A 144,179-nucleotide genomic window follows, 5' to 3' on the forward strand; every position below is an offset into this window, starting at 1 on the left:
CAGCTCCTCTTTTTCCTCCCTTTGTTACATTTCTTCAGCAGTGGACCAGGACTGTTATACACCCACTGTGATTCTAATATTTGATAAATACAAAGTGTTCACTCCGTGTCAGGACTCGGAACCTGTTTCTGTTGTTGGGGAAGCTACTTCTTAATTCTTATAGCAAAAGAAAAGTAGATTTTTCCTTAGCTAAAACGACTTTCTTTTTTTCATCACCCGTTAATGTCAAAATGGGACAGAGGGTAGCAAAATAACCTGAACTACAGTGATACAAATAATATTGACAGTTGTTGTGACCATTATAAATATGCTGTGCCTATAACTAAAACAAGGAAATAAAGACAAACATCAGAAAAAAAATGTCCTTATATTATTATTGTCAACTCTCTATATTAAAAGATTAGCTGTGTTACCTCAACAGACTCTCGTACATTTCAAACAACTAATGCACTTATACAAAATACACTACAGGGAACTGTGCTGCATTTGTAATTCTTGTGTCTTCATTTTGATGAACTTGTATTAGAAAACATGATATAGCACCTCATCATTGAAGCTTGTCAAGCCTTGTCTAGATTGCACATGGTCACTGAAGGCTGTGTGTATGTTTAGCAGAACATGTTTACTGTTGGTGATATTTGTTGTCTGTCTTATAAGGATGATCAGTATATCTTTAATGTGTAATAGGTACATTGGAATGAATATATACATATTGTTAAAGGATGCTTGTAAAAATAACATTGTATGATAGGAACAGGATATATTATCATCTCTAGTGTGTAGATTTTTGTAATTCTTATCCTTGCACAGAGATTGGTAAGACAATAAATCAATTAAACCTCCCTGAAATGTCTTTAATTTGTCTGGTGATTGAAAAATTGAACATGAACAATGTAGATGAGTGAGCTTGAACAGTAAGATGGACTAGTTCTTATATAGTGCTTTTCTACTCGAGCACTCAAAGCGCTTTATACAACACATTTGCATTCACCCATTAACACGCACGCACTTTTTTCTACAGCTAAGTGCTTTCTATCTAACATTTGCACACATTCACTTTCCAATGAATACACCGGTAGCAACCCAGCTGTGTTACAAATGCACCACACAAAAATAGGTTAATCCTACTGCAGTGACTTTACAGGGTTTCTCTTTATGTGTCCTTGTTTGTAAGAAAGTATAATGGATAATAACTCTGACTTCAATGTACTGTAGTAATGCCATAGTAGTTTTGCACTGCCATCTACTGGTTGGCATGAATTATAGCAACATCCTGAAAGAGTATATAATCTGGAAAAAAAAAAAAAGGAACTGCCGACATATTTGTAAGATATAATTCAACATGAGGTGCTAAACTCTCCTCACAACCAAATAGTCTCAGATTTATTTTCTCTGTTTATTATTTTTATTTTTTTTCTGTAGTGACTTTATAACATGATGTTGTAGAGTCATTGCCCTGGAAAGATATCTCATTATTTGTTTTATTGACAGTGTATGTTGCTTGCTGCCCTAGCAACAATCTGTAACTGGATTAATGTCTGGTAATTGTGACATAATAGTACTGGTTCATGGTTTAAGTTTAAGAAGCCATTCAATTACCATATTTGTCCTGTGGATGGAGACATTGGATTCTTGAAAGGAGATTGAAATGCTCTGCCGTGATGAAAGGGTTCATTCAAAGAGTCCCCTTTTATTGATATGCACTTGCAGCAGGTCTGATACAGGGAAGTCATCTTCATTGTGGGAACCATATAAGCAATTGCTTAGTCCAAAGAGTCACAAGACAAATGTCTAAATAATGTAAAGAGGTGAGCAAAAAAGTAAACAAACAAACAAACAAAAGTGTACAATGTTTTCCACCTTTTCAAAAGCAAAAACTCCTTTTTCTCCCCATGTCATGATCAAGGGGAGTCTGTTTTCTTTCTTCCATAACCAGCACTCAGTGTCAGGTTTAATTCACTTAGGTGAGTTTATTGAGATTAAAGTGGGAATGTAATCGGATTGTGTCCTTGACCGAGGCCTGAATGGCTGCCAACAACCTGTAGACTAACACCCAGCTTTCTGGCTATGGCTTCTTAGTTCAAAAGGCCTTTTCACTGATGTGGTGATATGATTAGTAAGGCCACCAGAGTTGAGCCAAGTACAACATTGACGAGTATTCCCTAGCAGTACAATACTCAGGTCCCCAAGTTACACATGTTATAATACACATGAAATATGAATAAACAAGGAAAGCATCTGGACAGATCTTGGATGTCGGTCACTGCCCCGAGTGTTCTCATTACTACGGTGACCGCTGTTACCTTCACCTTCCACATCCTCTCTAGCTCGTCTCTGAGCTCTTGGTATTTATCGAGCTTCTCGTGTTCCTTCTTCTTGATGTTGCCATTCCTTGGTATTGAAACGTCTATCAGTACGGCTTCCTTCCTCTGCTTGTCCAGTGTGCTTTCTCTAGATCCACAAGGACACAGTGAAGCGTTTTCTGACCTTCTGTATACTTCTCCATGAAAACTCTCAAAGCAAACATTGCATCTGTATTGTTCTTTCTCAGCATGAAGCCACAGTGATGCTCACTGATTTTCACCTCTCTTCTTAACCTTGTATGTATGACTCATCAGCTTTATCCCCATTAATTACTACAACTCTGCACATCACCCTTTGTTCTTGAAAATCAGTACCAGTGTACTTCTTCTCCATTCTCCATTCACTCCAACAGAACAAAACAAAACAAAATAAAATGTGGAGCACAAACTTTACAAAGTGATAACCAGTAATAAATTACATGGTTTAAAACAGTGGCAGAAAAAAAGAAAATGAAATGAAAATTTTATGCACTGCACATTTTATCTTATATGCATCCGCATTTCCTTTCACTTTAAAATATATTTCCAATTGCAAATTCATCTTATGTAACCATAACTTCCAGCAGACACATTGTGCAGAGAGATATGGTGATGAAGCAGCAGACCGGGAGCAACTACCTCAATGTTCCTACAAGTTATTCCCTACCTCTATAATTCATAGGAAAAGGTACAGCTTTTTGAGGTTACATTTCAGATGAGTGCTTAAGTGTTGCTTTGACTTCAAATTAGCTACTGCAGAATGGAACATTTTGTGAAAGAAAGATCTGCTATTCAGACTAATTGGACAAGAACTGTCTTCTGAACACTGAGCATTGTGCACAGCTCAATGTACTTATCTGGGAGGAAAACACTTCACTGTGAATGGGAGAGAGTAACACAGGGTTTCATGGCTCTAAAATTATCCCCATTTTCATTTAGCAAAAAAAAAGATCATAAGAATTTTTTTTGTTTCTTTGTTTTTTGCCCTTTCTTAATCACTGTTTACAAACAATTGATAAACCTTTTCAGAGTATAGGAATGAAAACAATGTGTAGCTGCTGACTAGCTTGTGTGTTAAAAAAATGTGCCAATAAAAAAAAACTGGAATTCAAATGTGAACAGAATGAGCCTTACCACACAGCCTTTGTCTCCTCTTCCCCCTCTGGTGTGAGAGATATCTGTTTTCAATCAGTGGGACACGGTGGGGTGAGTCACCCTCTGGCATCGGCTTCCTGGCTCTGCTAGATTTTACCTCAATAACTTAAAGATGCTGAGGTAACTGTCAGGAGGTATGAGGGTCTGATAAAAAAAAAAAAAAGAAAAAAAAAAAAAATGGAAACTTTACTCCGAGAGAAAGATGAAAAAATAGTCAGATAATACCTGCTGACCAGAGGCAGATGTCAAAGTGCCAAAACACTGGTGCCAGGTCACAGTGATTCTTTTCTCATTCAGTGAGTATCAAGATCTATCACCAGTGGAACTAATACGCTTATGGAAAAATGCAGGTTATCTGTTTCCTGGAGCTGGGAGGAATGGACCTGGACAAAGAAACAAAAATTCTCCTCTCAAAGTCAAATTAAACCTTTTTTCTTTTTCCAGTCATTTTTTTTTTTTTCAGCTGAAGATTGCCTTGGGCTTAAGAAATGATTATTTTATGATGTAGAGGATACAGCAGGTAATTCTGGCCAATACTTTCCACAAGTACAATACTTACCAGCACCTAATTTTTAAATCTGCACAAATCACTCTTCGTGCCAGGCCTACAGATAAGGATCATATCTGATGCTTCTCTAAACTTTAAGTAGCATTTATGGTCTCTCAGCACATTATTATATTTTTTTTATGCAGCCGGGATAGGCTCCAGCACCCCCGTGACCCTGAATTGGATAAGCGGAAGAAAATGGATGACTTTAGACTTTATTTACAGAGCTTTTTTTCTACCTACAGTTTTCTGTTGTTATTTATTTGTAAGTGTATAACAAGCTCCAAACAGTACTTTGCATTTTATTGCTCGGGATTTTACAATTTTTCTTTTTGGCTCAAACTACAGTTGTGGTCAGAAGGTCATATTCACTCATCATGGACATGAATGTCATGGTAATTTGGGTTTTTTAATGATTTCTTTGAGCTGTTTTTTTTTTCCAGGCTGGAATGATTGCACAGCATACATCTACAATGACTTTAAAAAACAAGAATTGTTGCACAAGTTTGACTTTATTTGTGATTTTGTCTAATCCACACAGGATTAAAAGTATACATACAGACTCACATACATTTACATCCTCACTAATATTTGGTTAAATATTGCTTAATAAATTGCCACTTAATCAGAAGCTTCTAGTGGCAATCAACAAGCTTCTGGCATAATTCATGCTGGAGATTTTACAACTCTTCTTTGCAGAACTGGTAGAGTTCATTTAAACTGGTTGAATTCCTGCCACAGACCCCAGCTTTTAAGCATAGCCCACAAATTTTCAATACGGTTGAGGTCAGGGCTTTGGAAAGGACATTCCAGAAGCTTAATGTTAGCCTCCTTTATCCATTCCAAAACCGCTTTTGATGTGTGTTTGGGAACATTGTCCTGTTGAAACACCCAATTGCACCCACGTTTCAGCTGTCTAGCTGCTGATTTGAGGTGAAGTTGAAAAATTTGAAATTAGTCCTCCTTCTTTATTATTCCATCTACTTTGCGCAATGTACCAGTACCACTGGCAGCAAAACAGCACCAGGTGATGCTACCACCACCGTGCTTGACAGTTGGTTCAGTGTTCTTAGGTTTGAAAGCCTCACCTTTACTCCTCCAGACATACCCCTTGTCATTGTAGCCAAATAGCTCAATCTTTCGCTCATCTGACTATAATACATTTCTCCAGAAAGTATTTGGCTTGTCCATGTGGGCTGCTGCAAATTTCAGTCAAGCTTGAAGGTGTCAATTTTGGAGCAGGGGCTTCTTTCTTGGTTAGCACCAGCAGTTTCCAGTTCATGGCAGGCTTGAGCCATGGTGGTTCCCAGGTTGTTCTTGAACAGCCTAACCAATTTCCTCTCATCTGAGCGTCATAGTTTGGGTCTTCTTCCAGACCATGGCAAAGTGGTGACACAGAATAATTTATACTTAACATATTGTTTGAACTTTCCCCTTGGATTTTCCCATTGTCCTGAGTATTGATCAATACAATGAATGCTGTTAAATAAATCCTTTTTGGTGCTGGTAAAGAAAAACTACCAGTTGTAGTCAATCATGATCACTAACCAGAAGTTAATAGACCTTGGTTTTGTCAAGTTAAGCCATTGTAGAATCTTCAGCACCACTTATTAAATATAGTGCATGTATACATTTGAGCCTGTGTGTATAATTTGACTTTGTATGGACTAGAGAAAATCCCAAACAAATTCAAGCTCATGAACCTAATTTTTAATTTTTAAATTCATTAAAGCTGTTCAATCACTCCATGTGTTGGTAAGCCTGCCACATGCTGGACAGCAACCCAATCAAAAACAGGATGTGATGTAACTTCTTCAACAACATGTGACTCCAAATTAGTTAAGTGCTTAAGAAAATGGATGGGGATGTTGCACTAATTATTGGCAGATAGCCAACAACAACTCCAGCTAGATGGTAATGCTGTGCTGTGTACTTTGTGTATAGAACTGTTCACTAACAAGCTCACTGTGCTGTAAAGTGAAAATGTCAGTGTTGTGTTCATGTTGGCTGAGAAAATATAACTGATCACATTTCAAATTTCTCCCTTATTCATTTCTCTCTTCAGTCCTTTCTTGTTTTATTCTCTTCCTCTTATTCCCCTTTTTATTCTGTAGTTTTCTGAAAATGAAAACAGATACCATCTGTAAAATCTAAGCCTTGAGACAGTCAATGTAAAACTTCCATCTGATCTGTCAGAGAAAATAAACTACAATGATCATGATTGCTTTTACTTTTGGTTTTTGACTTGCTGATGCTTGGAGGTGATGTTTTAATACTTATTTTTACTGCAAAACTGCTACTTTCCCCCCTTTTTTCTTATTCATATTCTGTTTAAGTATAAGCCAAATGTCTTTCAAGGTGTTATTTCCTTTCTGAACTGACGTAACCAAGAGTAGAAGTCAGCCTTCAGTTAAACATGCATGCAAATGTTTTCACTGTTAGCATGTTTTGACACGATTTCAAACTACGATCATTTCACTGCATGAGAACACATTTACCTCCATCTGTTGAACATTTAACTTGAATTCCTGTCCTTCAAGAATACAGTTCAGGGAGTCTATAACGTCACTGACCAGAAGTAGCAGTCAGCAATTTGATACGGATAGTTTTCTAATTCTCACGAGTAGCTTGAAGCCTTGTTACTATATACACTGATGAGAGCTTCCCCAGTGTCAATTTCATGGGTATCATCTTTCTCTGTTTAATATGAGATGCAGATGTAGAATATCTTTCCCATATTTGAAGTGCAACGTGTTACATGTGAAAACAGTTGCGTGACATTGTTTGTTTCCTTAGTCTCTTCTCTTCCTGTGGAAAAGAAGTAGGCTGCCACAGTGGACCATGGCATCAGACTGCAAGAGTCTCAGGGGTAAAAAAGAAGCACTTAGGAATGACATCCTTAGTGTTTAGACATCTGCACGCACCACCAGAGCATATTCTAGATTCCAGATCTTGCGCAAGGGTATTGAAAGAACATGACAAAATAAAAGAAGTGCTTGGGACTTTGAACTTCTCACAGTCACAGGCAACTGCTGTTATTTTCTTTCAACCTTTCTAATTTTGTAAAATAATGTATAATGTAGGAAATTTAAATTTACAGTTCAAACAAGTTCAGTCATACAAGAGAAAATAATGGTTGGAGACCACAGCTCAAACAAAATTATTGTGACCATGTTGCAATCTTGTTGCTTTTGATATGGTTGCTTTGAAAATGAGGACCAGGTCTGCGACCACTCACAGTTAGTTTCCATCTCTGGTGGCTTTGGTGTCAGTTTGTGATTGAATGGGGTCAAGTTGGCAATTACATACAACTTGTTGGTGATAATACAGTGGTTGACTGTTAAATTGTGTTAAATTGGAAAGATTTACCTGCAAAAATGACAACCTTGTTTTAATATAGGAATATATAACCAGTATACAACCAGTTGGCAACCAGTTGAGTCCCATATTGCAAAGAGACACAAGGCAGATGACTTGCACTCACTGTGCTCACCTGATTTCAAGTGTTGGCAATCTGTGTGTATAAATTAGACAGCAAGTATTTGCAAACCTTCACCAGTCTGCCTGAGAGTGTTTGCAGTCAGTCTGAGTCAGAAAGTGATTGTTCAGAGACAGGCTCCCTCCTAGTGGGAGGCAGCCTGTCTTCAAACAATTGATCATAAGGTGATCAAAAATGGTGGTCTAGAGCAGGGGTGGCCAACTCCAGGCCTCGAGAGCCCCTGTCCTGCAGGTTTTAGATGTGTCTCTGCTTCAACACACCTGAGTCAAATATAGAAGTCATTAGCAGGACTCTGGAGAACTTGACTGCATACTGAGGAGGTAATTCAGCCATTTGATTCAGGTGTGTTGGATCAGGGACACATCTAAAACCTGCAGGACTCTCGAGGCCTGGAGTTGGCCACCCCTGGTCTAGAGGTTAAGGCTATCATGCGCTCATCCTATGGGTTACCAGTTGGTTGCCATAACTACTTGTAATCACATGCCAAATGTGAAAAAATTCACAGGAAAACTACCAATTATTTTGCTAGATGCAAGGGGGTTTCCAGCTTGTTTTGCTCTATTGTGACTGAACCATTAGAAAATTTTTATCTTCATCTTATTGGCCGACAATGTCTTGTTGGGTTCATTCATAGTCCTCAGGGCAATCCTAATTTTGATTTTAATCAAATTAATTTGAGGGATCCATGATTTCAATGCCATATCTACTGGATCAATATTTGTCATATGACATTTGTATTAAATAGCTGTGATATGCAAATGGGCAACAAAATCTGATAAGATCATGTCAATTTATTGGAAAACTTTACAGTTTTTATGTACATTTGGATAAAGAATAGCAGTCAAGCTTTAAAAAATCATGGTACTTCTGAAACAGTACAGTGACAGTACTGTGATATAATTTTTTTATTAACTATACAAAAAAGTATTATTTATTGTGATGTTGATCCAAATTCTTTTTTGGATTCTGCATTAAATTAAAATGCTTACATTTTTTACATACAGAGCATACGGTGATGTTTTCTGAAGAGTAAAAGGCCATTTTATTTATCTTTTCCCCAAGCTTCTTTGATCATGGTGGGAAATACTGAATATCCTGGACTCCGTTAAGCTGGTCTAAAGGAAATGCGGTTCAAGAATATACCCATGCATTTCACAAGAGTAATGAGATTTGAAGCACCAAAGCTGAATAACTTACATAAATTGTTTGGCCCAATCAATATGTAAATATGTAAAATCTGTGAATGCATAAATGTTACAGAATTTTCCTATATTTCTCCGTTTCTCCAAACACATCAAATAATGTAAACTGTGGCTTCGGCAGAATGCAGGATGTTGTCATTTGAATAATCTTAACTAAAATTCTGGTCGTGTTTTTTAGTGCTGTCTGAAAGATCAGTTTCAAAACTTTAGGGTTAAAGGTTTGTACATACTTAGCAGCTTTTAAAACAAACTGCTGTATGCTGAGTAGAATGCTGCAGAAGTAAATTGTTACTTAATTAAAAAGTACACATATTTAATATATTGTTTTATTTCAGACAAAAAAAAAGTAAATGTACATGCAAAATTTAAAAATTAAACAGATAAAGACACACTTTGACATTTCTCTTGAAATAGGAAGAGAAAAAAGCTTGACATATTTACATTTTTCCTTCCAGTGCGGCTCTGATTAGCTGAAGGGTTTCGGGTGATATTTAGCGTCCAAAATTGTTTGTTCAGATCTAAAGCAGCAGAACCGGGAAAAACTGACTATATTTGTTTCGTTTATGGAACGACCACCACTGTGCTGGGAAGAAACTCAGTGAAATACATGACATCGATAACTAAAAATATCTTGTGAGCTGCTTTTTGATTGAAGGGTTGCAAATTAACTCAAGACAGTTACATAAATCAAAGAACGCTTTTGCTTTGATCAGATTCATAAAATTAGATTAGGGCAAGGTGTCTGATCAAAACACTACATGCAAACGATGGGGAGTCATTGCTATTTGCATATTATATGTACACAAATGGTGTATTGAAAACAATAGGGCAAAAGTTCACTTAAATGTCTTCCAGACACCCTTTATAGGAGACACATGATGAAATCTTTTTAAAGAAGAAAATTGTGTCTCTAAGTTTCTGCAAGTGTAATTTAACTAATTTGGCATGTCACGTTCATGTGTATGCATTTTCCAAGTGAACCGCTTATGGTTAGAGTTACAAGACAGGGCTCTGCTATCTTTAGTCACAAATAAATGATGTAGTATTTGTATATGTAGTATTATTTCATAAACTACTGACTGGGATTTTCCCACACAACCACCTCTGGGATTTACAGAGAATGGTCTGAAAAAGAGAAAATATGCACATTCTAAAATAGATTTTTCTTGACACACTTTGGGCCCCTAGTACCAATTGAGAATCATTTAAACACCACAACCTACCTGAGGACTGCTGCTGACCATGTTCAGCCCTTTATGACTGCAGTGTACTCACCTTCAGATGGCTGCTTCCAGCTAGATAACGTGCCACACCACAAAGCTCAAATCATCTCAAACCTGGTACTAACAAGGTGCACCTAATAAAGTGTCAGGTGAGAGTACAATATTATACCATAAATATTCACTATAAATATTCACATTAATTCCATCATCAAGCGTTACTTGATTTAGACTCTACTATGTTAAATTAAAGTTGTGACTGAAATCTAAGAAAAAAATATGTGCATACTTGTGCCAAACCGTGACAGTATTAATGATCAAATCTCTTGAGACATGGCGCTGGTTATGTGGTTTGGCATAACAGAACGAATAACATCAGTCTTTCATCACACTGGCAAATTGTTTTGGCATTAAGTGTCTATAATGCCTTTGTGGAAATGTCTCAGTGGCCTGAATTATCTATTGCATTATCTAATGCAAATCAAATCATATTGGACTTTGATAGACTGCTGCTCAAAAGAAAAACAGAAATAGAGATCAGCCGGCAACCACCTTTCATCACAACCAAGCTGGTAAGCAGATGTGCTGCTCATCTTAGTTTAGAGATGGGACTAAGCTTCATTTCAGAAATATGATATTATTTAATGACTAAACAAACTTAAACTTAACAGTATACTTTCAGCTTGATGCAAATGCATTCAACTTTATAAAAAAAAACTATATTTAAATGGTTTGCGTAAAAAGTTGCAACAATATGTTGTGCAAATGCGAAGTCACTGAATGCAACATGATTGTGGGACTGATAAAGTAAGAAAAGAGCTAGAGCAGTTTGATAAATCAGCTTTTCCCAGTAAAAACATAAATAGTAATTTTCCTCTGTGCCGGCTGATTTTGTTGCTATCTTGTTTATTTATACAAATAAAGCCACAGTCTATGACTAACTCTCATTTCCTGCAGTCTTGTGTGATGCAATGATAAGTTACAGGCAGAAAATTAAAGCAAGGGTTGATGAGAATAACTTGAAATCAAATTATGATGATTTTCATTCAGAACGGTGTTTGCATTGCTCAAACCAACAAGACGGAAACCATGATTCATACTTTAAGCAAGCAGACAATGATAGAACAACATGTTCATGGCGAGTGGTACAAACTGATGTGAACTGTTTGTCCACCTGGCAATATTATGTCTATTGTATCCCTATCTCTCTTTTTTCAATAGCCAGCACATGAGACAATAAATTCAACTCCCGTAGCATATGATTTGCAGACAATTAAACAGACAAAAAGTTTGAACAAACAAAACTGAATCATAATTATTGGCTAGTGGTTGCTGAAACAGATATGAATGATATGAAACACCCTCACCATTGAAAAGGATTTTAATGAGGAGAATTAAAAGCATGGTGTGTAGCATATGTACTTAGCCTAACCAATTACTGTCAAAAAAGGAACTGTTAATTGAGTTTTCGCATGCATACAAACACACAACCGCACACATACACACAGAAGAGGAAACAGATGCTTGTTTCTAAATATTTTTAGTCTTTTAAAATGCAGACACGTTTATTTTTATTCACGTATCTCGTGTGTTGCAGTTGGCCACTGTCAGTCTATTACGGAAAAAGAGGTGCCGCTGTAAGTAAGCCATGGATCGTTCTCAAAAAAAGAATGAACTTGAGGAACTTAAATGAACAGTCCTACCTGAAAATGAATAACAAAGTCACGGTTGTCACATAGTTTTATATGTATCAGAAACTACTCATATTATACGAGGGAATGGAGCAAAGTAACTAAGGTTCTGTTAAGCCCCAAGTAAGTTTTATTTTCAGTGGCAACAAAACACAGAAAATTGACAACATAATGAATGTGATGAACACATTTAGAGGATGATGGGGAGGACAACAGCAGAAACTAAATTAAAGGATCTGCTTTCACTGTTGGAAGGTGGCTTCAGCACAGGCCAGAACTGAAAGGAAATCTCCTTTAGAAAGCAGCTTAACCTCCATAGCTGGAAAATAGATTGGTGATGCATGAAGACACTAATTGAATCTGATCACTAGGAAAAAGCAGTGGACAATCTATCCAAAAGAACTAATTTGAGAAACAAATCTAATTTAGGTGCAATCACTGGAAAACTCAAGTCAAACAAGCCATGTAAGCTGAGTTTGCAGATAAAACTCATTCTGTTGTTTGAGTTTTTGAAAGAAAATGTTGCTACTGTATGAGCGTGGAGTGTCCTTCAGGCTCTCAGTCAGAGCCAAACTTACTCATCAGATTTGGTCTTAGAAGGTTTCAGAGCAGGAAATCAATGACCAGCGGGTGACGCCACTTACATGCATCCTTTATGAGATATTCAAAAAAGAAGAAAGGTCATCAGAATACATCATTTATACATATTGGAAAGTTTTTTTTTATTATTAATTCCTACTTCTTTCTTAAATAAAAAAAAACAAAAAAAAACAAAAGATAAAATAAGTCACTAAAAACTAATAGCATGTTACAGAAATCTTAAAAATTGTAGCGAGTGACAGTGTATCAAATGCTTGATGCTGTTCATGCTTGATTTAAATAATTGGTTCTTAGCTGTAAATGAATATTTATCATATCAAAATTAGTCTAAAAACTTTTTTCTTTGGTCAGGTGTATTCAGAGTTTCTACCTCTGAGAGAAAAGAAAAATCAATGGGGCTTATTCAAAAAAGAAAGAAAGAAAGAAAGAAAGAAAGAAAGAAAGAAAGAAAGAAAGAAAGAAAGAAAGAAAGAAAGAAGAAAGAAATGGGCCATATCACTGTTGGACTTTTGTTCCTTCTATTCTGATAAAAATATTTTTCCACCTCCTGGTGCCAATCAACTACATTATAAGTACATGCTAAGAGATTTACTTTACATTTTCAAAAATCTGCATAAACATGAGAGCAATCAGCAGTAAAATAAATAAAAGAACTGCACACTGTTAAAACAGGAACATAAATCATATGTAATTTTCTCATACATGGGAAATGTTCAAACACTGTATATGAGAACATTTTAGGGGGAAATCAGGATTCTTCCATCCATCCATCCATCCATCCATCCATTCGCTTCCGCACATCCTGTTAAGGGTCGCGGGGGGGCTGGAGCCTATCCCAGCTGTCATAGGGCGAGTAGCAGGGTACACCCTGAACAGGTCGCCAGCCTGTTGCAGGGCCAACACGGAGTGACAGACAACCTTTCACACTCACATTCACGCACTCAGTCACACCTATGGGCAATTTAGATTAGCCAATTAACCTAACCCCTGTAAGTGCATGTCTTTGGAATGTGGGAGGAAACCGGAGTACCCGGAGAAAACCAACGCAAGCACGGGGAGAACATGCAAACTCCACACAGAGAGAGGGAGAGGCCTGGGCCAAGGTGGAATCGAACCCAGGCCTTCCAGATGGTATTCTAACTGTGAGGCAGCAGTGCTAACCACTGCACCACCGTTTCGGAAATCAGGATTCTTAAGGTCTGTAAAACATAATGAACGGGTTCTAACAATAGACACTTTTCTTCTAATCTGCCTGTCTGCCTTCATGTGCTGTCATCACATCGTGTGGCAGATTGCCGTGATTAATTTTACAGTGTTGGCCTCACTGTTTCCATTTTGGTTATGTCTGATTCTGAGTAAATTGTCTCATAATGTCCAACCATAAGGCAAAAATAGACAGACTTTCACCGCTGATAAGCACTGCAAGTAGAAAATATGGAGGTTTTATTGTGAGTAGAGCTCGGCTTATCAGCTAAACCTCCGGTGGATATACTTACAAAGATAGGTATATCCACAAAAAGTAAACTATTTTAGTTCTTTGGTTGTTGGCTGCTTCTCTCTTTACCAGAATTGGGGTTTAGTAGCATGCACATGTGCAGCACTGCCTCTTTTTATACTCACAAGCTGCACAGTTTATGAATCTCTTTCATCAGACTGACTGAAGGTTTTGCAGATGTCTGTACGTTCACCTATACGGTGGTGTCACACCACAGCACAGTTAACAATGCACATATTTTATGGTTTCCACCGTTTCCATATCGCTTTTTATTCCTCCGGTCATAAAGACATCTATGAGGACTAATTAGGGTTTAGGAAAATGAAGGCTTGTGAGACTGTATTTCACATTTTCCCCCAATTTTCACCTCCTAATGACAAAATAAAAATCTGGAGGGAGAAAGCTCACTCATTATGAGTTCACAGCTGGTGAATACTCTAAAGTTGTTGCCTTCAGAGATTTGCCAACTCCAGCCTGAGGTGCCTTCTGTATTACTATACTGCCACAGGATGGAAGGATGTATAACAAGACAGCCAAAACATGCACTATGTTATAATATTGCCTAGTAAAATTTGGTCTAGGATAACTTACGGATTCAAAAACACCACAAATTACTAATAAATATAATTTGAGCAAGGATTTATAAGGTATTTTAACTAAGAAAACATCACCGAAAAGCTTTGATCATGCAGAAGTAAAATTTAAAACAGCTTCCCCAGTACACCATCTAGGACTTGTTCTTCTGTGTTTTATTAAATCATATTTCTGTTATGAGTCAGACCATTGATAGGTCTCTTGTGCTTCCCTTCATGCTTTATGCTTGACTTCTTCTGCTTTTTTCTTGGTCTTATTATAGGAAGACAAGAGCTGAGAGGAGAATGCTCTCTATACAGGAACCAAACAATCCTTTATATCTGGCAAAAATAAAATTTTCTGGCCATGATAGTGACCCAGTGACATTAAAAAAACTACTCTTTCTTTGTGATGGTGTGCTTGCCTGTTTTTCCTCAAAAACCTTGCTCAAAAAGGCAGATTTTTTTTTAATTTGTTCCATTCAACATATCCAGCTCCACACTTCACCCATTTTCACACACACTCCACCATTTTTCTTTCTTTCTTTCTTTCTTTCTTTCTTTCTTTCTTTCTTTCTTTCTTTCTTTTCAAGGTTTAAAAATGTAGCTTTTTTTTCTTCTGGCATTCAGTCAAAATTGGCAGGTGCCATTATGTTGTAGATGAAGTGATGATGCCTGACGTGCTTATAATTCCTTATGGATTCAGGGGAAAATATGCATTTTTCCTTGAAGAGATGCAGTTGTTTGTTAAAGGTTTCTTGCATTACTGAACATCTCCAGAAAAAGTGTCCCTACTGGTTGTTCCACCCTTACCAACACCCACCTCAAAAAGACATGGACTTTAATTGGAATCCAACAATATGAACATATTTCTTTTGTAGCCTCCAGGAAAAAAATCACACAGTGAGGTCAAGGAAAGATAACAGATTTGATTACTCATCCAGAACTTTCACATCAACTTCATTCATTTAATTTAAGGATTTATCACATTACAGGGTTACTCTTGCAGTTCCCGGGGTGCCCAAGGCCACGTCATGTGCTTTAGGCCCATTTCTCACACTAGTTATGTAATAACATTTTTACACTTCACGGAAAAGAGTACAACACTCTGTGCTTCTCTGCACCTTCACCACATCTGGCTCGACGCCATCTGTCTCTTACATTTTTTCTCGATCACTTTGGTGCAGTTCTCACAACAGAAAAGCCATTCTCACCAATCTTAACACGGTTAATGCTCTCAATGGTCTGGCCCACCAGTGCATCTCTGACTTGTTCACTGTCTACAGACCTCTCAGGTCATCAGGTGCAGGTCTTTTAAATGTTCCTAGAATTAGATCTAAGTGTGCTGAAGGTACTTTCAGTTACTGTGATCTTGTTCTTTGGAACACGCTGCCTGCTGACCTGAGATCAATTACAACTGTGCATACATTTAAAAACAGCCTCAAAACCTTTTTATGGCAGTAATGAAATTGCCTACACTCAGTAGCTGTTTTTGGTTTTGTTTTATTTTGTTTTGCTTTGTTTTATTATATTTTGCTGTTTTCACTGCCTTAAGGCATCGCAAGCCTACATGTGTTATAATAACACATGAAATATGAGTTAAGAAGGAAGACAAGAACTCATTGTGGCACCACATGATATTTTATACTCCATATATATATATATATATATATATATGTATATATAAATACTACAGTTGCAATACAGCTGCAACTGTTGTATTAAATATCTGCAATGAACGGCACTGAAATATCCAGTTGCTGTGGGTGTGCACACATAACAGAATGAATAATTTATTAAATACTTTATTACTTTCTTGTAAATTTTCCATGTGAAACAGTAGATCACAGATTTTAAGCAAAAAATCTGAACATAGTGCAGAAACAGTTGAGCAAAGCTCCACTAACACAGATATGACATCACTGTTTAACAATGGAAAACTGTCTGATACACATGCCGGCACTGATAAAACAAAAAGGGCACACTTGGCAGCATGTGACTCCATTGGATTACACAATTTGGAGTGGTTCTCAATATCCCTATACACACATATGGTGACATGGATAAGCCGCTGTTTACGTAAATGTTTATGTAATGTTTATGTAATTTATGTAAATGTTTCGGTAATTTAGACATTAATAATGATGTTAACCAATGTACCATCCATAATCAGCATTAATAACATGTCAAAGTACTAAGGCAGCATGTAGATTACCTAGATTACCTAGGTAACAATACCCGGAATTTATCAATCCATCAGTCCATTTTCTTCTGTTGAAGCAATCCATTTGCTTATCAAATTCAGGGTTGCAGTGGGGCTGGAACCTATCCCAGCTGTTATAGGGCCAGTAGTGGAGTACAACCTGGACAGATCGCCAGTCTATTACAGGAATTACCAGTAAACCTGACATGCATATCTTTGGTCTGTGGGAAAACAGAGTACCGGTACCCAGAGAAAACCCATGCAGGCACAGGGAGACCATGGAAACTTCACAGATAGGGGAACCAGCTGGTGAGAGCTTTTGAATTCTTGCTGAGAAGCAAAGGTGCTAACCACCGCACCACCGTGCTGCTCTGGAATTTAGCCACAAGTAATCAAGTCAATTGCAATTGTGCTTTTCCTGCCTGTTAAAACATATATCAATGTTTTTCTGTTTTTATTGTATTTTATTTTTCAGTAGGGTTACAAAATGCTTCTTCATTTTTATTTAGCAGCAGTCATCAAATGGCTATTCCTTGTATCATTCTGAACACAAATCTGCTACTGAAATTGAAAAATTTCCCATTTCACTATTTGTTTCCATGGAACCTGTCAGACTGTAAGAGCCAAAGAAAGGACATGAACACTTTAGGGGTCCAGTGTGACTTCAATAATTAAGCTTTAGCAGAGTTACTAACAGGGTTTAACAAAAGGTAACTGTGTGAAGGAAAATAATAATCACTTTGTTTTAGAGCCAACTGTTTCAAACACTGCTCCAGCATGTGGACACAATTTAAACCAGCAGGGATGAAAACCAACACCCCAGAGAATCCATATAACAAGAGTATACTGAATAAAGCCCCTGACATTATTCTTTGAGGATAGTGTACAGCTCGTAGCATCTGCAGCTGAGCCCAATCAGTGGAAAATCAATGGCATGCATTCAAGCACGGGGTTTGCATGCAAGGGGCAACCTTTTGATGCTGGTCCTTTTGATTAACTGTACCTTTCCTATGAGCTCTTAATTCTTTGATATAATTTATAGGCACAATGATGCCTTTACCAGGTAAAATTCAGAGGAAAGGGGGGACTGGATGGTATACAGAATATTGTAATTAACGGTTTCCTGTGCTGGCTTGCTTTAGCGGAGGATGCAACACAAATCACATCTCTTTGTTTATTCCATTTCAGTTGGACGTTGTGTTATGCTCCCCCTGAGTAAATCCCTGGTCAATAGAATTTGAGAGATTGAAAGGAAAACCGCTTGACTTGACTGCCTCATGTTAATTATTTACTTTATAGCCTTGAATAAAACAATAATTTGACTGTTATGATGATCATATGATATTTTTTAGCCATCTTTCTCTTGACACTCTATATTCTTGACAATGTTTATGAAATTCACACTTTGCTTTCATTACCACAGTATTTGATAAGACCAAATCATAAGTCTAAGACTGTGAACTGGGATCCTGTTTCATTCATGTTTTTAGTGTTATAGTTACTTTTCCTTCCTCTAACTGTTTGGCCAGCTTTAGGAACCAGAACTCCTTGATTAGGTTCAGGAAATACTTTTTGTTTGGATTAAAATATGACAAGTTGGGAATTACTGCTACACATGAATGAGAGGACAGATGCTAAAGGAAACCTCGTACGTATCACAGAGACACCGGTGAATGTGACTAAATGGCAGTATTTGAAACCCTGTGGAATGAGATTAGCTATCATGATCATTAATTAAACATTTATTACAGTGCCATATATTATACTGTATATACTGCAATCTATAAAATAATTATTTTTCACTACACAAATTAATAAGATAAACGTAATTTGTATCATTACTCATAATTTTTTGTTTTACAGTATTTTACAGTTAATGATTTCTACAGTTTGTTAACACTGTAGTAAAATTCACTCTAACCCGTAACAGTTTGTAATTTTAAGTGTTACCAAATTGCTCACTTACTGCATGAGAAGGCTCAGTCTGCAAACTTAACGAATACAAGACACACTTTGCTGTACAAAACATAACCTGAATCCAACCTTATCATAACATTGACTTATTCCCAACATTTAAGTAACATTTACCAGCAAACCTGACTGATTAAAGCATGTTTAAACGTTAAAATGAAATGCTTTACACAAACCAAGTGTGCTATGTAGTCGCAGTGTTGTGTAAAACCCAACCCAACTGACACTGTGATAGCATTTTGAAAATAAAACTTATTTTATTAAGTGCTGCAAAGATTTTACAAATATCAGATCTTGTTACTGCTGATGGTTTCCTGTCAACAGTGTTATTATTTTTGATGTACTGGAAAAAGTGGTAGTGAGAATGACTGGTGGTGGATTACCCAGCTTTACATCTGTGAGTCTACAATGCTTAGTTTCCCAGCAAATGGTGACCCATTAGGCCTCGGCTGGCACCGGCATACACTATTGCCAAAAGTATTCTCTCATCTGCCTTCACATGCATATGAACTTAATCCATAGGGTTTAATATGATGTCGGCCCACCGTTTGCAGCCACAACAGCTTCAACTCTTCTGGGAAGGCTTTCTACAAGGTTTAGGAGTGTTTATGGGAATTTTTGACCATTGTTCCAGAAGCGCATTTGTGAGGTCAGATACTGATGTTGGATGAGAAGGCCTGGCTCTCAGTCTCCACTCTAATTAATCCCAAAAGTGTTCATTTGGGTTGAAGTCAGAACTCTGTGGAGGCCAGTCAACTTCTTCCACACCAGACTTGCTCATCCATGGTTTTATGGACCTTTCCTTTGCTGGAACAGTAAGGGCCTATCCCCAAACTGTTGGGAAGATGAAACTGTCCAAAATGTCTTTGTATGCTGAAGCATTAAGACTTCCTCTCACTAGAACTAAGGAGCTGAGCCCTACTCCTGCAAAACAGCCCCACACCATAATCCCCCCTCCACCAAACTTTACACTTGCACAGTGCAGTCAGATAAGTACTGTTCACCTGGCAACCACCAAACCCAAACCCATCCATCAGGTTGCCAGACGGAGAAGTGTGATTTGTCGCTGCAGAGACCAAATCTCCACTGCTCTAGAGTCCAGTGGCAGCATGCTTGACACCACTGAATCCAAGGCTTTGCATTGTGCTTGGTGATGTAAGGCTTTCCATGAAGCTCTCAGACACTGCGTACCTGAGCATCCGCTGACCCTGCTCTGTCATTTTATGTGGCCTACCATTTTATGACTGAGTTTCTGTCATTCCCAAACATTTTCACTTTGTTATAATGCCACCAACAGTTGACTTTGAAATATTTAGCAGTGAAGAAATTTCATGACTGGCCTTGTTGCACAAATGGCATCCTATCGCGGTGCCATGCTGGAATTAACTGAGAGCAACACATTCTTTCACAAATGAAGGAGTTTGCATGCCTAGGTGCTTGGTTTAATACACCTGCGGCCATGGAACTGATTGGAAAACTTGAATTTAATTATTTGGATGGGTGCGTAAATAGTTTTGGCAATACAGTGTATGGTTTCTGTCACAATATATGATAAAGTAGATTATGCATCTAAAGGCTTTAATGGAAATATCACCATTAACTAAACTCTATCTCTTATTCCATCTCACTCAAATATAAATAACTGAAGCTAAAGTAAACTGATCTGCCCACTTGGAGCTGCCTCAACTCTGCACAGATTCACTACTTGGGAGCAAATTAGCAGCAGCAGAGGCAAGTTGTGAATACTAAACTGAGAAAAGTTTTAGATTCAGATTGTTTTTTTGTTTTTTTGTTTGTTTTTTAACTTTGATCAAAACCTTACTGACTTTGGAACGTAGAGTATAAAAGTGTTTAGACACAAAAATGAAACATGAACGATTTATTTGGAACTTTTCAAAATTGCAGAGCAAAGCAAAATACTTGGGATACTTGTGAAACTATATGCATCAGTAAACAGAAAATATACACAATCTGAGAACATAGGGACAACTAATGTATAGTCCAGTCATGCTACATACATTCGGCAACCACTTTATTAGGTACACCTATTCTACTGCTCATTATTGTCAGAGGCCAGAGGAGAATGGCCAGACTACTTTGAGCTGATAGGAAGGCAACAGTAACTCAATCAAACACTCATTACAAACAAGATATGCAGAAAAGCATCTCTGAATGCGTAATACATTGGGCCTCGATGCAGATGAGCTACAGTAACAGAAGTCCACATTGGGGGGCCACTCCTGTCAGCTATGAGCAGGAAACCAAAGCTACATTTCACACAGACTCACCAAAATTAGACAGTAGAAGACTGGAAAAACATTGTACTCCAATGGCCTCTACAGTCACCAGCTCTCAGTCCAATAGAGCCCCTTTGGGATGTGGTCCAAGGGGAAATTTGGATAAGAAGCTGACAAATCTTCAGCAACTGTGTGACACTGTCATGTTAATATGGAACAAAATCTCTGAGACACGTTTCTATCACCTTGTTGAATCTATGCCATGAAGAATTAAGGCAGACCTGAAGGCAAAAGTGGGTCGAACCTTGTACTGGCAAGGTGTATCTAATACAGTAGTTGATGAGTGCATACATATTGTACATGCTTGTGCAATTAGCAGTGCCATGACATGCACCTCTGATACAACAGTATGTATTTCTATTTGTTTTCAACTAAACCACTTCTGTGAACATGTTTATATTTGCTTTCAATTGAAGGGCAATTTCATTACTGCCATTGGCAATGTGTGGCCTTGCTCTTTCATAGACATCTGAAAAAAGTTTGAAGTAATTTGACAGAATACACTAATGCAATACTGGACCGTATAAAGGAAAGTGAGAGCGCTAGAGTTTTGACTGACAAAAATAGAAACTGTTTTGATGAGTTGTGAGAGTCAGATGAGAAGCTCAACAACACAGTAACAAATATCTTTAGCAGTGAAGCATGCGTTGAAATAATAGCAGTGTGCTCAAAAACAATGAGAAAAGGCTAACGTGGGTGATTTGAGAACTGCATTAAAAGTGGTGAGAGTGACGTTCCTGATGTGAGAATTGCACCAAAGCAATTAAGAAAAACTGTACTGTAATAGCACTTATTGTTTAGTTTATAAAAAAGCTGCTTTCAGCTGCTCCCTTATTCACAAGGGGTCACCTCAGTGGGTATCGCTGCAATTTTTTCTTATTGTTAAAAAAAAATAACATCTAACAGCAGAGGAAAAAAGTGTGCACATTGTGGGCACATATAAGTGAAAAAAGATGAGACAGTATTTGTTTAGGTTGGCGGTGTTCACACAAACCTTGCGCTAGTCACACTAACATGATTTAGTTCTGCATGAGATTTCTGACCCTTCCACCACCACACATATGCTTCGGGTTATAGGAGCAGGAGACTGCTGGTTTATACCTGCTTCAGTGCATGAAAACCACAGGGCAGCTGTACCAACACACTGGTTTATTATCCTGTACTGCAGGGACCCTCATATGCTCAGATGCCACCACAGCAAGCTGTCCCAGTATTTACATTAAGTCAACCAACTGTCACTAATATATACTGACGAATTGATGATGCATAAAGATGCCATGTATGCATAAGACAGTGACAGAGTGAGTGTTTGTATGGTCAGGATTGTCACACTGGATTCTTTCTCTGTCTATACAGCACTGTGAAAAAAGTCTTGTCACCTCTCATTTCTTTATATGCTAGAAACATGGGAAATAGATGCAGTGATTGATTGAAACATGGACACATGTACATGTGTATAGAAATCCACTACAATAGGCAAAAACTGAGCTTGTACAATTCTAATAACAGCTTGTATCTGGTATGACCACCTCTATTCTTCAAAACAACGCTCTTAGGCAAGTCAAGCTTTTGCTTGACTTTCAGTTCCCATATTGAAAAGCCTTCACTGTGACACTCAGCTGTTGCATGTCAAGTTATTTGTGTGAAAAAAGATACTTTTTTCCAGTTATATGTCATCTGGTATATTTCACAGTGACCATATGTTGATGGAGACACAGTGAGGTAACCCTGAACCTATGGCAAAATATCAAAATCATGTCACTGACTGTACGTAGTAAGCTCATATTGTAAGAGGCTAAAATACAAGCTTGGTGCTTCACCACATTCATTTTGACAGCACTGAGTCTCAGGTTTACCTAGTAGTTTTATTTTAATACGGAAAGAACTGAGTGGGAAATTAAGCTATGAAAACATGTGTCAAATCATGTACTTTCAAGCTATTTTGTGTTCGTAAGTACTGGGCGTGAGCACCTGTATTCATAATGGTCAAAAAGTTTAGTGTGAAATGTCACACACTTTTTATCTTAAACAGTCACCATATTGGATATGCAGCAGAAAAAGTAGTGCCAGCCAATTTTCAGAATATGAAGTTTCAGTTTAAGTTCCACTGGTCCCTAGCAAGCTAAACATGGCAGATTTTTGTCAAGCATTGATATTAAATGTGTTGGGGCAATATTACGTGTTTAGGTTATCTTATCTTCTTTGTAGAAACATTTATTATTAGGTGTGTGGTCAAAGGCTCAGCAAGTTGTAAATGTTTGGAAAATACAACAGTTAATGTGACCATCACTACCAAATTCTGCAATTCTTGTAAGTAAATAAACTGGTACTTATATAATGTCTTTCTCTTCAAGCTGACCCCTAAATGAACATTCTCCTACAAATCTAATTCAAACACAGATTCATATAGCTTTCTTATCTTTGACCAAGAAGCTTTGACTAACATTGACACACGCACACATACACACACACGTACGTGCATCAGGGGCAACTCAGAGTTCAGTATCTTTCCCAAGGATACTTCAACATGCAGACTGAAGGAGCTGAGCCAGTCTACCAACCTTCAGATTGGCATCTAATCTCCAATCTTATTGTACATTCTGTATAATGACAATAAAGGCATTCTATTCTGGTAGATGACACGCTCTATCAGCTTGCACAACTTGAGCAAGTGCACAACTTGCCAATATGAAACAATACTTCCCAGTCAAAAATGTATGCACTGCCCAAGTACATATTGTGAGTATGAGTATTATAAACAGCTACATGGAAGTGTACCAACCAATTTTATTTATATAGCACCAAATCACACTTTATATTACAAGGTAAATACCCTACAGTGATACAGAGAATACCCCAACAATCAGACAACCCCCCTATGAGCAAGCACTTGGCAACAGTGGGAATGAAAAACTCCCTGTTAGCAGGAAGAAACCTCCAGCAGAACCGGGCTCAGTGAGGGGCAGCCTTCTGCTGCAACAAATTGGGGGGTGAGGGAAGGGAGACAGGACAAAATCATGTCACGATGGACAAAAATCTACAAGAAATGTTTCCAGCACTTTCTTGAATCTTTCCCATGAAGCATTCAGACAGTTCTGAAGTCAAAAGGGGCTCCAGCTCAATACTAGAAGTGGCTGGTGAATGTATGTTCCACACAGGTTTTTTTTTTTTTTTCAGTATTATTGTAAACATACTTAAATTAAAGATAAGATTTGGCAATGAAGTACAGAGCCTGAAGTAATGTAGCACTGACACTGAGTCTATACGGTTTAGATATTTTGCCATTTGACTAGAAAATAACATCCACCACTGCACCATGGAAGAATTTCATGACTTAACATTTCAAAATATTTCTGAATTTAATTGATTTCTGAGCTCTGTGAAGTTCTATTTTCTTACCAGGGTTGTGACAAAGAGCTGGGTTTTCAGGGTTGAGTATCGTCAGCTGATCTGTGTAACTGAGTATTATTTGCTACAAACTGAACAGGCAGAGAGTGTTAGACTTGATCATCAGACTGTAATGAATGAAATAGTTTACATTTGGTCAAGTAAATCTCCTCAAAATCTCAGCTGATTGGGGTCCAGATGTCTTCATCGTGGGAACGGTATAACCTCATCTGACCTGAGGTCAAAGTTCTGTTCTGTTCAAAATCATTTAAACTCTTGTGTTCAAAAAGAGTTTATTAGCATTAATCTCTTGGCTATATTTGGGGGGGAATCAAACACTGACTCAGTATTGACTGGCAGACCACTTTTTTCATAAAAAGTAAAAAAAAAAAAAAAAAGTCAGCTGATCTAAGAGCACATAACATTACTTCTGTGAGTCCTTCTGGCATATTTTATTAAATGCATAATTCTTTTCTTAAATGAGCCTCCTGGGTCTGCCATAAGTATGGTTTGGTTTGTGGACTTGGCACCCCATGGAAACTTTGATCTGCTCCATTTTTTTTTGCTCTTGTCTCACAGGGGCTATTTTTTATTTTTTTTTAATCTGACAACCAGACATTAGAAACTAAGAATCCCTGAGAACCATTTAACAAGCCCCCAAACAGTACAGGTCACTAGTTCAGAGATAACAATCAAATTAATGTAGATTTTATGTCCCCACATAAACATTTTAAAAGAGGTGAAAAGTTCTCTTTAATAGTCGAGATTGCCAGAGGTTAAACTCTATTGCTTCAAGAAATGGAATACACAGCAGGGAGTTTGCTATTTGAAATATCTTAAGTATTAAGGAAATTTGTATATTTATTTGACTTCTAATTTACAGCTTCCTTCTCACTAATTAAATTTCACCTAGTATACATTTGCTTGCAGTCCCTCAAATCCAATGTATGGCTAAATTTAGTAACATGTCACATTGCAGTTATGGAAAAACTACCATTCTTAGTCCAGGTAGAATAATTTAATATGTAATTGTACAGAAAATTATCATGGGGTATAGCATCATTAAGTAAAATATTTATTGTCCCAAATAACTTCTGCTTTCATTATTAGCATTAACCTAGTTTGCCTGTTTAAGCTACATTATGCCACATATAAAAATCTCTAACTTTCCTCCCAAGTAACAAATAATCTTCTAGGTAAATAACTATTGACTAGACAGTTTTTTTTTAATAAACACTAAACCCTACTGTGAGAGGAGCCAGGAGCCAAAACAGAGGCATTATTATTGAGAGATTTCCCAAGCATTCCTGAGTTCTTAATTCCTTAATAAAATATGTTTATATTTTCAAGGCAACATGTTGTTGGATGCTTGTGTTGTGGTTTGTTAAAAATTCTGCATGATGAGTTTATGCCCAGTTTATAATCATCAATCCTTATTGTTCAAACTTCTTATAAATTAGCTGCTGCATTTTTTTCTTATTTATTTATTTATTTACATGCAAACCACGGTGTGCCTGACTGCTAATGCTTGATGCTGTGAGAGGGTTCAGTTCAACACAATTGAGAGGTTGAGAATAGTATTCTAGAGTACAGTGTATTCATTATAATGTCTAAAAGTGATAATGCATTGCCTATTAAGCAGTTAGTCTTGAGATTATTTTGGATAAATAATTACACTCGTACAACCTTTTGGTCAATAGAGGTGGCCTGAGCCATAAATAAACTAAATGCCTCCTCAGAGCTATGAAGCCATTACACAAGTAGGTAAATATAACCAGCCAGATACATTTCTTATGGATTTGAAACAGTTATTTATGCTCTTTTCCATGTTTCATGTACTCTGTGTGAGTGCTCCATGCATTATGTCCACATATCAGTTTACATGCACTGAAAACCTACTTTCTTTATCTTTACAGGATGTTATTATAAAGCTGCTTTCATTACTATGCATCACTGCCTTTGGTCAACTGCTGGTTGATTCCAAAACAAAAACATACGTGTTACATACACTGATAATTCAGAGGAAAGACACAGAGAGAGAGAGAGAGAGAGAGATCTGCCATCATGTCTGGTTAGTTTATATTTAGCACAGACAGGGCAATTCAACTGAGCGATAACTGGCAATAGAACACCTGCAAGTGTTCATCTGCACCTTTTCTAAAATAAACTGAAAGGAACAAATGTTTTTCACGCTGTACATGTGATGTTTATACATTCATGTTCACTGAGAACAATAAATCATTCTTATCCAGCCAAAGCAAAAGGGACCTGTTCAAATAAGAAACAATGAAGCTATTACAAATGTAATTGAAGATAATGAAAAATGATTAACTTCATACATTGTGGTTATTTGTTTTATAACTAAAGTATGTCAGTCACAAATGCATTTTTGTTGTTGTTGTTGTTGTTCAGAATGGAATTGTGGTTAGGATATTCCACAAAGGAAATTATAAAACATTAAATTACTGCTTTACACTGGATGGCTGTGATTTCGTGAAGCTTGAATTAAACAAAGGATATCTGACATTTAAACAAAATGACTGCATTCAATTTGACTGCTGCATGAGAGCGGAAGGCATTTTATATGGTATTAATGACATCAACCCACATTCTTTATGTGCAATTGGGTTTAGTGAATCGCTTCTCTAGCACAGTTATGCTTTTTACCTTTACCTGACAGACCCTTAGCATAAAGTGCCAGACTACAGCACTGCATCACAATCCCACATATAATCATATTCATTCAAAGCATACACTGTTCCATTTCAGAGAGCATCCTTTTCCATATATAGTAGCTTTGGGGAAACTATTGACCTTTATGGTCCAGATTGGAATTTTTGGAATCAAACAAGCAGTCACTTTAAATAATGTAGATGCCATAAGCACTGACTCAGAACTGTGATACAGAAATGACACTGCTTTAAGGCTGCAGAAATGATTTGGCTCAAAGTACCTCACGTAGTCAAACCTTACACTTAATGAATGAACGGGGGAGGGAAAGCGAGACAGAAAGAATTATGATGTTCAGACTCAAGTAGGCAGTTTCCTTCGAAAGAAAATAAAACGAGGGGAGGGTGTTACTGACATTGGTAGCAAGCAGAGCTTCGATAGATCAGACCGTAAACTGGAGGCAGCGAGTGGTGAGGACAGCAGTGTTCCAAAATCCCTAAGAGAACTGTGCAAAGCGTGATTTTGCAGGTGAGCGCTTTTTGAACAAATTATACTGTTGTTTGGTTAATAATATTGTTTCCTAGGTTAGTCTAAAAAAATATATATTAATGTGCAGAGTTTAAAATAGTGTTTTTCCTTTTTCTCTGCAGACAGCAGTGCTGAGTTTTGGATTATATTGCAATTTTACCAGAAAGAAACAAAGAAAATAAATAACGGGGTGAGCTGGCATAAAATTGCGCGGAGAACCTAAACTAACGCAGCTGATAGAGGTCCTGAACCTGGGTTTGTGATGTGACAGCTGCTTGCGCCTAAGCGGCGCTTTTACGCACGATGGAGGACCTTTTACGCGATCAGTGCAGTTGGTCTCACAATGTTACATGGAGCAGCTTAAGTCTTGAAAATGAAAGCCACGTAGGAAACACCACAGTGAACCCCCTGAAACGAAATGAAGAAGTGGCTAAAGTGGAAGTTACCGTCCTGGTCCTGGTGCTGCTTCTCGCGCTGACGGGCAATCTGTGCGTCCTGTGGGCTATTCACACCAGCAAGCACAGTCAATCTCGGATGTATTACTTCATGAAGCACCTGAGCATCGCAGACCTTGTAGTTGCAGTCTTTCAGGTCTTACCTCAGCTCATTTGGGATATCACTTTTCGCTTCTATGGACCCGATTTCCTGTGCAGGTTGGTCAAATACCTCCAGGTCGTGGGTATGTTTGCGTCTACCTACATGCTTGTTCTAATGTCGATAGACAGGTGCTTGGCAGTCTGCCAGCCACTTCGCTCCGTGCACAAGAAAAAAGATCGTTTCTGTGTGATCGCTTCTTGGATGCTCAGCCTGATATTCAGCACTCCTCAAGCTTACATATTTTCTCTTAGGGAGGTCGGTAATGGTGTGTATGACTGCTGGGCGGACTTCGTACAGCCCTGGGGTGCCAAAGCATACATTACTTGGATGAGTCTGAGCATTTACATTTTTCCAGTGGCGATTTTAATCATCTGCTACGGCTTGATATGTTTTAAAATATGGCAGAATTTCAATTTAAAAACCAGAAGGGAGCACTTTCTGGCTCTCACTCCAAGGCCCTCCAAAGGCGCTCAACCCCTATCTCGTGTGAGCAGCGTAAGACTTATTTCAAAGGCCAAGATCCGCACAGTAAAAATGACATTTGTAGTGGTGCTTGCTTACATTGTGTGCTGGACCCCTTTTTTCTTTGTCCAGATGTGGTCTGCATGGGATCCTGCTGCACCAAGAGAAGGTAAAAGTACACCCAACGGTCTTCTTTTCTTGTTAGGATCACAGTTTAAAAATATTCTCAAGAGCAACAAAAGCACTGTTTGCACATTTTGATTTATGGCAATATTTTTTGGTTTGTGACGTCGTTTTCTTCCTGCTATTGTGGGCAAAGTACTAAGTGTCACAGAGACTGGAGCGTGGTCTTTGTCCAAGATTTATGGTGTTGATTTTTTTTCCTCGCCAAGAACACTTAATGGGGAAAAAAACAAAACTTATTCCACAAGTGTCTCATGCACACAAAGATCATTCTTTCACCTCACAACATATCTTTGGGAATGCACAAGCAATCTGCTGTTCTTTCAAGGCAACACAATGGTGTTTAAAATCAGACTTCCCCAGAGTGAACAGAAATGAATGGGAGTAACATTTACAGTGTTATCAGTTTGAAGAAAGACCCCCAGAGCCTCTAGGGGAGTAAATGTACCAGAACATCAAAGAATTTCTGTCTCAGGTCCCAGTGGGATTTTGTCTAATATCCATTTAACTAAACAGATTATTTAGATATACCCTTCAAATCTTGTCAGTTTGCCATTAGCGATTCAAGCTGCACTATCTTGAAAACTTCCACAAATGTGCATTCAGACCTTTCAGAGATTCCAAACAAGCTTTTAGAGGCCAGGGTTACTCCCCAGAATAATCCTTTTCCTGTTTAGTTCTCTTCTATATACTTTTGCTCTCACACAGTAAAACCAGGAGACTATTTTTTTCCGGAGTAAGGCTTATTTTCCTTTAAATGAGTCATTTTTAATCATTTTGGACTTAAATTGCCTCAGGCGGAGTGGGGAGTGGGAGTAAATATTCAGAGGAAATGTTATTGGATTAAAACAGGATGACCACACCCACAACGTTGCGTTTCTGCTGCCATTGCGAGTCTCACTGAAGTGGAAATACGGGGCGTTGATGAGCAGCAGAGCACCCGAGGAGAGCGGAAGAAGGCATTTGTGATAACTTGTCACTCAGGTAAGCAAATTCTTTTTGGTTAACTTTGAGTGTTCTGTAGAGTTGTTAGCAAAATTGCAGCCACATTACTGCATTTACTGCATTTGCAGTAAGGTGGAAATTACCTTCTGACTTTTTCACGGTGACATTCAAACGTTAGTTTGTAGCAACCTAACATGAACTTGGGTCATTTTTAGTGGTTTGTGGATTGTATTATTGTCAGAACTGGGTTGTTGTTGAGGGACCTTTTAAAATTCTCAAATACATATATTAGCTAATATCACTAACCACCAGACTTAACTGAGCAGGTTCATGTGCTATGCTTTTGGTTGGCCTTTGTAGACTACGGTTTTTGGTGTGTTTAGTTAGCGCAAACAGGTGTGTTTCACTCTAAATGGAGTGATGTAAACAAAGTTTTGTTAAGTTGCGCAAATAGTTTGACTCAGACACAGTGCTCTGTAGATGCACTGTGTTTAGCTGCTTCGTGTTTACTATTTTATTCTCAATGTGGGCAGTACACTGGTACTGTACATTTCATTTGGGTTCTGACAATTGAGACTATTAAATTTTTGTGTGTCAAATGCTGTCTAGTAATTATGAAACTAATGTCATTTTGCTTGCAGGGTGTACGAGTTAGGTCAGACGGGCAGCCAACCTTGTGTCCATTTTCGATTCTGGTGAGTGAACGTATTGCACAGACCAAGTTACAGAACAACATTCTTGCACAGTTTAGGCCCACCACTTTTAAGATATCGCCACCAAATTTTCAGGGAGTGATTTATACACAAGAACAAATCACTACACTTGCATTGGTGGTGTTAGAATGAACAATGGCGTCATTGTGACGTCATCAATTGGTATTATTGAAACTGTCATAATGCAACATGCCCTTAACAATCTGAGGGATAAAAAAAAAACTTTTGAATAGACTGCATGTCTGATAAAGTGTCGATGTGTTTTGTATTTGCACTCATTAATATGTTGAGTATTTCTGGTTTAAAAAAAAAAAAGAGGATTTTTAGGAGCATCTTAGAAGAAAAGCTCTTATGGTTGCTGTCATCTTGGACCTCCCATCCTTCTATCAATATATGTTTCAGTATACACTCTAAAAGACCATTAAAATGGACCATTAAAAGGTTTATTTGTTTATATTAGATTTTTTTTTCTTTTTGGTAAAAACATCCAAGGTATTAATGGAGTTTGAGGGACCACATACCTGAGCTAAACCTGTGACCTTCATAATTCCATGTAGTGACCAAATTAGCATAAATTATTGTAATCAATTACTTTAATTAATAAAGATTACATAAGATCACATAAAATTACATACAATGTTGTTAATGTGATTTAAAAAAAAAATCTGGATTGAGTTAATAAATTTTTGCGATTATTTTTTTGTCTTTGCAGTTGCCAAGAAATTTGACATTCCAACTCTGGATGAATCGAAGACGGGAGTTGATGAGGTGTTTTAGTCTCATTAAGAAGGGAATAGAAAAAAACTGTCATTATAAAGAGATAACTCTGTGATATCTTCAAATATTTTGTTAAACATGTATTTGAATGTATTGCCCATTTTATATTTTGAAAATAAAGTGTGCATTCTTAAATGCTTTGAGATAGGCATTTTTCATTAGGCAGACACAGTGACAAATCATTTGCTTCTTGATTACTTGGAGATGTTAGTGGATTTCACAGCAACACACTAATGCACTAACATTAAACATAAATCATTAAAAAAAAAACAAAAAAACAAATAGTAAAGATGAATAGGGGCAAAGAAATATCAGATTTAGCTGATCAAAATCCTATTTTTTGCAAAAAGGGCCAAGCCAAGAGGTGACAAAGGGTGGCCAAAGCCATCGCAGACCAAAGTCTTGCCACCTCTCTGGCTCTCCTGCAACCAACAGGGAAACCCATTTGGATGCTGTGTGCACTATTATCTTACCAGCAGACTTATTAACTGTGTCATGTTAAAAAAAAAAAAAATTCTTTAGGAGCTCTCAGATTTTATTAATCAGTTGAAGGTTACATAAAAATATTTCTACATGTGATTTAGTCATGCTTGCATAAGCAAATCATAAGTGTGAATGACTGTTGAATGGTCTGCCTCTGGTACTATTTACAAGGCATAACAAAAATCCAGTGCTATTTAATACCTCAGTTTAATTTGTGGAACTGCAGCAGTTTCATGAAAGGTAGACAGTAGATTGAATTGAAATCAGCCGTTTTGGTTTTAGTTCAAAAGACCTCTCCAAGAAAAGCCTCTGTCCAAATCTAAATACAAGAGTAAAGATTACTTCGATTTTGCTGACTGTCTGCCCATGTTTTCTGACTCACTGCAGTCTCTTTGAAGTAATGCTACATGGGTTAAGACTCCATGTAGATGAGGGTCATGTTTATCAGGGCATTCAGTCCATGAAATTTGGTCCAGGACCTGTACTTCAGTCATATCAGCACAATGTAAAACTTGCAAAGAATTTGCGAATAGTGAAGGAGACTGTGATTTTTTTTTTTTGTACTCTTGTAATGTTTGCTTAACTTTTTATCCTCAAACTTATCTTTGATATACAGCCTATTCCAAAAAGTGACAGCAGTATTCTCACAGCTCTGCTTTTGAAGTCGGCACATCGTCTTTTCTATTTCTCCTCGAAAGAGCAGTAAATCATGATTCAGTAAAAGGAGTTAGGATAACCGTTTCTTTCAGTTCTGGCAATGTAAGAAAGTGATGAATGCATTGTACCAGAATAAAAAGGAAACCTTTAAATGTCATTTTCTGTCTGTTTTCTTTTTTTTCCTCTGCTTTCCCAAATGACTAAGACTTCTTGCACCAAAGGATTTTACAAGTTTGGGCATGCTGTTAAACGCTTTTGAGACTTTTGATGGGCCATTTGGTTGGCACATCTCTCATAATAAAGCAAATGCTGCAGGGAGTCAGAGCACGAGGAAGAGAACTGAGAGACACCAACAAGCTCTAAATCTTTCTCACCCTGTTAAGGTGGTGGTGGGGTTCCACTTTTCAGATTATGTCCTTATTCAACATGCCCCCGGGCTCTAATAATTGGAATGTAATCAATTGAGTAAATGAGAAAAGAAGGTGTATTTTTTTCCACCAAGGACAGCTTCTTTTAATCGAAGCTGTTGGTCATATTTGTGTCAAGCAATCTAAAGTTGTATTTGTGTGTATTTTTGTTGTATTTGTCCAGCAGCCTATCATGTTTCATTTTTATGGTCCTAAATGTTTTTTGGCGGGTCGTCTGAATTGGACTAGCTTGTCAGCTTATCCATAATTCTTTATGAATAATGTGGACATACAGCAAGTACATCAGATTGACTGATTTACAGTATATTCATGGAATTAAGAGTTAAAGTCACCCCTGGGTTTTAGACCTGATGATGGGGCTTGATGAAAAAGTAGGGGGTTTAATTTATTAGGCTATGTAAGAGTTCAGATATTTAAATTGAAAACCAAAAGTCTTAGCCCAACCAGTATACTGACATTGCCATTCCTAGAGCCTTGAGCAGCTTGAACAACTTGAGACTAAACAAACTTTCAAACTTTAGCCTCATGTGATTACAACTTACTGGAATAAAAAACAACTTGCTAATTTAGAGTCTTTATTTAAAGCTCAACCCACTTGCTCCTTTCTAAACTGTTTATTCTATTCACGGTGGCAGGGTCTGGTCCTTTTCCCATCTTTATTTTTATCACTGCCGACAAATCCAGTGAAAAGCTGACAACTAGGTATGCGGTAGTTTGTCTCTTAACACTTCTCTACACACTTCTAATTCTCACATCCAGCATTTCCCACAGATGATGAATATCTTTAAAAACAACACATTTTACTACTAAGGTACTTTTAAAAAAGTTTAAAAATACACAGTTTCAAACAGGAGGACACTGTTTATTGGGGATTTGTATTTGTTGCTCGGATTTATTATTTGGTAAATATATTTGTAGGATTGAATAGCAATGTGCATGGAAATGATTGTGCTAGTGGTCATATTTATGACAAAACATGTTATCCAGTTTAACGCTGCATATCAGTCACACGTGCTTAATATGTATCATTTGGATCTGTTGAGCTACAGTGCACAGCTGATACTTGTTAGGAGAATCAGTTCAATGTGGATTGTGGCTTTTCTGGGAATTAATAGACAAAAAGAAGAATGTAGGGGAAAAAAATGAAGTCTTTGAAAGTAACCTCTTACATGTTGTTGTTTCTCTCCCTCTCTCTTTCTAGACATGGCCTTCATCATTGCCATGTTGCTAGCCAGTCTCAATAGCTGCTGTAACCCCTGGATCTACATGTTCTTTGCGGGTCACCTATTCCATGACCTGATGCAGTGCTTCTTCTGCTGCTGTAGACAGTACCTGACAGAGTGCTTGTGCAACTGTGATCAGCAGTGCAGACACAAGAGGGGCTCCTCCACTTACATTAACAAGAACACCAACAGTCAGAGGAGCCTCTCACGCACATCCAGTACGGTACACTGAAAAGCCAGCTAAAAGGCATCCAAGCGCCATGCAATCAAGTAATCCAGCAATCATGCAGCTACCCTTTTCAGCCATTTAACTAACTACAGCGGCACTGTGCTGGCCATTGCTGCACATTTTTCTCTCTAGTATTTAGAACTGAACTAACTGACAATGTAAACTTCCTGTCCAGACAATATACTTCACCCACTGATAACTGTAAATGAAACAAATGCCACCGTGTCCTAATTGTGAACAAAATGTAATGTAATGTAAACTTCACAAGAATTTTATATATATATATATATATGTCCTCTAAATGGATGCTTTAGCATTCAAAGGTTTACCCTCTATTTATCTGCTTAAAAATTTATCATCATTCTATTTAATAATTTGTCTGTACACGATTTTAAAGTCATGCTCCAACAGTTAGGTGGGTGATATGGCCTTTAAAGATAGGTAATAGTTACATGAAATAAGTTATATTAATATAACAGATTGCAAAGGGATTCTAATTTAGCAACTGTAATATAATGACTGTTTACTGCTTTACTTAAGGTGTCAACATTTTTGCACTGTTAATATTCACTTTTGATGTTTGTTTTTTTTTTAATGCCAAGCTCTACTGCACAACCACAGCAAATATGGATCAACTGAGCAAAAGCCATAGAAATGCATTTTTCTAATGGATGCTGGTTCTGCTGATTTCACAGGACCATCCTGTTTTTCTGTCATAAAGATATATGAAATTCAGTTTGTAAATTGCTCCCACTGCTTCCAGTGTGTGTTGCTGCATCATTATTTTCAATCAATTTTCACACCTCTTTTCTGGGTTTTGGATTTTTCTTGTAATGCTTCTGTGCATGGGCGATCAGAGAACTTGGAGTATGCATTAAATGTGGATTGTATCATTCAGAATATCAGTCTTAGCTTGTGATCATCATTAATAATGATTATTATAAGTTCCCTGCTGTGTTCATATTGCTATGTGAATGGAGAACTTTGGTGTCAGAGTCAGAAAATGTGCATTCCCAACTTATTAGGTGTGCTATAACTTTTCTTAAACTTTATGTGACCTTGCATGTTGTCAAAGAAAATATTGTAGGTTATGGCGTCCACAGGGAGAAGCTGTAAGTTGGTGGAGGGGATTTTATATATAAGGGTTGGGGTATTAATGTCAGCAGGAGAGCTGTCAAATAAAAATGAGCCTGTCTGCAAGAGGGAAAGTGTTGTGATTGTTGTGATTTGGGCAAAGTGACACAAAGTTTTGACTTGAAGATTAAAATAGACTTAAAATGAAGTGGTAGGTACCACCAAAAAGCTGAAAATCAGGTTCAAACAATGAATACAACATTTCATAAGACACTCTTGTTAAATAAAGACAGAATCTTCTTTTTTTTTTTCTTAGAAACTCAAATCAGTCTGGAAAAAAAAATTCACCAACAACTTAAAAGTTTACAGTTTGTTCAATACACTAGCATGCACAGTAAATTTAAGAAGTCATGACTGAGCTCTCCACTCTCCCCCTTCCTGTCCCTTTACAGATACTATGTCTAACAAAGATATCTCTTAATTTCTATTCAAAGAACCACATTTCTTGACTCACAATAATTGCTGCTGGGGCTGATAAACCTCATATGTTACATCACAAACATATGCTGACGTTCATGCATTTCTGTGATAAAATGTTCCAATGAGGTCGATCTGATGTGAATGTGGATGCCACTCCACATCTATTCCTACCTCTGGTTACTGACAGCTGTGGGAGTGGCAGAGCACAATCAGAAACGCAGCACAATGATATTCCAGTCCGAGGATGCAGGGAGGTGCAAGTGATAACTCCCTCTAACTGTCAAAAATACTGAAGGCACTTCTGACACATCACATCAACTAACTGGATGCAAATACACACACACAACATTTTGATTACTTTACAGGACATTTGATTCACTCATTTTCATGTACAGTATGCCTCCAAGTGCTTTGCTTTCAAAGAAGTGCATAAATACATGATATACTAAATCCCAACATTTATATAAGGGATGTAGTAGCAATAGAGCATATTTCTACTTCTTTGAAAAATGCTTTAATGATGTGTTTTAATATCAGTTATGAGTCTAAAGTGGAGTAGTTTAAAAACCACATTAAACCATGTCTTTTATTACTATTTTCCTTCCAGGACAATACATCAAATAAAAATTATTCTTATTCAGAAATATATGCCTGATATTCTGTTCAGTACTAAAAGTTTGACAATACTAAAAGTTTCTCTGTGGTCACAAATGAGATGTTGAGATAATGGGAACTGACTTTCAGTGAGAGAGGAGACAGCTCATATACAATTACATTTTGAAATGAAAGATATTTGCACATTTAAATATTCTGAGTTTTTCTTTGACCAAGAAGAACCAAGAAGACTTTTTACAAGGTAATTGAACTTTTTTTTTTTTTTTTTTTTCAAAGGGACAATGTACTGTTAAAGCACTTTTTCATACCTGGATCTTGGAAAAATCCAAATATTACTACACATTATATAATATTCAATTTGCATAAAAGATTTCTGCTTAAATTTATATGATCCCCCAGAGTGGAAAAAAAAAAATCCCACATGCTGAGCAAAAAGAGTCACTGTAATTAATTGGTTTTGTATTTTGAATAACATATTTTTAAAAAAATGTCTACTTGGTTTGGATCCACATGAACACATTAAGTGTGCTTGTCCATTGTCAATGAACATTTGCAGTCTGAATGTGCTTCTCACGCCTGAGTCTCATTCTTTGGCCAGGTGAATGCTGAAGCCACCGCAACATTTCCCAGCACTTGTGAGAAAAGGGCGTACAATGACACCAAGCACAATGCTCCATAGGCTCTGCAGCCAGCGAGTGCCAATAAGGATACACTGGATACAGGGACCAACAAACCTGTCACAGAAAAGAACACAAAAATACAAAGAAAAATCAGAACAAAATCTTTTTTTAACATATCTGCTTTTTAAATAAGTATCAATATGCAAGTGTATTCATTTCTAATTTCTTTATGTTGAATTAAAATTGGAACGTCCCAGTTCTCTCCCATCTTTTTTGCTCTTCTAGATCTTTTGTAGCTGTTTCATTACTGATCTTGGTCCAAAACTCTTAATACAGACACATTACATACTTTAACAGATTTACATTTAAGCATATTTCTTAATGTAATAGTATATCAATCAGTTGCTAACAGTTAAATTAACATTACACTTATTTTCCTACTCATCCACTTAATTTAACATTTTTCCATTTTTCCTTGGTATCAAACGGTTACTGCTAAGAAAATATACTGTGTGAAGAGATTAGTACTTCTCTGTGCCATTTCAAAGTTATTCTGTGGCACAGGAAAGCTCTGAAAACACCTTCCAAAAATAACACTGGAGGGGGGACTTTCAACAGACCCACCCCACCTTTCAGTGATCATGTCTTTCAGACTCCACATCACCGGGATTATATTTTTCAGTGTTTTGAAACCTCCCTCGAGGCCACAGAAGATATCACCCGTGGAGTGACACTTTAATAGCTTTATAGAAAATATTTCACCATCAATATTTCTCAGATTCTTGTCTCATCTCCAGAGGGATCGGGTGCCTCTTTAGTCTCAAGGCTCCACTGGTCTAATTCTGTGGGATGAATGAAATGTACAGTAATGCATTCTATTACTGTTGTGCTTAAAAGGTTATCAAGGGGCACATGTAGATCACATTTTGAGGGCCGTGTATCTAAGAGTATCATGGCTTCATCATATGTATGCGGACACCAGAGTATAGAGAAGGGTGGCACAATTTTTCTTTGTCGTCTTCATGACAAAGAAGAAAAATTAAATGTAAAGACATTGTAAAAAATATTCTGAAAAAATCCAGCATGATTATTGTTTTAAAGTGAAGGAATTTTCTCTGTAATCTCTTTACAGATTTTTTTATCCACATATTGAATTTTACCACTGAGCATTTATCATTTATGGAAACATTTATATGGGGAAACAAAGGATAATATTACTGGATAATGGCAGAAAATTACTAGTGCATTTTCCTTTTCTTTTTTTTTTTTTTTAGTCATGTCTTATCTATTATCTATTTATCCATCTCAGTGTTGCTTGGACAAAGATGAATAAATTAAACACAAGGCCAAACATATTATCTCTTGTTAAACTCCTAATTGCAGCAAAACAGATGACAAGAATCTTAATCGGTAACCTAAAGATCCAAGTAGGATCTAAACTTACCAGATATGAAGACAGCTGAGGATGGCAAACAGGAGTCCAGAGATTATTGACATAGGAATGGCCAAAAACACTGTGACTATCCTGTAAATCCAAACCCGGGACACCTCAAACAGGGCATGGCTCCAGATCCACACTCTGTCCCCACTGCGCACTGACACAGGCTCAGCTATCACATCCTCAAATGCCACCTGAAGACACAAAGAGAAACTGATACAAAGTGGTCTTGGTTCAATTTTTGCAGATAAATTATGTCCACAGGAGCAATCAGCAAAGCAGCTTCTTGGTCCCATGTGTCAATATTTTAGTGTTTTCTTTTTTCTCAGCTAATGTGCTGCAGACAAATGTAAAAATGGGCCATAAGATAAAGCTTAATACCGTTACTGCAGAAAAATGCAATACCTTAAGGCAGTCATTGATACCTCGTGGGTCTCTGGCATTAATAAGAGGTTTGGTATCGCTGATTTCCACTAGTGTAGATGTGTGAATGTTTTCCTCCTCTTCCAAGGCAGGAGTGGCCTTCCACAGTGTCTGATGGTTCTCCCCATTTTCAAATTCTTCAGGGTCACTGGAGTCTCCCAGGTCTATGTCCACTTCCTCTGAATCTTCCCCTTTCATCATGGCACCAATTTAAATGCAAACTAAACTAAATCAAAGAAGAGCAGACTGGAAAATTCTTGCTTTACTAACAGCCCTGACTGCAAGAGGCCACTGACTGGAACAGCCCAGCCGGCTGTGCTGGGAGGTTATATTGGGAACATTACGGTGCCCTGGGTGGTATTTGCAGATGGTCTTTCAAGTGAAGATCATTACTCTATGCTGTGGGAAGATATGGGGGGAGGATATAAATACTATGGACATGGACGGAGATAGCACTGTTTATACTGGCACACCCCAAGTGGGTATCTGTTCATAAAGACAGAAACAAAAGTACAAAGGTCAATTCATTTTTGTTTAAAAGGCAACTGTTCACAATATAAATCAGCTCAGGAATCTTTGAAATGTAAATATCATAGATTGAAACTAAATGATTTCCTTCATCTTTTGCTTTCTTTACTTCTATACAGACAACAACAATATTTCAACCAAAAATATGCAGTGACCATGAAATTCCTGTCTTGATGATTTTTAAAATGTTACTCATTTCCTAGTCTCCTTTACTTCTGAATGGAAAAAGGCTTAAACTGCAAGACAATACTGCCCCTCTCTGGGCTCTTCTGGAAATGTACTTCTCGTTTCTAAGCCAAACACGGACCTCCTATCCATTTGTGTACAAGTAAAATTTATATCCACAACAGTGTAATTAGCAGTTAACAAAAGTATGAAACATACAACAAAATAATAGTCCCTGTTCACAGATTATCAATACAATCTTCTTTTTTTTAAATCATGCTATCACTACCTAAAAAAGATTAACCCATTGCCTTTTTTTTGTAACTAAAAGAAAAATCCATGTCTATGATACTTTTTAATTTAAATTTGGAAGTATTATAAAATGTAGATTAGCGCAGTTAAATAGATTTTTACTATCAAAATACTCCCCTACATATGGAAAAACGTGTTTATTAGCTGTACTTTGGACTTTATAGCTACAGCAAATGACGCATAGTGTAACAATATCCTTATGACGCAGACAGCAGGTCTCTTTATTCACTTTAGTGTAAAGGACATTCACCTTCATGCGTTCACCTCTGTCAGCCTTTGGACAATATGTCAAATACTCATCTACTGAGTTAGATCACATAAAAAAGTAACACCTACACAAGAGTTATTAATAAACAATATTTATGCAATAAATACTGTCATGGTCCATGAGCTCATGAGCCATGACAAACAGGAGAAACACAGTTTTAACCAAATTTTAGCAATTTATTTACCAAAAAAAGCAAAAACCATAATAAATATTATATCTTATATTTGTGTTATTAGTGTGTCAGCATTTGGGTGAGTGTTTGAATGGTAGGTGTGTGATGTTGTACAGTGTAAAACCTAAAATAACAAGGCCTAAGCCAAAAAAGCAAATAGCCTGGAGCTGGAGAGATAGCAAAGACTGGGGCAGCTAGCTCTTAGAGACTGACCAGGAGGTCCCAGCTGCATTGATTAACTCCACCTACAAGGAACCTGCAAGGCAGCACAGAGGGACAAACATGAGGAACATATGTATACATTAGGGTTTATGTAATGGCACCTTACGGTGCCATTCCATGGGTTGCCTAGCCCAAAGCTAGATGAGTTTAACATGAGCAAATTTAATATAATAATGCTATTAACATATTTAATTTCTTAAGAATGTGGCAGTGGTCTGATTGTATTGGCTTCAAAAATCTTATTACATAATTGTGTAATAACATAAGAACCCACAGTGACGCCGGTGTCACAGTTTCGCATGTCAAGGAAATTTCCTTAAATAAGTTTCTAGTTTAAAAGATTTGTGAAATTCTTTATAAATTTTTCTCGAAAGAGAAATGTGTGTGGGCTCTTATATAAGCAGCTTGAGTTTTGTAGGTGCTGTCGTGATCGAGAGGCTTAACAATAAACTAAAAGTGAAAATGTGATAGAATGAATTAAACTATTTGCAATATGAAACTGTAAACAGTCCCTAATGGTTCTAAATGAATGTTTGCTTTTGCAACTTAAACCTCACCATTTTCCTTTCTGCACAAAAAAGAAAGAAAAAAGGCTTGTGAATCTTAAAATTCAGGTGGGCAATCATATGTTCATCAATATTAAGAATAATGCATTAAAAAGTTTTGCTCTACTCAAACTATTCAGAAAAGCAAAATGGAAGAAAAAAAATGATGTGAAAGACGGAATGAGCAGGCTAATACGTAACAACCTGCTATCAAGTATGTAACAAACTGTACATTTGTTCAGAGTTGGGGATAAGTGCTTTACTCTGTGATGAGCACTGGATGGTCTCCATGGTAATGATAATTTCTGCCTGCTGGATGGAGATAGAGAGAGAACACAGTGCATGGATGACAGTGAATTTCCTGTGTCAGTGCAGGAGACAATGGTATGCTAATGGACTGCACACTTCACCAGATGGGGTTTGTTTGTTTCCGGCCGCACAGGTGAGGTCAGCAGAGGGTGAGTGTATGTGTGAAGAAGAGCGATAGGGAGAGAAGGGAGAAGTAACCAAGAGGGAAAGAAAGAAAAAGAAACACAAATATCCCAGTTCACTGAAAAATGCTATTCTTACCCCAAGACTGCACATCATTCTGGGGGCTTGCAAGAAAAGATAAGCTTCAGTTTAAAAAAAAAAAAAAAAATCTGGATCAAATTGAAAATAATGTTTATTGTTTTCATGTTTGCTGTAACATGTATTTTATGTAATTTATATGTGATAATTCCAGCAATAGTACTTATCTTCTTTTATATAAATTGCAAGTAGCATAAAACCCACTGAGGACATGATGTCACAACTAAGGTAATTTAAATAAAGAAATTTTAAGGCAAAAAAAAAGTTTAAGGAAATTTTGGGAGAAAAAAATATTTTCAGATGTTAGTAATATGAGGGTTTAAGGGTTCAAGGACAATAAAACAAGATCCCAGATGGGTTTATTCTTCCATAGTAGGTTATAATGGCACTCAGAGCTCTGGCACATGGCGTGTTGACTAATAACTTCCTGTTTTCTGTATAGTAAACCTTTTTCATGGGGACTGTGTGAGCGCGGTTTGATCAGATTTGGCACTATACGTATACAGCACAGCAACTGTCATCACATTCTCAGACAGCTTTTCCTAAATCCCAGTTGGTGCTTGGAATTATATGAAATTGTCTTTTTAACTGATGTCCACCTACTTCACACTAGTAGGAATAACAGCACTGTGCTGTTATGACACCAACCAACTTTGATCATAACTGTTGTGTCCAATTACTCATGAAAGCAATCATAATGTGCTAGGATGTTACATTATACCATCATTTTCCCTCATAGACCAAAAGAGAGGAAAACTGTTTGCTCAAATCACAGACACACGATAATCAAATTCATATCACTGAGTGGAGAAATTTTATGTGTTTATTTTTACTAATCCAATATTTTAACTCCAGCTAAAGCTCAGATCCTCTTCCGCCAGCAGGAGCAGCTTATGTGGGGCACGAGGGATGTCAGACAGTGTTCCCCCCCTCAGCACCTGTCAGTCCAGCTGTTTTCAGTACAATAGGTCAGACTGACCATTATGTCATTTTTCCCACAGTATCACATATGAATTAGCTGCAGGCCGGTTTTAATTTCGCAATAATACAGATTCATTGGATATTAAACTGAAGGTTATATTAGTGACTAAATCAGTGCTGATGTGCAAAACACCTCTGATATGAAGTATTGACATTCCAATACCAATTCCAATGGCTCCTCACATCAATCTATAATCAAAAAGCTTAAACAAATATACTTTTTTAATTAATTGATTTAAAAACAAATAAATAAAGTGTGCCACTGGTTCAAATATAGTTATTTGGCCAACTAGATTAGACAGCACTTTCTACATGAAAAAAATGGTGGTTGGTAACTTTCTACGTTATGCGAAGCAGGAAACTTCTCATCAGTGAAGCACTGTCGCTCTTTCTGCTGCTCTCTAAGCAGGATTATCTAAGTGAATTATTTGATCATTTTATCATTTGACCAGATGTGCCCATTTACAGGCAATTTGCAGAACTCCTTTGTCATGATCCTGGGGTGTGACCCAGTGTTTTCTGTTTTGGGACTTACATTCTGTTATTTAGTCTCTGTTTGATTCTTAGTTTATTGTGTTGTTGCACTTTTGAGTTTCGTACCTTTGTGTACCGTTGTGTGTATATATTGTCCGTGTTTCTCCTTGCCCTTTGTCAAGTTGTACCCTCGTGGTAATGTGTTCCTCTATCCATGTTTCCCTGAGTTTCTGAGTTCTCTGGATTATTTTCCCTATAAAGTCATACCCTATTTTGGTATTTAGAGCCCAGCAACAAAGCAGCTTTCTTTGAGTTCATGCCTGTCTCCCGAGTCAGCATTTGAGTCTTTATCTTGCCAGCCAGCTCCTTGCTGTTATAACCCTGCACTCAAGCCCAGTTTGCCTCCAAATATCCAGTGATCCACTGCCATCGCCTACATCCTACTTGAAGAAGAGGGGCTCACGGCAGCAGAATAGGGATTCTGTGCCTGAGGCCTACGGCAGCTCGGCTGAGCTCTCCCTCATCCAGTGCCTGAGAATTCCAGACCAGGTGCTGGCCAGGCCCTCTACCTCGGTGACAATCCTGACGGTCCCAACAATCCCGAGGCCCCTCAGCCTCAGAAAAAACTGCATGCTCTGAGAAGTTCCAACCAGAGTATCCTATGAGACCCGAATATCCTGAGTTGGAACTGCTGCAGTATCCCGAGTATTTACTGTGTCCCGAGCGTCCCAAGTGTCCTGAGCAAGGGCTATTGGCACATTCTTCCTTCAATGTTTCATTCTTCTGGAATGATTGTCATATTATTATGTCAGAGCATCATTCATCATTCTGTGCAAGAACAAAGCAGCACTTCCAGCAAACAGACAGCTTCAGCAGAAGAACATTAGGTCCTTTCAGTATACTTTATATTTAGTACAGCCAAACAAACCACACTCAAATAAAGCCATAAACTCTCAGCTGCTATTTTCTAAGAGTGGGTTTGTGTTTGATCTACAGAAGATAGGCTTTGCTAATGAAAACGGACAGTTGATGTGATTGTCTTGATTTAATATATGCATCCATTAATGTGGGCGGTTCTCCACTTTAATTAGCAACTTGTGAAAACTGCTGAGGTTCAAATATTCATTAAATTGAGTCACACACTCTGGAAGCGGGGAAATGAAACAAGCAATCAGGTCTTTGAACTGTATTTCATCGACATTACTGCCCATTATTCATGTTGTTTTGTTGCACAAAATACTTGATATTGAAAAAATACATACGCAAATATTAACATTTAATCTTAATATAATGGAAGAAACTATAATGAGTGTCATTTTTTGTCTTTCTTTTTTAGGCTATGTGTTTCTAAACACATAAATGTACCAAATGCATTGCATCCAGCATCTAAAATATCAGACAGATTTTAATGATATAATTAGATTTTTTTTTTTTTTAAGACGGGAAGAAAACTGATGTTTAAAACACATCAGCGTTAGAGAACTTTAACCTCCTGAGACAATCAAGGTTCACCTTTTGAACTTTCCTGATTCATGAATTTATCAGCTATTCAAACTCACTTAAGTAATGTAATGAACATGAAGTAATGAACATGAGACCAGACAGAATCTTTTATGAAGTGTCATCCAAGGGCCAAAGGTCACAGCCATTTAATATTGTTTTTTTGGCTCATCTCTTGTGTATAGAGATTTCTCCGGGTTCTGTAAATCTTTTAATAAGGGTATGAACCATAAATCCTAAAATCTTTTACAATTTCACATTTAGAAAAAGGTTAAATTGTTGAACTATTTATTCCAGACAGTCTTTAATAGATTCTTAAGCATTTTTAGCACTTTTCCAGTCAAGTTAAAATTTTTTTTTTACTTTTTCAGCAATCAGTAACATTTCTCAACATCGGTATATGACATGTCATCGTTATGCTTCTTCTGGATCTGCTTTCGGCTCCTCCCATTAGAGGTCGCCTCAAATGGGATGATCCTCATCTTCCTCCATCTCACCCTATCCCTAGCATGCGCTTCCATCACACCAACCCTCTGCATGTCCTTCTTCACTGTATTTATAAATCTTCTGTGTGGCCTTCTTCTTTTCCTCCTGTCTGACAGCTTTGTCTTCAGCATCCTTTATGCAGTATATCCACTATCCCACCTCTGCGCATATCCAAACCATCTCAGCCTTGCCTCTCTAACTTTGTCTCCAACCTGAGCCTTCCCTCTGATGTACTTATTTATGATCTTACCCATCCTGGTCACAACAATCTGCATTTAGATTATATATAAAAATAGAAAATATATAAACTATATTTTCAGTTAAATATAGAAATTGAAAATCATTGTATTTTGTTAATTATTATGTGGCTTTTCCAATCATCGTGGAAAAATGTGATCTCACACACACACACACACACACACACACACACACACAATGGTGAAAACAATACCAATGTTATCAGAGTACTGACACTCTGCAGCACTTACTTGAACGTGTTTACAGCCAGAGACCGTAAAAAGACAGCGTTATCTCACTTTCAACATATCCAGATGTCTGTAAATTGGATTTCAGTTACTATGTGTGTGTGTGTGTTGAGAGGTTATCTTTTCCCCTGCCTTTCAGTATGCAGTTGTCACTCTTCCAATTGTTATTTCTCTCTTTCATATCTCTGCAAATCGCCATGTATTTATTGGTTTACTGGTGTATCTTTTCATTTGTCCACATCAGCATGTCTGCCTGATGTTATCCCATAAGTCTAATCTCTGTGAGAAAGCTGTGCATCGCCTCGAAATATTTGCACCAGAGACATTATCAATAATGTTAAACGGTCTCTAATGACTGATCTAAATAAGTAGAACATAAATAATTGTCCAAGTTTAATAAGAGCATCTACATACACTATTAGTCTTTTGCCAAATTGAGCCTAAGTAAATGCAGAAAAATACAAATTCTTTGCTGTTAATCTGTTCGTGTACTCGCATTAAGAGGGTATTAGAGACAACCACTTCATCTATTATGAAATGGCATTTTCTCCTTATATAACGATGTTTTAACTGGGCTCAGTCTTACTCACAGCGCTTTCATAAGTGGACAGAGGCAGAGCACCGAGGCCAGAACCCACAAAGTCAAACCCACAATGTCTGTACTCAGATAAAACGTCAAACAGAAATTGGGCAAGGTTATATCTGTTGAGTGTCTTTAGGTAGGTATCTCATTTTTATGTAAAAAAAAAAAATATTTAGCTTGAATACCATAACAATATGCCAGAAGGACTTTTAATCGAGAGGCTGGCTGTTGAATCATGTCTGCAGGCCAGCCTGTCAGCCCCATTGCACCTTTTGGAGGCTGTTTCTGTAAAAGTAATTATTATAACTAGACAGCATATTAGTTTATGTTAACAGCTGAAAAATCCAGTTTACATGAGTGTGTATAGCTCCTGAATGTTTTTGACCAGATAATAAACTTGATCTGATTCATAGAGACCAAGACAGTACAAAAGTGTGCACATAAATCTCATACAAATACATTTCACTGTTATTTATTGATGTCATCAAAATACCCAGTATTTATTTGCCCATTTAAAGCAATAACAAAACTCATTCCTGAACAAAAAAGTATTTTCTCCTGTTTGTGTACAATAAATAACATTTACATAAATTCCTGCAACATAAATACAACATGTCCACATTTGATTGTGTAATTACTTGTATTGATAAAATAGAAGTATTGATTGCAGATGAAGAATAACTTTACATTAGACTAGCTAGGAAAATTAGTGTTCCCTAAGGTTTGCTTTACCATAGTAACAACCTTTTTAAGAAACTAAGTCCATTCAGTATTTTTCTGAGAGTCTTTATAGAGAAGGTTCAAAGACAATAACAGGCTTTTTTTTCTCTCTGTATGCGCTATCTCAGTTGTTATCGCTGCGTGCAAAATTTGTTTATGTCATATTACACACAGTCTTTAAATAACTTTATCCCCCATTCAATCAATTATCTGTGGCACAACACTTGAGGTACAGTCTAGGTACTCTAAATGAACTCCTCTGGAATCTGTCCTGGTATCCTGAAACCAGTCTGCCCAGTATGATCCAGAGTGGCAAAACTTGGACGTGTCTCTAAACTGCAGCTGGTCCTGTTGAGGAACTGCAAAAAGTTCTCGTGGCCTGAGCCCTCCTGGCTGGATGCCGGCAATTCCATTGGTCGAGCTGAGTAGCAGCGCCTTAGTTTACAAAGCTCTTCCCTGATTTGCCGGTTTAGAAGCCCATAGAAAAAAGGGTTAATTGCAAATGAGGAATATGCCAGCCAGGTGACTGTTTCCTCCAGGTCATTAGGGATCTGGGGTGTTGCATCGAATATCAAATGGAACCGGAAGGCAAAATAAGGCAGCCAGCAGATTAGAAACTGGCCAACAATGACCACGAGAGTGAGAGCAGCCTTACCACCACCAAAAGGCCGGTCTCGGGAAATCCCGCGAGGGACACTGCGAGTTGTGATGATGGTAGTCTGACTGTTTATTGAGTCAGAGCGATGCTTCAGTTGACTGTTTGTCCAGGAAGGCAGAGGTCCATGCTGCCGGGCAGCCACACGGGCCACCTTGTAGACATTACAGTAGACAGCAAAAATCACCACTGCTGGCAGACAGAAACAGGTGACACTGAAGAGCACAGAGAAAATCCGCCTGTGGTCACTGTGGCTCCAATACAATGAGCAGTGTGCAGCACTGATGGAGCTCAGGCTACCATAAGACGGCCATCCGAACACAGTGGACAACCCCAGCCCTGCAGAAGCCACCCACACTGTCACCATCACGGCTGCAGTCAGCTTCAATGTCATCTTCACCTCGTATCGCATGGGATGGACAATGTAGTAATAACGCTCCACACTAATAGCTGTGATGGTGAAGATAGAGGCTGCTATGAGGATTACATTGAGGAAGACATAGACCTGGCACTCCAGCACAGTGAACACCACAGAAAAGTAGGGGGAGCTGGACACAATGCCAAGAGGCATGAGCAAAATGGCACACAGGAGGTCCACCGTACAAAGATGGCATACAAATACAAATTTCCTGAGATGAGAGGCTTTGATGACAACCACAAGCACAGCAGTGTTGGCCAGAAGTGCCAGAACATTCAGGGTCACCATGAAAAATAATCCCATGAGGTCCTTGAGACGTGTTTGTGGGTTGGGAAAATTTCCCAGCTGTTTGCTGGGAGCAGAAGGTACTGGTGTCCAAGCAGCGGTGCTTTCATTGTACTCAGTAACAAATGAACCGTTCTCCTCCATGATTCATAATAAAGATTTCAGAGTGAAATTCTGGATTCCAGTCTGCCTCATTGTTAAATGATGAGATCAAAGAATTCCTCAGATGTCAAAAGAAATGCACTTCTCTGTAAAGACAAAAGAAAGAAAATTGTATATCAAATCACAAAAACACATGACAAATATTTTGAAAGAAGGAAGAATTATCACTTACAGCATACCTTGAAACACTTGTAATGTGCATGTTGGGGATGGGGTATTTAATATCTTTTAGACCTTTTATTGGCTGATAAATTCCTGACATGTTTCCAACTTGAAACCTACAATTTGTAACGTGCATGGTCTTTTGAGATCACCCTAATAACATCACTACAACATCAACAGCAGCTGACAAAACTCATCCAGAGCCACAGAAGACATTACTGTAAATACAACCGCATTTAGGGTATTAACTATGATTAATCATACAAAAATCTGAAATTTATGATTAAATTGATCCTAATTCATCTCACACATCTCACTGTATCTGATATACTGTACAGTGTAATATATTAACATCCAGGGATACCCACTACAACATTCAACAAAGCACACACACAAGTTCACCTTATTAATTGGACTGTTTAGGATGGGACACATTTTGTCTCTACAGTGAGGAAGAAACATGATCAATAGGAATAATTCATGCACATGGACATTGTGTCTCTCCTCCATCCATCCCCATCCTTTAGAAATTAAAGATAATGAGCATGCTTGTTTTAGCCCAGCTGCAGGGAACCGCCTGCATTGATTAGTATGTGTTCAGTGTCACCCTTCACCATACCATGAAAGAGGAGATCTTTTACGGGAACACGTCTGACCCTTAATCACTGGACAGTCTAGAAATAGGAAATAAACAGTGCAGGAAATTTAACATTAATGCTCTTACACTTGTTTTCACATCTGTGTTGCATTTCACATGTCTCCCCATAAATGTACCTAACTATCTTGTTCTGTTAATCATAATCAGGTTTCAGACTGTGGAGGATGCTGTGTCCTAAATACATGTGCTCTCTATCCACCGGTTATCCACTGATTCTCTGTGCTGCTGTAATCTTCTGTGGTGGACAGCTATTGGCATGCCAAATTTGCACTGAGATTTATCCCCACGAACGACTAGTACATGTACATTCTCATACATATTATATAAGGGTGTCCTCATTCTCATCATGTTCCAGTTGCAGCCCAGCATATGTGATATTCTTCAGACCACAATTTACTTCTGAGCTAATCAGTTTCAGCTTATTTAATTCTTTGATGCTTTTGCAGTTATTTTGTACTTTTATTTATTTTAACAGACTTTTATTTGATTTTCTCTCTTCTCTTTTTTTTCTTCAAATTATACTTTTTAAAAGCACAAAACAAAACAACCCCCCCAACATCCTAAGAATTAAACTTATCCTGTATAAATTTCCTCAGATTAAAATTTGTGTTTTAATTAAGTCTGAAAAACCATTTTGATGTATTCAAGCTGATGTAATGCTGGTGATAAGTATTTATTTTATTACCTGACATTTCTGTTAAATTGGAATTGCATAAAAAAAAACAATATAATTTATTTCAGAATGATAAGCAATTCTTATTAGATTTAATTAGGTATCTAATGGCCGTTAACTTAGCCCTGTCTGATACAAAATGAATGTGCTCTTCAGTGTGCAGCTGCAAAAATATCCATCTCCATCCATGTGCTACAGCATGTTGAAATGCTTAAAGTTCATATGTTCAGGTTAATAATTTCATTCATTCATTAGAGTAAGTTCACTGGAGGGTAACATTTCACCAGCTTGTAATGTACATGGTGAAACCTATGATTCAATGCACAATGCACAGTTACATTCTTTCCACTAGCTGAAGATGACCATCTAATGGTTTTTTTTTTTTTAAATGACATCAATTGAAACATAAAACCCTTTTTAACTCTGGCATTTGGTAAACTTGGTGCTAAACTTCCTCAAATTTTTTTTTTATTATTTTTGATGTATCAGAGAAATTTCGTAAACAAATTTTAAGAATTTTAACAACATAAAAAAATCAACAAAATAAGTAAATATTAAAATACAAATAAGCACTCAAGTCTGCTGTATTTTATTTTTCTTTAAGTAATAAACCAAATAGATTAACTTAATATATCTTCCTTCACATCAAAGTTAGTTATATAATACCAACATACTTACATCAAAGCACTTTCATTTTGAAAATTGTATGTCCTCCAAAAAGTTCTTGTAAAGGAGAAATCTTCCAAAACAAGGTGTTATCTCTCTAACTTTGAAAAGCATCAAATTCAGTGCTCAGGTGTTGCTGCAGGTGCATAACAGTCCACCGGGGATTGTCCTGCAGTGTTGCAACTTCTCATGAAAACAGCTGATTTCCACCAGAAAAAAAAAAGACTTTTGAGACTTGAAAGAGGACCCCTGGGAGGGCTGATGGGATCAGAGAGAGGTGATGTGCTGAGTCCTCTGAGGCAGCCCAGCTAGCTTGAGGTAAAGGAGGGGGAGGAGGAGGCAGAGGAGGAGGAGGGTGAGAACCCTGCCTTTGGTTGTTCAAATCACATCTTTCAAGCGAAGATGACTGCATCAAACCGCCTTCCACTGACATTAACCATATCCCACACACACTGTCTTTCATCAGTCAGTCAGTATGTGGCTGTGACTGTTACACACTGTTCTGGTTCTTACACATGTGCCTCTATTCTCTTCCTAGCTGCAGAGAATGAGGACACTGGTTTATTAGTTGAATGTACTGAGTCATTTACCATGTAACGCACAGTAGTTTCTTTAAGTGAGTTTCTATTTTTTTTTTTTTTTTGGTCCAATAAAGTAATAGAAACCTTTCACCACCACTGCAGTAGATCAAAACTTCCAGAAAAGCAGGAAACAGGGCTCAGCGCTGCCCTCTGTTGGCTGAGGGGTAAACATAACAGAAAAAAATAATATCAGCTGAAAATGTTTATTGTTCCTTATACTGAAGCACAGAGAACACATGACAAACATTTTGAATGAAGGAAGAATGATCACTTACACCGTACCTTGAAACACAGTATCACCTGTAATACACAAGTTGGAATGAACAGGGCACAAATGAGATCCCCGTCCGACATACACATACAAAGATCAGCTGACTGACTAACACTAGTTAAACAGGTTATTGAACAACAACCACTGTCTTAAATACAGTAAGAAGACCAAAAAAAAACAAACAAAAAACACTTGTTTACAGTATTAATGATTACACGTGGCAGTTTATAGTGCTATTGAATGCCTGGGTGTAGTCATCATGTGACACTCTTAAAACAAATAACAGACTGCTAAGTAAAAAATATATACTTATTCTTAAAAAATAAGATCAAGTACTAGATTTTACTGCTGAATAAACTATACGTGGATCAAAAAAGGCAATCTGTGACACATTTCTATCAGACATGAAACACGTGTGTCCAACAAAGACAGTGATAAAAGGCTATAACTGAGAGTCACTTGTCATTGCGCCGTCCTCCGGCAGAAGCGAGGCATCTTGGCAAAAGCTTTGCTCAACATTAGCTCTGTGTTCTGTTTTCCCCAACCCCAGTCTCTTCTTCAATAATTTATCCTCATTGTTCAACTTTGTGCGGATTGCGGTTTTTATTTGGCTGCTGTCAACGCCAAACTTGACTGCCACGTGATCTGGAGGAGAAAAAAAAAAAAGAAACCTCTGGTTATCAAATTTGTACAGCTACAAAGAAGGTTTCTGTTCCTAAAGTATCCAGAGCATTCTTTTCCTTACCAATTAAACTTTTCAAAATCTCCGGTGGGAGCTGTGGCTTGTGGCAGTCCTCTCCTGTAAAGGTATTCCTACGGCCCTGCAGAGAGTGGGTGGCCAGTGTTTCTCTGTCAAAAAGTATCATCAGCATTGCTGAAGTGTACTTCTTGTAGTCTGCAATTTCAGCAATGCGCTCATAAAGATTTTTTGGCACTCGAAGATTCTCGGAGAGATAGAGGAAGTTGTGATCATCCTGAGAGGAAGAAGAGAAGTGTTTGTTACAAAAATATTAAGGTGCGTGAACGGTTGAGTCTGACTGAGCAACTTTTTAAAAACAAATTACTGCTAGTGAACCTGAGCTTAAAACCAGTGAACATTTTAAAAGAGCAGCAATGACATAAAACTTGTTCTCCTAAGAATACAAACTTTTAATAAACGGGATCGATCTGCCCACTCAACTGTGCGAAGAAAGTACCAAGTATCCAGCACGCAAGAGCACTGACCTCTGGTATATTATGAACCGCTCTCATCTCTGCCTCAGGCTCAGTCAGGAAAGAGATCGCTTCATCAGAGTTTTGTGGTGCAACTGCTGCTTCGCCTCCGTGAAGAACATGATCCAGTGTGACCCGCAGTTCATGTGCTGTGTGCCTCATCTGCATCATGAGCGTGTTCATCTCTGGAAAAAAAAAAATCAAAACCACAGAGTAAAGGTATTTGTCAGACAAATTATTTCATTCCATGTTTACAGCATAGACTCGGGGATGTGGCTAGAAAATTAAAAAAACTGACAGATCCAGAGTTCCCCTACACACACGGTGGCTACGGATTAGACAGTTACACAGGCAGACAAACAGACGGTCTGTTTTTTGTTTGTTTTTTTTAATTGACAACTTATGAAATATTCACATTTTACATTTAAATTTTAATAGAAGCCTGTTATTGTTATTGTTGTTAAGATGTTCCCTAAAAAGAATTATGCACTTTGACTTTATTCTAGTTAAAGGGGCTCAATTTAAACCCATAAGAATATAATAAACTTAAATAAAAGGTAATAATTGTTTATTAAACAAATGTGCCACTGTAGGCAACTGTCATATTATTCAACTTGACTTGAGCTATTGTGCACTGATTGCTCTACTACAGTTCTTATGCTAAAATTCTTGAGCTACCCCTATTTCTTTATATGTTGCTAGAAAAATAGGAAATATTAGCAATGATTTATTGATGCATGTGGAAGCATTTGTGAAAAATACAGTATATAGGCTAAAAAATAGAGATTATACAATTCTAACAAGTTTGAAAATCAATATTTGGTATGACCACATTTATTCTTCAAAACAGCGTGAACTCTCTTAGGCAGCTTTCTTGTCATTTCTTTAGGCAGTCTTCAGGAATTGTTCTCCAGCCTGCTTGAAGGACATTCAAAGCTCTTCTTTGGATGTTGGCTGCCTTTTGTTTTGTTCTCTGTCAAGATGATCCCACACTGCTTCACACTGTTACGGTCCGGGGGAGGCCAATCCATGACTGATAGCGTTCCACTGTGTGTTTTTCTATCCAGGTATGATTTTACTGCGCTGGCGTGTGTGTTGGGTCACTGTCATACTGAAAAATGAGTCTATTTCCAATTAGATGCTTTCCAGATGATATTGGATGGATCAAAATCTGATGGTACTTTTCAACATTCATAATTCCGTAATTTTTGACAAGATGCCCAACACCATTGGCTTAACTGCAGCCCCAAACCATTATAGAGCCTCCACCATATTTTACAGATTGCTGTAGACACTCACTGTTGTATCTCTCTCCTGATCTTCTCTGTATGATTATGATCTGAAGCAAAAGTTTCAAATTTGGATTCATCACTCCATCGGACCTGTTGCCACTGATTTTCAGTCCAGTTCTTGAGTAAATTGGCATACTTCAGCCTTTTCTCTGTTTCCCTTCCTTAAGAGTGGCTTTTTGACAGTCGCCCTAAATGTTCACCTATCCAATGTTTATAAGGACACACTGCACACCATGCTCAGGTATGCCAAGTTTTCCGCTAATAGGTCCACAGGAATCACCTTGTTTGTGCAAAAATACCATTTCATGTCTGTCAAACTGTGTTATCTTTGGAAAGAAACTGGAACAAATTAAGTGTTTTTGAGACAGGCTGCCAGTAAAAAAAAAATGACTGAAGATACAATTTCAAACTGATTCTTTGTTAACCTCTCTGTTATCTGTAGACACAAAACCCGCTCATCCTCATAGGCCAGTTTTAAGTGGAAAATGGTCAGATACAAGGACTGGACTGAAAATGAGCAAAAAAGCAGCCAATGTCCAAAGAAAAACTTTGAGAGACCTTCAGAAAGCCTGGGGAACTATTGCTCAAGACTGCTTTAAAAACACACACACACAAGAAAGTCTGGCTCCTTGGAATCAAAATTTAAAGAAATGAAGGACTCAAGACTTTTGCACAGTATTGTATAGATAAAATACCCAAACTGATTTCCCTATAGTAAGTATTAAATTGTTCTTTCTAGGAATGTTTTATTAAGAAATGTTATTACTCAACCATTGGGAATTATTGTTGGCTTTCATTTTAATTTATTATTTGTTTGTTGTCAGATGTGTGCCTAACTGGAATCCTGCTCATCTTTGTGCCATTTAAACCTGACGACTGTACAAAAATAGGACATGGATTCAGCAGTGGTTGCTGTAATGTGTGGGCTGCGATGAAAATTAATGTAGTCTTGATGGGATATTTAAAGGATATTAACTAACTGATTGATTGTTTAGTCATTTTTTTCCACCCACCTTTAAGTTCCCTCAGCTCTCTCTCTGCCAAAATTCTGCATCTGCGTTCATATTTCAGTTGTGCCTGCAGCTGCTCTATTTTCATGAGAAGGCTGATGGTGTCTGTTCTGATGCCCGGGCTTGCAACATTTTCTTCATCAAATTCAATAGTTTCAGGCTGCCACAAGAGAAGAAATACCATTAACAAATTTCAAGTTATACACCGGGTGATTACATTGATAATTAAATAGTTAATTCTCACGTCAGTGTTGGGAAAAGGTGAGTAGCTGGCCTCTTCAGCAAGCCTGAATTTATCCTCCCCTGAATGACAGCCAAACTCTTGCGCATCTGTAACGTTATCGATCTTTATCATCTTCATGGGTGGCTGTGCCGGAGTCACACCTGCGTCTCTTTTGGGTGGCATGATGGGGGGAAACAATCTGAGAAGAGTAAAAAAAAACAAAAAAAAAGCACGTTGACATATCAAATACTGCTGCTTTTCTGCACGGGACGGACTCAAACTTGGAGTCAAACTTTTTTTTTCTCCACCCCGGTTACTCAGCAACGGTCTCTGTTCATTTTAAACTCCCTCATGCAAAAACGTAAAAAGAAAAAAAAAAAAACGCTTTGCAGTTAACGTTGCATCCCCCTCCCGCTGCCTCATCACCCCTCCTACTACTACTACTAGCCTCCAGCTGCTGCTGCTGCTGCTGGAGTCACTGAGTGATGAAAACTGTATTTTCAAATACATATGATATTTACTGTGCGATAGTTTAGAGGAGTCTCACCTCAGGTTGAGCTCAACGACAAACTGTAAACACAGTCGCTGAGGAGGACAAAGGCAGTGCAGTACATGGAAATACTGCGTAGTAGAGGAAGTAGTAGTACTACTGCAATAGTACAGTACATAGATCCTGATATAATTAGGACAATTCTTTAACAGCCGCGCATAATATTTTCGGTTAATATGTGTGAAATACTAATCTTATGTTTACCTTCCACTGTGTGTGGCGCGCACATTTAACGGATTACTGTGTTGTCAAATGCATATTTTTACAATTATGTGCGGAACAAAGCTGCGAAAACTTCTTCCCCGAGGGAAGTATTTCGACCCAGCACAGTTTCCTGTTACCGAAATTCCTACATTGACCAATTAAAATCCAGAATTTTAATAAAAGGCGGAACATCTTGGCGTGGACGTGACAATTAGCCAATCACTGTGAGCTCGCGGCCCATTTGAGCTTCCTAGTTCGGTTGCAGTCTACCCATGTGGGTTCAGTGTTGACTTGTGGTTTGAGAAAGTTGGAGCGTTAACTCTGTGCAGTTATCGTCTGTTTTGAAACGCTGCTTGTCGCGTTTCACCATGTCTTCGTCATTCTTTATAAAGACTAAGGAAAACCCCAAGTTCGCTAAGAAGGGGAAAAATACGGCGGGCACGAAGCGAAAGGTAGGTGAGCTGATATGTTAGCAGGTAAGCTAATCCGCAGGGGTGACTTCGTGCTCCTTGGCAGATTTCCCCTGTTGCTTTAACGCTTTATTTGCGCTGTTTGGGTAAATCAGCGTCTTTTTCCACCTCTGTCGCAGGGTGATGTGGATCCCACCGGAAAGAGCAAAGTACGAGCGAAGAAACCCAGCTCAAAATACAACGAAGAGATTTCCAGTGACTCTGAGACGGAGAGGTGCATTTCTAATGGGGGTTATACGTTAATCACATGCTTTTTGGCCAATGAAATGAAAGCACGAGTCTTAAATATCTTTGTGGCGTTTCATTTTTCAGACCCACAGCGCCAAAGAAAAGCCAGTCCACCGAGCAGATTGAGTATGAGGAGACTCCACAGGAGAAAAAGCTCAGATTGGCTAAACTTTACCTTGAGCAACTCAAAGAAGAAGGTAAACTTAGGTCAATCACACAGAAGTAAAATTGAAGTCCATCATTGCAGTCGTTGGCAGAATGTATTAACTGAGGACTTCTTATCTTCAGAGGAAAATAAAGCAGAAGAAGCTTCCTTTGAGACTGATCTAATTGCAGGAAGACTTCAAGAAGAAGTGGTAAGAAGTTTCTTCTGTGAGTGAATATACAAAGCCCATTCAAATGGGAATAATAGTATTGGGGACCTTATGACTTAGTTATTGCTCTCCCAGTTGCATGGAGTGCATTTGCATGGGATAAGCCATGTCTCAGTGTACTAAATAATTACTGAGATTGTCCACACACAATGAATATATTTGGTTGCCAACTCTAGACTTCAGATTACAAACTGAGATTGTTGAAAGAAGTTACCTCATGCCATCCATTGTATTCATCCTGTCATCCTTTAAGATTTCCCTTTTCTGGTGGATTTGATGTCTTTGCTGGGTACTAATATAAGACTTCTTGAATTTGTAGCGGAATGCACTCCAAGCTTTCATGTATGACTGCTAGTGCCACCTTCACTATTTGTGTGTGTGTGTGTGTGTGTGTGTGTGTGTATGCATGTTGGGATCTGCAAGGACATAACTAAGATGCCAGATTGTACAGGATTTGTTTGCTGAAATATGTTAATTTACTGTGGCATTTTCACTATACAAATTATGGATATGGAGGAGTTACACAGAAGTAAGCTCAAAGGCAACCTTTGCAAACTTTAAGAGGTAGTATTAGTCCCATACTAACCATTGCTTTAGACTTCTGCGTTAAATCTTTGTAGAACCTACAACGTAGCTTATGACGTAACCTACGCAAGTGGCCAATGCTGTTGCCAGCATTTATGCTTGTTTGTGGTGTTAATTACCTTGTGGTCATGTCCCAGTGTTTTATATGCGATGCCAGTTATAATTGAAACAAAAAGTCCTGGGACTTGTTTTTTTTTTTTCCGTCTTTTGCCACTCTTTTTCATGGTCTTTTTTTGCCTTATTGGGGGCAATCATATTTGTCCCTCAAGTTTTTTCCACTTTGTATATTCCTGCACATCTGTCAACATTCTCCATGCAGGAATATTGTGGAGATGATTATTATTCTCTCAATGATAAATTCAAAAACTGCTGTGAAAAAGTAGAAATGCATAGGAGGAATTGACAATACCGAGCAGCTGAATCACAATAGTTGACAAGATATATAGTTACATTTCCAGGGAGATGCGTGTCAGGCTACAGTGTAGGTTACTGCGAAGGGTTTCTGAGGGATTTGCTGTAATGTCATTCCTGTGCCACAGATTCAACACAGAAGTCTAAATCAACTCTTAATAGTGTTAAAGGTGTGAAAGCTGATGTCTTCCTCTCTTTTCAGAGCTCTCTTCCATCCATCATTCTTCCCATGAATTTTCAGTTTAGTTAGGCCACAGTCTAGTTTCAGTTTCACAACCAAGTCAGTGTAAATACAGTGATCTCTAGATCAAAAAAAAACTGAGGTAAAAATATCGATGTGCTCATCTCTGTTGCAATTGAGTAATTTATAAGAATTTGCAACTTCACATTTTATGATCAGATGTGGACATTTTTCTCTTTGCTTATAAATACAGCTTCATTTCTTAAAGAGTCAAAAATATTTTAGTTGTACTTAATCATATCACTCCCTGAGGCTTTTGAAGCCTTTGTCTTTAATGCTGTTATTTATTTTGACTTTAATAATGTACTTGGGATTATCATTATTGCTATTTCTGTAGATGTGATTTATTTATTTTTTTTTGTTTTTTTTCCCTCCCATCAGCTTGAACAGAAAGGAAAGCTCCAGCGACTCATTGCCAAAGATGTACGTATGAGAATTTTCATCCCTTTAATCCTGGTGTGTGTCTAATAAACAGTGAGTTTGATTTAAGTTCTTTCTGTTTTTGTTTTAGCTCATACCACCAGATCCTTCAGAGATCAGGATGTTCAGAGGACACAAACTTCCAATTACTTGTCTGGTCATATCTTCAGATGACAAGTACATCTTTTCTGCTGCCAAAGACTGCTCCATCATAAAATGTTAGTGTATCGTTAATCCTTCTAAAACCTTTGTTTTAACTCCTTTTTATGAAAACATACATTTAAATTATTTCACAGTTCTGAAAGTTAACACTTTGTTTTGGCTGTCTCAAATACCATTTTCTCTTTAGGGGATGTTAAGTGTGGTAAAAAACTACATACAATACCTGGTGGAAGGAAAGGTACAGAGGATCGCCATGTGGGACATACATCCCACATCCTGTGTATGGCCATATCATCAGATGGGAAATACTTGGTGAGTAGTCTTTCTGTAGCAAATTCCTGCTTTTGCTAGATTTGGGAAAACAGAATATTGTACCACTCTTACCAAAGTTTGACAGTGAAGTGTGACCATAACATCTTTGTTTACATGTTTTTAGGCCACTGGAGACATGAACAGTCTGATCATGATTTGGGAGGCAGAAACGTGTAAACATTTGTATAAATTTACAGGACACAAAGGTCCCGTGTCGGTATGTTCCTTTTTTTTTTTTTTCTCTTTTTTTTCCTCTCTTCACTAGTTGGCTACAATTTTGGCCCTTTTTATATAACAAATGTGTATAGGTGATCCTTGTAGCCCTCTTGTAACAACAACTTCTTTTTCAGGGTGTTTCTTTCAGGAAGGGGACTCATGATCTGTACAGTGCCTCTCATGACCGCTCTATCAAAGTGTGGAATGTGGATGAGAATGCATATGTAGAAACTCTGTGAGTAACCAATCAGAAGATTATTTCTCACTGTCCAACACTTTTGTTTATCTTTAATGTGTGAAGCGAACTATGACTGTGAATTTCTGTAGCTTTGGCCATCAGGACTCAATCACAGGACTGGACAGCCTGAGCCGTGAACGCTGTGTGACTGCAGGTGGACGTGATGGCACTGTACGGGTGTGGAAGATAGCAGAGGAGTCTCAGCTGGTGTTCCATGGCCATGAGTGAGTTTCTTTGTTTCTTATCTATACTTCTGTCTTGCTTGTTTGCGCCAGTATGCGCAAATTCAGGTACGTTAATGTCTATTTTTACATTCATATGAACACATTGATTCATTTAATCAGTCATTGCACTGAAATGTTCTTATCCTGCATGGAAAAATAAGTATGCATACACACTTACCATCAGATTTATGAAATTGGCAGACGAGGCTATTTTGTTCTTGATACCATGCGTAGGTTAGTGAATTAGACTCGTTCTAAATCTGCTTGCTTGTGCTCGCTGTCTGCAATCTGCATACTATCTGCATACCACCATGTCCTCATTTCTCTTTGTAAGGAAACATGTCTCCAAGGCAAAATGAGAGTCCAGCTGAAGAAACTGAAACAATAGCACCTGAGAAGGAAGCCAGCTTTCTAAAGTGTTTCCTCAGGAGTGATCAGTTATTTATCTATTTATTTAAAATACAAAAAGTGCTGAATATTGTTTCCTGTGCAATACTCACTATGGCTCAAGTTAAGTTTTGACATTGAAGTTGATGTAAAAATTTTGAGACTATAAGAAAAAGAAGACAGTGGGATGGACAAGGAGCATCTGATCTGTCAGTTTGAGATGAGAAATTCATGACAGTTATTGAAAAACATCAATAATCCTCAGCAACTGTAGGATAGTGGCAAGAAATTGAGCTGTAAGTGATGTCATCCAGCAAGTTTAGGAGGTTATTTTAATGTTAAGATGAGGTGCCGCCTATAAGTTTGGATAAAGTTTAAAGTTTACACATTCTCAAATAGGATTTTCTTTTCTTTATATGTATTTTATACTACGTGTGCTAATTCTGCATATTTTTAACTTACAGCCTTTTGGAAAACTGTAAATAATGGCCAAAAAGAAGAAACAATAAGAAAATATTGATCGCAAATTTGTGTGTTTATGCAGAGATTTGTTTGTAAGCACTGTTTGTGAATGAGTCATAGTATGTGTAAATTATTCTTTTATTAGACAGAAAAATGTAAACACATTTTCCTTACATGCAAAAGATCCCTAGTTTAAGATTGGGAAGAGACACAAACCCAGCCTCAAGCTACTCGAAGAGCCAGTCCCAGGCTGGGATAAATGAGAGGGTTGTGTCAGAAGGGTGTCTGGCTGTGCCAAATCAAACATGCAGATCCCATCTGCTGTGGCAAACCCTTGGGAAATAAGGGAGCATCCAAAAATCCATACAAAATTCCTCACGTATGATCTTACTCTTTTGCTGCTGGCTGGCACTGTACTGTCATATAAAAGGAAAGTTTCACAAATCTGAAAGAAATCTAATTATTTAAGAGGATTATCTGTAACTTCCCCTTGATCGCTGTTTGGTTTTTATTGTCCAACTAGCATTAAACATATTTTCTCTTGTCAAAGGTTTCTATACAGTATTTCAATATTTTAAAAAAAATTGCAGAAAAATTTTCATTCTGAAAACTTCACATCACAGTTTAATTTTAATTGACAATAACATTTTTTTTTCCTCAAACTTTTTCCTTTAAGCATGCAGTGAGACTGACAGCTCTAATTTTGTTGTCTTTTGTTAAGTGGTTCTATTGACTGTATCCAGCTCATAAACGAGGAGCACATGATAACAGGAGCAGATGATGGGTAAGGCATCACTGCTGTTTTGTGTTCATTGAGTTTTTGTCTTGCTCTATTTATTTTTTCCCAGGGTGTAATGGTGTTAGACTTGATTCAAGTTTCTCTTGTGCGTCTTCTCTCAATTTTCCCAACAACCTCAGCTCTGTGTGTCTTTGGAGTGTCAACAAAAAGAAACCCCTCAGCACAGTGAAACAGGCTCACGGTTGCCATGGTGATGCAGGGCTGGAGCAGCCTCATTGGGTCGTTTCAGTGGCGGCACTTCAGAACTCGGATACCGTTGCCTCAGGTGCCTCTAGCTGTGAGAGCTTTTTAATAACACATACACCTGTTATTATGTGCAGGATGATTTAAATAAAGTGTTTCACAGGTATTTGAATGCAAATGTAGTCAGTGCAAGCAATAAATTTGGTCATGATGAAATGTCCCACTAAACAATACCTCAGCTGAGGTTTCACGTTTAACTAAGCTATTGTGGTGATGTTTGCTGTTTAACAGTGGTTCTTCTTTACAGGTTCCCACAACTCACAGGTGACTGTGTGGAAGTGTGGCCAGAATTATCGTGGGCTGGAGCCTGTATTCAGTGTACCAGTGGTAAGCAGTTAACCATCTCCTCTCTTGTGAAAAAGTAACAAAAAAAGAATAATAATTTTATAACATTTATAATGCGTTCCATGTAGTATGTGTATTTTCATCTTTACTTTCCTGCCCAGTGTGGTTTCGTCAACAGTCTGAAGTTTTCAAGCTCCGGTCAGTTCTTGGTGGCAGGAGTTGGACAGGAGCACAGGTAAGACTCATGTTTCCATAGAAACTAAAGTTCCTGAAAACTAATGAAATGTCAGCGTAAGTTCATTTTCAATGGACAAAACACCCACTAGATGGCAGTGTTAAGCCATCTCTAACATTTTACTTTTTCTCAGTACAGATTTTTGAGGTTTCTTAAGTTATAACTTTGTCACATGCCTAATTCAGTAGCTGACTGAAACAAACCCTGGAAATATATTGTCTCATAATGTCACTTGTTATATATTTTAGAAAAAATATGTGAAAATAGATTTAAGATTTTGTGGGGGAAGGTTTAAAGTATGTTCATAAAGTTATAGATTTTACAGATTTTAGCTCAGTTGAATGAAGAATAATTGTGTTCAGCGTATTCTGTATAAACAAGACAGTGTACAGAATTAAATGTTAAGCTGGCTGCAGACTTAAACACCAGAGATATTGTCTTGCTGTGGAACCTTGTGTCAAAAATTTTTTAAATGTTGGTAACAGAAGAATACAATGTCATTTAAGCCCTTTATGTACTTAAAAATACTACATATAAAACTGGGAAATTATATTTTAACTTTTCTTTAATTTGATGTACCAACATATGAAAAAAGGTGTTAAATGATGGATCAACAAATGGCTGATATCAGCCTGCTGATATATTTGTTGGGCTCTATTAAAGACTAATGGTGCCTCCCTAGATGCACGGGTTACTGATGCCATGTGCACTAATGCTTCCCTATAGTACTGTTTTTAAACTGCACTGATAACAAACCAGGTGGTCCCTTTCTTCTTTAGTTACAAAGGTACGACATCCATATTTTCCAAAAACGTTTGATTCATAGAGGGTTTTTCACTTCACCCGAGTCCATCTGAAATGAGCGCAGGGCTGGGAAACAGCGTCTGTATTTCTCCATCACTGTTAATTCCCTCATGGATTTTCCTTAGCATGGTAGAGTTTTAATGAACTGGCAGTGATTTTTTTCAGAAGTGTGCCCGAGCCTGTGCCTCGATTTCCACTTCAGAATTGTCTGTTTCCAGTGCAGTGCTGCCTGAGGACCCAGAGATCATAGACATTAATTATTGGTTTTTAACCTTATCCTTTGCATAGATTTCTCTGCATCTCAGAATCTTAATGTACCCTAGATGATAAAATTCTTTGCAGCTGTAGGAGCAACTCCTCCTCATCTTATCGTCTAAAAGAATCCTCCTCACTGGGGTGATCTTTTGATACAAAGTGTTTGACCTGTTGCCAATTAGATTTACACAACTGAGCTTATTTATCAAATAACTTAACTATATTTGGCATGGTAGCTGTTGATTTAGTCTAGTGTTAAAATAATAATTTTTAAATAACTAGAATAATTGCATTCCCTTATTGTTTTTGTGGATTATATATTGCTCTTCCTTATGTTTTGTTTACAGACTGGGACGATGGTGGAGACTAAAGGAAGCCAAGAATGGAATTTATGTTATTCCTCTAAAAAGGAAACCTTCTAATCCAGAGGAGGCCAAAGTTGCTGAATAGCAAACTTTTTATAAATTAAAGAGCTTAAAAAAAAACAAAAAAAAACTGTTGTGTTTCTTTTTTTTCTTTTTTCTTTTTTTCTTTTACTTTTAAAAACCCAGACAGTATTTGTTCATACAGTTGTTGCCTGTGGGTTTCTTTCCCTTTTTCTCAAAGGGCCTTCAACAGCTTCAGTGAAGAAGTCAGTGTTGTGGGTGAGGTGTTCCTGCATTAAAAAAAAAAAAGTGAAGAGGCTGAATTGTAGGAGAGAGAGAGACAAAGACTTGCTGATTCTATTTTGTGATCATAAGGTTCTAAAGTACCATGAGTTAATCTCTGCAAGTTAGGCTGTGGGTGTGTGTGTGTGTAAGAAAGTTATAACTGCTTCTTTGTGTAGGTTACTGTCTGAGTCAACTGTAAAGTTGTGAATCATACGCCTGGTGGTAGCAGACCTGCAGATTGTTTACATCCTGGGAAAAATTTAATTGACAGGATATTAGCATCTTCCAGTAATTAAATACAGTTTACTGCTTATTTCTACCTTTGGATCGCTTTACTTGGCATTTACTTGGTATTTACAGAAGGGAAAAGTGCACAAAAATCTTTTAATTACAAGAGTGGTTTGTCAGACTAACCTCAGGGACTGCAAGCTGTTGACTAGTGACATTATGTCAGAGCGACGTTTATTATTCTATAATAACCAAGAAGTGCCAGCCTGTTTGGTATTTGCACCATCTTTGGTTGTCCTGCAGGTGTCCCCTCAGGCCCTGGCAGACGTGTTGCTGCCATTTTCGTTAGAAATTGTTTTTATTATTCATACCCTTGATTAAGTATGTATGACATATAGAGGAAAAGAGCAGTATTTTCTTCTTTCACAGTTAAACATGCACACAATGACATTTAACTTTTTAATAAAGCCACTTCTGGATGGGCTGCAGGCAGACAGTGGGTACAGTTTCACATCTGAAAACTGCAGTTGGCATAAATATATATAAATAATCACTGCACATGTATAATTGCACATACTCAACTATTAAAACAATAGCTTAGAAATCTTGGCACCATCTTGCAGTAGTTTGGTCACCGCAGAGTCAGTAAAATACGTTTTGAGATTGCAAAAATCATCTAATCCTGCATCCAAAACCTGATTGCAGTTCTTGTGCATAGCTTTTAATTTGAGGGTAAAGAACTGAAAGTGGGGACCCAAACAAAGTAGAATTTGATCTTTTTAATATTTAAAAAAAATTTATTTACAAAAATTACAAATAAGCACACACTGTTATACCAGTCTACAGTAACACGTCCTTTACGTCATCTAGTTTTTATCACGTTCACTATGGTTAGTCACATTTTGCTTAACAGAAGGGCTAACTTTATCTCATAGCATTTTTTTTTTTTTTTTTTGTCAATGTCTAAACATTTGGATATATTCACAGCACTGTAAGGACACGATAAGAACAGCCTTTTATTTTGTATAACACTATTGCTTCACAACCACCCATTTGACAACAAGACTCTTTAGGACAAGGCACGGTGCATTTAATCACATCTATCTGTAAACCAAGGAGATCACAGCATATTAAATCTATACAAAAAAAAAAAGGCTTTACAGTTGATACATACTGCTCGCTGTAGGAACGTCGTTAGGCTTTCACAGTTAGAGTTACCCTTGCCACTGTCAGTCTACCCTGTCTTTGTTATCTCTCTGCAACATGTTAGATGGCATGGGGGCTCTGTCATACACAGCCCTGTTGGATGGAAGGATGACTGATGATGGGATGGTCACTTGTGCTTAGAGAGGAACCTTTTTCACAAAGAGGATGTTGTGGAGTCCACCACTTCTCGCCCGTTGCAAACTGTTGGCACGTAGTTGGAGGCTGATCCTGAGGGAATGAAAGTAGTGATGTTAGTTTTCTGCAAACCAGAGATAAAGGATGAGAGGAACATTATGGAAGTGGTCCAAATATATTAGACACCGTACATGTACAATTTTGAGGTACCCTATTTGTACGTAACCTCTGTTGGGTTGCTTTATTTTGGAGAGTACTTGGCTGATTAAGATTATACAGTCTTACACGTAAAACGTGACACAACAGTGCGGTTTCTGTCTAGCTGTCTCGTCACCAGCTATACCTGCAGAATGTGAACTAGTGTACATATTGTAAATTCATCGCAGCTGATGTTTGCATGAAAAATGCTATTTTCTCAAGAGTATCCTTGTATTGTTCAATTCCTACTTTTAACTGCAGCAATTAAATACTTCTTAGTCTTTGCATTTTTTTTCCCCCTGACAACAGAAATCACTTTAGTCCAACAGAAGAGATAACATAGCGTTGTGTAAGCCTTTCAATGCATAGTTTTTGTTTGGACTAAAAGCTGTTTGAGTTTTCACAGCTATAAAAGAGTAAATGGAACACTCACTATAGCACCAAGTAAACCTAATGTGTCTTATATATATTTAATAAGGTTTTGCTGTGAATACAGTCAGTTTCTTAATTAGCTTCAGATAAGACTTTCTCTTATCCAACATGAAAAGAAACATAATGGACTGGTTATTAATTGCAGCACTATGCTGATGCAAAAGTACAGAAACAAGCAGGAAAAATACTGTGAGCCACCAGTGCTACCCCTCAGCCTCCTGGCAGTAGAATCTCTAGGTGGCACAAATCACCTGGAAACACAAGGTCTAGAACACACATCACATATGAGCCTCAGTGACTTTATTCAGCATATCAATTCAAAAGCTAAAAGCTAAGTAGGAACCAGGAATAAGAAATGCTAAAATTATATTGAATATAGGCTACTGAGAATACTGTCACTTTCTGTCATTGCCATTATTATGGTAAGAACTAAGTTGTCTGAGATTTTTAATAGATGCATCTATGGCATCAGTTTGAAAATCCTAGGTGACATCATTAAGTTATCACATTCACAAAAGCTTTGACCTTTCACCTTGAGGTAAAGGTCACCGAGCTCCTAAGTTGTTGGAGATTTTTAGTAGCGGCATCTATGGTGTGAATTTGAACATCCTAGCTCACATCGTTCTCGAGTTATCGCATTCACAAAATTGAAAACTGGCAGGGTGATGAAAATACCCCATCAGCCTTTTTAGGCTTTCAGTATTGTAGAAGATTCTTCACTTATTCCCACATTGAATAAGTATAATAGTTTTTTGGGGGTTTTTTTTAATGAAATGAATGCTACATATTTCAGTGCTTTGCTACAACAAACTTTTGCTGTCATTCTGATCTGATTCTCAGTTTGATAGTGAAACGGTCAAGAATCCGCCTGCCAGCATCGCTAAACCTCACAAATTTATACACTGCAGGATTTTTCATTTCCAGTGCTGTGAAAAAGTAATTGCCCCCTAAGCCTAACAACTGGTTGTGCCACCCTTGGCAGCAAGAACAATGCAGTCAAATGTTACTTTTTCACATAGGGACAAGCAGGTTTGGATAGGTTTTTTCCCTTAATAAATAAAATCATCATTTAATAACTGCATTTTGTGTTTACTCTGATTATCTTTGTCTAATAGTGAAATTAGTTTGATGATCTGAAGTCTGACAAATATCCAAAAAAAGAAAATACTAATGTGAAAAATATATAGGGGGCAGCATGATTGCATGGTGGTTAACACTATTACCTGAAAGCAGGAAGGTCCTGGGTTTGACTCCTCCATCTGGCCAGAGGCTTTGTGTGTTCAGTTTGCATGTCAGACATACACTAAGATATGTAGTTAGTGGGGATAGGTTAAATGGTGATTCTAAATTGCTTTTATATATGAACCCTGAATTGGATAATGAAAGAGAATGGATGGATGGATATATGTAACAACCAACATATTTATTTACATATATATTAACCATATAAAGCATGTAATGTTTGCATGTTGCGCTGTATTGTAAAGTTCCAATCCAAATCCCATCTGATAGTCTTTTGTCTTTGTGTTTATAATATCTTTAATAAGTGTAGTACTAGATGTTGTATAGTCTACATTTGTACCTTTTGAGAAGCTGGAGCTGGGAGCGGAGGCAGAAGTAGAAACTGTGGCACTGAAGCGGTTGGTTGTGACTCTGAGTGTGGCCACATTTTTCTGGGGCTGGAAAAGGATGATGTGAACCTTGGGGGCGAAGAGGCAACCGAGAACCACCGAGCCACTCAGACTGACGGAGATACACATGGTGGTGGTCTGTACCTGCGATGAAAGAGAACGTGTGTAATGGTGGGTACATGAGTCTACTCTTGGATTTTTTTTCATTTGGTCTTCAAAAAGACTGATGAAGTTCATTCAAAGGCCACCTGGCCCCTGCTCTTCTCTCTCTCTCACACAGCCTTTGATCAAATCACTTATATTTTCATTTATTCTTTGCTCTGGTTACTCGCAAACCTTTAATCCAATGAGTGGCCTCTTCCAAACATCCATGAACCAATCTTTAAAATGTCCTTTTTTTGTCTAAGAGCCAGTCAAAAACCAAAAATCCTCACGTGTCAAATATGCACTGCATATGTAGATATAGAATAAATAGAATATCCTTTATTGTCATTGTGCAGTGATGTGACAGCAAAATAATGTAAGCAGTCTCTATCTAGTGTCTTAAAAATGAATAAAATAACAGATCAAATAAATAGGTACATACACATGTATACCCTGCCCAGCAACGCCACCCTTAAAATACATAACTCTGTTTCCCTCCACTCCCCACTTGCACTTATTTACACCTTCTAATATCCAGAGCATCATTATTTAGAAGTGTAATAGCCCAGGGAAAGAAAGTGTCTCTGAACCGATTTGTCCGGCTCTTCATGCTTTAATAAATAAGTTGATTAACAGAAGATTAGACAGAAACTGCTTTGATAATCAACTATTTGTTCAGGAAACAACAAGCAGAAAAACGTTACCTTTATAGAGGTATGGAGTCAAATTAAAAACAGAAATCTCATTTGTCCTTTTCAGATTTCTTATAGTTGTTACTCTCACATTATTAGCCACATTTTGCATTTTAAAGACTCTGTGAGGTTTTCAGTTTTGTTTGTTAGCAATTCTAATTGTCCATTTGTATGCGCATGAACATGAGGGCAAGAAGTCGAAAGAGGGATAAGCACAGCTGGCCGTCCTGGAAAGTCGGAGCCTTGTTAGTCATATTTCAGCTGCTAATGTGAGCTGACTGCTGGGGTCATCTTCCTGAGCTCCATCTCTTCCCACCCCACTGGTTACCCCTGCAGTCCAGGAACTTCTATTTGCAGAACCACAGCATGAAGTGAAATCTCTCCCAAACATGCCGCACACTAACAGCACTGCAGAAATATGAGAAGTCCTCATGCATTTTAACTTCAAAAATAAGTAGTGAAAGCACCACCTGGACTCTGGTGGTGTCTTCTCTCTGCAGCTCCTATTCTCTCTCAGCCATAAAGAGATCTTTCTAGCAGCTATTCCCTTTAAATAGATTACACAAATAATTGCAAAGCACCAATTTTTGCAACAGCTCAATGTGAGCTGTATTTGTATGATGTATTTCATTGTTATATTTGCATTTAATGTGGTTTTAGATGATGACTTGTTTTCTTAAATTTCCTTCTATTTTATAAAGCAAAATCTAATGTATTTTAAAATGTTTTATTAGCTAAGTTTATAAAGTGCAGACTACAGAAACTATACTGTAGAAAGAACAAGAAAAAAATAACTTTTTCAACATAAAACAAAATGCATCCATGTAACTGTAAAACCTCTGGCTCATCGTGATACATTAGGCAGCAAGGCTACTCTCATTATGATATTCCTGTGTTGTCTAAATCTAAACTGAAATGTGGCAGCTGTACCCACACCCATTGTTATTGTTGTCACACAGAACCAAAGCATCAAGGTCTGCATTGCAGTGTGAAACCTCTTATTCTTTCAGTTAATCTCCGGGCTGCATTTTCAGTATGAAGCCTTATATTCTACGACATTCATCTGGTCTCTTAAGCCCAACTAAGGATCAGGAAAGGTTCATGAATTGAGTGCCAGAAAGGCTGCTCACAACTAACATGAAAAGCCAGAGGTTCCTCGTGATAATACAAACCTTGTGTGATCGTAGACCTCCCCCCATGTGTTTGCACAACAAAGGCTTTGTTGCACACGAACAAAATGCTGTGACAGTAGCCTTGGGACTGCCTAAGGCATCAGAACCCATAACGTCCATGGGCTGTCAGTTTTATGCCTAATGTTTTGTCTTATTTATCCTATGTCACACTGCATAGACAAATGAATTCATATATGCAGCTGTTAATGAAAAAAATATTCTCATTTGTGGCCTGCTGTACCAGTAAGTTCAGAATGCATATTCAGCATGTTTATTCAGTGTAGTTTGATGCAAGCTAAATTTAGCCTGTAGTGATTTTGTGAAAAGGCTAAATGCTGCAGAACATTATCCCCATGTGACGACTCTGTAGCAGATTTGTCAAATTTCCTATTAGGGAGGCAGTGTGACAAAATGAGCAAACACAGAACATCCCCAATCAAAACTGTTTTTACTACAGACCACAATGTTGCTTGTTCCCTGTATGGGGCCCATTGGGATTTAGTGTAGGTTTTTAAAAACAAAAACAGGTGTAAATCTCCTGAATTAATCTTGTAGCTGCAAAAATGGGTCATAAAGCATTTAGTAATGCCATGATTTGATGAATCAGTCTTACTGTCATTAATTATTTCTATCAGTATATTCAGACCTGATCTGTCTCCAGAGTCTTTGTTGTTTTCTTGAAAGATCCTTCAGCTCACATGAAAAGAAAGCTTTCATGAGTCTAGGTGATGGTGATCAAATGGAATGTGAAAGTGACACCTTCTTCAGGGATGGTAAACACACAGAGGGGCAGTCATTTATAGACTTTGTTTACAATATTCCACACATGTTGGCTTTAGAGGTTTATAGAAATATAAATTATAAATACTGAGTTCACTATTAAAAAAAAAAAATCATGGATAGTTACCCTGTAGTCACTGGCTGTGACATAGAAGATAGGCTGAAAGGCGAGCCAGATGATGCAGGTGGTGTACATGGTAAACCCAATGAACTTGGCCTCGTTGAAGTTTTCAGGGCACTTTCTTGTCTTGAAAGCGTAAACGGTGCAGAGAATGATGAGGATGCAGTTGTAGGTAAGAGAGATGAGCATGCTGGTGTCCCTGCTGTTGCACTTGAGGGTAACAATGTTTCTCCTCTCTGGACTCACCTCCTTTCGGACCCCTGGCACCTCCACAAGCAGCCAGATAACGGCCACTAGGAGCTGGCAAGAGATAAGAGCACCACAGATTGCTACCTGGGAGGCTGGGCTGATGAAACGTGGCCGCTGGGCTCCATCTTTTACCCCACTGAATATACGAGCAATGCGGTTAGTCTTGGTCAGAAGAGCGGAATAACATACTGCGAAGGAGGTGCCCAGGCCTAGACGGCGTAGGGTGCAAACAGCTGTGGAAGGTTTGGCAATGTAGATGAAGGTCATGCTGTAGCACATCAGCACTCCCAACAACAGGATGTAGGAGAGCTCACGTCCACTTGCTTTAACCACAGGTGTTTCGTTGTGCTTGAAGAATAAGCCCACTACTGACAGGGTGCACAGTATACCAAGGCAAGAAATGGTAACAGGCCCAATAGCCCAGGCGTCCTCCCACCGGATGTACTCTTCAGGTAGATCATAGCAGCCAGTCAAGTTAGCCAGAGGCCACTGACCAAAACTACAGTCTGCACAGGTGAACTCATCCTGCAGGTACTGGTAGGGCTGACAAGGAATACAGATCCAGCAGCACACATCTCCAGGCTGCATGCTCTTCACTTCATTCTTCCTGCAAGGGTCACTACATTGGGAAGTTGGTGGCACAAGACCATGCCAGGGCACCAGGGTGGTATTCAGTGTGAGGTTCTGGTCCCAGTAGCCAACTTTCTTGTAGGTGAACTTCCCCTCTTCTTTGTGGTAATGAAAGATGTTGTAGCGGCTTATGCCATCACCAACTGAATCAAAGCGTACCATGTTCTCTGTGTCTGCAGGTTTGAATGGTGCTGGCAGGAAAGAAGATAAATGAAGATTTAATATAAATTTTTTTTAATTTTATATATATATATATACATACACACAAACACACATAAAATAATAACCAAAATTTAGTTAATGGACTAAAGAACAGCAGTATTTAGTTATTTATTTATTGTGATTTTATTTATACTAAAAATATATTTAAATTATTTCATAAAATGAATACCATGGTTTACATTGCTGGTTTCCTGTCATTTCATGTAAAAGGAATGGTAAATGCATTGCATTATTTACAGCTTTTCTAATCAACCACTCCAAGACCTACACCACCAACCACATTTTTTTTACATGAGACATTATTACACACATGTTGTTGGAGTTCAGGAGGCACTTTGACAGCAGATTAGAGGGTGCAAGGATCGAAACACTGCCCTTACAATTAATGTTCCTATTCACCACCTATTCAATCTCCTGAGCTACAGCTGTTCTGTGAATGTTTGCTTTCATGCATCCTGTCAGTATCCACTATTTTCAAAACAGTAGGTTTTAGATATGCTCCCCTCTCGCTGATTCTTCGATGCTAATTCAAGGATTATTTTTTGGTAATTGAATAATAACAAAGCCTTTCTCTACTCAACAGAAGAAATTGTTTGAATGCTTATCCTGTGTCATGCCTGTTTGCAACCCTTATTGCCTATGCATGTATGACATAAACAACACTTCCAACTATTTTACTTCTATGTTTTTAGATCAAAACATTTTGTGTCTGTGTTTGCTTCTCATGCTGTGTATACCTTCAAACTTGGTCTTCAAGATGAATTCTTTGTAGAACCTTTTGCCATTACCTGGTTTCATGGCATCACAGACCTTTGATGTGTTGGAGCATACTGCTTGTCTCATGTTGTGCAGGGCATAGGCCATCGCATAGACTGCGTTTACCACAAACATGATTTTGGATTCCTGTTCAAAAGTTCCATCTCGTAAGCTGTGGTCACTGCAGCCGTGTTGCTGCAGACTGCAGCCAAACCGGTGCTCCCAGAACTCCCTGAACCATGGGTTCCTCATATTGGTGGATGGGTTCAGTTTGGTAAAGTAGTCTTCAAACTCTCTAATAGGGTAGGAGGCTAGTTCAATGGTGAAAGCTCCATCTGCTGCACTCTCACTGCCCCTCACCACACTCTCCTGTGCTCCCCATCCATCACTGGCCACCCAAGTGAAAGTGACATTCATTCTGGCAGCAGCCACAAGTAGCTCACGAGCGTCCTCACTGCGTGTGAACAGGATGACAACCTTGGCATTAGACTTCTGTTGCAGGGAGCGGATAACATTCTCATAACCCTGGCGGTTCATGGAACGGCTCACTTTGGCTGAAGTGGCAATGCAGATTTGGCGAGTGCGGGCCTCCTGCTGGAAGGCATCAATTCCTGTTTCACCATAGTCACCCTCTGATGCTACTGTTGACACGTAGGTCCAATTAAAGTAACGCAGAATTTCAGCCATGGCTTTGGCTTGGTAGAAGTCAGGGGGCACGGTGCGGGCAAAATAGTCATAGCGGGTTTTATCACTGAGCTTTGCACTAGTGGAGGCATAGCTGATCTGAGGGATCTGGAACAGTCTTAGGAGATTAGCCACCTGTGGAAAGTAAAGAAATTAAAACACTGTCAAAAAAGCCTCATCTCATCCTTTCATACTGCTCAAAAAAATGAAACGATCACCTTTTTTTTTTTTTCAGAGTATTGCATTCATTAAATTAAACCTCTGGGATATTGATCTGCTCAGTTAAGTAGCAGAGGGCTTTGGGTTTTTTAATTAGTTTCAGCTGTTTTGATAAAATTAACAGCAGGTGCACTAAAGTAGCAACAATGATACAACCCTTAAAACAGGAAGGGTTTTTCATCTTTTCTGATTGTTTTTTCAGTAGTTTTGCATTTGGCTAGGGTCATTGCCACTACTGGTGGCATTAGGTGATACCTGGACTCTACAGAGATTGCACAGATAGTCCAACTCCTCTGGGATGGCACAATAATATGTGCCATTGCTAGGTTTGCTGAGCAAGGGCATGGAGGAGATTTCAGGAGATAGACAGTTAATAGCTGATGGTGGGTTCAGTGATGCAAAGTCTGCAAAGGCATATCCATGGAGGGATGCATAGATCTACAAGCTATGCAATGGCAACCTCCCTGACCTAAATCCAATAAAATACCTCTGGGACATTAGGTGTCAGTCTATCTGATCCAACAGGTCAGACTGTCCAGGAGCTCAGTGATGCCCTGGTCCAGATCTGGGAGGAGATCCCCCAGGACCCCAACCATGGTCTCATTAGGAATATGTCCCGTCATTGTCAGACATGCACAGAAGCATACAAATTACTGAGTACCATTTTGAGTTGCTGCAATAAAATTTCAACAAAATGGACTAGCCTGCTCCATAATCTTTTTACTTTTTTTTTTCACTTTTGGGGTATCTTTGAACTCAGTCCTCTGTAGGTTTTCATTTCCATCAAACAATATGGCATTCTTGCATTTTTAACACATTACCTGGTCCATATGTTACTTATGGATTCTCTGAAACCCAACATTTAGACTAACATCAAAACAGCTAGAAGCTAAAGAAACAACTGCTATAGCAATGACAGACTGGTGAGGTACAACACAAATGCTTCAGCAAGGAGAACCAGGACATGGGGGCGATCTCATCCTCCCCTCACACCAAGATTGGGTACCAAGCCCCAAGAACAACTGGTACATTACATGCCAGAGCAGCTGACCTGAAAGAGAAAAATCATGTCTAAGATCATGGAAACATGGAACCTCCATGGCTGATTACCAAGACTACATGAAGTACCCTCTGAAAGTCAGCTAGAAGATGTGAATGCAGCACTATGGGCAACCCCTACTGCAATGATCAATGAAACCAACCAGCTGGTCCCACTATAACAATGATCTTTGCAGATGCTTGGCTATAAGCTGAAGATCAAGAAAGCATGGAGGGAAGTTAAATGTATTGAAAAATGTGCAAAACACACATGGAAATACAGTATATAATAGAGTATATTAGTAGAAAATCAGAGTTTGTGCAATTCTAACAATTTGAAAGTCAGTACCGTATTTTCCGGAGTATAAGTCGCACTTTTTTTCATAGTTTGGCTGGGGGTGCGACCTATACTCCGGAGCGACGTATATGTGACATTTATAACACATGAACCAAAATACTCCAGCCACTTGACATCTCCGTGAACTGCAGCTTTAAGGCAGTCTTGCGTAACCTGTGGGCGCAGTGGATGATGTATGGAGAGCACAGCTTAACGGCAACTGGGAGAATGCGCCACCCAACTTTCCTGGAAGTCATTGGATGGATCAAGAAAACATGGGCTTCAGTGACAACCAAACCATCCTGTTGGGATTCAGAAAGGCTGGAATAATTGGAACTGCAGCTGACGACGAGTCTGACTAACTCGACACAGAAGAGGAAGCGGCGCTTCGTCTACGGAGTGTACGGAATTGTTTAGAAGTGACACCGAAGATGAAGAATTCAATGGATTGATGGTTTGGTTAACTTGTTAGTATGTTCTTTATGCTATGGTTATCGGAATAACTTAATGTTACGTTAACATACCGAACATGTGTTCGTTGTGCGTCATGTAGCTGAATGTGCTACGTTAGCATAACGTAGGCGTAACCGTGTTCGTCCTGTTCTTTTAATCTATTATTATTTTAAATTGCCGTTCAAGGTGGAATTTCTGCTCTGGGTCTCGGATTCTATCAACCCCCCCCCCCCCCAAAAAAAGTGCGACTTATAGTCCAGTGCGACCTATATATGTTTTTTTCTTCTTTATTATGCATTTTTTGGCTGGTGCGACCTATACTCCGGAGCGACTTATAGTCCGAAAAATACGGTATTTGCTATGACCACCTTTACTCTTCACACTCTCTTTAAGTAGTCTTCAGGAATAGTTTTCCAGGCTTTCAAGATGATCCCACACAGCTCCAGTAGTGTTGAGGTCTGGGCTCTGGGGAGGCCAATCCATGAATTATAGTGTTCCATTATGTGTTTTTCTATCTAGGTATGCTTTTACTGCATTTTGTGTTTGGGATCATTATCAGTCAGATGCTTTACAGAGGGTATTGCATGGTGGATCAAAATCTGACTACTCCACTCAAATTTTGAAAAGATCCCCAACACCACTGGCTGAAATGCAGCCCCAAACCATGACAGAGCCTCCACCATGTTTTACAAATGACTGTAGACACCCACTGTTGTACCTCTTCTCCTGATCTCCTGCATAGATACAATAATTTAAAGCAATTTCAATTTTGGATTCATCACTCCATAAAACCTGTTGACCTGAGGCATACCAAAGCATTTTCTCCTTGTTTTCCTTCCTTAAGAATGGCTTCCTGAGAGCCCCCCTTGCACTGAGACCATTTCTGATGAGGTTAGATGGATCACCTGAAGGGCCAGATGCATTTCTCAGGTCCTGTGTCAGGTCTTAGCTTGATTATTTAAGTTAAACTCTTTAGATTATGAATCTGTTTTGGAAGAGTACCCTGGACCAAGATAGGCAGGATTCAATTTGCTTTTATTCTTTTATTTATTTATTTGCTTATTTATTGATGGCATGAGAAACTGGAGCTCTCAGAGAAAACTCACACAAGCACAGAAAGGCTCTGCCCTGATTCAAACCCTGTGTATTGCACATAGTTGTTTGTTTGTTTGTTTTTGTTTTTTTATCAATTTGTAATTACAGAAATATGGATTCAAAATACCTGTAGTAACTTATGAGTGTAGTATGATCATTTCTTGCTGTAATGAAATTCAGAATTAGAATGTATAAATAGAGTGCATATGATAGTGTATAAATTCATTCCTTTCTTCAAAATCCTGCATTTCAAGTATTCATTTATTTATTTTTAAGTGGTTCTTCTTTTTGACCTGTATATATCCATTCTGTGTGTAGTTGAAGTGGAGCCATTAAGTGGAGACCTGCTATCTGTCTGATTGTCTGCTTCAGCTCAGTGGTGGAGACTGGCTGTGGAAACAGCAACAATTCAATGTTCCTCTATCTCAGACTGTTTATTGCGTCAGGGATCCACATCACCAGCAGCCAGTGCTACAAATCGATTCAACAATACTGGCAGATAACAGCAGCAGCAATGGCACAGAGATACAAGTTTTATCAGTGGGATTTACTGTTTTCTGCACTTGAGCCATTCTGTCAAGCTATTCAGGGGAAATTTTTGCCAGGAATTATGATACGCATGTAACCCAGATAAATACATTAATTTCCTTGTGGATCTGAATGCTGGTGGTGCTGAGTTCACCAGGGGTAGATGATAATCTTTGACTGACAACTCAGCATGGCATCCCTGTTGAACACAAGCCTGCACAAAATGACTGTGTCATCGTCATACAATAAACTCAGAGCAATTATTTTCCCACACAGTATTATAGTGCTATGACAGCAAAGCAGTAAAACTTGTCATTTTTCAGGAATCCCCTATGAGACACCGTGGTGATTAGTGAATACCCATGGGTTTCAATATGACCGCCTCCTCCCCCAGGCACCGCTGTATGCCTGGAGGCTTTCCAAACAATGGCATCCCCGTGTATGTAATTGGAACCTACTACACTAACTCCAAGCCCCAATTAAAGTGCCATTTTGTCTTCCAGCTCTCTTATTCCAGCCCACAAGAACCTAAACAGAGCTATTAGTGCTTTCTGTGATAATATAAATCATATGTATTATCCTGCATACACACTAGGTATACAATTTTCAGAATGTAGTGTTTCCTGAATATGTTATTCAGCAATATTTTGCCAACCTAAGGATGACACTTTTCATGATTTGCACTATATTTATTAAAACAATAATACAGTAATCCTTCGCTACTTCGCGGTTCGCTTTTCGCAGACTCGCTGTCTCTCGGGTTTTCTATCAATATTAGTGTAAACTATTATACGGTACTCGTTCTTCACACGTGTAGTACGTGTTGTACAGTAATGTATATATTTGGTGTATAAGTGTGTGTGGGGGGGGTTTATAAAAACTTAAAATAGTGTATAACTACTAAAATAATGTATAAGTATTAAAATAAATATAGCATCCCTATTTTGCAGATTTTCACTTATCGCGTGTGGTCCTGGAACGTAACACCCCGCGATAAGTGAGGGATTACTGTAATTATTATTATTATGTATTGAAGTGATTAACAGTACAATAAACAAAATAACATTGGAAATATAATTTAAGAATAAGCATTTATTAAGCACCTTGAGGTGGCTGTTTGTTGTGATTTGGCGCTATATAAATAAAATTGAATTGAATTAAACTAACATTGCTAACATGATAAATATACACTAATCAGGCATAACATTTTGACCACCTGACTATATTGCTCATCTCCCTTTTGCTGCACCAAGATGTTAGCAACAGATCCTTTAAGTCCTGTAAATTCCGAAGTTCTCCAGGCTTGTTTGTCCAGCACATCCCATACATGCTCGATTGGACTGAGTTCTGGAGAATTTGGAGGTCAGATCAACAACTCAAACTCATCGTTGTGCCCCTCAAACCATTCCTCGACCAGTTTTTGCTTTGTGGCAGGGTGCATTATCATGCCGAATGACGCCACAGCCAGGGTCTACATGGTCTGCAACAATGCTTAGTTAGGTGGTACCTGTCAAAGTAACATTCACATGGATGTCAGGACCCAAGGTTTCCCAGCAAAACATTGCCTCCACCAGCTTGCCTTCTTCCCATAGTGCATCCTGGTGCCAGGTGTCCCCAGGTAAGCAATCCGCATGGACCCAGCCATCCACGTGATGCAAAAGAAAATGTGATTCATGAGACCATACCACCTCCTTCCATTACTCTGTGGTCCAGTTCTGATGCTCATGTGTCCATTATTCGTGCTTTCGGAGGGTGACAGGGTTCACCCTCCTTGGACCACTTTTGATGGATATTGACCACCACAGAACAGGAACACCCCACAAGAGATGCAGTTTTGGAGATGCTCTGACCCAGTCATCTAGCCATCACAATTTGGTCCTGTCAAACTCGCTCAAATCCATATTCTTGCCCATTTTTCCTGCTTCTAACACATCAACTTTGAGGACAAAATGTACACTTGCTCCCTAATATATCCCACCTACTAACAGGTGCTATGATGAAGCGATAATTGGTGTTATTCACTTCACCTGTCAGTGGTCATAATGTTACGCCTGATCGGTGTATATGCCTGCTGCTAATATGCCGGCTGAATATCAGCATGTTGGCAGTGTCACTGTAAGTTAAGCTCCATAATAGCCTTTTTTTTTTTTACATCCTGCAGGAGTTTTCTGTTAAAACGCTCTCTGACTGCATAGTTCTCTCCTCCAGAAACATTTCCCTTTTCAATACTATTCTCAGCCTTTTGATACAATTTGTAATATGATATGATGGCGATATGAAGGCTAGACCATCCAATTTCACAGCTGCTCACTTCTGACCTTTGCGGTCTTTGTGGGCTGCGAAGGACACAGTCTACGTAGGCCGGGTCCTTTGAAGGATGCGGCCCCTGAATTTGGACACAGCTATACACTCACTAGCCATTTAATTAGGTTCACCTGTTCATCTGCTCGTGCAGATATCTAATCAGCTAATCACATGGCAGAAACTCATTCCATTTTGACATGTATATATAGAAACTATAGATCCATTCTCCCTTGTGGTGGTGGTGAAATGTGGTGGTCGTCTTCCACAGGTTGTGTTTTGTCCTGTCTCCCTCCCCTCACCTCCCAGTGGTCATGGCAGATGACTGCCCCTCCCTGAGCCTGGTTCTGCTGGAGGTTTCTTCCTGTTAAAAGGGAGTTTTTCCTTCCCACTGTCGCCTAGTGCTTGCTCATAGGGGGGTCATTTTGATTGTTGGGTTTTCTCTGTAATTACTGTAGGGTTTTTACTTTACTATATAAAGCACCTTGAGGCAACTGCTTGTTGTGATTTGGTGCGATATAAATAAAATAAAATTGAATTGAATTGAAAATTGTTGGTGAAATGGTGTGGGGAATATTTTCTTGGGACATTTTGGGCTGTATGGTATCAAGTAAGCATCTTTTAAATGCCACACTTAGCTGAGTATTGTTGCTGACCAATGACCATTACTTCATGACCACAGTGTTGCCATCTTCTGATGGCTGCTTCCAGTAGGAAAACACATGTCACAAAACTCATATCATATTAAACTGGTTTCTTGAGCATGACAGTGAATTCACTTTACTCAAATGGCCTTCACAGCCACCAGATCTCAATCCAATAGAGCACCTTTGGGATGTGGTAGAATGGATCATTTCAGACCAAAATTTATGATAGAAATAATTAAGGTAGTTCAGTATGTAAAAGGTCCAATCCAGTACTAGGATGGTGTATCTAAAAAAGTGCCTGTTGAGTGCATAGATCAGATGAAAAAAAAAAAAAAAAGGAGACTACTTGGTATTGTGAGTGCAATACAAACACATTCTATTTTGTCTAAAGATGACTGACATTAACCCCTATCTGCAAGTTGCCATGTGTCTAAACTCCTTAAGGTAAGAAGCAGCAGAAAACACACATACAACAACATACAACCTCCTAAGGAGAGGAATGAAGTAAATATGATCGATTTTAACATTGCACCCAATAAAAACTGCACCCAATAGTATTTTCTGTACATTTTCTAGTGAGATCTCATCAAGTTATTTACAGTGAGATGTTTGTTGTTAAGACATAGGGAAGCCTGATTAAATCCACTGATTAAAGTTATGTTGCCTGGAATATATACAGTATTTATGCAAGTTAACATGTCACCAGCTACAATGAGACAGTCAGTCACACTTGCATGATAATAAGGTAGTTTCCTCTTGTAGGGTTTTTCAGACATGCAGTTGGCCTTCATCAATAGATTCTTAGAGAAGCTTGACAGCATACCTTTCAGGACGGCACTGGAGTGTGTGACAGTAACCGTCTGTTCATCCTCATGCAGTATTTCCCTCTTGTTCTCTCAGTCGAATAAAAACACCCACAGTCCCGGCTCAGGGGAAGAGACTCCAGAAACTTTAGACTTGCATTTTATTTTGTGATTAGGTAACTGCACACTTTTACTGATGCTCATTTATTTAAGAGTTAAGAGCTTAGTCATTATTTTACAAACCTATGACTCAAACCTTTATCCTTAGTTAAACTCATATTAAGTCTTCTCTATATAGAACTTTTTCTGATTTTTAAATTTGTACATGAGGAAGACAGGTGAAATATTATCATACAAAGTGAGCATAAACAGATAAGACCTCTAGTGGTGGCCTCTCTATTGATGACCCAAACCACAAAAGGTTGTTTGGATCAATTGTAGAAAAAAAAATCCCCAAATTACAGATAGCTGACCATAATTATTAAAAATTATACATTAAAGGAGCTTATTTACACAACAGACACATTGTTATGGTTATATGATTAGATTGCATGGGGGTTTGTATACACATTTTCTACTAATTACATTAATTAATCTTTATGTAATTTAAAATTAAAACTCTTTACAGATGTAGAAATCATATGAGCTGTGCCCATTTGTTATTTGAGGACATTTTTATTGCCATTGCATAACTGCAGTATTTGCATAATTAGTTTACAGACCTCATTAGAATTACCAGTTATTTTTAATATATCATTCTTATTATGGAAGTGCATTATGCAGTTAGTCTTGTTGCGGGTCAGTTGTTAGGCAGGTTCATTAGTCCAGCCAGAGTCTCTTTGCAGAGTGGCAGTTAAACAACAGTGAAACAACACTTTTATAACTACCCATTTGTACAAAAATTAATATTTTCATAAAAATGCTGTAAGTCTTTATATGTCATAAAATTTTATGGTGATCAGCATTTATTTAATTGGTGTGTTTGTATCTACAGATGGCCTTATCTTAGGTTACTGGTTTACAGCCAAAATGCTTCAAAAATAAATGCATTCAAACTTTACTAGTTTGAGGTCAATGAAAGTGAAAGTGATGCTTAAGATTGTAGTCTGTGTCCAGTTTTCATGATATACTTGGTAAGTTCTATGACCAAACGTCCTTAATTGAAACCAGAAATGACTAGGATATACACTGTAAACCTGGATAAGTTGAATCTACTTAAGAAAACCAAGGTAACTCGTTGCCTTAAATTTTTTAAGTAATGAAACAATTCATTTAACTCAGCCTGTTAAGTAAGCACGACTCCATTTCCAATTGAACTAAATTGTATGTTCTAATTGACCAAACTTATCTTTTATAGTTCATGAAAAAATAAAATGTCTTTTGATCGATCAATTTCTATCCTTTTCATGGTTGTGTGGGCTGGAGCCTATCCCAGGTGACAAGGCAGTAAGATGCAGGGTACACCCCATACAGGTCAGCAGCCTGTTGCAGGGCTGACACAGACAACCACTTACACCTGTGGGCAATTTAGAGAGACCAGTTAACCTAACCCCAGTAACTGCATGTCTTTAGATTGTGGGAGGAAACCCATACAGAGACAGGGAGAACATACAAACTCCACACAGCAAGAGTCCCAGGCTAAGCTGGAATTGAACCCAGACTATTAGATAGCTATTCTAGCTGTGAGGCAGCAGTGCTAACCACCACGCCACCATGCTGCCCGGTAACACAAATATTTTTTACAGTGTTGAACTATGTCTGTTTAAATTTGGTAAACATGATAAAACTCAGCCCTGCTGAATGCTGGTACATTGACATTTACAAATAACATCTGTCCATGGAACAATAAAAAAAACTATACGAGAGAGCGTTGTGAACAAAAACACCAAATGTCAACTATTCCAAACAGCAAGAGGCCTGGGCCAAGCCGGAATTGAACCCAGACCTTTTAGATGGTATTCTACCTGTGAGGTAGCAGTGCTAATCATCATGCCACCATGCAGCTGTGCATTAATTCAGTCTGTTAAAACTGGTATAAACTAGATATTTAGCAGGTGCAAAACTTGATGATATTAAGTTGTTTGAACTCAAACACATGATTACAATAAGATAGACCATCAGAAAGTACAGTCTACTCAGCATTAACAAGTAATGTTCACATTCTACGCAATTTTAAGTAATATGAACTCAATATTTTTAAGTGGAATCAAAATCTGGGTTTACAGTGCATGATTACCCTTGAATTTAGGTAAAAATGGCCCAGGTTAGGGTATTTTATGGGACTGGGCCTATATAAAGGGGAGGCATATCAAGTATGAAATGCAATTGTTAAATATCAAATCTTATCAAATCAATTTGACCATTTGACATCTACTCTGACCTTGGAATTGACCTTCTGAGTAGCAGGAAATCTGTAATGCTACATACATTACATATATTAAAATATCCCACAAGTATGATGTGATAGGGTTAAGTAGCTGAGCCATATGCTGTAAGGCTATTGCAGAGGTCTGGGTTAGAATCCACGCTGAGGCCATTTACTATGTGTTTTCCCTGCTCTCTCTTCCAGCTCCAGTTTCTCTTTATTGTACTATTTCAATAAAGGCTAAAAAGTCCCTGAAATATGCCATAAGTCATAATTTTGATTTTCTTTCACATTATGCTATTGAAAGTGACTCATGTAAGTTATACCAGTGAAATAGATATAGTCTTTTTCTTTACTGGTGACCTGCATTGTTAAATAATTAAATAAATCTAGCTATGGAGACATCCAAAGATAGATATGCAGTCAAGTGATGAAAGCAACATTTCTATATAACATAATATTCCTCCTTTGTGACAGTGTGTGTGTGTGTGTGTGTGTGTGTGTGTGTGTGTGTGTGTGTGTGTGTGTGTGTGTGTGTGTGTGTGTGTGTGTGTGTGTGTGTGCGTATGTTTATATAATCTTGTGGGGACAATTTTCCTGACATATACTACGTTGTGGGGACCAATTGCTCCTTGTGGGGACTGGAACCTTGTCCCCACAAGGGGAAACCCTGTTTTTGGGTCAGGGGTCAGAGTTAGGGCTAAGGTATGAATTGAGTTTAGGTTAGGGTTAGGGTTAGGTATGTGATGGTTAGGGTTAGGAAAAGGGTAAAGGTAAGGTTTAGGCTGTAGAAATGAATGGAAGTCAATGGAAATTCCCCACAAAGATAGCAAAACACACTTGTGTGTGTGTGTGTGTGTGTGTGTGTGTGTGTGTGTGTGTGTGTGTGTGTGTGTGTGTGTGTGTGTGTGTGTGTGTGTGTGTGTGTGTGTGTCAACTGATGGAAAACAATGCTGCCATGCATTCTAATATAGGTCTAATGTTTCAACCAATCACCTATTTTCATTTTCATATTTGAATTAATTTATGTCAAAATTATGGAAGCTTGTTTCCGCCACTAAAAAACACAAAATTTCAACAAAATCCATAAGAACTAACATTTTTTTTTCTCCAAACTAAACAACTTCTTAAAAATTGTTGACCAGGAATATAACAAGATTGTTTTTTAGATGTATTATCTGTTATCTTTTACCCCAACAGTTCAGATAGGTACATATTCACCAGAAGCTGGAAAATCATCAGTCACTTCTCTCATACAGTGTTTCAGGATGGAAAGTCCATGCCCCTGAGATCAAACTGAGTCCTATAGTAGATACAGTAGATGCTACACAGGGTAAAATTGTGGCTGCACAGTTACGCTACTAAATCTATTATATTTGTATTATATAAGCAAAATGCAGCGAGTGAAATTGACGGCCAAGGCTTGATTGCAAAAATAACTATCCAGTGTGAATCATTAAACATGTTAATTACTGATATTTCTAATCAAGCTGCTAAAAAAAAAAGTTTTTCAAATACACAGTAATTAAATTCTTAGGCACACTATAGAGTTGAATTAATTTAATGAGAACTGTTTTCTTGCTACTTTAATAATACCACCTCCTTTTAAAAACCAAAAAGCAAAACAATAAATGTACCGAACTCTACTAACTCTTAATGTATTTTGTAGGCTAATCAAAAATACACCAAAGATAAACAAAAAAATCAAATCTAATCAATATAACTGTAAATGAATCCAAAAGCAGTTTATGTGGAGATCTCCAATTGTTCAGTGTATCATTTGAATATGATAATTTGTCTGTGCACTGAAAAATATGAGAAAATAACAGCTTAGCACCATTTTAATGTATGCAGCAGTTTAAACTTTGATCAAAACATTCACTGAGAGGAAGCAGCACCAAGGCTAAACTGTTCTACTCTACTGTGGAGAAACAGCTTAAACAGCAGAACGCCAGTGGTGACTTAATTGACTGCGCAACATCAAACACACACGTTACACTAAAGATACTCATTCACTTGGGTTTAGTTTGTTTTTCACTTATGGTAAACCCAAGCACCAAGCATGAACTTGCTGTTCGTGAGTACAACTGCAGAGTCTCTCTTTGTGCAAATCTTCTTCTTTGAAATTGGAAATTCAGCTGGATCTACATACCTCTATTTGCTAGTCTTGCCACTCTAAGTCATGTACAGTAAAGTATAATTTATATGCGCTCTTCCTAAGTATTTCTGATTTGCAAGTAAATATTGTGCTCTGTACTTTATTACAGTTATTTTAAAGGTTTAGCTACTAATTATATTACAACATGAAAGAGATTTATACATAAATAAACCTAAATTTATAATCCACTAATGTGATTAGCATGATTTTGCAATGTGAGATTCTGCATACTGACTTTTATTTTATTTTATTTTATTTTATATTTAATTGCAATACTGCTAATTTTACTTCAGTAAAGGATCTAAAAGAGCTATCAAAAGCAAATTAATTTTCAGGCTCTTCTGCAGTGCCATTTTCATCTAACAGCTCTATGTGAGTTGGGGCAGAGGGTGCTGCATAAGAACCTCAAGTAATGCTGAATTTATTTATGACAGAATCTGATCTAAATGTGGTAATAAGACTCCAGGAAGTCACAACAACCTAAAGCACTGAACCAAGCCACAGATACAGACACACAACCAAAGAAAACCAAAAGGCTACAAACATGTAGACCTATGCATGTGTACTTTATACAAAACCATGTACTGCATGCATTCATATGTGTGGGTCCCAGCCGACTGTAATCAAAATCTGATATTATAGCTTATATAGCTGGGAATGCAAAGGCAGGAAGGACTGACACGAGCTATTTCAGGAACAGGCAATTCTTCATACTAAACATACCTATTATTTCCTCCCACCAGCAAAACAACGCTCACTACAAGAGCAACCTTTCAAGCCACGCTTGAGAACAGGGCTAGATCTGCTCTTTATCGCCTTCTTAGGAAAAATGCTTTGATATATCACTCCTAGCTTCTAGCACTTTTGAAGCAAACTTGATAGGTTTGGCAATTTTTGCTGTTATTAAGACTGAAATGCGGTGTTCTGTCACACAAGCTTTAGCCGTGAATTCTAAGTAACAGCCACGGGTTCTGCATAAAGACTCATCATTTATTTATGTGATACTACGTGGGAAACCCCCCCAACAGCTCTAAGACAGACAAGATGAAGGGAAGTGCATCGAGGCACAAATAGGCTAGCGCTATCATTGACTGTGTGTGTCTTGACTCGAACCAACTTTCCAGTCATTACAATATTTTCCTTTGACATTCTGATGCGCTAATTAGAGCGCATCGATGTGTAATATGAACATGCTAAAATTTTCACTTCAAAAATAACCGACATTATATTCAGCTATAATATCACATGATAAACAAGACCTTTTTGAAGTTAACACCAAAACAAGTTTTGTTTTGTTTCGTTTTTTTTCTTCACCCTACTCACTCTGAAGAGGGAAACACAATAAAGACAGAGCCCTCTCGACTTTGTCTACGTAACACATGAACAGAGTTAATAAACCTCCGCTCACCAAATGTATTAAACATCGATATGTGGCAGGATAGATGTTATAACCTCAAATCACAGAGGACCTTCCCAGATGCTTCAGCAATGATAAAATAGAATTTGTCTACTGGTCTTGAAGGATTTAGTGGGTGTTTTTGGAGTATAAACTCAAGATATTACACTTTTAGGATTCTACTGTCTCAATGACTGGAAATTGAAGGGAGAGAAGTTGATACTGCTATATTACACGCCAGGGATGGTTCATCTTGTATTTGAGTCCTGATAAAAATAAGAGTAATATACACACACACACAAAAAAAAAAAATTGTCAAAAAAGTAAGATTTATGACACTTTTTCCCAGTGCATACGCAGGTTCAGATTTGTCACAAGCAGCAGAGCTGTTTGTATACAATCTGAGCCATTGAATTTCTGTGCGGCGGATGGATCTGCTTCAGAGCTCTCTGTGTTCTATTTTTTATTAAGATAAAGTCCATGTTGAAGATAAGCTTATGGCAATGCCTCTGAAAAGATTTCAGCTTTTTATTGTGAGGCTACAGAGACATAACACCTTCTCTCATGACAGAAAAAAAAGATCTCATCTTACAGTTATTTGTCCAGGAAATGTGTGGGTATACAGCAAAATGATGTAATTTTTGTGTTTGTTAAATTATTTCTCTATGATGCTAAGTTAAACTCATAGGTGTAAAATGTGTGGGCTGTTAGGCATGAGTCATGGATGCTTCTATATGGCTAACATCCCGGTTGGCAATGAAAGCTATTTTCACAAACTTAAACAGTGAGAAGACATAACAAGGACAACAAAATACACTAGGATGAGTAAGGCAGTGATGAAAGCCTCCTAAAGATTGCTGGGCTAATTATGAACGAATCCTTTGAGACTAAAGAGAAACTGGCTCATCTCCCACCATCGTTACCACCTCTTGTCCTTGGCCCTGTCACAGGCAGCATCAGCCTCTTTTCCACATGCAGGTGGGCACATCCCTGCCAGCCAGTGGAGACGCACCCCGCAGATGGGAAAAGTAGCTCCTCTAAGTTACCCAGGATGGTCCCTGGCATTCATCCTCCTCTGTTTTATAATGCCCTTCATCTCCACAAAGTGCTTCTCTGGGATAAATAGGGACTGTGTAAGACAGTGACCTCTCAAAAAAATCCCACCATGGGCTTCAAGCCACTCTCACGGCTCGATTCATTAAAGTGCCCAGGAAGTGAAGGCACTCACAAAGAGACTGTTGAGCATCGTGACAGTAGAGGTATGTATTCAAATTCATACAAAACCACTCAAAAGCAGAGAGTTTCTTTTTTAGTCTTTGTGACTGTGTGGCTGCTGAAGATTTATTCACAAGGAGACAAATAGACAAAAAAACATGCTGTTCTTTTGTCAAGGCATCATCAACATTACATGAGAGGGAGGTCTATATTATTCACTCCTTTCTATGAAAGGAAGCCCTGAGTGTAATGAAGGCTTTAGATGATTATAACATGGTGGTGGATATCCTCAGTCCCATTCTGTCAAACTCTCCATTCAGCTTTAACACGCTTTGATGAAGCATTCATCTCTGCAAGAACTTAGTAAAGGTTGGATCATATTCTGGCTGTAGCACAACTCGGTCTTATCCATACTCTTCACTGTGTGGTCATATGGAGAGATAAAAAATAAGACAGTCCAGCTGTCATACTTTATATTTAAAGAACTGTTGGATTTTAAAGTGAAACCTATCCAGCCTGTACAGATGTGAATATAAAGGATTCAGTTATTCAGTTATTTAAAACATTTGCTTGACAGTTTGGTAAACATTACTAATGACTTCTTTATTGATTATTATTATTGATTATTGATATATGAAGCTTTGTAACTGAACTACAGTACTGTGCAAAACTCTTGATCCATCCCTCATTTCTTTATATTTTGCTTCCAAGGAGCAGGACTTGTGAATTTTTTTCCCCCAGGTCTTCTAAGGTCTTTCAAAGTTTTTTGTTGGACACTGGCTGCTTTTTTTAATTCGTTTTCAGTCCAGTCCTTGTACCCAAACATTTTCAGAGGAATGTTTTTTTTTTTTTTTGTTAAACCGCTTAATACTGACCTATGAATCATTTCAAGCATAAAAAGGCACCTAACCAGTGTTGTGTCTACACATAACAGAGAACTTAGCAAAGAACCAATTTTGAGTTGTATCTTTAAGCACTTTGTTACTAGCAGCCTGTTGCAAAAACACATAATTTGTTCCCATTTCTTTAGCTTAATCTGTGAAAAAATTCCAATGACAACACAGTGTGACAGGCATAAAATAGTATTTCTGCTCCAGCAAGTTGATTCCCAAATAGCTATTAGCCAGAGACTTGGCATATCTCAGCATTGTGTGCAGTGTGTCCTTAAGCTTGTAAATCCCAAACCATGAAATAATAGCCACAAAATCAAACACATTTTTTGAAAGTGGAGTGGATTGAACATCCTAATAAATTAAAAAAAAAAAGAAACCAAATACTAGTTTGCATATATAAGCTTTAATTTGTATCATATTTGTTACATCTGGCAGTTATTTGTTTATTAAATAAATAAATATTTAATGAAAATCTATGTATTAAATGATACATGTATGATACACTTGGTGTTAGAGGATTAAAATTTTTGAGGAAACTGGACAACTGGAAGACAAAAGAAGAAGTGACAGGTCTAAAAAAAATATGTAAAGCAGATGAACAGCATGTGAAAATCATGTTAAGAAAGAGAAAAAAATCCAACAAAAACCTGAGACAGGACCTGAGACATGCATCTGGTCCTTCAGTTGAGCCATCTACTGTTCACTGAAGCCTCATTGGAAACGGTCTCAAATGGAAGGGTAACACAAGAAGCCATTCTTATGGAGGAGAAACAGGGAGAAAAGGCTGAGGGATGCCAAATTACACAAGAACTGGACTGAAAAGATGTGGCAAAAGGTCTTATGCAGTGATGAATCCAAATTAGTCATTTTTGTTCAAATTGTTGTCAGAATATACAGAGGAGGTCAGGAGAGAGGTTCAACAATGAGTCTCTGCAGCTATCTGTGAAACATGGGGGAGTCTCTGCCATGAATTGGGGATACATTTCAGCAGGTGGTGTTGTAGATCTTGTCAAAATTGATGATTGATTATTGATTATGAACACAGAAAAGTACAGTCAGATTTTGATCCACCATGCAATATCATCTGGAAAGCATCTGACTGGCAATGGCTCAATTTTTCAACACAACAATAATCACAAACACAAAATGCAGTAAAAGCATACCTGGATACAAAAACACAATGTAACACTATCGGTCGATTGGCCTCCCCAGAGCCCGGACCTCAACATTACTGAAGCAGTCTTGACAGAATGGGGGAACAAAAGACAGGCAACATCCAAAGAAGAGCTTTGAATGTCCTTCAAGAAGACTGGAGAACTATTCCTGATGACATGGCAAAGAAATGACAAGAAAGCTCCCTAAGAGACTTCAGGCTATGTTGAAGAATAAAGGTGGTCATACCAAAAACTGACTTTCAAACTTGTTAGAATCGCACACACTCTGTTTTTGCCTTATGAACTGCATTTTCATTTATGCTTACACATGTTTCAATACATTTCCACACCAATTTCCCATTTTTCTACCAAAGTATAAAGAACTGAAAAAGTCACAGCATCCAGTGGACAAATGTGCTCAAATTAAAGACAAAAAATATCAATTAACAATGTAATGAAATAGATATGTTACTGAATTAAAGACATGTGGATAAAAACACATGCATCAAAACTGTATTATCTGTATTATCGGTTACACAGATGAACCAGTGAACCAAGGATGGATTAGGGGTCTGCGCAAGGAAGGCAGCTACAAGTAGTGAGAAACTGAAAAGATTTACTCGAGTACAGTTTGGGAAAAATGTTCCAAAACAATTTGTTATTAACTATAAAAATGATTATTACAGTTTTAACATGACAAGGATATTGTTACTCCTGTACAATAAGCCTCTTGATGCCTAAGAGGTTTTGTATTTTGGCTGCACCCAATGTCTCTGTGTCTTTGTGTTTTCATTATATTTTATTATCTGAGATAAATAGCATAGAAAATTCCAGCAGCCTCCTGGCTACTTTGAGGTCCTTCCACCGTGGTAAAAAAGTGGGTAGACATTGCCTGTAGAGAACTGCTGTTCAAACTGGTGATCTTCATTGTGTCACTAACTTTTAATTAAATGTGATGGAACTGTACTGTTTGAACAAACAAATCTGAAGTGCCCCAGAGTGTAGTGTTTCAACTGCAGAAAACAAGTTAGAGGGCAGAGCAGCGATATTTCTGGCAAACCACAATAGTGGTTTCATTAGAGGTGGTCATGCAACACAGAATTCTACAAACACTTTGTGACACTGAAAAGTGTCCTATGGCAAAGATTCCACTGCTGTACTTAACAGACCACATGCCACAAAGTCATACCTAGGTGGCACAAAAACAGGAAGAGACCCAAAATTCAAAATGCTCTGCTTTAGTTATTTTCTCACTTCCATTAAGATTAATCAAATTTGTGCATAATAGATGCCTATTAGACGAATCTGTACTTATCATGTAACCAGTGCAAAAATGAAAAACACTGGTTCAGTTATGATCTGGAATCAAATGAGATCATATTGCAGCACCCCTTAGGCTAATGAAGATGATCTTTACTTGTGTATAGTTTACCCACGGCTTTACCCAGGGCCCCATATTTTTTGTGTGTGTGTGTGTGTGTGAGTGAGTGAGTGAGTGAGTGAGTGAGTGAGTGAGTGAGTGAAAAGCATAACCAAATTATTCCTAAGCACTTGTCTCACTAGCACTGAGTTCTTCAGTAATTATGTCATGTAAGGGCAATGACAGTTAATTAATTAATTATGGTCAGATGCACTGCCTCTAGCAACCTTTCATACATGTGTGAAAGGTCAGTTTTCCTTGCAAGGCAGAAATGAAGTTGCTGACAAAGTGATTGACATGTCTGTGAACACTGATGCTTCAAACAAAATCATCTCAGTACATCCTTGCTCCAGCCAGAGAGAAATCTCTTCTACTGAAGGCTCATTTCTTCAGCTTATGAAAAGTGGAGATGCAAAGATTTATCTTTTGCTTTGCTTTTTTTTAATGAGTATGCAAGTTTTTTCCGTGTAGCATGTAAGGAGTGTTAAGTTGCAAAATATTTGCTCTTGCAATGACAAATTACTTGATTACAGACACACATAAAATGCAATCTGCTGAAATGACTACATCTACACTTGCACACATCAGGACTTTGTTTTAATGAGTGGCCTATAGAAAAAGAAGGTAATTACCAGATGCAGCGCCTCTGATAATTGCTAAAATGGATCACTTAGTGTGGTTGGGGTGTAGGAGCCTTTTGGATTAATGCTGTTAACTGACACATATTATGGCTTCCTCTGTAGTTAACAGACCGTCCAGGAAGTCTGTGGTTTTTGAGTGGAATTCTAGTAATATAGGTATAATATAAGTTAGCTGGGGACTGCTAATCAAGTGTTTGTGTTCCTGCAATGGACCCATACAGTTTATGGATGTACCTTCCTAACCATGCTGGCTAGCATTAGCTGATAACTTAGCACTTTAACCTCTCATTCAAATATGGTCAGCTGCCTCTAAAAAACCTCAAAATGATAATGGCCAAAATGCTAAATGTTCAAACTTAGAATCCACAAACCAGTGGGTGACACGATGAGAGTTACTTCCATCTTGTATATAGTCAATAGCAAGTAAAACATGACCTAGCCAGGTACAATTAAGCTATGGTTTGGTTTAAGTAACTAGTTAAGGATTATAGAAAAGAAGAGGTAAATCACAAGATGTAGATATGCACATCATCTACTATAACCACTATATCCAATTTTTTTCTTTTTTTTCATATTTTATTATGGTAGTATGACAATGTTGCATGTGTCATAGTTTTCAGTACGTGCATACAAGGGCAAATGAAACACAAAAGAGAGAAATAAATTAATTAGCACACTCACCTGAATTGAAACATCGCTGTAGGATCCTCCGATGACCCCAGAGATGGCCAGTGGAACCTCGTTTTGGATGGGTCTCGAGCCATCTGGGCAGATGAAACCTGGATCGTGCACCTTGGTGAGGGAGGCCCTTACAAAATCTAAGGACTGCTCCAGAGCATAAGTGTCCTTTGAGCAGGTGTCCAGGATGTGAGCCCCCAGCTGGAGACCGGGAAGGATGCGATCGCTGGAGTTAATTTCATCAAGTGCCAGCAGCATGGCTTCCAGTCTCTGGATCCCTCTCTCCTCATTGATCTTACCACAGTCCTCCATCCCATCGCCTTTTTGGTGCACTGGAAACAGGCCTCCAATCACCAAGTCCCCATCTATGATGATCTCCCGTTTGGCTGAAGGCGGTAGTCTGGAAATGCTAGGCAAGGCTCCTGGTATCAGAAGCTCAAGTAGGAACACGTGGAGAGCCCAGTAATGTGCAGAATTGGCCTGCGACTTGGGGCAGAGCACTGCACTCAGCATGGCAGGATCAGGTAGCTGGGTTTAGCAGGTTGAAGTGGAGAGCAGAAGAAGTTCACAGAGTTTGGAGGCAGATGTCTTTCAAGTCCTCTGTCAGTGAGTACAGCATGTTTGATATTTCCTGAAAGAAAAGAAAAAGTCATATGTATGTCATATCTATCTATCTATCTATCTATCTATCTATCTATCTATCTATCTATCTATCTATCTATCTATCTATCTATCTATCTATCTATCTATCTATCTATCTATCTATCTATCTATCTATCTATCTATCTATCTATCTATCTATCTATCCTGTTAGATTCTTATCTATTCCTGCCTTGTGGAGTAAAATAGAATGTCCTTGCATAATGTCCACAAAGTTCTTGAACTTAGCTTAGCTTTATGCTAACAGGTTTACTCAAAGATAATCACACTTTTTCTTCTCTTTATCTCTTTTTCTTTTTTTTAATTGATTCTTACTTCAACTATGTGACTTTTGCTAGACTTACAGTCTATAGTAATACTACAGAGTAGAGGTTTCATTGGACACTCTAAACTTAAGAATTCTATCTGAAGGCTGAAATGCAGCCATTAATCTTAGAATTTACTTTCTGAAGTGAAACAGAAGTAGTTAATATTTTAGTCAGGCTCTCAGCAATTCCAGAGTGAAATAAATTTACTTCAGTTTTATCTGAAAGACCCAACTCGGTATTACCACCTTTGAGTGACCACATCAAACATTTATTGATATTTAAGGCACCTCTTGAGTCAAGCATAATTTCCAGGCAACTGAGATATCACATACACAGTGATTCTCCTCAATGGCTGGGGTTGCCATGGAAACATGGTGGGTAAAAAATAAGGGTTGGACTGCAGGGGAGTGGGCAGTGAGACATGTATGCTAATGTAGATTCCTATCGTGTTCAAATAAGAGGTTTGGATCTCACTGGGGTTGTCTGATTAGGTGGGTAGGTTCAATCACAGCGGTCCTAGAGAGCAAGCCCATCATGTTTATTTCAAACACATTCATTAATCATGTTTATCAAACACCCGTTCAGCACAAACACACCAATTTAAATAGGTTTATACTGTGGAATGTATTTTAAATGACCTGTGGTTTACTTTTCGTTTTCTGCAAATATCATCAGCCTTTCTATCACAGCTTAAACATCAGCAGTATTACTCACATAAAGCTGTGAGAGGTGAAACAATGGCACATAATATCAACAGAAATTTTCTGTGGGTATGTTTTGATTTTTTTAAATAGAAGTTGAGATATCAGAGGAGTCATGCTGATAAACCCACAGAGCTTGGCAGCAGTTTGGACTATGTGATGAGCTGCTGCTACATTCTCCTTTAAGACACAGTGGGAAGCTTATTACTGACTTTTCCCCTTTTGTCAGGCAGTGTTTTTACTTACATTATAGTACATTATAGTATTAAAAAAAAAGACCCACATGTATTATCAGTTGTTTCATTAGTAGTTCTCTTCACAGTCATTTCATTCAGTCTGAGTGTGTCCTGCTTCCTGTGCTCACAGAGGCAGAAAACCGTCACAGTGGGGTTCGCAAGGACTGGTTAGAAAAACACCAGCTTCTGCAGCTGCACGTGCATATGTTCATGAGTGGATGCATGCTTTTGAACACTTCGGATGTCACAGGATATTTTGTGGAATATCCTGTGACAGCACAAGCAGCTCTTGGGTGAAAATGAGGAGCTAAAAATTGTAATGAATGCAAAATTTCTCCCCAGATAAATATTACATCAGATTGTGGGTGGGAAACCTGATGGTGCATTGATGAATCTGTACCCATCAAACTGAATTACATGTGGCACTACATGAAGTTACAGCCTCTGTCTCACATCTGTTGTGTGTCCTGAACAGTACATGCAGGTGTATGGTACCGCTGCATCACATTTGCCCTATTATTAGAAGCAAGGTGAGAAATCAACTTGGAGAGCTCAACTTTAAGGAGTCTAATTGGTCTTCAGCACTGTCTGTTGAGCAGATGGGGGCTTTCTGGTTGCAAAGACTAGGTCACAGTATGACTTAATGGTGCAACAAGGAACAGCCAATTAGGCTTGCCAATGCAAACTAAGCTAAAGTGAGGTTAGAGATGCAGAAGCTCTTCTAAAACCTCTAAGAACTGCAAAGAAATGCTGGCGAGGCTGAAGTGGACAGCTATCAAAAACATATTTCCTTCCAATTATTTGCACGTGTTCTTTAAACGGGAGCAGTCTTATCACCTTACATGAGTATTAAAATATCGGCGTCTGTTGAAGTAGCTTTTATCAGGCCTCGATCACATCATTAAAACCATCTTGAAACGGCTGTCACACTCACACTGAGCAGCCACGAGAGTCACTCGCTCCCCAGCTGTCTACGCACAATATTCCCTCTGAAAGGCAAGTTCAAAAAGAAAAGACGGCGTGCTTTACTCAGCTTTGAACCATCAGCTAATGCATTGCTGCTTCTGCCCAGCACAGAGGATTTCTCCAACATTAGCATAAAGAGGCTTTGAGAGCACTATTCCTTATTGTCCTTACTCCTTATCCCAGTATAACTAATGTGTAAAAAATGACTCACTGCACAGTTCCTTTCAGCAATAATGATGGTGATTGGCGGGTATAATGATATTATCTATGGGGAAATACAGTGTTATTTATGTCTGGCAAGTAAGCTGAAGAAATGGATGCACCTCCCTTTTGTTATTATCAGTTGTAATGCAAAATACTTGTTATAAAACAGTTATTTATATTATTAATTGTTTGAAATGATGACACAACTCAAATTTTAAGACTGGACACGGTCTGTGTACAGTTTTATTTAAAAGTAAAATACATGACATTTAATTTAGAGCCTGATCCACTGCACATGAATCATTTAGCCTGGTGAGTATGACAGCCTAAACACTGCTCTTGTCCCATGACATTTAAAAAACTGCTTTTCCATGCTTATCTGATTAAAAAATAGATTTAGGTTTAAAGTTTAGAGGTTACAGTGTTACACCACATAGTAACTGTCACAGAAAAAAAAAAAACCTGAAGGTTTCAATCAGAAGACAGAACACAAATCATCCAGTTCAAAGCAGTAGATCTCTATATGTGACAATGAAATACAAAAAGAAGCAAAAACTGCAACCTCAATAGCTCATCTTATGATTCCCATCGTTATATAATCTCCACTGGGAACTCAGTTTATCCCTCCACCTGGACTTGTCAGCTGAAGGAATTAGGATTCCTCTGTGATGGCCAGCAGCCAGCTGATTGTGAATTTGAACATGGATCAAATGCATAATTTTAGAAAACTAGTGCAGTGAAATTTTGTTAACTTAAAAAAATAAAATAAAATGCTCTACCACTATGTTTAATCATAGGTAATGCTGAGACCGGGGGACAAAGAGCGGATGTAAAAATTACAACTACAGCAGGTTGTCTTTGTTTCCTGTTCCAGTTCCTGTTGGTGAGCATGATGGTACCACCTGATAATAAGATAACATTCATCAGGTCATCGTGGTGGTGGTGTCTCCCATAATATATAACTGTCTTACCTTTGAGGTAAATCCTAGCGCATCACTCCTGTCTGACTCCTGTAATAACAATGTGATGCGTGGGATCACGGGTGGTTCCAAAGTGAAAACACTCTCTTAATACTTTACAGTGACTACATTTTTTTTTTTTAACAAATTTACCAGCTTACTTACTTTCCACATTGGAGTCCATCTCACTGTTTAGGGCGATGTCCAATTGTTTGATTGTTTGAGAGGGATCTCTGCCTTATTCAATTATGTAATGTTTATTTGAGACAATGAGCGCACTCCGGTAAAGCAAGATTACAACTTCACATATTCATACAGAAAAATGCTAGGAGCTCCACAGTAACCGGAGATATCGGGATGACTAACAATAAAGTCGCTTTAGAAAGTCTCCCTCTGCTATTTTGGTTTGCATTGAAAAATAGACTTGTGCGTCAGAGACGTCGTGTGAGATTTGAGAGGAATCGGGAGAAATGTTGGGAAAATAAAGCCATGCTGATAAGTAATTATAATAACGGACATGCTGGAAGTTATGGTGAGGTTGCGGCATGCATGCTCGGAGAGCACAACAAAAACAATTAAACATGCAAAATCCCGTAAGACAGAAAAACGCACAAAGTAGTTTCCGCGTTAAATCCACCGTCAGATTAACATCAAAGTTATGAGGGAACCATTTCTTACCTGTTAGTAGCACTAAATGTAGCTTCCCGAATGGATTTGCAGGTTTTCTTTGCACAAGCCGAGCTTCAGTACACAGGAGACGCGAAGAGCTTCATGTGACGAGCAGATTCCAGATGTTGCTCACTTTGGGCATCTTTGCCAGGCGCCAGTTTGGATCTGTCCTTGGTTCTGAAGTGTTCTTCACATTGGGAAGTCTTACCAACTCCTCTCGGTGCCCCCCAACTTGTGCCTGCCAGCCACCGTGACTACAAGCCCGTAGACTACCGCCCAAGTGCTCATATATCCATCCACGACCGGGGTGTTCTCTTTGTCTGTCACCGCGAGCTGGACTAAGAAACAAGAGTCTAAATTAAATCATAACCGCATATTCTTTACGTTACATTTCATGTTGATAGTCGTGTCTCTTCGGAAAGTTCATCAAATTAACTTCAAAACAATCGCCGCTGAGAAAATCCTGCTGTAGCCCATCGGATCAGAGACGCGCAGCCACTCTCAGCTCTTCCACAGAGATAATGAGTGCGAGAGTCGACACCGTGCTCGTCTCAGAAACCTGACGATGCTTCATACAGCGTTTGTTTGCAAGGTAGTGAAGGGAGCCACAGCACCGAAATAGATGTCATTATTTTTGAGTCGCTCCTATTTGCTAAATAAATAATTAAAATAATCATAATAATAATGCGCACTGTTCAGTATGCAAGACTAAGGGATAAAAACAGTGAGGAAGAGGCATCAATCAAAATTCAGCTCCCAACTTCTCACACAGGTCTTTTCAAGTGACTCATCCCTGTGGAGCTGAGCTTGTATGGTGTCAATCTAACTTTTAATGATAAAAAAAACAAAACAAAAAAAAACCCCCAAAACAACAACAAAAAAAAAAAAACAAGTGATTCTCATGGATTATATAAACTGCATCCCTTTAGCTAAATTTAGAATGATAAAAAAGGGAAATGAGCATCAACTTTTTTTTTTAACCACTCTATGAAGGCTGGCCAGTTCCTTGTTCACCTCCATCTCATTAAAACTGAATCACACTCCAGTTGAGTGGCACAGCACTTCACAAACTCAAGAGGTTTGATGCAGTTTGTTTTTCATTGGGAAAAGCACCCCACCACCACTACATACATACACAATACATATCATTTAAATGTTTGTATTTTTTAATCTGCAGATAACTATCATTGCTGTGCTGTTACATGTGTTAATATACATAAACTTTTTCTTGACTCTCTGTACCAATTCTGACTATTAATTTGGCTACTTTAAGGTCTGTGCAGGCAGCAGTGGGGATCTTCAAAATCTACAGCTAATTAAGGCTAGCTTTGCATACAGTTCGATGGCAAAAACATTTGTCAGAGATACTCATACATGCTACAAACTGTTCACTTTTCCAAGTGCACCAAAACAATATTACATCAGCAACATTCCTGTTGTATAATTAGTGAGAAGTGCAGGGGAAAAAAAAAAGACCTGCTGCACCAGCTTGGATTCTGTGTTCACAATTCACCCTGCTGCACAACTGGTTACAATTAAATTGGGACATATTCAGGGAAGAACATGAAATTAATTCTGCATGAATTTAGCTTCATTGCAGTTCGCCTCTCACCCACACATACAAAACACATCTCATGTTTGCATTTTTTTTTTTTATATAATTTCTGGATTAACAAGCTACTTTGCAGTGAGGGGTTGGCAAAAGAAGAACTTTTCCTGTGCACAAGTGGCAATTAAAATGACGAGCGGGTGCAGCTTGTTGCATAATTCCCTCAGCTAACACAAAGGGACCAATTTTCTCCTGAAATAGAATTGTAGTTTACATTACAATAGTTGAGGGCATGTGGGTGGAATACAGAGTTTATATAGGAACATGCCAATTAATGTCAAGCAAAATTACAGAGGACAGAGGCAAAGTGCTCCCAGGCACTGGCCAGTGCACAAAAATCAGACCACTTGTCTCTTTTGTAATGATGACAAAACAATCTGTCCACAGCTAAGTTTCTCTTAGTGTTTTGTTGATATCCACACACGGAAATGTAATCTTTTTACTCGAAGAACACAATATCTTACACACAGTGGTGGTGTAAGTTATTGCGTGCGCAGAGACTGACAAATCTCTTTTGATCAGATTACTCTCACCTCAGCTGCGACAGTCACTCTAAGGTACCCACAGCTTGGCCCTTTATGCTGTGTTTCCTCCACAACATTTTTATCAGCATGGGGAATCAGGCTTGGTATAGACAGAAGCAAATTTTAAATACCCCCCCCCCCAAAAAAAAATAAAAAAATGGAAAGCTTGTGCTTCCAGCCATTAGGATAGTATCTGTCACTCCTGTGTGACTTATACAAGTGACTTTGTTATCAAGGCAATATGACGGAGGCAAGAGCAAGCTGGTTAAAAGGTTTTTACAACAACAACACTGATATTCCACAGACATGAGTGTGAAAAGTTTTTAGTTTAAGAGGGTTTTTTTTATTGTTGTTGTTGCAGCTTTGCATGATTCACAGTTTATCCTATACATGGTGCAGACCCTGCTCGGCTAATATCTAAAGGAAGCCATTTTAGACGTTTGAGACCACCCTCCCTTTAACCAGAAGGTTCAAGCAGCAGGTGGATGAGGCTGCTGTGCTCACAGCAAGAGCTATGTGCCTGAGATGACCCTACTAAGGACATCCCCTCTCACTGGCATCATCTCAAGCCAAGAGTAGAAAAAACTGTCAGAAACCAAGCTATTTATAGCAGTCTAGAGGTTGAAGTTCTGCCTCACAAGGATTTCTTGTACACATGCTGACCTCATTATTTGAATCTTTGCTAGATTTGATTATGCACTTTTGTAAGAGTATATGACCACAAATAAACATAAGCATCATAGGTAAATGCTAACTGATAATCTTGGTTTAATATATGTTTGTTCCGTCCATGCAATTTCCAACATTTCTGGTGGTCATTAAACTAATGCAGCGAGCATTGTTACTGTGAGCTTCAATAAGGCAAGAAAGCATGATCTGCCAGTCGGTCGCACAGGTCATAAACAAACCACCAGTTTAATACAGTAATACTGCAATTGAATGAGGCTCAGCCATAATGAAATTGTACTGACAGTTTAGGTCATAATTTGTAGTTTGGCTTTGTTTTGACATTCAAATATGTTTATGTAACCCAGGAGGTTGTTTAAAATCTGTAACCTCATTTCACTACTGATGTTTCTTATTGTGTGTGAGTATTTTTAGAGATGTCACCATGTACCCACTTCTCAGTAATAATTTTGATGAGTCCATTTTTTTTTCTCACCAGAAGAAATCATGGTCTTAAACTTTAAAAATGAAAAATAAGATGTAAAAATCTGAAAATGTTTTTTAATGTAATCTTACAGTAACTACTTTGCATGCATGTGTAATGAGTGAAATACATTCACTCTTTCTAGAGGTTTTATAGTTAGACAGAGAGGAAAACCATCCAGGACTTACTTTTTAAGTTCATCCATCTTGTTAAACTCTATGCCCAAGGGAATGTAACCCCATCTTTGGAGTAATCAGCATTTAGATTAAAAATGTAAACACACCCTATAGATCATCTTATTTGTAGAACACTTGTCAGGTGAGAGCTCAGCATTGTGCCAATTAAACCTCTGAGTCCAGAGCAAACTAATGAATGAGTAATGATGTACGGGACATGGTGGATTGCTTTTTCCTACCTCCTTGTTCCTGAGAAGTTAGAGCATTCTGCAGCTTAAAGAAGGCTTGTTAACAAAATCACTCTAATAAACAACTAGGCAGCTCAAGATTTGCACTGACAGATAATGTCCAAAAAATAATTCAGACAAAGAAAACAGTTGTGAGTGGCATTCTCTGATGTGGCACGAAGTAGGTTTTCTTCAGTTATCTGGATAAAACCGAGAGTCCACGATTTGTTTCAGGTAAACCTGATCCCTGGTTGCACCCAAGGAGATGTGGTTGTTGTTGCTATCCCTCAGGGATGGAGATTATGGTCTTTTTTTACATGAATGTATTTATGGACTCTTTAGTCTAAGCTGTGATGCCTGTAAAGAACACAGATTTTTAAGGCTTTAAAATTCAGAATAAATTGCCAATGGTGTCACCAGCAAAGCAGTTCTTTCCAAAATATGTGTTGCTTCAGTAGTAAAATAAAGGTCACAAAAGCACAATAAAGTCAAGAAATTCCATCAAGTACATTTTGTTGAGGCACACCTGATCATTTTAAACCACTCCATGTGGTATATGGGGTTTGAGAGGGCTAGTACTTCTAATGGAGAGCTTGTCACACTCATTCTTTATTGGTCCCCACCCATCTCCCACCTGTGGGTGTGTCATATGGCAGCAGCTACATGACAGTCAGCAACTTTGGCAGGCTTGCTAAACCAGCTGACAGGTCTCAAACCATTGGTGAGTTAGGGACTTGCTCACTATAGTATTCAAAGACAGGCAGGGCACACATGGAACACCATAACTAAGGGGCTGGTAAAGTATAGAGGAACATCTGTGCAGAGTATGACCTGGAAGTCCTGAGGTCAAATGGGATATGCCCCCAAAGCTGGTTGAGAATGACTGAGCAAAGATCCTGTGACTTCCAGATACAGATGGACAAACTGGTGATGGCTAAGCAATACTGCGATACTAAGTGATAGTAACATCAGGAAGAAGGAACGCAAGAAGCTCAAGAAACACCAAGGACTGACAGAAGCGCTAGAGACGATGTGGAAGGTGAATGCAACAGTAGGTCCCGTGGTAACTGGAACACTGAGGACAGAGGGGCTCCAGCAGATTCCAGGAATGACATCCGAGATCTCTGTCCAGGTGTTTTCATGTGCTATCCAGCTTTCCTGCAAAAGTTCAAGAAACAGTGGCCAAACAAAAACTGAATGCAGCAGAAACTCAATGATAACCCAGGAAATTCTGGTCAGAAGTGGATTTGGCTTTAGACCTGCAGTCAAAAAGTCCGTCCTCCAATATGGGAACAAACCCAGGTATGTTCAAAAACACAAGATCTGAATGTAGAAAAATACAGCAGGTGCTTTGACAAAAGGCAGTTTCTTTAACCCAGGATGGAAAGTGCTTTGAGCGTGTGCAAGCAACAGGAGCAGGGTTCTTTATAGGTCTGGGATTTGTGGAGGTGATAAATTGATCTGCTGAGAATTTAAGTTTACACCAAACACTGATTTGATGTAGGCTTTTTTGTTTGTAAAAATTTTTTTTTTTATGTTAATTGATAACGACTGTTGATAGGAGTATTTCACTGTCAGTTCATTTTCATAGCTAAATAAAAACAACTTGTTCCATAGACTTGATCATTAATAGAACACCTGTGATTTCAGCTGGAGAGATAAAAAGTGGAATGCCTTGGCAAACATATACTCCAGTCATTTTATACTTCTTTTAACAACATTACCTTTGGAAAAATGGACAAAATCTATGAAGATACTCAGCATCTTCTTCACGAAAGCAACGGGCTTTCAGAGGACAGTCTTAAACAGACTAATTCATTGCTTGCTTGCTTGCTTGTTGGCCATCACCAGCCTTATCATTTAATGAATATAGCTGATTATGTGAACACATACAATGTGCTCTTACAGTTTGCAACCATCACTCTCTACTCTCTCATCCTTAACTAACACATCTCACTGAACTTATGCTCCTCTCCCACTCCTAAGTTTGAACCTCCAGGCTCTTCTGGATGGAGTCTGCACTGAGCTGCTCAACTCTCTCGTCCTGGTATCCACCAGTTTGCTTCAAGTCCAACTTTTTAAATGAGGTTCCCCTGGAGTCTCTCTCTCTGCAGTCTATTCCCTTGATCTTGAATATGCCGGGAGTGGACCGTGTATGCCATCAGTGACGTCTCTCCGTTTTCTAACAGGAGAACCCCACTCCCTGAGCACTCTTCACTGTCGGAGTCTGTACCTAGAGCAGTTATGAAACAAAGGGAGGGGAAGGACAGATGGTGAGAGGACTTCTATAAACAAACACCACATGAGAAAAACAGGACTGCCCAAAAATCCTGGGATTCAACCAAAATCTGCATAATGGCATTTAAGCTTTACTGTTTTTTTAGTCCAGAATTACTGTTTTATTTTTATTCATATTATTTTATTTTGCAGCAAACTAATGGATCTATTTCTAAATTGTATGCATGGAGAAGCATGTCAGCATATTCCTCTTGAAAGCAGATGCTGTCAGTCTATCAGGGTTCATGCAATACGACCAAAAACATATGTGCTTTAGAAAGATGTTTTAAAATCATATTCATACAAAGTGGCATTGACAGAAACAAAATTACCAACATCCTGCAAGTGATATACAACATATCACATGGCTGTGGATTCCTTTTTCTCACAGCTATGCTGTTTTCATACACGCAGTATATCTTCTCTGAAGTTCAGTGTTAGTGTTATATTTTCCTTCCGTTAAAATGAGAAAACCTACAGATTGCACTGAAATAACAAGAGTACTGTTGCAGCTTGCACATTTAATTCAGTTTGGTGTGATTAACTTATTTTAATATATTATTATAATTAATCTACTAATAATATTCCCCTTTTTTTGCATTTTCATGTGACAAATCAGCTGTAGTATATTTTGCTTGTCACACATTTCCGTGCTTGTTAATGAACTATGAGATAGCAGCTACAACACCTTGTGCTGTGACTTGAAGTTGAAAGTCAGTTAATTAGGAACTCCAACAAGCTAAAGGTCTTCTGTTCTTTAATTGGATGGGATCATATGCACAGCCCAACCACTTGACTCCTCAGTGTTTTCAGTTTGTTCCTTGCAGGTTAATAGGATCAATTTTATACCTATATGTGCCAGTCTGTTGACCTTTTGTCTTTGTGCAGAAATCAATATCTGCTAACCCAAAGCCAGCCTGTCATTAACAACAGACATGATGATCATGACACACACACACACACACACACACACACACACACACACACACACCAGTAACTAACATTTAAGAAGAAAAACTGGACAGAAGCAAGAGGCTGCCACATCATAAGCTTTATATAAAGGAGCTGAATTTTGTGCATTATATATGTTATATGGCACCTCTAGACACCAATGTACATTTAAAATGTGGAAAAAGAATGAAGGCCAGAATACAAGGTGGTAAGTTCTTTTATGATTCAAAGACATAGCAAAAAATACCTAGAGAGTTTAAAGTCAGGAATGTAGCATTCTGAAACCCCAAAGCACGGTAAAATTGCTCATTTAGCTTCAAGAGGCAGGAAACAGAAAACATGGTGAATATCACACTTTGGAGATCAAGTTAAAAAGATTTCCAACATGCAAGCCAAAAAAAAAAGAAAGAAAAGGAAATGGGGTTAAATTTTAACATGTGAAAGATGCTGAATAATTATTACTGTGGAAATGTGATTCTTAAGAGAAGACGCTACAAGCAAATGAAGAAATCCATACATTCATGTGAGCTAAGCTTGCTGTTGAGTGTGCTGTATAATCAAAACGTGAAAAACAAAAAGGCTCGTTTCGCTGTGCAACATGTCCCGAAAATAAGTTATTGGAAAAGAACAAAAAAATTGCTTCACGCTGACAAAGAACATGATGGTAGGTAAAAGGATTGAGAACATGCAGGAGTTTTTACAAGAACGTGAATCACGAGGATTTAAATTAATTGCGATGTAAGCCGCTTAGCTGATTGAATGATAAATTATTTATTCCTGACACTGCACATAATCAACTATGATGATTTTCAAAAGATTTTAGAGCAAGAGTTGCATAGAGGAGACATAAATGCAAGAAAACACAAAAAGCAATATAGAATGATTTTCTATTTATCTTTATTAAAAATGCATTTTCAATTCAAATGAAAAAAATGTAAATGCAGCCCAAAGCTTTAGCTGATTAAATTACATCAAACTCACTTGCATGTGATTGATGAAGGGAAGAGAGAAATTAAATAAAAGATTTTAAAAAGGTGCACCCTGAGATCTGAAGAAGCAGTAGGATTGGTTTTCAAGTGCTGGTTGGTCCCCTGAAGCAAGTCACAAAGTCTGATCACTCAGTGGGAAAGAGAAATCCTATATGGATTAGAGGATACACATTGGACATAATGACTTCATTTTTTTAAGTGAAATTTGCATTTTATTGGGTGGTTTAGTGACGACTCCAGGCATCACTTTCCATATATATGATTATGATTTGACCAGCAGTTGACGATTGTGAGAATAGGACAAAGACAAATACTGCAAACTTTAAACAGAATCACATCAGTGCAGACCAACATATTTTGTAAAGAGTGAAAATCAAAGCTGTAGACCTTAAACATTTCACTCTGAAGTCTGAGACTTTTTGCCCTTTAAAAGGCTTGAAAGCAAGCAAGAAGGTTAGTGCTCTAAAATCAAGCAACACTTTTGAATTCACGGCTCTCAGCCAGATGAAGCAAAAATCTATTTACTCTTCTGTCTAAAGGGGTGATGTTGTGCCTACAGTGCTGTGAAAAAAAGTTTTTGTTTTTTTTCTTTTTTGCATATTTGTCACTATTCAAATAAATTTTAATATTAAACAAACATAACCTGCATAAAAACTAAATACAGTTTTTAATTTCCAGCTTCATTTATTAAGGGAAAAAGTTATCCAAACCTACCTGTCCCTGTGTGAAAGGGTACTTGCCCCTTAAACATAATAACTGGTTGTGCCACTCTTGGCAGCAAGAACTGCAATCAAGCATTTGTGACAACAGGCAATGAGTCTTTCACATCGCTGTGGTGGAACTTTGGCCCACTTTTCTTTGCTGAATTGTATTAATTGAGCCACACTGGAGGATTTTCAAGGATGAACAACCTGTTAAAGGTCATGCCAAAGTATCTCAATCAGATTTAGTCAGTATTTTGACAAAATCCTTCATTTTGTTTTGGGGTTTTATTGAAGCCATTCAGAGATTGACTTGTTGGTGTGTTTTGGATCATTGTCCTTCTGCATAGTGGTTTTCTCCTGGAACTTTCCGATGGATGCCATTTCTTATTGTAGAATCATGAATACTGACCTTAACTGAGGCAAGTGAAGACTGCAGTTCTTTAGATGTTGTACTGGGTTCTTTTGTGACCTTCGGGATGAGTTATTGGTGCGCTCTTGGAGTAATTCTGGCCAGTCACTCCTGGGAAGGCTCTCAATTGCTTTTTCACATGGGGCCAGATAGGTTTTGATATCTTTTTTTCCCTCAATGAATAAAATCATCATTTAAAAAAAACTAAGAATTCAGGAAGCAGTCAAATACTTTTTCACAGCATTGTACAGCAGCTGCATAGCCATATGTTAGCTGCAAAGCTGCATAGGCTATATTGTAGCTGGGGTGTGCCTCTTCAAAAATGTAATTACACAAATAGGCTTTGGGGGCTATAGAAATAATACATGGGGACTTCTTAAACTGTGACTGGCTGCTTGTCTTTTCTCCTTGTGTTTTCTGATGCTAGTAGATACAATGTCAAAATTTCAACATTGTGTTCTGGTCTCAGTAAAGTACAACAGACCTCCCCAATAGTGCTTCTATCATAAAGACAATTAAAGAATTTAAAAACAGTTAGTGTGGTGGGATGTACAGCACGAAATGCCCCCATATGATGCTCAACTGAAAGTCTATGTACAGTATCTGCGATGGGACCAGAAAGTCAATTAGATCCTTGAGACTTAACTTGCCCCAAAAGTCTTAAAAACCTCAAACAAAATCAGTATAGTCATTTATGCACTGCTGATGAAAAATAAATGAAGTAAATCCACTTTTGTAGCAGTCAAAAGAGTGACAGGGTGATTTTTTAAGACCATTGTCCCACAGAGTGAGGAACCATCTGTGCTGAAGCTGGAGGTTGATCAGGTCACTGAGACAAAACTGGTATGAGGGTGTGGGAGATAGTGGGTGGTTGAGTTGGGAGTTAATGGACCAAAGAAGCTTCCACTGTGGCCTGAATGCTCCACTGACCTGGCTGAGTTGAACCCAGTGTGACAGGAGCACGGTTATCTGCCACATTATCATTTTCAGGTCTTGGACCTGAATGTCAGTTCCACTCTGCACTGTGTCCATGACACATGAAGACCACGGGATTTGTCAACACCAATCAGTATTTCTCTGTTTTGTAAAGTCACCATTGGAAAGGTAAGAACTGCAGAGTAAAATGAGTATAGTCTAAAAATTATGGGGGGAAAAAAAAAACATCATAATCAAGACTGTTGTGCCAGCTCTCCCACCCTAACTGGAAGACAGGCATGTCATTATTCACAAATTTGAAAAGCACATTTTCAAAAAAAAAAAAATATGAGGAATAAGATTCGAGAATTTGGACAGCCAACTCTCAATCTGGTCAAAAGAGCAGAGTGTCTTAGACGTTTAATATTCAGATAGAAAATTAATTAAATGTGGCGTTTTAGTGAAAAACAGAACAAAGATTGGACAGTTGTTTTTTTTTTAATGAATAAGAACAGCAGAAAGGTCAGTATCAAGAATCAGGATCAATTTTTTTTCTCAGACATTCACATATAGAAAAAGTAGTGAATTATCACATTTGAAAAGCAATAGCTAGAGTATAATCTGGTATTTTGGACTTACCTCATAAATTTCATAAAACGATTGCTGTCACAACATGGTATTTACTACATGTTTAAAAATGTAAAATGTGCTATAAGAGGACATACTGTGTGTGTGTGTGTGTGGGTGTGTGGGTGTGTGTGTGTGTGTGTGTGTGTGTGTGTGTGTGTGTGTGTGTGTGTGTGTGTGTGTGTGTGTGTGTGTGTGTGCGCGCGCGTTCAGTTGTGTTTTACGTGGTTATTTTAACTTTTATTTTCAGCAAAGCCATGTTCAAATTCATCATTAGGTCTAACTGATGTGTCCTCTGAAACAAACCCTTTAGCGAATAGGTCCTATGAAACTGCTTGAAAGACTTACTTACACATTCCATGTCAACTCATGATTAAACCTGCTTCGTCATCATCTTTACGAGGTTTTATGTCTCTTGAGGAAAAATGACTTTCAAGTGGAAATGCATTTAAGAGCTTGCAAATCTTCTCTAGTCAACACAAGATTTCCGTAAGGTGTTCATATTAGCTGCAGGCAGCCCCTTGGTGAGTGACAGCACACTTCCACCAGAAGCTGTTGTGTCTGGACTTTTCATTAACACCTAAGAAGGTGTCAATCACAGTTTGCTTCTGCTTAGGAGGCTCATAAACAAAACAGCAGTAGCAACAAGGTCCAGTTCCCCTAAGTCCCACCCAAGCACCAACACAGGTGCCTTGATATCCAGTTTTCTCATAACTATCATACCCTTACTGAAATCTTTTGTATTTTTCTCTTGAAATGCACATCTCTTACAATGCTTCTGCAATGTGTCTTGGTGGCTATAAAAATTTTAAATATTCACTTGTATTTTTATATTAAGACTGAGTCAAATTACTTTTTAGCATCACTTTCACTGAGACTACCTGGGAGCTGGTGAAGACAGAGGAAAATTTAGCAGTTGAATATTTCCTTTAGGAGTTGGTAGAGACAGAAAACCAGACTGAATACTGTGAAAGTCACAACAAATTAGAGCACTACTGTGCCCATAGTAGAGCAGCACCGCCAAATAGTATAATAGTAGGTTAAACTGTGGATTATGTCATAGGAAAGAACTAAGCTGCACTGAGGGCAGCTTAGTTGCAAAGACATGTATGTATGTCTTGAGAAGGATTCTAGTCAAACATGAGTGAAAATTATTGGTTGTTGTATGTTATACTGTATGTTGTTATATGAGCATCATTGCTCCATCCCTGAGCTACACTGAACCTTTTCCTCTCTCTTTCTTAAACCCCTGCAAAACAAGTAGATCTCTATAAACAGTTAGCCTCCATGTTTCACGCTGCTTTTGTTAACACTGATGTCATTCTTCAGTTATTTGCCTCAGACCTCTAGATGTGATGAGAAGTCTCACATGACAGGGACCACTCCAGTTTTCTGGGCTCATTAACCTTTCGTACAAAATGTTTTGTCATTCCACTCATGCACAGCCAATGTCTGTTACATTCACCCTTTCGGCATATGTTAACTGTCAAGTAATACTAGAAACATTCAGCAACAAGAGTGCAGCATCTCTGTGTGATTCATTGTTGAAATATAAAATATAAAAAATAATAAATATATTATATTTGTGGATATTAAGGTTTCATTACCAGACAGAAGAGAGTCTGTTCATTATCCTTGATGTGTAGTACCACTATTGTGTACATATGTGGAAGTATTTACCTACAGAGAGCATGCAAAAAGGAAACATGCAAACATACCTCAAAGCAATCCTCCATAATCCCAACTGCACATTGCTCAACAAGACTGGAAAGGAGCAAGAGCAGAGTTCATCAGCAATGGAAAAGCCGGGGTGGAAGGCATCAAAGATCAAAAATGCAGATTGAAATTTACAGACAGTAGCTGCAGTGGACACTTTTGATTGTTTTTAACAGTCAGGTTCACTTCAGTTTTTTAGATGTTATAATTTCACTCTTCTCTGTGGCTGGCTGATGAACCAACAACAACACAAGCAAGACTAGCCCACAGACCGGTTGTACCATATATTTTTGACAACAGACACTTTGCAGGCAGACAGGCAGCTTGTAGCTGCCCTAGACTACCAATGGACTGCCAATGCGCTACCATCACTGTACCATGATTACCAAATAAGTCAAATCTTGGATCCAGGAGGAGCAACGTGGTTTTTGTCCTAGTTGTGTAACACTGGAACAGCTTTTAATCCTGTGTCTCTCAAGGCATCCTAACGCCACCCCTTTGGTGGCTTTATGATCATGTCTCTGCTCTTTGCAGATGACCTGGTTCTTTTGGCCTTATGAGGCAGTGACCTCCAGCATGTTCTAGGGATGTTTTCAGCCAAGTGTGAAGCAGCTAAAATGAGATTCGCCACCTGCAAGTCTGAGATTACAGCATTCAGTCAGAAAAAGATGTGTGAAATGCTCACTGCAGGTCAGGGACAAGTTGCTGACCCAAGAGGGGGAGTTTAAGCATTTCGGGGTCTTGTTCACAAGTGAAGGGAGTTTGACAGATGGATTAGTGTATATCAGTCTGCTGTGATAAAGAGAGTGAAAGCAGAGCTGTCAATTTACCAGTCAATCTAGTCAATCATGTTATGGCCATGAGCTGTATGTAGTGACCAAAGGCAAGAGAATTGTGGCTATAATTGCCAGAAATCAGCTTCATCTGAAGGGAGGCCAGGCTCTCCTTTCAAGATAGGGTGAAGGAGAATAGAGCCAGATGAGGTGGTTTGGGAACTGACTAGGATACCTGCTTGACACCTCCTCGGTAAGGTGTTTCAGGCACGTCCTACTGGGTGATGGCCCTGAGACAGACCCAGGACACACTGGAGAGATCATGTCTCTTGATTGACTTGGGAACACCTCTATGTCCCCCCAGATGAGCTGGAGGAGGTGACTAGGGAAAGGAAGGTCTGGGCATCTCTGCTTAGACTGCTAACCCTGTAACCCAAACTCACATAAACAGCAGAAAATGGATGGATGGATCCCTTGTGATCATTTTAGTGTTTTGTTCCCCTTATCTTTTCACCTGAACTCTATTAGCTGAAGCATACCAGACCGAATAATTTCCTGTATGATAACAAATTCATGGCATCTCACAAAAAGTTGATGCTACTCAGACTAATGATTGTTTCTTGACAGTTTCTGGGAGTATAGAGTCTCTAAGCATCTTCCTGATGTTCCAGATTTAAGCAATGCTAAGTAGTGACAGGTAGTTACTATTTAGTGGAGGAACATAGCACGTCTGATAATCAAGGCTGTGGACACACATAAGATACATTCTTTAAAGTGGAGAGATGAATTCTTTTCAAACTCCATCCTATCATTTCTCTCACCATCTGTCTCAGCCCAATTATGACAGATGTAGCGTTCCTCTCAAGGCTGTCTGAAGGAACGACGTTGTCAGTTTGAGTGATTTCAGCAACATAAATTATTGGTGCATGTTTCCTTCAGAAACATCTGTGTATTCTTATTGGCTTGGCTCATCAGCCAGAGTCAGACATGCGCTGCTACAGTATATAATGCATATTAATGTGCATGGATGCATGATGACACTCACAAGTTTAATTTTGCAGTTCAGATCCTATAAATAAATGATCAAATATAAGTATAGGAGAGAGTATTGGAACAAAAGCTAAATGGAAGGGTTTGGCAATAACATCCTTCCGAGTAATTTAAATTTGTCAGAATGGTCTTTAATTTAAAGAAAACAAATGCACAAGAAATTGAATTTCACCAGCTGTTGAAGGATTCGAGACAATCTCACAAATGCAGTCACTCAAGATAACAATTAAATGAAGACTCAGCAGTCTAATGCACACTTAAAATTCAGAAGCACAAAAAATAATTACCGAGGGAGAACAGGAATGAGGGATTAAAAAAAAAAAACTTCCTTCAAGAAAATAACAGAAAAACCTAACAAAGAGGACAGAAAGTATTGGTGATTTTGTTGATATACTTTTTCCTAAAAAAGTGTTTTCACAGTGGCTGCTTCTATGGAGGAGACAAGTCCCTCAGCTAAACAATTATATCAGTTTTTGTTTCATCAGGAGTGTTTCCACTTAACGTTAGAAGGAAAGCTTGGGGGCCAGTGTCACAAACTCATATGGCTCACCAGACTGGGATTTGTGTGGGACTAGCTTTGCATTGCTTTTTGACTAGTTTATGTTTAATTTTGCTCAGTTAAGTTTAGAAAGCAAAATTATTTGGTTATGGTTAAATAAAAGATTATAGTTTGGCTCCCAACAGAACCTCTTACATTATAAAACAATTAGAAAGTTCCTTTTTCTTGCTACATTATCACTGCACTTATTTACTCAGCTCAACTCAACACAACTCAACTTTATTTATAAAGCACTTTAAAATCAAATGCAGTTGCAAATGCAGTATTTACACCATTAGATGTCACTTAATTTCAAGTATAACTGTAGATTGTAATCAAGTGGGAGTCTCAGGCACTGAAAAATTAAGCAACATCCATATAATATCCATCAGTTTTCTTAACTGCTTGTCCAAATTTTCTGATGCTACCATCTCAAAACATTTACAGATATGTCCATCTTCAACCCCTTAACACCTAGTATTTCATATTTGATACAGTGAGGTTTTAAGACTTCTACATCATCAGTCTGAGTTCTTTTCCACCTGAAAAGCCTAAATAAATTGCATGATACATTTATAAGCAATAAATTGAAAAAATAAAATAAAAAAAACACACCAGATGTAGCAAATATGATACAAATTAAAACTCATGTATGCAAATTAACATTAAATTATTATTATTTTTAATTTGTCAGAAGGCTCAATAAACACTTTGTTAAAGAATTTTCAAAGAATTTGAATTTTCTGGCAATTATTTCATGGTTTGGGCTTTAAGGGGCCATAATCAGCCATAATCTCTTTTCATTGTTCTTTGCCACTGAAAAGCTACTAACACAAATGACACTGCAAATGAATTCCGTCCTGAAACTTTTTTATTTTAATAAAATAACTTTCAAAATAAACTTTTCATTTTTCTTAAAGATGAAAGACATAACCAAGACTCATGTTTTAGTTCATTTGACAGCTGCTGCTACCAAATGCCTAAAAAGCATAGCTATTACAGCAAGCACAGTAAACTATGCACATTTAACCAGTGTTTGCTCATAATATGATCTCCAAAATAGCACCTCAGTTGTATAGAATGGCACCTAAGATAATATGTGTACACAAAAATAATTATCGCAGCAGCAGAGCAAATTTTGACTCTCTATTGTGTTTAATGGAGCACCCAGCTGAGCCAGAAGCATCACAGTTGGGGCTTGAAAATGGGTCACCATCCAATCACTCCGTGAACTCTTCCACATAGTGTGTATTTCTGTGTAACATAAGCAGTTTTTTTGTTTTGTTTTGTTTTGTTTTCAGGGAAAATACGAATGATTCTCACAGTTTACTGGAACATTTGGTGGCTTTTCTTTTCTAACATTCTTCGTGTTATATTTATATAGTAATCATGATAGTTAATATCTTTCCATTTTATATTGCAGATCCAAAGACTCAAATAATCTAGGGACATCATTTTTATGAATCTCTGATTACAAATAAATAATCACGTGACTTTATAGCCTTTTCACTTTTGCTGGTTGAGACATTCAAAACATGAAATAATGTTAGTCTATATTAATATTCACACATATTTTTCCATCATAATACTGTATACAAAATGAGATGAGAACTACAGACATGTAGTGTGGTTGCAATTTTGATAACTCAACCTGAGATATAGCACAAGAATAAGAATAAATTAAATGTAAGTTGCTAGGAGCTTTGAAATTTTTTATTTTAAATTGACTGTGACAATGAAGAACACTGTTATATTAGTGCATCCACAAATGGAGTCTACAGTATACCTGTTGTTCATATACCACTTATTGCTCATTGCTTATTGCTTATTGCTCAGTAAATAAAACAACAGCCTAACTGAACCCAGCAATGAAGTCGGTTTCTATGTCTTATAAAGCGATGACTTCGAACAATAATAATTGTTCTAATAATTAGATGACCAGAAAACTCACTAAGGAAAACTGTAAGCTTTTAAAATTGGGTAGGGGGCTTGTGGATAGTGTAGTTATTGATTTTTGTTTGATTTTCTTCATACTCCTCCCCTCCAGGATCAGGACCTCATAGCCCAGGAGGACCCTTAAAGCAGTCCAGAGTAAAGGGATCAGGGTAATGTTTTCTTTTTCTTCACTTACCCACAGCAACAAAATAGTTTTGATTTTTTTTGCTTGTTTGTTTGTTTTTGGTTTTATTATTTGTAATTTTGTTTTATCCACCATGAAAGCATTATTGTGTTGTAGAGTTATTAAGTGAATAGACATGGGAAATTACAAAGACCAACAGAACATGACCTCACCTTACTTTGAGTTTTAGAAACTGGGGGAAAAGGTGGCATGTATTCTTCTATGCTTCATGTTGCTCTCTTTCTTGTCCTCCTTGTTAAACATGATTGACAATTCAGGGTAAGCTGTGAATAAATGAATTGTTATTTTACAATAATCCAGAATGTCACCATCAATGTCTTCTTTTGTGTGTCCTTCATGTGCTTTACAGGTATTGTATTGTTCTGTAAGATGAATTGAATTTAAATCAAACACACATAGATGTGTACACAAAAAAACCCTTTAATCACCTTTCATACACCTTTTCCTGCAAGCTGGAGTCATTGTGCAGCTTGCAGCATGTCCCTAGGGAACATAAATGAGAGATGGAAGAGGCTGAGCTTATCTCAGATCTATCCAGATTCCTATAAACACAGCACATGAGCTTGAATAAATAAATTAATCTGGACTGTTCCTGGTACAACACAGCTGTACAGTTATTCTACAATTGCTTTTACTTGCAAGGTCATTTAGAACCACCCTACTTTCTCATATAACATTAAACTGGTATATGAACTTAATAACTTAAAAAATATTTCTTCATCTAGCTTTGGACTGTTTTTTGTTGTGTTCAATAGTCTCAATATGGACCAGATTTTTAAATATTTATACATACCATCACCTGAGTTGTGATCAAAGTTGTAGTTTGGTACTCTTGGAAACAAGCAAACAAACTATGAAACTATGAATACACACACACACACACACACACACACACACACACACACACACACACACACACACAAAACACACTTAGGAATTCAATGGGTTTGAGATAGATTTATGTAAATATTAGAATTTTTAAAAAAAAGAAAACAGAATAAATTACGGTCTATTAATCTGTACACTCACAATGCAATTAGATATTAGGGGCTAATATTAATAATAATAATAATAAAAAAATACCACAACAAAGAAAAGCTGCTAGCAACTAAGTAACAGAGTGCAATATTTAAACTTTTGCGCAATGATATTGAATTGTGATTCTTTCTTTGCATAAATAACTGTGTGCTGCACAGAAACAACACTAACATTTTTTTTTCTAATATGACAAACTGGAAATAATAAATACAGGCATCATTTCACAGAGCAGGTGAAGGCATGTTAGTAAAGGTTCTGTTTTTAATGTTTCTCAATATGCACAACCCCAATTCTGAAAAAGTTGGGATGCTGTGTAAAATGTAAATAAAAAGATTCACAGAATCTGGAGAAATCTGTGTGCAAAAGAAAAGGCCAAAAGGCTCAGCAAAACTTCCAAAAATAATTTTCCCGTACCATCAAAAATGCAGGTTAAAGCTCTATCATGCAAAGAAGAACATCCAGAAAAACCACCATCTACTCTGGGCCAAAGTGGAAAACTGTTGTGTTGTCAGAGGAAATTGAAATTTGAAATTCTTTTTGGAAAAACAAGGAGAGGGACCATCCGGCTTGTTATCGGCACTCAGTTCAAAAGTGTGCATCTCTGACGGTATGATGGTGCATCAGAGCCTCTGGAATTGGCAGCTTGCAAATCTGGAAAGGTGCCATCAATGCTGAAAGGTATATACAGGTTTTAGAGCAGCAAATGCTTCCATCCAGGTGATGGCTTTTCAGGGAAGGCCTTGGATGTTTCAGCAAGACAATGCTAAACTGCATACTGCATGTATTACAGCACCGTGGCTTTGTACTAGAAGAGTCTGAGTGCTGAACTGAGTGCTTTTCCTGTAGTCCAGGCCTTTTCCAACATATTTGCACATCAGAAAAAAGAAAATATGACAAAAAAAAAAGACCCTGGACTGTTAAGCAGCAAGAATCCAACATCAGACAAGAATGGGACATTCCTCACCCAAAAGTGAGGAATGTCCTCAATTTGCAGATGTTTACAGACTGTTTTTAAAAGAAGAGAAGATGCTACACAATGGTAAACAAGACCCTGTCCCACCTTTTGTTGAAGCCATGTTGTTGTCATCAAAATCAAAATGACTTTACTTTTTTTTAAATGGCACATTTTCTTAATTTAAACATTTGACATGTTTTCTGCATTTTACTATAAAGAAAATATGGGTTTATGAGACTTATCATTGCAGTCTGTTTTTATTTAGATTTTACACAGTGTCCCAACTTTTTTGGAATTGGGTTTGTATTTACTTTTCCACTATTTTCTTCTAATGGATTCAATTGTTAGTCTTTATTGGATGAATATTGTCCTAATCTGTCTAATGTAGCAAATAAATAATACATGTAAAAAATATTTCTTCTGCTACAGTTTCCCTCCTGAGCAGCAATTCAGTGATGGACAAAAGAAGAAGAAATGTTTTTCCTACAGCATGGAGCTGGAAGAATTGATGGAGGAGACAGAAGCAAAGAGCTCTTTCCCTCAAAGAGGCACTTTGGGGATGCATATCAAATACAGTGAATACATTTAGGCATCAGAGGGGTAATTTCAACAAGTGAAAAAGTGCTATTATTGTAGAAGGGAACTAACCAAAGTTAAGCATGATGCAAATAAAGCATGTATTGTGCACAAGCTACAAGTGGTACTTTCTATAGGAGCCATTAACGCCCAACAGAAAAAAAAAAGGACACATTTTTCCTGGGTGGAACTTGATGAATTACATCCACAACAAATTTTCATGAATGTTTTCATTTATCTTTTGGCTTGGTCTAGAAATGCCCACAAATTAATAATGAATAAGTTCAAATAACAGGAAGATCCTAATGAGCTTGTTGTTATGAGCAAAATTCTCCTTGTGTAAAACAAGACTTTTGCAGAATCTCTATCAGGGTAAATCAGAAGAACGTCATCACCTAGGCATTGTAAGCACGATAAAGTTATTACAAAAGACCTACTATTGCTGTGGCACATGCACAGAAGAATTGTTCAAACTTTAAATGGTTCACAAGGCTTTGGACTCAGTGTTTTGAATCAGTGTTTTACTGTCTTTCATGGTTCTTTCTGTTTATATTTTACACATCTGAACTGTATTTGTTTATGATGGGTATGTATAACACAGAATGGTCAGAGTGATTGTCCATTATGCCACACACACTAACTCTTATCCACAAAAATAACATGATAAAGAGATTTATTATTCTATCGTTCAGATATAAGTCACTTTGTGTAAATTTTCCTCACAGCCAAGATACCTATGGTATGACCACAGTATTTGCCATACATGCAAAAGACAAGCTGCAATGAACATAAAGTAATAATTATTGTCAATATTAACTCTAGTGATTTGTAGGAGTTAGGTCTCTACCATTTCTGCTGCATAGTTAAAATCTTAGAAAGACAGATGCAGATAACTGCAAAAATTGCATAGAGGGATGTAAACTTATTGCATATTAGAAATGGAGTTGGTGAAATAAAATCTCATTATGTACATGTTATTGCCATTTATGGGATTCTCTTGTGAGCTCAACAACTCACAAAAATGCATGGGAGACATGTTTCAACCCTGTATGTGTTTATGCATTAATTTGAATGCATACATTCAGATGCAGTTGTTTCTAGGTCCAGCCTGGCAAGATTGCCATTGTAGCCTTTACAACAAGTGACCAGAGTTCCCATTTAGATTTGAAACACTTTTTTAATGGTTTCAAATGCTTCAGCTGTTACACAAAATAGATTTAGTGTGGCTCTGAATGTGATGAGACATTGTTTTTTGACTTAAGGCAAGTGTCCCTCCTTCTGTTACATCCACGGTCTGAAATTTCTGGTCAACAACAGAGACAGGGTGTCTTTAACCTGTGAAAAGTCCTGTATAACAGACAGTTATCCACAAGAATAGATCAGTGTGTCCAGCACAGACACACATTCTAGGTGATTACGTCCCTTCCCTTTGCTCCCACCAAGAGATGGGAATCACCATAGCATCCTGACTCCAATTAAGTGGCACTGCAGACTCAGTCCAATTTGTATAGCAGCTGACAGCATAGAAAAAATACTTTATTTTCTAATAGTGTTATCTATTAGCAAGAATAGCAGCAGCAATACTGGCAAGGTAAAAAAAAAAAAAAAAAATCTGAAATTTCCTCATTAAAATTTCTCCTCCAAGGACCATAAAGATGGGTACAAAATTCATGTCAATTCCATCCAATAATTCTTGAAGCACCACACTAATGTGCCTTTTCTTTTTTTTTATTCTTTTAGTCAAACCAGAAGTCTAAAATCCAAAAATGTGCAATTTATGAATGGAACAGAGAAAAGTGAAATTGCATATTTCCAGGTCAAGAAGAATCCCCTCACCTCAGCAGCATACAGGCAGACTGTCACACACACACACACACACACACACACACACACACACACACACACACACACACACACACACACACACACACACACACACACACACACACACACACACACAAAGAAAATGGTTACCATAGAATATTGTCCTTTCAGGGTAATGGTTATGCCACCTCAACTGCCATGCTCTCACTGTGGGCAGAGAAATGAGGAGTTATGCGACTGGCTTGAGGAAATGCTGCTCATGTACAATCGCATAGTAATTAGAAATCTAATGAAGGATGCAAATACTATCCCAGTAAAGTAACCTCATAGCAAGTTTGAGATCAAATTAAATTTGAAAGAAGTAAAAGAATGTACTTAAAAACCTTAAAAATGTTGATAAATACCAATATTATAGTGCATTCACATGTAGGTTTTAGCTCCAAGACAACACTGAGTTATCTGCTGCAGTGCTGAGCATAATATGTTACAGACAGCTGTGAGAGAATAAATTAAAACAATCTCCTGCATCTGCATGTCTGAAAGATGCAAAGTTTAGAATGACTCCAATCCCCAGGGGGCATTGCACCTACTGTACCTAGGAGAGTGAGAGTGAGCCTCGATGAGACAATGAAACCAAAACAAACCAAAACCAAAAAAAACTGATAGAGCAGTCCATGGGGAGAGAGAAAAAGAAAAAAGAGATAATTTTTTCAGAGGAAAACAACCCACCATTGATTATTTTGGGTACTGAGACCAATAAAAACAGCAACCTCTACCTCAACAATGCCCCCTGTCTCCTGACGAGAAATCCAAAAGCAACTGAGTGCTACAGACAACAGTTTAGAGGAAAGCTGATAGAAGTGGCAGATAAGTAGCCCCCAATGCCTTGAATTAAAATAATCTGCAAATGGGATTGTTTTATGTAATTTACCATTTCCTGGTGAGAAAGAAAAATAGCAACAATGAACCCACCAGGCAATCCATTAGCATAACAAAACATAATACATTAAACGAAGTACACCAGGGATTCTCAACACCTGGACTCAGCCATTGGCCACCAAAAGCCATTGAATTTTTTTTTTAGCTTTTCTCTGCAGTTACAGTGTAAAGATAGGCCATAAAGCCTTAGGGGTTGCCTTTAAAGGGGCACACTGACTGTGGACAATTCTTTTTTTGGGGGGGGGGGGGCTTTCATGTCTTTATCTCAACCATTCTAGCACCATCAATGTTAGAGGTGCATTGATGCACCAAAGGTGAAGTAAACATCAAAGATGCTTTACTACAAGCAGAAACTGCCAAAGCAACTAGATGCTTTGGGGGACCTACTTCTGGTGATCAGGCAGCTCGAGTGCTTGCTTTACTGGGCACTGTTCCACATCTTAAGCAGGTATCTTGGGGTGACCAGCATTTCACCTCTTAGCCTGTACACTTCACCGGAGTGGGGCAGCTATGACAAAGTTAGCCTTTACCGTGGGCTCTAACCATATCCATCCTGAGCTATTCTTGGCTACCGTGGGCATGTGCCCAGTGGCTTTCTCCAGCTGTTTGGGCTCCAAGCAGATCTTCTGGAGGAAACAGCACACTGACACTGAAGGGAAACCGCAGCAGCCAATGTTGATTGGAAATAAGGCTGTGTACCATTCTTTGGCAAGGGTCTCATCAACCAAACCTTGATACTTTGCTTTCTTTATTTCATGAGAAATTGACTGATTGTCTGTCTCACCATGGCACACTGACTTTGACTATCAATATGGTTTTTGTACACATAGTTAAGAGGCTCATGCTAAGAGGTCACTGCTACCTCATCTCAGAGAGCTATGCATCAACTTTCTCCTGGATAAGTTGTATACTCTTCAGGTTCAGATCTTAAATGTCTATCAGCATGGTATTAAATACACTGTACACAGATTAAAACAAAGCTGTTCATTTCTACAACTGTCTTTAACTGTTTAGCTGCATATATTCTGTCTAAAATTCAGTGATAAAGCTGAGTATGGGTGCCAAGTGCTAATAGAAATACAACAATATAAAACTGTCTCTGGTTTAGTCTAGATGTCCTTTCAGGGTCATCCTAGTCATATTTGCTGAGGCATGTTTGAGTTCAGATTGCTGTCAACATGCTTCAGTGAGTATGAAGATGCATGCAGCAGATTTCTCTTGAATAATGCTTGCAGCAGAGACAGAAATGTAGCAAGCAAAATAGAGAAAATCCATCATTTGGTATTCACTCAAGCTTTTGAGAATTGACATATTTTGGTGCTAAATGCTGTAGGGACACAGCTAACTCAGAAATTTAAAGTGCTTTCAAGCAACAGTCACCCAATGATTGATAGTAGCAGTGCCTTCAATATAGCTGCAGGGAATAGGGATTGTCTCTTACAGATAACACAATCTTAAGACCACATCTTATTATTGCTAAAAGACACTAATTTTTCTGAATAGTGAAAAAGCTGAAATTGCAAAAAATGGAACTGACCCTTTCACAAACACATGGAAAAAGGACTTCACAAATTAAAAGCTGCACTCTTGGAATACTGAAGTTGAAATGGGCAGTTGAAAAATATATCAGATTACACACATTTTTCCTTTCTTATCTAAAGCCTTGCGTACATTACCCAGTATACATGTTCTGATCAAAAAGTTCTGGAATTGATCCATAAAAATCCAAATACTTAATTTACTTAAATTTGGCCCGTCATCTTCCCCACACCTCTGTAACCTGCCCTCAGCACTGCTGCTGTTTTTAAATTGCTTTCTGAAAGTGCCATTATGACCACTTGCACCATGCCCTCTTTAAGAACAAACATCACCTGTCATTTTAAAAGGGGTACAATGTACATAAGAAGATAATATTGAAGGTGGGAATGGATAAATTTAAATTAGGTCTGTTTTGTTGATTTTAGTCTTATGCAACAATTCCTAAAACTCATATAACTTAGCCAGCAGTTAGTTTGAGATTTTGGGTCCTGCTTGCACATACAAATTACGCATAAATCGCATAAATCTACAAGTTCAAAAGTCCTATCTCATTCTGGTAGTTGTATGTTTCTTTGTTTGCTTAGTTGAAAGTACTAAAAATGCTACAAAGAAAGATGAATTTAGGTCGAAAGTTGTAGCTTTTGTGTTGCAGTTTTCATGAAACAAGCACCTTGCAGTTTGTGTAGCCACAAGCTGCTAGCCTCATGCAGAGATTAGGTTTAGATGTCAGGTACATTCAATTCTTTATTCACTGTCAACCACAACATTAATACCCCATCCCTAAATTTATGTAGGTTCCCACAAAACAGCTCTGATCCAACAGATCATGACCACAGGATGTCTGTGGAATACATGTGGTGTATGTATGGTACTGGAATGTTAGCAGCAGATCCTTTGAGTTTTGTGGGATGGCAGGTGGGGACTTTCATGGCCTCCCCATCTCTTTCAGCACTAAATCAGATTGGAATCTGAGAAGTTCAGAGGGGAGGTCAGCACCTCTGAAACTTAATTGTATTGCTCAAGCCATTCCTGAGCAGTTTATATGGTATTGCCGGATACATTTTCCCGCTGAGGGAGCCTGCCCTTATGGAGTGCTTGGTCTGAACATTATACTGTCTTGTAAGTAGATGATCAAAGGTTTTTTTAACTCGCCTGTTTTGGATATGTGCATATTTGAAAGTATTCAAACCCATGTTTTGTGCTTTAGATTAAGAATAAAGTCACCATCTTATCCACCAGTTTATGCTGAATAAGCCAAACTAAGCAGAAAATATGTTTTCATGTTTTTAATTTATTAAAAATTTAAATGTATTGTGACCCTTAATTACCTTCTCTGTAGAAGCTCATTTACCAGATGCTATAATATTAGAGAGAGAATATTTCCAGCTTTGAGTTTTCAAAAGCCTCTAGTTTTTTACACCTGGATTTTGGCAGTTTATCCCATTTTTTAAATTTTCATCCAGCACTGTTTTGGCTGCATGTTTATGGGTTATTTTAGAAAGTGTAATCATTGCAGAGGTCTCATAGACTAATATGCAGCCCGAGCCAATTTACATTCCTAAAAATGGCTTGTCTCCACTTGGAGTGTTGGAGCTGGTCACCCTTCCAGGAGGTTCTCCCTCTTCTCTTCAACAGACAGTACAAAAGATCCACATAAGCATCATGACGTCACCCACTGGTTTCTGAATTACCATTTTGAAGGTTCAAGATGAGCATTTCCATCATTGCCATCTTGGTGTTTTGAAACAGGATGTAATGAGTAGGAGCAGGTCTGACTGCAAAACCACACGCTAATTGAGTGATGACTGTCAATCATAAAACATTAGCCAGTAATAGCACTCTGAATAGTCCTCTTTTATGAAATACAATATGGCCAGGATTTACAAAATGGACTTAATTTTTTTTTTTTCAATATGAGCTGAGTGATTGAGCCCATAAAACTCATCAGGAAAGTGTTTAAAGAGGCTGAGTTAGAGAACCGTTTTCCCACAAAAAATGCCCCCCCGGTAGCCATCAGAAAGTATACGGATTTGAAGCACCTCTGCGTTGGCTTCACTTTTTAGACCCTGAAGCTACATCTATATTTTATGCTGTCTATAATGTCGACAGAGGATTTCTGAAGCTCTGTTTGAGTGAGTGATATTGGTTCTTGGTCACCACCCTGACCAGTCCCGCTTCTTCAGCTCCTCAGTTTTTCCTAATGGCCAACGCTAAGAATAGTCCTGGTGGTTGCACATGTCTTCCATTTCACATTTTAATAGGCCACTGTCCCCCTGGTACTAATCAAAGCTTTAAAAATGGTTTTGCCCTTGTCCTATTCGATGCCTCTCCAAATTTTGCCACAGGTCTACAGGGGCTACAGAGCTTTTTGTCCTGAAATACAATGTGAAGTGTGGGAGCCTACATAAATAGTTTTGTGGCTTTCTAAAGCAAATTCAATTTAACTCCACTCTAGCTCTAGAGCATTTAAGAATGATTAAAGCAAAAAGCATCAAACTGAACAAAATTTGGAGTGCCACACTAAAGTATAGGTCTGCAAATGATTAAAAAACAGCTTTTTACTGTGTTATTACAGGTTACTGAATGCAAGATTGACAGATTATTAATGCCAATGGTTAAAATTGCAGCAGCAGTTATAGCAACAGCAGGATATGGACAAGGATATGTGTGGATCATACATAGTTAAAAAGAAAGCAATTAAACACACCTACGCAGGCAATGCAGTAAAGTGTGCGAAAGTGAAGGGCTCTGAATGTTTTCAGTATTTATTAAACAGCTTCCTCTCTAATTTCAAAGGGATTTACACAACTTTTATCACCTATGTACTAGTACTTTTTCAGAAAGGTAATATTTCAGGTGCAATGTTAGTGAAGGGCCCATTATGACATTTTTTTTAGAAAACAAAAAATTGGTTTGAAAATGCCACTTGCTGTTGAACTGTTTAACTTGTGACCCAAAAGGCACTGCAATGCTGACACAAGTGCTCAGCAGTGACACAGGGTGTGTAATTCAGAGGATGGTTTCCTGTAGCTTGTGTGTTATTAACAGCAATCTATAAGACTATTGAGGATAGCAGTCCATCAGAGGCATATGACCCTTTCTCTCTAGCAGTTTTCTTTCCCTTTATATATTTTGCCTTAACTTAATTATACATACCTAATAAACCCCCGATCATGCTTTATTTTGTAACTATTCTGGGTTTGCTTTGTCACATAGGCATTTTGAATGATAAAATTAAAATAGTAAGACAGTTTTAGTTTTTTTTCAGAGTCCTGTTGCTTCACATTAAGAAAAGAATGATGGAACCCCATATCTCTACAGCCCTTTTATGGTCTACAATTCATTTCAAAGCTCTGAGTGGAAAAATGGTTTGAAGTGTCTGGGAGCATAATGAGTGACAGTAGTCGCTGCCGCTATGAACAATCCAGGTGTCACTCAAGCAACAACACTCTTTACACAGACTTATTCAGCTCTGACAAATGAACAAGGGCTGCCTGAAAGTCACAGAGCTGAATAAAGCCGTTAAGTCCTAAGCCTCTTTTTTTTTTATCTTTCCCATTTACTTTTTCATTTGTTGACTGAGGTCCCAAACCCCCACACCTTGGTTAGGTTCCCCATCCTGCTCACTGACTGACTTGAATGGTTCAATTGCTTCATGGATTGCTTTTGAGAAAATCCCTCAAGAGGACACTGGAGCAATTTATTTAATTTACATACCTATCTCAACAAAAGATACAACCAAATTGTTGAAATATTTTAGCCAACAGAGAAGTGTGTGTGTGTGTGTGTGTGTGTGTGTGTGTGTGTGTGTGTGTGTGTGTGTGTGTGTGTGTGTGTGTGTGTGTGTGTGTGTGTGTGTGTGTTTCTTATATATAGCAGAGATTTATACAATATACAACCTGACCAGGTTTCTGAAAAGAGTTTTATAAACCCAACATGCTGTCCAAATAGTACTACAAATGATATCATTTGTGAAGACATCTGGGGTATGCTTTGAAAATCACCCAAATCCTATTGCAGCCACCAATACTTCATTTCAGTCATTTATCTCTTATTTGAAGAACCTTTTCAGTCAGTTTCTTTGACATATTTTCACCGTGTCAACATTTCAAGCAGAAAAAATATGGAACACAATAAACAAAATGCAGCGCACAAATGCTGCCTCCAATCACAGACCTTTTACATCACAGCAGAGAGCATATCTTTCAAATCTGAAGACACTAATAACTTGGTCACTGGTGCAAAAAAGCTGCCCCATATCTAAAACGGACTACCCTTCTTAAATTATATTCATACCCTACTTCCTGATATGAATTCAGGGAGACAGGACAACAACGAATAAAATTGAAATCAGATCAATCATATGTAGATGTGACATTTAACAGCAACATTAGATTCTCGACTGCTGGAGGATAAAAGTCATGTTTGAACACATGACGGGTAAACTCCACCGAGGCTCTTGTGAGAACTGTTCCCAAAGTAGTAATCCATCATACGTGATTAAAAAAAAACTGATTAAGAATAATATCACATTTGAGAGATGCATCCCATGAAACATCAGAAGAAAAAAAAACACTTGATAATACAGTCACTGAGTTCTTAAGTTAATCAAATCCATCAAAAAGGCTTTTATTAACAACTTTATGAAATAAACTCCAAATTAGATTGTTTTTCTCTCATTTTAAAGACTTCTCACTTAGTTCACATGGCTTTAAAGAAGGCTGTGAATCACATCATTATAATACCTTTTAATATAATCATGTGATGCCTGCTAGTGTAAATGTTTTGAAATTAGTCTTTTATTTGTATTTTCACTGTGTAAAATTTGATGGCCATTCTGGTCAAAGAAACTTTTTCATCTTCTTTCAATGAGGAAGACACATAGCTTTGACTTTCTGTGCAAGTGCAGTGCTTAACAAATTTATTAGATCACCACCCAATCTGAGGTTTACGCCACAGCTGCCCTAAATTAACAGTATTGGTAAATACCCCAAAAAATTTTATAATGATTATTATTTTATAATTTGTAATGGTTAATACACCACTATCCACAAGATCTTTCATTGAACTTATATTTTTAATGTTAAATATAGTTATTGTTGTTATCCATGAATTTTGAATTTTACTGATTTGCAAACAAGCAGAAAAAATAGTAAAATATGTTATTGTCTTTTTATTCGGATGTCAAATTACAGTTATTTACTTGAATTCCTGAACAGAAAAATTAATTTTAGTGGTTGATCGTTATGTTTGGTTAATTTCTGACTTCCCTGAGACGTCCAGTGTGCCAGCTCAAATTTGAGTATTAAAAAAAAATGAATTCAGATTGTTATTTGCCAAATAAATAACAATATAATTTTTAGTTTTAAAGATGTTTTCAAAATTATTTGTGTTATCTGGTAGTGGTCTAATAAATTTGTTAAGCACTCTATATAGTATAGCAAATTGTAATTCTTTGGAAAAATAGATGTAAGGCTTCATAAAACGTAGCAGTTTGCTAACAAATCACCCAAACCATATGCCTTGATGCCTGCACCTCCTCAGTTACAGATGACACAGAGAAATGAAACACATGCACTCATTATTTGAAAAGAAGTAAAAAATAGTTAACAAAAACTATCTTAAACAACTTTAATCTCAGTTTCTCCCCTACATGATGTCTAAATCTTTCTATTGTTAGGAGGCCTTCTTGGCAAGCAAAAAAAGCAACTGAACGCAGCATCCCTTTTACATTTTCCAGTATGTCACTGCCACTTGCCCAGCATACAAATCCCACAACCTTTTCTGACCTTTCTGAATGGACATCACGTTAGCTAAAAGTCTGCATTTTTAACAGACCCCGCGGACTAGCATCTGTGCACTCCTTTGCATCACTCTTGCCCATGCAGATGACATGAGTAAGAATTGCAAGAGGCAGCACTTTATGTCCCAAAACTGAGGCTTTACTTTCTTTCAAGGAGGATTTCATGATCACCTTAACATGTGTGCCAGTTGCTAAAAGAAAAAAAGAGTCATTTCTGAGGCACAAATGAGAACTTGATTTATATTCAGTCCAGGACCTCTGTGCTGGCAAGAAACTTTGGTGCCCTAAAGCAAACAACTGTTCCATCATCTGCCTTTCACAAATCTTTAGATCTCTGTGAATGTCAGCAGTATTATTCTCCTGCTCCAGTCCCCAATCCAGTCTGAAGGCCTTGCCACCATGCTCGAACCAAATCTCAAGATGCCGAGGCGCCTGTGTTGTAGCCACACCACTTAAAAGCCAAGCCACAGACGAAAAACACTCGAGCTGATCGATGGTCTGACTAGCGCAAATATCAGGCCTGACCATGGGGCAGCGACTCAAAGTGTTTGACAGACAGAAATCATTCTACCATGACAAGCCAGGCATACTAAATGCTGATGAGCTTGTCTGAAAAGGTCTCACCACTTGGGATATTCAAAGTGTCAACTATCTTCAGAATGCTATAAAAAAAGAGAGAGAAATGACAGAGAGAGAGAGAGACTTGTGCTGTTCAGCTGCTTCTGTTAAATGTCAGCTATATTTAAAATTATATTTCATTCTCTAACATTAGAATTAAGTGTCTTATAAGGTATATTTTAGTTTCATTTTGCAGGGAATTTGCCTTTCAAATAGGTTTCAAATAAGCTTAAAAAGTTTTAAGATCCCTCTGTTAGAGTGATGCTTCAAATCCTTCCTGCAAATATATTTTACTTATTCGACTCGATTCGATTTGATTCAATTTTATTTACTTAGAGCCAAATCACAACAAACAGTTGCCTCAAAATGCTCTATTGTAAGGTAAAGACCCTGCAATAATAAAGAGAGAACCCAACAATCAGTCAGCTCCCTGTGAGCACCCACTTGGCAACAGTAGGAAGGAAAAACTTCCTTTTAACAGGAAGAAACCTCCAGCAGAACCAGGCTCGGGGGGGGGGGGGGGGGGTCAGTCATCTGTCGTGACAGATTGGGGGTGAGGGGAGGGAGACAGGACAAAAGACACACTGTGGAAGAGAGCCAGAGATTAATAATAACTAAGGATTAAATGCAGAGTGCTGTATAAACATGAAGAGAGTGAAAAGAGGTGAGTGAAGAAGAAACACTCAGTGCATCATGGGAAGCAATCAGCACCCTAGGCCTGTTTCAGTGTAACTAAGGAAGTGTTCACCTGATCCATCCCTAACTATAAGCTTTATCAAAACTGAAAGATTTAAGCCTAATCTTAAAAGTAGAGAGGGTGTCTGTCTCCTGAATCCAAACTTGGAGCTGGTTTCACACAAGAGGGGCCTGACAGCTGAAGGCTCTGCCCCCCAGTCTACTTTTAAGTATTTAAGTACGATAAGTAACCCAGCAGTCTGAGAACAAAGTGCTCTGTTGGGGTGATATGGTACCATGTGATCTTTAAGATGAAATGATTATTCAAGACCTTGTATCTGAGAAGAAGAATTTTAAATTTGATTGTGGATTCAACAAGGAGGAAGACAAGCTAATATGGGAGAAATATGCTCTCTCTTTCTAGTCCCTGTCAGTACTCTCTCTGCAGCACTTTGGATCAGCTGAAGGCTTTTCAGGGAGCTTTTAGGACAACCTGATAATAATGAAATACAATAGTCCAACCTAGAAGTAATAAATGCATGAAATAGTTTTTCAGCATCACTCTGAGACAGGATGTTTCTAATTTAAGAGATATTGCGCAAATGCAAGAAAGCAGTTGTACGTATTTGTTTAATATGTACATTGAAGGACATATCCTGATAGAAAATAAATCCAAGATTCTTCACAGTGTTACTGGAGGCCAAAGTGATGCCATTCAAAGTAAGTATCTGGTTAGACACCATGTTTCTAAGATTTTTAGGGCTGAGTACAATAACTTCAGTTTTATCTGAATTTAGAAGTAGGAAATTAGAGGTCATCCAGGCTTTTGTGTTGGTGTGTGTTATCTGGCTTCATGGACAGATCAAGCTGGTTATCATAGCAATGAAAATATATGCTATTCCTTCGAATAATACTGCCTAAGGGAAGCATGTATACTATAAATACAATTAATCCTTGCACAGAACCCTTTGGAACATCATAATTAATTATTGCCAATAAAGCGGCAGGTGGCAAGTGTATTGGTTCCTGTATGGAGGCCCTTTACAGTCTAAATTCTAGAAACATTTCAGCTCATTTAACTGCTTCAGGTTCAGCAGTTGTTATCATACATCTTTTGGAGTGTAAAAATCATCAAAGAGAATACAGTACTGGATACTGAAAAAAGCAATAAAAGATTTTCCACTGTGACTTTTTTTTCCATCAAAATTGATTAATTTGTGATATTGCTCCTTCCTCCATTTTGATATTGTGATGTGAGTCCATAGGAAATTATTCCTGTTTCTCTAACACTGGAGAAAATACAACTATGTTTAAACAACTACATACTATAAAACAATTAGAGAAACGGACAAAACCTAAAACCCACAAGCAAATGTCCAACCAGCAAGTAACACCTAATGTTGTCATTTGTGTTCTTCAAATTTTAAGCGAAACTTACTTCCTGGGGCTTCAATCAAAAACACGTGGAATTAACTGTCTCACAGATATGGTTAAAATTTGTTTAATATTGCCATAGGCTTAAGTTAATTCAGCCTTTACAGTTGACCTTCCAAAGACAAATGACTTGCATCTCTCTCTCTCTCTCTCTCTCTCACCCCCCCCCACACACACACACACACATCATATACTTTATATTCTGCCTTATAAGTCTGCTTTCTACCACAAAAGATCAATATAGACTTACATCAAGAATATTTTTTAGTCATCAATAATAGCCACAGGGGCTAAACACACACACACACACACACACACACACACACACACACACACACACACACACACACACACACACACACACACATTTGGGAGAAAGTATGGTGGGTAGTAGATGAACACATACATATATGCAATAAATTGTGGGGGTTTTTAGGGTTTTTAGGGGGTTTTTTTTATTCAAGCACAAACAGCTGAACCAGTGGAGTTTAAGTACAGATGTCCTGTGCTGAAGCCTGACTTTGTGAAGGTTATTATGTCTATGTGTTGATTCAGTTGAGACCCATATTTAATACTTTGACCACCCAAATTATATCTGTGGGGTTGCAGTTTTATTAGATATTACAAACTACAAACTACTACTACTTCAAGATGACCGGTGAATTAAATGAACATCTCTATAATGCAGTTTGTGCCAAAAATATAGACTATAATTTTCATGAATCTATGATTTACATCAGAAGATTAAGGTCTATGTATCCAAATTGCAGGAAATCACTAGCCCCTCAAAGACCATTATTATATGGAGTTATACCAATACAACTATCTGCAGCCAGACTGAAAGCTGACCTCTCAGACAGGCTAAGTGCCACTGGAGCAGAGCCAGACTTAAGCAGTGTCCAAGCAGATGGTAGACCCAGCCAGACACGACACACAAACACATTCCTCCAGCGGACACAGATTTATTGAGACAACCTGTGGTGTTGCCACCTGTTTTAGTACACTTCACAATTAAACCATATTCACAAAACGCTCTGCTCGTCGCAATGATTCACCTTCCCAGTATCCCTTGAGCAGCTATCAGTGAAGTCATTTATCATTAAGTGCAAAAAGGACCCCAAATTGTTTCCTTCTCTCTTACTGTCTTCTCTTTTGTCATCAAGTTCAGTTCTCACCTCTCATATAAATGTCTTCCTGCTGTAGTGCTGCAGTATCTAACGCAGCTTCAATTCTCCAGGGGATGCCACGAAGGAACTCTAATGAAATTTTTTTTATATAATACATTTTAACTTTGATCTGCCTGAAACCTCAGAGCATGACTCAGAAGTGCATGTGTTGATCATGGGGTTAGATACTGTTCATTTACTTCCTACTGCCTGATGTAAGCCCACCTCAGATTTAGCAGTGATTCAGTCTATTACACACACTTATGCATTTTCTTTGCAGTTTTCAAAATACTAAAATAGAACTACAGATGCAGCCATTTTCTACAAGAAATACCAATCACAAATCATTTTTAAGTGGTCATTACACTCATTGGTCACTTCATCAATTACTCCTTTCTAATACCAGGTTGGACCTCTTTTTGTCTTCATAACTGCCTTAATTCTTTGTGGTATTGATTCAACAAGGTGCTGGAAACATTCCTCATAGATTCTGGTCCATGTCGGCTGCTCATCCGTGAGGTGACTTTACATCCCAAAGGTGCTCTATTTGATTGAGATCTGGTGACTGTGGAGGCCATTTAAGTACAGGGAACTCATTGTCATGTTCAAGAAACCAGTTTGAGATGATTTGAGCTTTGTGACATGCTGTGTTATCCTGCTGAAGCAGTCATTAGAAGAAGGGTACACTGTGGGGTGGTCAATGGTCAGCTGTAATAGTTAAGTAGGCTGTGCCATTTAAACAATACAAAGGGGACCAAAGTGTGCCAAGAAAACATCACCACACCATTACACCACCAGCAGCCTGATCCATTGTTACAAGCCAGGATGGAGCCACGCTTTCATGTTGTTTACACCAAATTATAAGCCTACATCCAAATGTTGCAGCACAAAGACTCATCAAACCAGGCAATGTTTTTCCAATCTTCTATTGTTCAGTTTTGGTGAGCCTGTGTGAATTGGGTGCAGTTTCCTGTTCTTATCAGACAGAAGTGGCAGCCTGGCTATTCTCCTCTGACCTCTGGCATCAACTAGGCATTTTCCCTCAGAGACTGCTGGTCACTGGACATATTTTGCTTTTTTGCATCATTCTCTGTAAACCCTAGAGATGGTTGTATGGGAAATTCCCAGTAGACCAGCAGTTTCTGAATACTCAGACCAGCATACAAACAACCATGCCAAGTTCAAAGTCACTTAAATCATCATCTGAATCATAGCCAAGATTCCATGATTGAAAGCACATGTATGTGCAGATGATAATTGGGATGTGAAACTACAGTGTGATGTGTGACTTTTTTGTATACACACATTTAATTTATATTAAAATAACAATGTATAGTTGGAAAGGAAACAACTGTAATAGCAAAAGTAATAGTTTAATGCAGTGCGTGTCTATATAAATGTGTACTGCATTTCCTATTTCATAAAAAAGTTTTTATGAAAGGACACTCAAAATTTTAAAACTCAGGATGGTAAGTAGTAAGTTCATCAATACCTTGATGTAGTCCACAAGCACTGGTATGACCTGTATGTCTTTGTCCTGTCTCCCTCCCCTCACCCGCACCAGTTACAGCAAATGACTGCCCCTCCCTGAGCCTGGTTCTGTAAGAGGTTTCTTCCTAATAAAAGGGAGTTTTTCCTTCCCCTTCTTTACCTTACAATATAAAGCACCTTGAGGCAACCGTTTTTTTGTGATTTGGCGCTATATAAACAAAATTAAATTGAAAATTGAACTTATTAGTCTTAGAGAGCCACATCTTGGAGAACGAGGTAGTTGCTGCACATATGATTTCAGGAAAGGAAAACATTTTATAGTCAGATGCTTCATAGCGCTTTTGAAGCTCCTCATCAGTCTTGTTTTCTTCTTTGCTTAAAATACTGCCGACAGTATATCAGCAATGCGGTCCAGCCATGTAGAAACAAGTACCCAATTAACTTAATAAAAAAAGACAAGATAAATAGAAAATATAAACAAGATAAACTGATAAATAAATGAGAGGGAGGAGGTCCTCACACTCATTAGTCTTATCAGCATCCTCTTTCTCATTATGATGATTCCAAATCCCCAAATTATTCACAGCCTCCAAAATGACAGCAGCGGCACTGACGGCAAGATAAATGATGTCAGAACAAATGTTATTTGGCCATTTTGGAGTAATCCATAAGGTTCATTAATGTAGTTCTTTTATGCAAAATCTCATGGCACAAAAGAACATTATATTGTGCACATCTTGACTCATGCCACTCAAACTTGTGGAAAACTGAATTCAAAATTCTAAAACACTCCCTGCCGTCAACATTGCCAAAGTAACAACCTCTAAAGAGGCACCAGAAACAATGATGTGTAAAGCAAGGCAGTGATAATGGTGCTGCATAGTATACTTAAACAAAAAAATCTTGAGATATGAGCCAGGTGCCAAAGTTGAACAGAAAATATGCTCATTAATCTGAGCTCTAATGGGAGCATTTGGCAGCACAGCAATTATCGCTCTTTCCTCCATTTTGAGCACCCCGTTGCCTATTAATAAAAGAGGAAGAGGGAGACACTCTTTACAAATGAATACTCCTGGGAGAACCAAGACTTTCTCCCTGCTGTGCTGAGCTGTGCACCACTGAAGGTTGATGTAATAAATAATCTGGAATTGTCCAGTTTGTTCATAAACCTATCAATGTTATGCTTCAAGCGCCATCAGCAAGTATTAGAAGGCTTTTTTTTTTCTCTTCTGCTTCTAAACACGGAAGCTAAGGTAGAAGTTTGGCACTCATGGTATTCATAGGCTAATTACTGAAACGTTTATGTAAACTTTAAAATGCACAAACCTAAAAAAAAAAAAAGAGGAAGAAGAGAGCAAAGTGCATACATTTCTGAACATTATTTGGTAGAAGCCAGTGAAAAAAGGTGAGATCAGTTTTCAATGAGATTATAAAGCAATACCGTTACATAACACTATGACCATGATATTGAGTCATTTTTAAGGGGGGGGGGGGGGGGGCTTATGAAACACCAGTGTCATTATATTTGTAATAAGAAGAAACACTGTCAACACACTCAAATGGTTTTAATTCACAATAAAAAAATCAATTTAAAAAAAGGTGCTGCTTTGTGTTAGAGCCTGATTTATCAGCAGGCTGGCATTATCAGCCGACATTAGCATTTTGCTGATCTATCAGTATTTATAATGATTGATAGATGCATATTTAGAAAGTAAGGAAGAGAAACATATTCAATTATTTAATAAGTGTTTGCTCTTCAGAGGGCGCTCTGCAACTTTCCTTTTGACAACAAGCACAACAAGCAGCTGATCCGAGCAGAGTCGGGCAGAGTGTAAACAGGTAAATAGATGACTACACATAACAAATGTTAGGGAAATATTTGAATATTATTCTTTAGTCAACAAAGATCAGTATTGGCATTGGTCTTAAAAATCCTGTATTGGCTGAGCTCTGTATTTCATTACAGATAATGAAAGTGTGGTCTTGACCAATCGCTTGCTGGTCTTAAGATCAGTGGTGGACAGTAACGAAGTACAAATACTTCGTTACTGTACTTAAGTAGATTTTTCTGGTATCTGTACTTTACTTGAGTATATATTTTTCTGACAACTTTTTACTTTTACTCACTACATTTTTACACAAGTATCTGTACTTTCTACTTCTTACATTTTCAAAACAAGCTCGTTACTTTAGGTTTAATGCGTCTGAGAAACATTTGCATTTCCGGTCAGTGCGGGAGCCGGCTTTTGATTGTGAGCGTTTTTTTCTTGGAAGTTGAAACAGGGTGGGACACCCCACACGGTAGAGGGAGAGGCTCCTGCAACGCTCGCTCGGAGACCGGAAAGAGCCAGAGGAAGTTGCGCTTTACATAGAGGCTGCACGCTGGAACGGTGAGGAAAATAAATGACAGAAAACGTAGAGGACAAAAAAAGTGTGTGCAGTTTGTCATACAGTGTGTCTGCTATCTAAAAGAACAGCTGCTGTATTTTAAGGGAGAGCAAAGAATGAGCGATAACTTCGCTCAGATGGAGAAAGATGTAAGAAAGAGGTAGAATCGTCCTCCAAGGAGCTACTTTTACTTTCTTACTTTGAGTAGATTTCAGAGCCTGTACTTTTTTACTTTTACTTGAGTACAGAAGTTGAACCAGTACTTCAACTTTTACCAGAGTAGTACTTGTACTTCTACTTAAGTACTGAATGTCAGTACTTTGGCCACCACTGCTTAAGATACATTGCTACGATGCTCTGGGATGCATCTTCAGTAATGTTCCTGGGTTCATCGGGGGTTTTGAGTCTTTCAACATCATACCCCCTCTTCCAGGTGACCCAGCTGGGGTGATCAAGTCCCAGCTTGCCTCCCAGCAGCAACAAGCCAAGGGTCTCCCCTCTTAATCCAAAGCCATCCAACCCCTTTCCTATTGGTGGAAAAATGCACCATTTCAACCAATCAGAAAATTATGGGGTTCCATGATGCATTTGGGTGCATTTGGCTCCTGAGGAACAGGTAAAAAAGTGGTAAAAGAGACAATATTGATGGCAAGTTTTGCCTGTGATGGGCCTCTCAGTCTATTTTTTATATTTATCTTTTTATTCTTCTTCTTTTTATTCGTATTTTTATAAAAATATAGAAAATATATGAATATATTTAAAATTGATATTTATAATTGATATTTTTAATTTTTATATATTTATTATATTTTTATTTTTCATATATTTTATATTAATTAAGATATATGTATATGTATGTATGTATATATATGTATATATATATATGTATATATATATATATATATATATATATATATATATATATATATATATATATATGTATATATATATATATATATATATATATATATATATATATATATATATATATATATATATATATATATATATATATAAATACAAATATACATACCATACGTATCTTACCGTACATACCATACTGTACCTACCGTATGTACCGTACATTCCATTACATACATACCGTACCTACTGTATGTACCATACATACCATACGTACCGACTTACCGTACATACGGTATATACCTGTATGTACCATTCCATACATATATACCGTATATATATAACATATATTCCACAACTGTACGTACGTATGGTATGTATGTTGTGTGTATGTTGTATGTACCATACCATACATACATACCATACATATATTATAAATTATAAATTTTATTTATATTTTTATATTTATCTTTTTATTTTTATATTTATATAAATATAGAAAATATATAAATAATATATTTATAATATATATTTTTAATTTTTATATATTTATTTATATTTTTATTTTTCATGTTTCATGTTATTGATAAATATTTATATATAAATATATTAAAATATAAATATATATACCATACATGCCATACGTACCTTACGTACAATACCGTACCTACTATACGTATCTTACCGTACATACGGTACATTCCATTACGTACGTACCATACATTCCATACCATACATACCGAATGTATGGCACATACCGTACAAACCATACCATACCTTCCGTACATACCGTACATTCCACAACATACATACCATATGTACGTACAGTATGTACCATGGTATGGTATGTTATGTACGGACCATACTATACATATATTATAAATTGTTATTTATATTTTTATATTTATCTTTTTATTTTTCTCTATATATATATATATATATAGAAAATCTATAAATATATAAAAAATATATTTATAATTTATATTTTTAATTTTGATATATTTATTATATTTTTATTTTTCATATATTTTTTTATTAATAGATGTATATATATAAATATACTAAAATGTAAATATATGTGCCGCACATACCGTACCTTCCATACATACCATACCGTACATATATTATAAATTTTTAATTAGATTTTATGTGCATATATATTTATATAAATTCTTGATTTTTTTTTATATTTTTATATTTAAATAGATACATATAAATATAAATATACATACCGTATGTACCTTACGTACAATACCATAACTACCGTACGTATCTTACCGTACATACCATACTGTACCTACCGTACATACCGTACATTCCATTACATACATACCGTACCTACCGTATATACCATACATACCGTACGTACCGTACATTCCATGCCATACATACCGTATGTATGGCACATACCGTACAAACCATACCATACCTTCCGTAAATACCGTACATTCCACAACATACATACCATATGTACGTACAGTATGTACCATGGTATGGTATATTATGTACGGACAATACCATACATATATTATAAATTTTTATTTATATTTTTATATTTATTTTTTTATTTTTATATTTATAAAAACATAGAAAATATAAATATATATTTAAAAAATAATATATTTATAATTTATATTTTTAATTTTCATATATTTTTATATTAATAGATGTATATATATATATAAATATACTAAAATATAAATATATATGTACCGCACATACTGTACATATATTATAAATTTTTTGTTATATTTATCTTTTTATTTTTATATTTATATAAATATTAAAAATATATAAAAACTATGTTTATAATTTATATATTTAAATTTTATATATTTATTTATATTTTAATTTTTATATATTTTTTATATTAATGAATATATATATACATATATATATATATATATATATATATATATATATATATATATATATATATATATATATATATATATATATATATATATATATATATATCTATATATATACTGTATGTATCTGTATGTACCATACGCTTCGTACATTCCATACCATGTATGTATGGCACATACATGGCACATATTTATCTTTTCATTTTTATATTTATATAAATATAGAAAATATATAAATATATTTAGAAAATAATAATATATTTATAATTTATATTTATTTATTTGTTTATATTTTTAATATATTTAATATATTTTTATATTAATAAATATATTAGTTAATATTTTTCTATTAATAAATATATTAATATATATTAATATATATACCACACATACCGTACGTACATACTGTACGTACCATACCGAACATATATTATAAATTTTTAGGTATATTTTGTATACATATATATTCATATACATTTTTTAGATTTCTTTTTTATATTTTTATATTTAAATAGATACATATAAATATACATACCGTACGTACCTTACGTACAATACCATAACTACCGTACGTATCTTACCGTACATACCATACTGTACCTACTGTACATACCGTACATTCCATTACATACATACCGTACCTACCGTATGTACCATACATACCGTACGTACCGTACATTCCATGCCATACATACCGTATGTATGGCACATACCGTACAAACCATACCATACCTTCCGTAAATACCGTACATTCCACAACATACATACCATATGTACGTACAGTATGTACCATGGTATGGTATATTATGTACGGACAATACCATACATATATTATAAATTTTTTGTTATATTTTTATATTTATCTTTTTATTTTTATATTTATAAAAACATAGAAAATATATAAATATATTTAAAAAATAATATATTTATAATTTATATTTTTAATTTTTTATTTATTTATGATATTTTTATTTTTCATATATTTTCATATTAATAGATGTATATATATAAATATACTAAAATATAAATTTATATGTACCGCACATACCGTACATATATTATAAATTTTTAGTTTTAATTTATTTACATATATATTTATATACATTTTTTAGATTTATTTTTTATATTTTAATAGATATATCTAAATATAAATATGTACTGTACTGTACATACTGTACATATATTATAAATTTTTTGTTATAGTTTTATATTTATCTTTTTATATTTATATAAATATTAAAAATATATAAAAAATATATTTATAATTTATATATTTTATTTTTTTATATTTATTTATATTTTAATTTTTATATATTTTTTATATTAATGAATATATATATATATATATATTAATATTAGGGGTGGGACTTTAACGCGTTAATTTCGATTAATTAATTACAGGGAAATTAACGCGTTAAAATTTTTAGCGCATTTTAATCGCACTTTGCACCGTGGAACGTTTCTCAGTGCACGAGTTCCCAGCATACAGATTATATCGACGCACAATGTCCAAATTAGGGGCTGCATCCTGCGAAGGACTCGGCCCACGTCTTTCGCAGCCCACAAAGGCCGGAAGTGAGCGGCTAGCCTTCATATCAGCTGCCGTCACCTCTGCGTAGCTCATGTCGCCTAGCAACCGTGAGTGTGAAGCACAGCTGTGTAAAAGCAGCTGTTAAACGGAGAACGAAATTTTTCTCCTTTTTGTGGTTTAATTTTAAGTCTTTAATTCAAAATAAGCTGTTAAAACAAGATGACACATTTCAACATCAAGGAATACAGCTGAGCTAATGATTAATTTCCAGCTATATTAAGTGAGACATTAATGTTGAATAAAACTATCCAGTTATGATGCTTAACTTTAATTTCAGGAGTTTGCTTATCACAGGAGCACTTCCACCCTTCGTTGGTCTGTGTAGAAGACTGGTGGGAAAATAAACAAAATTTTGAAGTTTAAGCTTATGTATATTGATTCATTCATCAACTAAACTTAAATTAATATTTATCATGTTAAATATTGAAATGCGATTAAAATGCGATTAATTTCGATTAATTAATTACAAAGCTTGTAATTAATTCGATTAATTTTTTTAATCGAGTCCCACCCCTAATATATATATATATATATATATATATATATATATATATATATATATATATATATATATATATATATATATATATATATATATATATATATATATATATATACTGTATGTATCTGTATGTACCATACGCTTCGTACATTCCATACCATGTATGTATGGCACATACATGGCACATATTTATCTTTTCATTTTTATATTTATATAAATATAGAAAATATATAAATAAATTTAGAAAATAATAATATATTTATAATTTATATTTATTTATTTGTTTATATTTTTTATATATTTAATATATTTTTATATTAATACATATATTAATTACTATTTTTATATAAATAAATATATTAATATATTTTAATATATATATATATACTGCACATACCGTACGTTCATACTGTACGTACCATACCGTACATATATTATAAATTTTTAGGTATATTTTGTATGCATGTATATTCATATACATTTTTTAGATTTCTTTTTTATATTTTTATATTTAAATAGATACATATAAATATAAATATACATACCGTACGTACCTTACGTACAATACCGTACCTACCGTATGTACCATACATACCGTACGTACCGTACATTCCATACCATACATACCGTATGTATGGCACATACCGTACAAACCATACCATACCTTCCATACATACCGTACATTCCACAACATATGTACGTACAGTATGTACCATGGTATGGTATATTATGTACGGACAATACCATACATATATTATAAATTTTTTGTTATATTTTTATATTTATCTTTTTATTTTTATATTTATAAAAACATAGAAAATATATAAATATATTTAAAAAATAATATATTTATAATTTATATTTTTAATTTTTATATATTTATTAAATTTTTATTTTTCATATATTTTTATTTTAATAGATAAATATATATAAATATACTAAAATATAAATTTATATGTACCGCACATACCGTACATATATTATAAATTTTTAGTTATAATTTATTTACATATAAATTTATATACATTTTTTAGATTTATTTTTTATATTTTAATAGATATATCTAAATATACATATGTACTGTACTGTACATACTGTACATATATTATAAATTTTTTGTTATATTTTTATATTTATCTTTTTATTTTTATATTTATATAAATATTAAAAATATATAAAAAATATATTTATAATTTATATATTTATTTTTATATATTTATTTATATTTTAATTTTTATATATTTTTTATAATAATGAATATATATATATATATATATATATATATATATATATATATATATATATATATATATATATACATATACTGTTTGTATCTGTATGTACCATACGCTTCGTACATTCCATACCATGTATGTATGGCACATACATGGCACACATTTATCTTTTCATTTTTATATTTATATAAATATAGAAAATATATAAATATATAATATATATAATATAAAATAATAATATATTTATAATTTATATTTATTTATTTGTTTATATTTTTAATATATTTAATATATTTTTATATTAATAAATATATTAGTTAATATTTTTCTATTAATAAATATATTAATATATATTAATATATATACCACACATACCGTACGTACATACTGTACGTACCATACCGTACATATATTATAAATTTGTAGGTATATTTTGTATACATATATATTCATATACATTTTTTAGATTTCTTTTTTATATTTTTATATTTAAATAGATACATATAAATATAAATATACATACCGTACGTACCTTACGTACAATACTGTACCTACCGTATGTACCATACATACCGTACGTACCGTACATTCCATTACATACATACCGTATGTATGGCACATACCGTACAAACCATACCTTCCGTACATACCGTACATTCCACAACATATGTACGTACAGTATGTACCATGGTATGGTATATTATGTACGGACAATACCATACATATATTATAAATTTTTTGTTATATTTTTATATTTATCTTTTTATTTTTATATTTATAAAAACATAGAAAATATATAAATATATAAAATATATAATATAAAATAATAATATATTTATAATTTATATTTATTTATTTGTTTATATTTTTAATATATTTAATATATTTTTATATTAATAAATATATTAGTTAATATTTTTCTATTAATAAATATATTAATATATATACCACACATACCGTACGTACATACTGTACGTACCATACCGTACATATATTATAAATTTGTAGGTATATTTTGTATACATATATATTCATATACATTTTTTAGATTTCTTTTTTATATTTTTATATTTAAATAGATACATATAAATATACATACCGTACGTACCTTACGTACAATACCGTACCTACCGTACGTATCTTACCGTACATACCATACTGTACCTACCGTACATACCGTACATTCCATTACATACATACCGTACCTACCGTATGTACCATACATACCGTACGTACCGTACATTCCATACCATACATACCGTATGTATGGCACATACCGTACAAACCATACCATACCTTCCGTACATACCGTACATTCCACAACATATGTACGTACAGTATGTACCATGGTATGGTATATTATGTACGGACAATACCATACATATATTATAAATTTTTTGTTATATTTTTATATTTATCTTTTTATTTTTATATTTATATAAACATAGAAAATATATAAATATATTTAAAAAATAATATATTTATAATTTATATTTTTAATTTTTATATATTTATTAAATTTTTATTTTTCATATATTTTTATATTAATAGATAAATATATATAAATATACTAAAATATAAATTTATATGTACCGCACATACCGTACATATATTATAAATTTTTAGTTATAATTTATTTACATATAAATTTATATACATTTTTTAGATTTATTTTTTATATTTTAATAGATATATCTAAATATACATATGTACTGTACTGTACATACTGTACATATATTATAAATTTTTTGTTATATTTTTATATTTATCTTTTTATTTTTATATTTATATAAATATTAAAAATATATAAAAAATATATTTATAATTTATATATTTTATTTTTTTATATTTATTTATATTTTAATTTTTATATATTTTTTATATTAATGAATATATATATATATATTAATATTAGGGGTGGGACTTTAACGCGTTAATTTCGATTAATTAATTACAGGGAAATTAACGCGTTAAAATTTTTAACGCATTTTAATCGCACTTTGCACCGTGGAACGTTTCTCAGTGCACGAGTTCCCGGCATACAGATTATATCGACGCACAATGTCCAAATTAGGGGCTGCATCCTGCGAAGGACTCGGCCCACGTCTTTCGCAGCCCACAAAGGCCGGAAGTGAGCGGCTAGCCTTCATATCAGCTGCCGTCACCTCTGCGTAGCTCATGTCGCCTAGCAACCGTGAGTGTGAAGCACAGCTGTGTAAAAGCAGCTGTTAAACGGAGAACGAACTTTTTCTCCTTTTTGTGGTTTAATTTTAAGTCTTTAATTCAAAATAAGCTGTTAAAACAAGATGACACATTTCAACATCAAGGAATACAGCTGAGCTAATGATTATTTTCCAGCTATATTAAGTGAGACATTAATGTTGAATAAAACTATCCAGTTATGATGCTTAACTTTAATTTCAGGAGTTTGCTTATCACAGGAGCACTTCCACCCTTCGTTGGTCTGTGTAGAAGACTGGTGGGAAAATAAACAAAATTTTGAAGTTTAAGCTTATGTATATTGATTCATTCATCAACTAAACTTAAATTAATATTTATCATGTTAAATATTGAAATGCGATTAAAATGCGATTAATTTCGATTAATTAATTACAAAGCTTGTAATTAATTCGATTAATTTTTTTAATCGAGTCCCACCCCTAATATATATATATATATATATATATATATATATATATATATATATATATATATATATATATATATACTGTATGTATCTGTATGTACCATACGCTTCGTACATTCCATACCATGTATGTATGGCACATACATGGCACATATTTATCTTTTCATTTTTATATTTATATAAATATAGAAAATATATAAATAAATTTAGAAAATAATAATATATTTATAATTTATATTTATTTATTTGTTTATATTTTTTATATATTTAATATATTTTTATATTAATACATATATTAATTACTATTTTTATATAAATAAATATATTAATATATTTTAATATATATATATACTGCACATACCGTACGTACATACTGTACGTACCATACCGTACATATATTATAAATTTGTAGGTATATTTTGTATACATATATATTCATATACATTTTTTAGATTTCTTTTTTATATTTTTATATTTAAATAGATACATATAAATATAAATATACATACCGTACGTACCTTACGTACAATACCGTACCTACCGTACGTATCTTACCGTACATACCATACTGTACCTACCGTACATACTGTACATTCCATTACATACATACCGTACCTACCGTATGTACCATACATACCGTACGTACCGTACATTCCATACCATACATACCGTATGTATGGCACATACCGTACAAACCATACCATACCTTCCGTACATACCGTACATTCCACAACATATGTACGTACAGTATGTACCATGGTATGGTATATTATGTACGGACAATACCATACATATATTATAAATTTTTGTTATATTTTTATATTTATCTTTTTATTTTTATATTTATATAAACATAGAAAATATATAAATATATTTAAAAAATAATATATTTATAATTTATATTTTTAATTTTTATATATTTATTAAATTTTTATTTTTCATATATTTTTATATTAATAGATAAATATATATAAATATACTAAAATATAAATTTATATGTACCGCACATACCGTACATATATTATAAATTTTTAGTTATAATTTATTTACATATAAATTTATATACATTTTTAGATTATTTTTTATATTTTAATAGATATATCTAAATATACATATGTACTGTACTGTACATACTGTACATATATTATAGATTTTTGTTATATTTTT

General features: G+C 37.0%; 7 protein-coding genes and 1 long non-coding RNA gene across 11 annotated transcripts in view; 4 read left to right on the plus strand and 4 right to left on the minus strand.

Moving 5' to 3' along the window:
- The window catches only part of LOC115780932 (SLIT-ROBO Rho GTPase-activating protein 3-like), a 39,542-nt gene extending 38,693 nt beyond the window's left edge, over nucleotides 1-849 (plus strand). For both annotated transcript variants that reach the window (XM_030730383.1, XM_030730384.1), the window contains exon 22: nucleotides 1-849. This exon is cut by the window's left edge and continues 1,427 nt beyond it. The gene's annotated coding sequence lies outside the window, so the exon portion shown is untranslated.
- Nucleotides 850-27,283: 26,434 nt separating this feature from the next.
- Nucleotides 27,284-35,218, plus strand: LOC115780934 (isotocin receptor-like). The gene is made up of 3 exons (XM_030730386.1): nucleotides 27,284-27,379; nucleotides 27,502-28,607; nucleotides 33,826-35,218. The coding sequence occupies exons 2-3, from the start codon at nucleotides 27,683-27,685 to the stop codon at nucleotides 34,077-34,079; spliced, it is 1,179 nt and encodes a 392-aa protein (XP_030586246.1). The 5' UTR covers nucleotides 27,284-27,379; nucleotides 27,502-27,682; the 3' UTR covers nucleotides 34,080-35,218.
- Nucleotides 29,440-31,100, plus strand: LOC115780935 (uncharacterized). Its single transcript, XR_004020003.1, has 3 exons — nucleotides 29,440-29,605; nucleotides 30,208-30,261; nucleotides 30,992-31,100. It is a non-coding gene; the product is annotated as an uncharacterized LOC115780935 (long non-coding RNA).
- Nucleotides 35,219-36,692: 1,474 nt separating the features above from the next.
- Nucleotides 36,693-39,014, minus strand: cav4a (caveolin 4a). Its single transcript, XM_030730301.1, has 3 exons — nucleotides 38,709-39,014; nucleotides 38,310-38,497; nucleotides 36,693-36,979 (listed from the first exon to the last, which is right to left on the minus strand). Exons 1-3 carry the CDS (start codon nucleotides 38,925-38,927, stop codon nucleotides 36,829-36,831), a joined length of 558 nt encoding a protein of 185 aa, XP_030586161.1. The 5' UTR covers nucleotides 38,928-39,014; the 3' UTR covers nucleotides 36,693-36,828.
- Nucleotides 39,015-46,516: 7,502 nt separating this feature from the next.
- On the minus strand, nucleotides 46,517-50,673 carry LOC115780693 (probable G-protein coupled receptor). Its single transcript, XM_030730035.1, has 2 exons — nucleotides 50,429-50,673; nucleotides 46,517-48,343 (listed from the first exon to the last, which is right to left on the minus strand). The coding sequence occupies exon 2, from the start codon at nucleotides 48,237-48,239 to the stop codon at nucleotides 46,983-46,985; it is 1,257 nt and encodes a 418-aa protein (XP_030585895.1). The 5' UTR covers nucleotides 48,240-48,343; nucleotides 50,429-50,673; the 3' UTR covers nucleotides 46,517-46,982.
- Nucleotides 50,674-51,221: 548 nt separating this feature from the next.
- On the minus strand, nucleotides 51,222-55,797 carry LOC115779706 (uncharacterized). Its single transcript, XM_030728467.1, has 7 exons — nucleotides 55,760-55,797; nucleotides 55,553-55,654; nucleotides 55,027-55,204; nucleotides 54,786-54,942; nucleotides 52,493-52,665; nucleotides 52,014-52,242; nucleotides 51,222-51,913 (listed from the first exon to the last, which is right to left on the minus strand). Exons 3-7 carry the CDS (start codon nucleotides 55,186-55,188, stop codon nucleotides 51,711-51,713), a joined length of 924 nt encoding a protein of 307 aa, XP_030584327.1. The 5' UTR covers nucleotides 55,189-55,204; nucleotides 55,553-55,654; nucleotides 55,760-55,797; the 3' UTR covers nucleotides 51,222-51,710.
- Nucleotides 55,798-55,975: 178 nt separating this feature from the next.
- rrp9 (ribosomal RNA processing 9, U3 small nucleolar RNA binding protein) lies at nucleotides 55,976-63,586 on the plus strand. 2 transcript variants are annotated; one of them, XM_030728464.1, is made up of 15 exons: nucleotides 55,976-56,211; nucleotides 56,349-56,443; nucleotides 56,542-56,654; nucleotides 56,746-56,813; nucleotides 58,450-58,491; nucleotides 58,580-58,706; nucleotides 58,838-58,962; nucleotides 59,087-59,179; nucleotides 59,313-59,413; nucleotides 59,506-59,640; nucleotides 61,211-61,273; nucleotides 61,408-61,565; nucleotides 61,779-61,858; nucleotides 61,978-62,051; nucleotides 63,458-63,586. In XM_030728464.1, the coding sequence occupies exons 1-15, from the start codon at nucleotides 56,128-56,130 to the stop codon at nucleotides 63,558-63,560; spliced, it is 1,461 nt and encodes a 486-aa protein (XP_030584324.1). In that variant the 5' UTR covers nucleotides 55,976-56,127; the 3' UTR covers nucleotides 63,561-63,586. The 2 variants fall into 2 exon arrangements, with proteins under 2 accessions (XP_030584324.1, XP_030584326.1); XM_030728466.1 differs by having other exon boundaries at nucleotides 55,977-56,211; nucleotides 61,408-61,553.
- A 1,159-nt stretch (nucleotides 63,587-64,745) lies between these two features.
- grm2b (glutamate receptor, metabotropic 2b) lies at nucleotides 64,746-97,410 on the minus strand. Of its 2 annotated transcripts, XM_030730070.1 has the most exons (7): nucleotides 97,094-97,410; nucleotides 96,428-96,466; nucleotides 92,385-93,012; nucleotides 72,338-73,175; nucleotides 70,506-71,569; nucleotides 67,542-67,734; nucleotides 64,746-65,422 (listed from the first exon to the last, which is right to left on the minus strand). In XM_030730070.1, the coding sequence occupies exons 3-7, from the start codon at nucleotides 92,892-92,894 to the stop codon at nucleotides 65,349-65,351; spliced, it is 2,679 nt and encodes an 892-aa protein (XP_030585930.1). In that variant the 5' UTR covers nucleotides 92,895-93,012; nucleotides 96,428-96,466; nucleotides 97,094-97,410; the 3' UTR covers nucleotides 64,746-65,348. The 2 variants fall into 2 exon arrangements, with proteins under 2 accessions (XP_030585930.1, XP_030585927.1); XM_030730067.1 differs by lacking the exon at nucleotides 96,428-96,466.
- Between the last annotated feature and the right edge of the window lie 46,769 nt (nucleotides 97,411-144,179).

Source organism: Archocentrus centrarchus, chromosome 5 (genome assembly GCF_007364275.1).
Source record: "Archocentrus centrarchus isolate MPI-CPG fArcCen1 chromosome 5, fArcCen1, whole genome shotgun sequence".
Taxonomy (NCBI): Eukaryota; Metazoa; Chordata; class Actinopteri; order Cichliformes; family Cichlidae; genus Archocentrus; species Archocentrus centrarchus.

Excerpts from the sequence above, each read along its gene's own strand:
- LOC115780693 (XM_030730035.1), bottom strand. The coding sequence starts at position 48,239 with ATGGAGGAGAACGGTTCATTTGTTACTGAGTACAATGAAAGCACCGCT.
- LOC115779706 (XM_030728467.1), bottom strand. The coding sequence starts at position 55,188 with ATGCCACCCAAAAGAGACGCAGGTGTGACTCCGGCACAGCCACCCATG. Across the intron at positions 54,943-55,026 it reads CACCTTTTCCCAACACTGAC|CCTGAAACTATTGAATTTGA; the intron begins GTGAGAATTAAC and ends CTCTTGTGGCAG. Across the intron at positions 52,666-54,785 it reads AGAGCTGAGGGAACTTAAAG|AGATGAACACGCTCATGATG; the intron begins GTGGGTGGAAAA and ends TTTTTTTTCCAG.
- cav4a (XM_030730301.1), bottom strand. The coding sequence starts at position 38,927 with ATGATGAAAGGGGAAGATTCAGAGGAAGTGGACATAGACCTGGGAGAC. Across the intron at positions 38,498-38,708 it reads GTATCAATGACTGCCTTAAG|GTGGCATTTGAGGATGTGAT; the intron begins GTATTGCATTTT and ends TTGTGTCTTCAG. Across the intron at positions 36,980-38,309 it reads CTCAGCTGTCTTCATATCTG|GTTTGTTGGTCCCTGTATCC; the intron begins GTAAGTTTAGAT and ends TTTCTGTGACAG.
- LOC115780934 (XM_030730386.1), top strand. The coding sequence starts at position 27,683 with ATGGAGGACCTTTTACGCGATCAGTGCAGTTGGTCTCACAATGTTACA. Across the intron at positions 28,608-33,825 it reads TCCTGCTGCACCAAGAGAAG|ACATGGCCTTCATCATTGCC; the intron begins GTAAAAGTACAC and ends CTCTCTTTCTAG.
- rrp9 (XM_030728464.1), top strand. The coding sequence starts at position 56,128 with ATGTCTTCGTCATTCTTTATAAAGACTAAGGAAAACCCCAAGTTCGCT. Across the intron at positions 58,492-58,579 it reads AGCGACTCATTGCCAAAGAT|CTCATACCACCAGATCCTTC; the intron begins GTACGTATGAGA and ends TTTTTGTTTTAG. Across the intron at positions 59,641-61,210 it reads CTGGTGTTCCATGGCCATGA|TGGTTCTATTGACTGTATCC; the intron begins GTGAGTTTCTTT and ends TCTTTTGTTAAG.
- grm2b (XM_030730067.1), bottom strand. The coding sequence starts at position 92,894 with ATGCTGAGTGCAGTGCTCTGCCCCAAGTCGCAGGCCAATTCTGCACAT. Across the intron at positions 67,735-70,505 it reads TCACAGCCAGTGACTACAGG|GTACAGACCACCACCATGTG; the intron begins GTAACTATCCAT and ends CTTTCATCGCAG. Across the intron at positions 65,423-67,541 it reads CAGCTCCAGCTTCTCAAAAG|GATCAGCCTCCAACTACGTG; the intron begins GTACAAATGTAG and ends TCATTCCCTCAG.